This window comes from Pezoporus wallicus, unplaced genomic scaffold (assembly GCF_028554395.1).
Source record: "Pezoporus wallicus isolate ANWC-B61680 ecotype Strahan unplaced genomic scaffold, APGP_CSIRO_Pwel_v1 contig_8188, whole genome shotgun sequence".
Lineage (NCBI taxonomy): Eukaryota > Metazoa > Chordata > Aves > Psittaciformes > Psittacidae > Pezoporus > Pezoporus wallicus.
This window is the reverse complement of record NW_026640104.1, coordinates 4,016,784-4,160,962: the sequence shown is the minus strand read 5'-3', so window position 1 is coordinate 4,160,962 and position 144,179 is coordinate 4,016,784. Positions and strand designations below refer to the sequence as shown.

The window sequence follows — 144,179 nt, the reverse complement described above, 5'->3', positions numbered from 1 at the left end:
AACAAAGAGTGAAATAGGAAATGCTCCTATTCAGGGTGAGAGGCTTGGACATCTTTGAATTCACTCTGCATTATATGCAGTGTCAGGATGCTAGTCCTGAGTGCTCTCAAATATTCCCAGAGGTTACAAGCTCAAGCACTTGACTCAAGCGAAAGCTGAGACTTTTAAAGATGGATACAAAGGAAGCTAAACCTTCTCCTGGGGTATGCAATGGGCCCTACACAGCCAATTAGTGCATTTCTCTCTCCATCCAAGCAGTGTGAGGTGTAAGTGGACGGTGGGAAGGACAGGAGGTATCAGGGGAACTCATAATCCAGAGGAATATGGCTGGGGTAAGGAGGAGAAAAATAATTGCAAGGTGCCTTAAAAGCACATTTAAGTGCTTTGAAGTGACTTAAAAGTCGCTTATATAGTGAGACAGATATACTCTGCACAAATGTCATATGTCTGTGTTAGGGCTGGGCTTGGGCCAGAACCGCTCCTGGGCCCCACTGTGGGCTGAAATCCCACAGGGAGAGGTTTCAAGAGCCTGAGGGATGGGAGGGATGGGGTGAGCACGGTGGGTGGGAGGTGCAAAGAGCCCTCTGAAAGTGTTCACAGACACTACTACTGAAACCTCACTGACAACCACCATGCCTTCGTCACCATGTGGGGTGTCTTTATGTCTGGGGATCAAATTTGATGTTTACACAGCCTTGAAACTGCTTTCTTAGTACAACTCCTGCTGCTAGGTGTTTCCTGTTGATTTGGGGTGTTTTTTTCTTCTTGGGGTTGATATCTCATTCATACAGAAACACTCATTTTCTTGGGGAGCTCAGGTATATTAGTGCATTCTAGAAATACTTTCTGCAGTCATATGCTAGAGCAATAGATTAAATCCTTCATGATCCTTGTTAACATTAAATCTTGAACGGAACATTTTTCATTCTCATTGTCATGAAGACCTACCAGGCCGAGGTCTTAGACCTTTATCAAACAATATTCCCATCACAATCAATGACAGATGCAACAAAAGCAAACTATTTAGTCTGTTGCCATTTTTTTAATAAGGCACTTGTCATCCTTCAACTCACTTTGGTTGAAGCAGGTATTTGTCAGTGCAGTATGTTGAATCCAATGAGTTTCATAGATGAGAGGCAAACACAGCAGGTCTTTAACATGGTAGATGACTTGATGCAGGAAGAGTTTTACTGGTTATTGGAAAATCATCTCACTGCCCAAACAGTGAACTTCTTGGTTTAACCTTTGTAAGCCAGGAACATCAGATACTATAAGAATTCTAACATAGAATCTCAGACCTGTTTGGGTTGGAAAGGACCTTAAGGTCATCTGGTTCCAACCCCCCTCCCACGGGTGGCAATGCCTTACATTAGAACGTGTCAGTCAAGGCTCTGTCCAACCCTTGTAGCTATGGCCACAAACCTTCCTTTCAAGCAGCACCTCCAGAGCACTCACATTTGCCCCTGTCAAAGAGATGGAAGTTAGGAAAAGTGCAGGCTTGCTGTCCATTAACACGAATAGAAAATGCATATTGCAAAAATCTTGCTCAGTACAAGTACCAGTAACTCAATTTGGAATAACTTGTGGTTAGTGGGATTTGCTTTTAAGCAACTGAATTCAAATATGTGATACAGCAATAGTGGGAAATGGTTGAGATTGAGCAAATAATGTAAAAATCATTTCTGGATATAGGGTTATCAATTTTTCTCATTGTCACAAGCTCAGAGCCTGATGTTGCAAATGGCTGAGAAGCTCCTGGGAACTGCTAAATATTTTGCAGTCCAAACATGTATAGGAGGAGGCTGAGAAGATTTTAAAGCACTTTGGAGGAAAGAGGTTTGTACCTGAGATGTAGACGAAAAAAATCCACATGACAAATTGTGTCAGTATTACCCTAGTGGGCAATGAGAGCCTTTTCCAGAAGAACATAAATGTGAGTATTACGCCTCAGACCTAGGGTCCATTTGGCCCAGTACCCTATTTCCCTTTTCCAGCTGCAAACTATCTTCAGTTCAGGGAGTTATTGAACCCCTTGTGGTTGGTAGTCACTATTAACAATTGTTCTTCTAAACGTCTCTGCATCCTCTTCTTTAATGTACGTAAACCCAACATCCTTTGGCAAAGAATTGTCCAGCTATGTGAGAAAACATCCCATTTTATTCTTTTTAAAGCAGGTTTCTACTTGCTTCATTTGATGGTCCCCAATTCTGGTCCCAGAAGAGTCTACAAACCTGCTCTCTCCAGGCCACCCATGTGTTAAAAGGCTGCTGTTATATATTCCATCACTTATTGCTTTATTTCCCCTGGCCAAAGGCACTACTCAGTCATTCCTTGTCTGAAAGCTGTCCATACTTTCAGTCATCCTTGTTGCTGTTTGAAACTTCCCCAGTTTTAATATGTGCTGAGAACAGGGTACCAGAACCACATTGGAGTATCTACAACCTCCAGGTATGTGAACACTTTGAAGATTCAGCAGGATAGAGAGCTGGGACACCTAGTCTAGGTTGTGCTTTGCTTAGAAAGGCTGGACCAGATGATCCTTGAGGTCCCTTCCACCCTGGGATTCCATGATTCTATGAAAACTCCCCAAGAGAAGCCAGTGTCTGTGTTTGTAGCATGGAACACTCCATGGCCTACAGCCACTTTGCTTTTCCAGCTGCCCCTTTGACTTCTCTGTGTCCCCTGATCCTCTGTTAAGGACACCAAACCTAAGTACAACCTTTTAGGAAGTTCTATTGCTTTTGATTACTTATGAGCATTGGCAATTTTTCAGGTCAATAGGAAAAAATAAAACAGAGCTTGGCTGCAATAAGAGGATTTATAAATCTGTTGTCAAAAGCAAGACTGAGTCAATGAGGCAGATAACCAGAACAGTACAAGCACACAGGCTTATTTTTGTCTTAGCCCTGATGAAAGCCTCTTTTCTCTAGTGGAAGTTTCCATACTGATGAGCATATTATATCTTGTGATCCAATTTGCTGAGAGTTTGACCTAGAAGAAATCACTGTAAGCGTGTAGGATTTCTTTGCAGTATGGACATGTTGCTTGTATACAGCTCAGTAGGTCTTGGCTGCACAAGGCTGCTTCAATTTTTAATGAAAGACTCCTAGAGATGAAATATTTAACACCTCTTTCTGTAAAGTCCAACTCCCCTTACTAGTACTACTATCATTGTAAAGGGCAGTGATACTGCTTATTGCTCTAAGTGTTTTAGAGTGATGGATGAAAAGAACTGAACTGAATCCTGCAGTTCTTTCTTACTAAGGTCAGTGAGAGTTTCAATTAATAGGAAGATTTTAATCAAGTGAGAACTGGGAAAGACCTTATTGATCTTTTTTTTCTGGAGGAAAATCCTTCAAAAATCAAGAAAACCCTCCTACAAAGATGATGTGGTAGAGAGAGAGATTCTTTAAGCCATCTGGAAGAGAAATGAATTATTCTACAGTTTGTCCAGATGATGACAGCTGAATTTAAGCAATAAGCACTAGTGCCAACCCCTTCTTTTGATTAATTTTAAGCTTCTCTGTTTATTTCTGGGAGAAATCTTTAAAGAAATCCATCCCTTACAGTGCACATTTCCCCTCCTGGCAGTTGGGAATGTTTCTACTGTATCAATGGGAAACTGTAGTTCAGAACAAGAAGCTTTAACCATGAGTTGGCTCCAATGGAAACCCACAGAAGCTGGTAATCTGTGTGCATTATAACACTGGCTGATCAATAGTAATTCAGGGATAGAGTGGAGTGAGAAATATTTCAAGGCTTGATTAGTTGTGCTCCTTTTCCACTGGGACTGTAGTGTAATCTTCACTTATAAAGACATGTGATCTGAAAGCCCGAGGCAGAGCAATCCTTGTTTCCACAGGAGGAGCTTTTCAAGGATGCAAAAGCTTTCACATCCTTATCTTTGCTTCTAAAAGCTGTGACTTCACAGAATTAAAAGAAAGGAAAAAGCAAAAGCGATGGCATCAACATCTCAGCCTCTACGAGGTAAAAGGGCATGTAAAAAAATCTTCTGGGCAGTGTTTCCTCATGCCTGCTTCATTCTGTCTCTTGTGATCTATGCTTTCCTTGGGGCTGTCATGTTTTCCCACATTGAAGGTAACCGGAAGGTCAATTTAAGTGAAGAATATAGAGAATTCATGCAGAATTTGTGGTACATCTCCAGAAATTTATCAGGTATGTACTGGGATTTCAAAATGACTTGGCTGTACAGGGAGATACTCAATCTCTTGCCTTTTCAATGGGATTTTTGGCTTTTGAAGACATTCTTCAAAATACTATCAGCTGACTCTGACAACAGGATTTTCCCTCTGCCTACCTAATGACTGCTGCTGTTTGCTTGTGTTCTTTAGCTGTGATTTTTGTCTGCAAACTTCCCTGGTCCCTGCATTCCTACCTGAAAGCACTTTGCCTGGGGTGCCTGTGTTCTCCCTTTTGCTCAAGTTCCTGAAAGAGCAGCCGAGATTCCCAAAGTATTTCCCTCTGATTGCTGGGACTGAATCCTCTGTCTCAGAAAGTCTCTTCCAGCTCCCTCTTCACAGCTCTGGGCTTCCCTACCAGCCCTATGGTGATGGGATGGAGGGGGTAGATGAGATGAGAAGGGGTAGAAATCCTCCTGTACCTGTGTTGGGACTCATACACAAGCTCGGACTTTCACTCAGGTAGCTGTGTCTTTAAGTCAAAAGAATACAAATCCTTTGGGGAGACCAAAATGAAACAGGACATTCAGAGTTGAATATTCAATCTTCCTGCCCTGCTTCTTTATGCTTATTTTTGTGTTGTATTTTGACTTTGTTGGAGCATAGTTTATTTTATTTGCTTATTTTTTCTTGTTGCTTTATTCACTGAAGCCACCTGATTTTTTCTGGAGGTAAAGGGGAGGGTGAGGTGAATATCTTTATCTCCTAAAAGAGTACAAGCAAGTCTCAGATGGAGAAAACACTACTGGAATAACAGGCTGGCTACTTACTCAGTGGTGGCATGCAAACACTCATCATCCCTCCTGTTGTTACTGTAACAGATAATATGACAGAAAATGAGGAGATATTTAAGGAAGAAATCCATACACTGCTCAACACGGCTGAACGAGACTGGTTTGTCAACCCAAAAGACAAATGGACTTTCTTTGGGTCTCTCTTTTTCTGCTGCACAGTATTCACAACTGTGGGTAAGTTCAGAGTTAAAGCAACCCCCAGCAGAATCAGTTGATATTGCTGCTTTGTCTAATGTATTTCTTCCATGGAATTAGAACAAACAACCAAACCTAAAACCCAAATCCCCTTCAATGTTCTTCCTGAGTAGTGATGATGAGTCTGCAAGGGGCTCTGCAAACGCCGACTGCAGAGATGTAGCTGAGTCAGAGAAGCAAGTTGGAATTTAGTAAGTAGTGATGATACACACTAATTAGCTGCATCACTACATGCATACTATAACATGTACTTATATATGACAGGTACCCAAAACTAGTATATTAAAGTAAAAAGAAAGCTCCATTTTTCTGTCAAACCTTATCCTTCCCATTATTGTGCCTTATGGTGGGTAATGTTCTCCTCACTGGAAGAGGTAATTCGTTATGCATATATTGTCTTTCAATTGCTTCCCTATTATTTATGTCTAACCCAGCTTTGTAAATCTATGGCTCTATAATTAACCATGCTATAGTTGTTCACACTTCTCTGTGTTAACAGCACGTGGCGATATTTAGGTCACACCTCTGAAATCTTTCATTCTGACTTCATACTTCAAAGGAGGACCTAGATCAAGTATTTGTTGCTAACAGGTGGCTATTTCCATTGCAGTGGGTTTGTTATATGCAGTATTAGGAACTGATAAATCACTTCAGGTTGAAGTCAATTTAGCTACCTTTAATTATCTAGGAGGACCGAGGCATCTCGTCTGAAGATAAGTGGTTTGAGCTGCCTCTCCCCACTACCCTAGGAGCTTGCTTACTGGCTCGCTTAGGTGAGATTTCTGGATAGCTGAATTTAAGCTCAAGATAAGTTTTAACCCTTGTAATTGCACTTCACTTTTTTAATGCATAGAAATTGAGAAAAGGCAAAAAGAAAATCACTCTGTGCAGTAACTACAATAATTAATCTTCCACAACTGCTTCAGCAGTAAGGATTAGCAGTCCCGGTTAGCCAATGGAGAAGAGAATGATAGAGATTAAACAGGTTTTCAGTGTCTTACAGCAAAGGAGGGACCAAGTTTGGATTCAGACCAAAGGCTATGGCAGCCTTTAGTGAAAACAAACATGAATGGATGAAGAAAATGAAGGAAAACATGCCTCAGCATATGAGCTAATAAACTTAGAGGCTAAGCAACTGACCTGGAAAATCATCTAGAAAAGAACAATGTTTTTGAAGGGAGAGAAGAAATTATTTATGTCATTTTGGAGGATGAGAAGAAAAATGGTTTTTAAAATTAAATATAATTGATATTATGCTGATGTTTTATCCCACTGTAATGGAAAAACACTAACTTACAATTGAAGTTTCATAACCAATATGTTAGCGGAAGGAAATACAAATACCCAAATTGAATTTAGGGAAAGGGCATATCTTCGGCTACCATTTTAAGTATCATAAAGGCCATGCGTCTGGTAGTACTTCCCTATTTGTTGTAAGTGATATTTGTAAGCTTTAGTGCTTGAGAATAAACATGCATTTCCTCATGTGAGAAACACGTGCTTCCTCACTTGGTGTTTTGTTTTTCTTAGTGTTTAAGAGACTCTGAAAACATGAAGTGCATACAAACACAGTGTTAATACTACATATGCCATTAGAGCTAGGTCTGATGAATAAGGGACAATTTCAAATGCTGTTATCAGCTTACCGTTGATCACAAGTAGTTTTGGTGGAGAAATGAAGTGTGAAGTACACGTCTCATTGTCCCAATCTGATCTATACTGCTGTCCGAGTTTCAGAATTCAATCATCTAGATCTGAATCTCCTCAAAGCTCAGGGAGTTTCATCCCTAGAGATCATTCAGTCATACTGTGAGGCCCTGGAGGCTGGCCAGGAAATGATCCCCCAGCTCCTCATGCACAGTCCATTAGCTTTCCCAAACATCAGCTCGACTTCTGTCGTGGTTTAAACCCAAGTCCCTGCAGAAGGACCCATGGGCTCAAGACCTCTCTTGATGTCTTGCCTTTTGGATCCTTCTTGACCCAGCTTCCCAGGTCAGGAAATCTACCCAATAACAGCCTCCAGCAGGACAGAGGCTGCACGCCAGCTTTGGGCTGGACCAAACCTTTTGTTTCCCCTCCCTAAATGGCCTCTTGTTGTTAGCAGGTTAAGTCCAAGAGCTGATGAGGTGCACATGACATAGGAAGAGTTAATTCAGCAAAACTGACAAACTCCAAACCTCCAAGTGTTTGAAGAAGAAGGATGCCCAGATTAGTGGTTTCTGAGACTCAGATATTTTAATAGCTTCAAAGCAAAGCAAAAGAACAGTATTCTCCGTGCTAAAAGTTGATTTTTAAAATGAACAGCAATAAAAAGCTCAGAGGATGTGAATACCTAATAAATCACAATGTTATTTCTCCCTTCTCTTCCTCTTTTTGTTCAAGGTTATGGCAATACCTATCCTGTGACACGGACTGGAAAGTATCTCTGTATGTTGTATGCTTTATTTGGCATCCCTCTGATGTTCTTGGTCCTGACAGACATGGGAGACATCCTTGCGACTGTCTTATCCAAGTGTTACAATGAATTCAGAAAACTCCAGTCAAAACTTCTAGCCTCTAAACTCTGTTCTGGATGCACATGCAACAAAGGGGACAAACTGAAATCCAGAGCGCAGTCCAAAATAGTCATCAACGAGCCCTTGAGTATCATGGAAGTGCTGAAAAGTCAACGGGGTGTGAAGAGGAAGCCAGTCAAATGCCGCAATGCTGAGATTTTTGAAATGTTAATTGCCAGAGAGAATGAACACACAGGCCCAGCGAGAAATAAGAGCATTGAGAGGTGGAGCTCATGTCCTGAGCTAGCCAGGGGAAAGACAATGTCCAGAGTCATGGAGAATTTTGACAAAATTGGGAAGCAGTTAGAAAAGTTAGATGTGCCCATCGTATTAATGGTGTTAGTTATCTTTGTGTACATCTCTTGTGCGGCTGCTATTCTTCCAAACTGGGAAACAAGGTTGGATTTTCAGGAGGCCTTTTATTTCTGCTTTATCACCTTGACAACTATTGGATTCGGAGATACGCAACTGGAACATCCCAAGTTTTTCTTGTTTTTCTCCCTCTATATTATTATTGGCATGGAAATAGTCTTCATTGCTTTTAAGCTGGGCCAAGACCGCTTAATTGGTTTGTATAAAAAGGTGATCTCATTTTGTGGGGAGAAGAAGATGCCGTCAATGAAGATATATCCAAAATAAGTCATTTCTCCTTCACTTGTAAGCATTGGCCACTGCAATGAGATGAAACTTCCTTTGCATTTCTGCCTAGGGGTGGCAGGAGGTATATCTTATTCTGATTTCTTCTGAGAATCTAATGTAAAATGGATGAATACCTCAGGACACACTTGGAGAAGGCATCTCCAGGAAGTACTTTCCAGCAGGGTCCCATCTACTGAATAACGATGATGCATGATGAAAAAGCAGAAGGCTCTCCCTGCCAGTGCTCCCTAGCACCTTTAGCAAAGCCTTCCTGTCCTCTCTCCCACCACAAGCCAGTATAGGATTTCTTTTTCAGCACTTGTCCAAGCAAGTCCCAGGTCACAATCTCATCCTGCCACCTTGTCTGCAGCTAGGGACAGCTTGGTTATGGCTGTCGGTACTGAACTGTGTCAGGATGCCACTGCAATATGATTTATCATCAGAGAGAGCTGGGGAGAAGGACTGTGAACCCAGCTGCTCTTCTGTCATGACTGCATGTATTGCAAACATTGCACCTTTATGTAGGCCAGAGGAATTTTAAAATTAAGAGAAGGACACCAAATTTCCACCTCTTTCTCTGTCCCCTGTCCAGAAATCGGTCAGAAAACCGTTCATCTCTTCATGGCTGAAACCACTTCTTTTCCATCATGGTTTATCATATCTGTGCTCATCCCAGAGTCAATATGTTTTGTGGTATCCAGCTATAGAAGTGCTTGTGACAAGTTCTGCCCTTGTGATGGTCAGGGGAAAGCATGGAACAAACTTCAAGGTGACTACAAGGTGGAATGAACCTCCAGCTCTTTGCTGACGGTCTGGGAACACCGACCCCAGGCGTCCTCACTCCTCATCCAGGTTTTACTCTGCACAGACTGCTTGACTTCTGGGAGTTCCTTGACCCATAGACAGAAAAGTCTACCTATTTAAATGCGATGTGGTGAGGATCCTGTAGTTACATATCTGTGAAGTGCATTAATACATGAATAATGCTGTATCTTCAAGATTTTGCTTATGTTATTCATAATCTGGATCAAGCTGTCAATGATAGATTTTTTTCTCCCTGGCAAAACAAAAACCACCAAAACACTCTATGAAAGAAATCACTGATTTTAATTAACCTATTAACCTGTAATTTGTATACATGATCGCTGATTGTGAATGACATCTCTAGTTATTAAAGCATGGTTGATTATGATGGAATGTACATTATTCTCCGTAGCAAATATGCCATTTGAAGCTGAGATCTTCTTTAGCATATTTACATGGCATCTTACCTCTGTTATACTCCATCTACATGGTAATGTGTATTCAGTCTTTATCAATAATTAGTTATGATTAACCACTGATGATATGCAAAATATATAATGAATGATATTATACAGAGAAGTTCTTTATAAGAATACCAATAAAGAACACAGCAGCTGGAAAGAACTCCTGTTAACTTTTTCATGTTTGCCATGACTTTGGCTTCACATACAAAGTCCCTCTGTTCAGCCTGCTCTCATATTACTTTATGTCTTTGGATTAAAATCAGTGTAGGACTTTGGACCCATGCCAGTGTTTTCAGAAATCAATGAAGAGACTGCTATGATTTAATGGGCTTTGAATCAGAGAACTGTACTTCCTGCTCCTCAGGGTTTTTTCTTGTGATGCACCTAACATAGCCAGCATTAGTTGGAATTAGCCTTTATAACATGACTAGTTTCTCTCATATCAATGAGATCTCATTTATGGAGAGGGATTACCTCTGAATTCATCCCCTATAGATTTTTCACTGACGTGATATCTTGATACCTTCACATTTACTTTACAGATTTAGGGAATTTTGGCTGGACTTGCAATAAGGATTGTACACCAAATTGTTCTAGTTATGGCCAAGGGATGGCAGTAAACAGTTTACCTTCCTATAGAGCCCATCAGTTATGGGGGATTAAAATGTATTCTACAGAAGAAGAGAGAACAAATCATATCACCATGACCCTCTATAAAATGACAGTGAACTTGCCTCTTGAATATAATGCACAGCTCTGATCCTTTACTTCCCAAAGGATACACAAAATTGGAATGAAGTTATAGGACAGGTAAAGGATGACCAAAGACAGGGAATGGCTTCCATATGAGAGACATGTAGTAGCTCTCCAGTCTGGAAAGAGGTGAGAGACTGAAGGAGAGATGTGTAACATCACGAGGGCACAGAGGATGGAATGACGGAATGATTGCTAAACATCCTTCATTATGAGAGCTAAGGCTTTCATGTGGCAGGTTAGAGAAAAGAAACAGAAAGAAGAGAAAATGGTACTTCACACAGCATGTAATTAAGCTGTAGATACTCCTTGGTAGGGGAGGATGTGGCAATTTAAAGTTCACATTAGATCAATGGGAGATGGAGCAAAATCATGAAAGAAAAACTTGAAAAACAATTAAACGCAACCATAACACTTCTGGCTCAATAATCACTGAGCCCCAAACTGGCAGATGAGGAGGAAGCAACTCTACAGACTTCTCTGTCCTTGTGTTCTTTCTTTGCAACCTGTTGTCTCTCAGAGACAGAATACTGGTCTTCATAGTATCCTTCTGACCTGATTTCAGGGCTTGTAATGCATTGAAACAGATTACTATACAGCTAACAAAATATTCAGTGAACCTAATTTCTGCAGAGATATTCAGTTTCACATTGCATGCAAGGCAGACAAACCAGCACATTCTGATTCTGCAAAACAGATCACAAAAGAATGCGATTTGGGCAACACAACACAACCAGCCTGCAGCAAATAGAACAAGGTCATTTGTCTTGTGTTGTGAACCTGAAGCAAGGTGGAGAGCTGGACACACACCAATGTCAGGGATAAAAAGGTATTTATGTCCTCTGCTCAGGTGCACTGAAACATTGATCGCACATAGACAGGAATATCCAACCCTGATTTTCTTACTATCAAAATTGGAAGCCAGTTTGCCAGATGACAGCACAATATGCAGCAGCTTTGCACTGACAGCGACAGCAGTGTGGTCAGCACAATAGGATCTGAATGCAGCTCAGTAGATACAGCAACAGACTTAATGAACGTGAAACAAAGTAGTGAGTAGTGACTCATTTAGTGAGGCTCAGGCATAAATATTTATGAGTTCATTGCTCTTAATCATGATCTAAATCCTAGAAGAATTCGCAGTGTCTGCCCTCAGAAGTTTTTATTCAACAAAACTGACATGGAAATCAGCTTTGTTTGCATCAAAGCCATATAAAATACTGCTTTTCATAACTTTTTTTCCATCATGTGCTGCACGAGATGGTGGCTTAGCCATGAAGGGTGTCATGGAAGAGCTTTTCTATCAGGAAAGACGTGACTGATGGGGAAAGAGTTGCTTGATGTGTAACCCACAAAGGATATGAGTTATTACAGACCCAGCTGGAGAGCTTTACAGATCAAATGCACTTGGCGCTGAAGGATGCTGGATCAATCACTCCTGATTGGGCCAAGATGGCAGCTGTCACGAGCACTTAGGAGCAGAGAGGAGGGCATTCCTGGTGTGGGAATTACAGAGGGAGGGATGGAGGAATGAGCAGAAGGGTGGAAAATAATCTTTGGGCAGAAAGGTTAGAGGGGGAAAATGACAGCAACAGTGGAGGAAGGAGCCACTTTCTGTATAGACAAAAGTATGGTGGAGAGATGCTTGAGAGACTGAAAATATGGTGAGGGCTGGTGCCTGTGGCCTGGGGAAGGCTTGTGCAACCAGCCCATGGTAGGACAGCCCTTCTTAGATCAGCATAGTGGTCATGGTTGTTGGGCTCAGGCACAGGTCTCACCATCAGCAGCCACAGGGAGAGCAGAAGAATCTGCAAGGAAGCCTCCTGAGGGATAAAACAGTGGCAGAGAGAACATACGGATACTGGACTGAAAAGCCATTAATGAAACCACCAGAAATATCCTTCTTACTCTCTGCTTTGTCATTCAATGAGCAACAACCCGTTCAGCAGCATCTTTTACATGAGCAGGACGTCTGAGGACTCAGGAAATTCCTAATGGGATGTAGGACTTGTCATCTGTATGCCAGTAGTTCAGATGCAGTCCAGATTTTAGTAGGCTCAACGTTAATAACTTCTGATAGCACTTTGATGGCCTTTATGCTTTTTCAACTTGTTCCAGGTGCAGATGCACCCACATCACAAAAAGGCTCTCACATAATGAATGCTAATAGCACGCATGGTGGCAGGCTCAGCAGAGGCAAAGGGTAAGACTCCAGCTGAGAGGAGTCCCTGCAGTCCCTTTTGCTTCCAGGTTCCCAGTATACCTTGTGATCCTCATTTCCAGACCACAGGATGCATCAAATGTAGCATGTGTGGCTGTTGCATGCAATATGAGTGGTTTGTGATCCCAGAATGATGGCTCTTATTATTTTCCTTGGATTTCACAAATGAAATATTTTTTAATGTATTAGTCTTATTTATAATTATAAATTTATTATTATTATTATTATCTAAAAGCTGTTCTGACAGGACATGTTCTATTCTAATAACAGTTTGAAGCATTTAGTTAGGCTACCTTTCCCTTTCTCCCTTAGCTTATGCACCACATCCACTGTAGAAAACACATTTCTCAAGCCATTCAAAATGCTAGCCTGCCTTACACAGAGCAAGGGAGATCAAGTTGCTCAGGATAAATTTCAGCTATCTTTGTTAAAGTACGTAGGTACAGACGGTGACAGAAACGCTAGGAATTTGCTCCATCACTCACAGCAAGTAATAGCTGCATGAAGACAACACACACATATATAAGATCTCATATACGAGGCCAATATTTTTAGGATGGCGGCCCGAGGTCTAAGTGCAAACTGTCATGGACAAGGAAGTCCATAAATGCATTACTTGTGCGTGCCAATAGCTAGTTGTCTGCACGTGGTACTCATTAGAGAGTTATAGGAAGTGCTTGAACAAATGTTGGTTTGTGTGCTCATGGGTTTGCATGTGAATGTGAGCTTTTTCTCCTTCCTTCTTCTTTGAATTAAAAATTTGGTCTCTTGGTAGATAAAATCTAGTTCATTTTGAGGTTATTTCAGACTTTTTCAAGCTTATGAAGTTCTCAGTGTTTGGGCACAGCCAAAATCCTTCTGACACTGAACTTGTACATAAAACTGTATTTCTGTGCATTTTCAGGATTTACTGAAGTCTAAAGGAAATGGGAAGAAATAGGCAAGAAGGGAAAGGAAAGCAAAGCAGGAAAAGAGTGACAGTGGAAAATGAATTGCTGTGTTAAGCATCTCCTGATGAGAGATCAGGGTAATGATGCTGTCTAACAGCATTGACGCATTACATTATCTGCTTCCACAAAGTCCTGTGTGAACAGGAAGTCTGAGAGAGAAGACACCACAAAATCAGCATATAAAATTGCCAATGTCCTTGATGCGCTGCTGGAAGACAGTTATTGGATCTGCCATGCGATGCCGACTGTCATCATGCTCTCTGATCAGTGCCCCATAGGGGAAAGCCACCCGCTTGCTGTCTTTTGTCACATATGACAGAAAGATTTGAGAAGCAGTCACAAGAGGTGAAGGCTGGGGCTTTGTGGGTATAACACATTCTACAGTTTCCCCACTTTATACTTCTCTTGTGACAAGTAATAGAAGTTGTTGTTATAAAGGAATTTGGGAGTTCAGCTGGGAATTTGAGAATTTGAAGAATTCAGTGTATGTATGCAGCCTTCTGCCAGCCAGATTGGTATTGCAGTTGGTTTTAGGCTGTTTTTTGCTCACGCAGCCATCCAAAGTCTCAGGAGAGCATTGACTGCCTAGATTTCACTGATGCGTAATGGATAGTTTTCCAAATACACTTGCAAGCTGGAAGCACAGGGTTGCTGTGCTTCCTGGACAATAGAACTGGCTGATGCCTGGAAGGAAACAGAAGTTTTGAATATAGCCTAGCAGCATTTTCATTCAATGTTTTCAAAGCAAATCTGAATTTGTAGGAGGCTCTTGGCTGAACTGCAGAATGTTGATGGTCAAAAGAGGGCTTTTGAAAAGGTTTTAGCAATTTCATGTTTGAATGACTTCCTGACATGAGCCATTCGCGTAAGAAGGAAGCGACCTGAAAGATAAAGCTCTTTGTGATCCCCCCATGTTGGTCATTGTATCTCCGGCTTCGCACACAGAGACAACAATGTGTCACATCACTCTGCTGATGAAAGAAGACTGGCTTTCTCCAGGGGTGATTCCAAGTCTTTCCATATTTCCCATGGAGAAGACCAAACTCTGCTATGATTTACTTCAGGCAAAGCAATATGTGGCATTCTTGCTAAAAGATGTTTCCTAAACAGTATTAATAGTCTCATCTTAAGACAGCTTCATAGTTACTGTGAAGAGAGTAAGAGCAAATGAAGGATCATGAACTTTCCTTGGGATTTAAGAGCAGGACGTGATTTGCAGTACTAGGAAGTTTGATGTACTGTCTGGGTCTATAAAAAGTGCATGCTTTGGCTGACATTTGACAGCCAGCAGTGCTTCTTTTCTATCTGCTCTTCAAGAAAAGTGACACTGCCAAATGGTTTTAGAGCAATTTGCTATGCTGATGAAACAAATATGTTTTATACTCAGAGAGATTAAGGACTGACATGTGTACGTCTTTTTACTTCATATAAAATCCACTTCCAAATGCTAGCTAAGAAGCAGAGGGCTGAGTTCTGATCTTGATATCCATGGCAAAGCTCATCGTGCCTTTAGCAAAATCAGGTTTGGAAACAAGTGACAGATAGAATATGTTTTGCCACCAATTCTTTTGATCCTGGTTTTAGAAGAGCTGCTTCATGCCTAAACTGCCATCTCATGGAAAGGTCTTTTCTATATACAAACTGGCTAAATTCCTGATGGTTGTTGCTTGTCTTTTTCTCCTGAAAGGGCTGGCTCTTTTCCTTCGCTGTCAGCAGTGACCTGCAATCAGGACATGATCACAGACTGGAGATGGAAAATTCTCCATAAAAAAAACCAAGTTCTTTTTGGTCAAAAATAGGCAAACATTAAGATGTGTTTTATACCTACATTAAGCACTCTTGTGGTTATTAATTCTTTTTTCTGTGGCGATGTTTATTCATTGGTTTTGGGCACAGCTTCTCATATCAGTTCCTGTCTCTGTCCCACTGATGCGTTCCTTGAGACATCAAGGCTCCCCCCATGATGAGCCAGAGGTTCATTTCTTCCTTGGCGAAGCGTGGAGATTCCTTCTGTTGGCTTTGTTTTCCATTAAAAGAGAATAGGGAAACAGAAGCATTGGTATTAACAATGCCATAAACACAGCAACTAAGGAAGTAATTTGACTCAGTCTCTAGGAGATTTTAAAATAGGTTTTAGAGGTGCTGCTCAAATAAGCACTTTGACCAACTTTTGAGCTTAATTGAAGTCCAGTGATTCTAAAATGAGGCATTTTAATTTTTTTTCATTTATAAGCTTTTACTGATTGGAACAGGAAACCATGTTAAAAACTGTTCTCAGTACTTCTACTGTTTGGGAGAAGACGTTATAAAAAACAGTAGGAAGTCTGTTCCTGTAAAATTCTCCAGCCTTCCGCTTCAGACAGGATTTGAAGTGGTTGACTTTGGCAATGCTTTTTAGATCTAAACCCCTCACCTGCTTTTGAATCTGAATAGCATCACCAAGCAGCTTCAGAGCCTTTCAGAGTAGCCCAATTATAAATAAGGAGGGCAAAAGGTTTGGGCCCTGATTTCACTTTCAGCAGTTCCGGAGGCAAGCAGCTCTGTCAAAGTCAGCAAAATCACTAAATTATAAACCCAGCATGGGATTAGGCTCAGACTCCTTGAATTCTGTTAATAATTATTATTGCTGGTGTTTCTTATTTTCATTATGGCAGTCCCTTGAAGCATCTTAGATAAGGACCTTAAGCAACCATCCTTTATCTAAGCGTTTCTAGCTACATGCCTGCCGCAGCATGCATCTCTGTAACTAAAGCAGACCTTATCACTTCCTGCCTGCGCTGGCTAAGCAAGAAAGCAAAAATCTTTATGGCAAGTGTACAAATATGTGTCACTGGGTGATTGAGTAGGTCTGTGAAGCAGCTGCGGTGTATTTCAAAAAGGAAGAAACCTAAGTGAAATAAGAGCTGCGAACGCAGAAGCCTCATGCAACACAATGGCATTTCATAGCAAGGGAAGCTTGTGCATTGCCTGGTTGTCCTGTTCCAGCTGTGTCACTACCAGCTGTGGTCCAGCTCATGGGCACTTGATGTGACCCATCAGTCAGTCAATGCCTCACTGGTGCGTTTGGGTGTTTGCATTTATACATGATTTCTACATATACCTCCTGGATCGTTCCTCTGAATACTGGGAAAAGCATGAGTTTGTCAGTCTCTAGTTCTTAATTTATCATTCAGTGTGGTCTGGATGCTCTCATCCAAGGTGCTTGCAGCTACCTGGGAAGCTGGAAGAGGAAGGTAATTCAACCAGCAAGAATTTGACAAGCACAGAGCATATAAAACACTTTTCTGCCTTCTGGAATGGAGAAACAGAAATGTGATAAAGTTGCAAAACTGCAAATCACTGAACACATTTAATGAAACTGACTAGGAGGCATGTATGTATTATATAGATATGTTTATGGTCATATTATTATGGTCATAGATATTATTTATGATCATATTATTGTTATGGTCGAGTATATTATTTACAGTAAGAGACCTGTTATTCTGAGTCCATGACCATCATTGGTTCACATATGAGAGTTGCCTTTGAACCAAGCTGGAACAGGCGCAGAAAAAAGATCAGGCTGGAGAGCAACCACACTTGAATTCCTATTTGGTGAGAAGAGACTGAGGGAGACTGATAGATCCTCAAAGGAGAAGCAATGTTTCAATTCAGAGCCTGCCTGGCTCACTCTCTGGAACTTTAGTTGAAATTGAGCAGAAGTATGCTAAGCTGGGAAACGTCTTTATAGCAAGAAGGGCTTGAAGCATCAGGATTTCAAGAAAAGAAGAGGAAAGCAAAGCAGATTATGGTGTCTGAAAGAATCTGGCAACACACAAATGGTCTGATAAGTTATAACTGTCAAATCTGGTAGGGAGTCAAACTCTGGACCTAGGATGGCCCTTCCTTCAATGCTGGAGTCCTATATGGATACCTGTAATTAGCAAAGCAAGAAGTATCCTTGGAGTCTGTTAGCACTACAGAGGCCTCTAGGTCCTTGCAGTCAGGAGAATATATCCCTTACTCCTTCCTGCAAGGTGAACATAGAGATAACCTCTCTGGACTATTTTAATTTACTTTTCAGCCCCAAATAACAGTGAGTGAAAGGAAGTTAAATTTGTATTGCAACTGGAAAGTGATATACACAAAATATTGTCCATGCAAGCTGAAGTTCTCTTAAAGCCCCAGAGCCTTTTAGACTAAACAGGCTCCTTGCTACCTCCTACTTATATAAGGTAAAAGAAGCCAAAATGCCAACAGAAAAGCAAAGCAGAGAAAGCACGCTACCGAGGACCAGCCCATGGCCATCAGTCCCTGCCCCAGTGATGGTATAGAGTGATGATCTCCAGCTCCCCATAGCCCTGCTCTGTCCAACCATGGATCACTGGAGCCTGGCTGACCCACAGCTTGGCCTCTAGTGCTCACGATCTCAGCAACTTCTGTACCTTCATATTAAACGTAAGTTCTACACTCTTGTGGAGTTGTGGTCACTATTATATTGGGGGTGTCTTCTAATTATTTATCAGCATGCTGTCCTCAGGTGCAGGAGCTCCTGTCTCTGTTCCACAGAGAGGAAACTGGGGAGTGGAGAGATGAAATTATCTTGTCTAGGGTTTGAACCTAAGTGGTGAGTGTTCATGCAGGCTTTTTCATTGTGATGTCCTCCTCCTGAGAGGAGGAGCCTACATATATGAGTCCTCCATAAAAGTATCTGCTTCTGGAGCTGGGGTCTTTGATGCTCATCTTTATATACTCTGCAATTCCACTTGCTTCTGGACATGCAGAGTTTAACTGCTATTCCCATGGCAATAAAAGCTGAGGTGTCATAATGTACTATTGAGCTATCAAAACATTTTAGCACTCTTAGATTCATTATTCTTCCAGCTGAGAGTTCATTAGAGTGCATATAGTCTGTTGTCTCTGCTAGGTGTAGGGCACTCTTCAGGGCAGTCAAAGTAAATACGTTATTGCAACTAGTAAGCACTTAAATTCCTAGAAAGGCTTTCCAAGTCATTGTGTACTTGATGCTCTGACGTGACTCAAAGGCAATTCTGAGTGAAGGATACAATAAACAACTGTTGGAACAAGTCCAGAGGAGGGCCACGAGGATGATCAGGGGACTGGAGAACCTTCTGTATGAAGACAGGCTGAGGAAGTCGGGGCTGTTCAGCCCGGAGAAGAGAAGGTTGCGTGGAGACCTCATAGCAGCCTTCCAGTATCTGAAGGGGGCCTATAGGGATGCTGGAGAGGGACTCTTCATTAGGGACTGTAGTGATAGGACAAGGGGTAATGGGTTAAAACTTAAACAGGGGAAGTTTAGATTGGATATAAGGAAGAAGTTCTTTTCTGTTAGGGTGGTGAGGCACTGGAATGGGTTGCCCAGAGAGGCTGTGAATGCTTCATCCCTGGCGGTGTTCAAGGCCAGGCTGGACAGAGCCTTGGGTGCCATGGTTTAGTGTGAGGTGTCCCTGCCCATGGCAGGGGGGTTGGAACTGGATGATCTTAAGGTCCTTTCCAACCCTAACTGTTCTATGATTCTATGATTCTATGATTCTATGGTATAAGGAATTCAGTCCAGATGGTTTAGCAGGTCATGTGCTTAGCTTGTAAAATAAATGGAGTCATAAATATGAATAAGTATCCTGAGGCCTTACCTAAAAACACTGTGCTAGGTATGATTTTTCTGACTTCAGCTTTCCTTTTTGTTCTGGAGCCAGAAGCCTTTGGTGGAGGCAATCAGCTAGGTAAGGCAGGTAGGCTTGTTGGGTTACCAGGGACCCCAACACACTGACAGTATGCTTGTGTTTGCTGGCAGCGCTTCCGGTTTGATGGCTGGTTCTTTGAAACTCATCTACTTGTAGTCTAGTCATCACCAAGATGCTAATCTCAGCTAATATATTTCCTCCTCTCCCCACCCCCCAAGTTTTACATTTCTAATTGTCCTGAGGGACATATGCTGTTTCCTAGCATGTGAAGCTCTACTTTCTGTATATAACATACTATATTGACAAATGAGTTACTTGTATTTGAGAAAGTCTATAGGCATCCATTAAATATAACCTAGAACTTCACAGCCAAGTGCCTCTCTCAATGATTTCTTGATGCTTTCCACCCTTTGCCATGATTCAGATGGATCTCCGTGGTGAGAGGACACATGCTACTTGCACAGCTGAGGTAAACTCCCAAACTTGGAGTGACTGACACCAATTGGAAAACTCTTGTTTTCTTCAAAGGAAAAACAAAGACCTTAAATGTGACCCTATCCTTGAATGATGCATCTCCTGCCATTTTAGTTGTATGCTAAAATCCTGGGAGATGCCTCAGTGCACTTCAAAGACAATACAGTCATTCAAGCCAAGGGAACTATTGACTCAGTAGGGTCTGTGGAGCCAAGGTCTTTAATCGCTCTCTTCTCTGTAATTGTGTGTGCAGAAGATTCCTAGTGATTCCCAGCTGTGGGCACTCCCCTTCTCTGCCACATTAATAAGGAAAGTAATTCACTGGAAAATACACTATCTTTCATACAGAGTATAGAAATAATGCTGGATATTTCATATTTCCAAACCTTCCTCAAAGATAAGTGGTTATAACTATTTTATAAAGTGGGGTGACAAGGGATGTAGAAAAGTGAAGATATATGCCTGAGGTCACCCACTGTAGTGTCCCATAAGCTGCCAGCTCTGGCCTTCCAGTCCTTGACCAGAGATACTTAATCTTTGGAAATGTATGGTTTAGTCCTGCTTAGTGCTGGAATCAAGGGCTCTTAGTTAACATTTCCATTCCCTACCTTCAGCAAGGCTGGAGGAAAGAAAGGAAGGGAAAGAGAAGTCACCTTTCATTGAGTTGATTTAAGAGAAATGCAGAGGATGCTGCGAATTAAGCTGCCCTCCTGAGACCACTTGTGCATGAGTCTGGGTGTCATGGAGCTACCCACCATGAGTAGCACAGCTCTGCTCCTGGGCAGGCATCTTGCTCTCTGCCTTGTCTTTCCTGGGAAACAGGGATGAATCCAAGTGAAGGTGAGAAGAGAAACAGGGCATAATTTTTCCCACTAAAGCTTGCTCTATCACTTTGGTTCAGAGATCAAGTTGTTTCCTGATGCTGAAGACTGTCTTCAGCTTTTTTGTTTTGGCCATCTGCACCTCTCAGGGCTTGTGCCACTATCAAACCTATATCTTTGCTGCTTCTTTTTGGTGCACTGGCATGAGCAAGGTGTGAAACAAGCACGGATGTCAGTAAATACAGAAATTTTCACACTAACAGCACACTTAAAATAGGCAAATGCCCCAGATTTGTGCCAGACACTTGACTTTTACGTGGCCTTACAAGGCAAGCTGTGCTTGTGTGATGGTATCTCCCATCACAGCAGCAGACTTTGAAGGAGCAGAGGTGGGAGTTTCTAAAATGGCTTGAGGAGTCCAATGGAACAAGCTCAGCCAGCCAGAACACCTCTCCTAATGCTCAGATTTTCAGACAACTTCATGGTGGGGGTTAACCACTAAAGTGATGCACGGGTTGCTGCTTCCTACCACTCAAAACCCCATCTCCTTGGCATAGGGCTGGTCCATACAGCTCCAGTGGTCATACTGATGCTAGGACCTGCTGAATATTGCTGTACTGCTATGCTTTGCCAGGTCATACTCTCCCTGTCTGAATACAGCTGAAGATTTAGACCTCAGCCTATGAAGATGCAGAAATAAGAGTGAAAGGCTCAGAGGTATTTACTTCGGGGAATACTTAGGGGAAAAAAAAAAACACGAGTTATTTGATCTAAACATAAGGCATCCTGGGGTTGGGTTACATTTTTCAGTATTAAGGTTGCCACTAAAAAACCAGTAAAAATATCTTTATAGAGAATTATCTTTTATGTAATATTTCTTCCTAGAAAGGTCCCTTTCTTCCCATTTTTTACTCAGAGAGAGCGATGAGATACGCTCTGTGTAGCATCACTTTCACAGCTCTACTTCTCTCTGGGGGAGAGTAAAGCTGTTCTTAAGCAACTGCAAAATGAAGGATGTGTGATAACAGTTGTGGACTGACCTCCTTAATCTCAGCCCTTGGAAGTGAGGTTGGACTGATGCCTTTTTTGGTTTTACTGTGGAAGAACCTTCCTTCTAATTTTCCTTCTTATGAGTTCTGGTGTTAGTGTTTTTAACGGTGATGATATGAAATAAAAAAGAATATATGATCATATTCTGGGCTGTGAGCAGAAAATCCCTTTAGCTCTGTTATTTTAAGCCACTAGATGGTGCAACTAGACCTCGTTCCTTCGAGAAGCCAACTACCACCAGATGGCACAGGGGGCTCAGGAGATGCGGGGAGATGGCTTGAGTCAATCTTTCCATTTCATCTAACACTGACAGCCATTTGACCCCGCCTCGGGGTCTGGTCCTGCACTGCTAGCTGTCGCCTGCTTTGGTGACCAGAGAAATTTTATGCAACGTTAAGGGCAAGTTTCTTTGACTAGGAATAGTGGTATTTGTAAGGGGGGACTTCAGGACATGCAGATGAATAGAGTTTAGGAAGGAAAGAATAACAAAATACTTAAACTTTACATAGAAAAATCCATCTGTTATTACTTTTGAAGCGAGAAAGGACCACAGAGATTTAGTGTGATGCCTTACATTTATCGACACAGAGCGTAGATTTTGGAATTCTTTTACCCTTTCTCTTAGACAAAATTATATAGGATGTATTGAAACATCTCAGATTCCCTAATTATGGCAATAAAGAGTTTTCTCTAGTGAAACGTGAAGATTACTGCCCAAAGCAGGGACAGAGGAGGTGGCAAACTGCCAGTTCCTAATCCAGACCCACACAAACCCATATGGGAGACAGCCGTTGAAAACGGAGGCCTTTGCAAGCATTGCTCATGCAGGAGGAAGGCCAAGAGGGGTACAATCACTGCCCACATAGCATTGCACTTCACTACTGAGAAGCTAATGGCAAGTGAAGATAATGTCAAATTGGTCATGTTCTGCTCTGGTTTTGGCTTCAGCTGAATGACCTAGAGCAATTACAGTCTTCCCTGGCTTCATTTCCCCTCATCCATTGAAGTCTGGTAATAGTACCTTTGAGGACTGTGGCAAAGCCTAATATGCTCTCTGCTCAGTATAGGATAAAAGATTTAATTAATACCAGAGTAAGGACTAGATTCTAATTCTTTGTTTTCAGAGTTGATCTCTTCAGGCCTTTCTAACATTAGAAACTCAGCATATATGCCCGCATGCTCTCCAGGAACGTTCCTGAATCACTTCCATTGCTGATGGCTGCTGGGTTGACAGCAGCAAACCAGACCTAATCCACAGTAAACCCCCTGAAACGCAGATAGTGTGGGCAAGAGTCCCTGCAGGTCTGCTCCTACTATGCTGCTTTAGTTGCTAGCATAGACATACAGTAACCAATGCTGAATCCTGTTGGAGGTGAGGTCCAGGAAACTATCCCCGAAGGCGATCACTGCCTGACTGGAGTGACAGGAGACAGACAGAGGATACAGTCTGAGTGGTGTCACATCCTGCTCTGTGCTCAGAGGAGAGAAACTGGCATTTCCAACGCACCTCTCAGCACTGATGAGGGTGAGAATCCAGACACCTTCCTTCTTAATGATGAAACCACATGAGACACTTCTGTGCACACATTTTAGCAACCAGCTATTCTAAGACTGTGATTTGATGATGTGAAGTGGTGAGCATTGGTACCATGGCATGCATGGTCTTGCCCTCATCTTCCGTGTTTTTTCCCTTCTTCCTTCTATCCCAGGGCCCTCCCAGCCCAGCCATCTATGCTACCCCACACTGCTTGTGTCACTTCTGCTTGTGTGGCCAGGCCAGAACAGGATGAGAGAATGGATCCATTTGAGCAATATCCTGAATGCACAAGTCTTCTTTTCAGGCAGATCTGTGCCCCCATCCATTTCACACCAAGCCCATGAAAACAGATTGGGGGGATGATGTTCTCACAGCCACCCTTTAAAGCTGGTGTCACTACCGAGCTCTTCCAAATGTCACATAGCAGCCTGGGGTGAAATCTACATCTCCGCTCAGATTTCGCACTGAAATAAGACCCTTGAGACAGCCCCTCCATGCACACAGTACCTTTCTCCTGCTTTGGAGTCCTGGCCTTTGTTAGAAGCCTCCAAACACCATTTTTCCTTCATGGGCTATCTCTGAAGCAAACTCAGCCATTTCCATCCCCCTGCAAGCAGTGATTTTCCTGTTCTGTAACCAGTCAATATTTGAATTGGCAAGAAGGTGGGTGTCTGAAAGGACAGATAATCTTTTGCTTGTTCTCTTCCAACCTTGCTCATACTTACCACAGACTTCTGCTTAAATGTCGCCAGTTTCTCTTCTTATTGCTATTTTTAGAGGAATTTAAGTTGCAATGGTAGAGGCCATGGGGCTTGAATATTTCTAGCCTATAGACTTGGCAGCATGGCTGATTATAACTGCATGAGGCAGATCTGATGTAAATACACAAAATGTCAGCTCCTGCACCACAGCCGCATCCTGGAATAACACTGACCTCATCACCCCTTCAAATGCTGCTCCAGCCACTGAACTCTCCCTGCCCTGAATGCGGGAGGAAATAAGATTAATGAGGAAATATAATGGCTGCCAGCAATGGCAATAAATACGTTGTGGATGATTCTGTTGAAATTGGGAATGAAAAGGAGATGTTAACTAGAGGCGACATGCTCCTAAGCATCACTCCCGGGCCATGGAGTACAGCGTGCAACCTTGGGGTACCTTTCTGTGTGGACGGGGAGAAAGGGGCACAGATCTCTGATGATGGCCTCGTGCTGCTGCTTTCATCTTCCCCACAGCCTGCCAGTGCTGCATGGAACAGGGGTTTCTCAGTGTTTGCTTTAGAAGGAGGGGACAGGGCAGATGCTGAGCGTGCAGAGCAAACACCATGGTCACCATCCATCTATCTTCTTCCCTCTCCCCCCACCTCCCCCAGAGCAAGTCTCACATCGGTTCAGACAGAAACCTGGGCAGGAATGAATGTTGCTTAGAGCAGCATGAACTTGCCGATGAAGGCTTCAGAGAGAGGAAAAGGGCAGCAGAGACCAGGGCAGTGTGAGCACTCTGCTGATTGGGCTGCTGTGCAGATCCAGGGCTGCACAGAAGGGCAAAAACTGACCCAAATTCACCTCCCTGACACATATTTATCGCTCTGGGCTTTGTCAGTGTCCTCACTGACGCTTGCGCATCTGTGACTCCGTGACTTGGAGCAGCAACAGGCTATATTTTCCCAGGCGGTGGTTATTGTCAGATAAGAGTAAGAGAAAACAGAAGTGCAGCTCATCCACTGGGGGAGATGGTGGCTGTACGTGTACAGAAAATGAGTATTAATTTTACCATCTGCCCCATGACTGTTGCTTCTTTTATTAGAAAGGAATGACTGGAAATCAAGAACAAAATGCTCAAGAGTTTTACTGGAGCAAGGAAATGATTTTGGGTGAGTATTTGTCAACTTTCGTTAATGAATTTCTTCTGGACAAACACAGATTTTAACAAGAACAGGATCTCTTCCCCAAAGGTACCATTTGAACACCTATCATCAAAGCATCGTGCTTTAAATAGCATCTTATATCCATAGACAATTCCTGGCAGGGCTTATGTGACCCAGAAAGGAAATGCTTAATATTGAAAAGATTTCTTTGTTTCCATTTATTAATCTCCTCTCTATCTTTCAGTCCCCGTCCTACAAGTTCTGTACATAGAACTGACAAATAGAAACAGAAGCACGTTATCTGTGTAATCAAATAGAACTAAATCACATAGGAAAGCGTTTCTAATATTATCAGCCATTTGCGCTGAATGGCTTGTTGTCTCATAAAGGAATTCAAATTAATTGCAATATTTAATAAATGCCAAGGTGTGCTCTGCTTGGGCAAAACCCACATGGAGAAGTTCCAGATACAGAATTACTGCTTCTGCTTTGCAACCATTTTAAATACAGCCCTGCTAAATGGTTAACAGAAATGCTATTTGATAGTTGTGTTCCGTCTGCAGTGGAACAAGCTGCTCAGCTCAGGGCTGTCTAATAGAGGGTGTTAATAAATCCGTATTGATGTATTAGTATCTGTATGGAGGTAGCTTGTAGTTCCAGTCCAGCATGACAAGCCCTTTATTCTATGCCTGCATAATTAAATAATATAAAGGTAATGCCTGCAAGTAGCATACAATCTACATCAAACAGAAGAGGGGCAGGGAGAGCTGCTTTAAGCAGCACAAGCAGGAAAATGGTATCATTTGATGATCAAGCAGGCAGCAATTTCTACCTGCCAGCTGTCCATCTGCTTGCCAAGATTTTGGTTCTCATCATGGGCTAAAGAAGGACAACAAAGTTTATTTAAATCCCCTTTGGGGAATGCTTTTGGTGTCAAGAGTAACAGCAGGAAAGAGCAAGGTATTTCTTACAAACATAACAAAGTAAGCAACATCAGCAGAGTGGAAGCACCCTGGTAGCACAGAAGCACCCAAAGACCCACCTTCAGGCAGACTCTGTGTTTGTCTGTAGCAGTGTTTGGTATTCATGGCCACCACACTTTCCAGCAGGTGCAGTAAATGCAATTAGTTGCTATGGACATTGATCCTGCCTTTAGAGGCGAACTTTGAAGTTGGTTTGGGTCATCTGAAAAACAAAGCTGTAGTATGATGCTTTGCCTTAACTAGGATTGCAAATTATTTCTTTTATCCTTGATTTCCCCCTTTATTACTCGGCTTGCTTTCTTTTATTTATTCTTGTGAAGAGAGAGCCCATGCAAATACTGTGATTTGAAGATACAGGAGATGGAAGCAGCCCGTTGAAAGTGCCTTTCATGTAGATGCAGGCTTCAGCAGAACTAAATTAGAGGTCGTCTTTTGCAGAAAGTGAACATTGGAGTACCTGATTATTTTGGCAAAGAGAAAGAACAAGGGAAGCAGAACATAGAGTCTTTAACTACAAGTGATATTAGAGAGATGTTCGAGCTAGTCTGGATTCAGAGTGAGACTGGGAACAGTCCAGAATTCAGATGATGTCCAGCTCATAACAAAACCAAAGGCTATTTACAAATAACCAGATACGAGTTTTGAATTTCCAGAACTCCTGAAGTTTGTAGGAGCTTGATTCTCAGAATCTTGGCTAGGGTCTCCTCTCTCTGGAAGTATTTGGGATCTACCACAACACACTTACATGACAATCGAAGAAGTTACCAACAGAACATAAAGTTTTTAGAGTAACAGAGGTGTATGCATGAGGTTAATGAAAGAGAAGATGCACTGCTCCAAGAGATAATTTTGCATCCGAAAGACTGCATTGAACTACCAGGCTTGCAACTGAATAAGGGCAATCCAAACAAATATTATCTCACTGTAGCCAGATGGTTGACAGTGTGTTGTTTAATATTTAACACAAAATATAGCAGAGGGATGTGAGGCCTCTTGCAGCTACAAGGAGGGAAGGAAATTCCGGTGTTCACCCAGGCCTGATTTATGGTCCTCTAGAAAAAGAGGAAAGCCTCTTCAGAAATCAGGCTACTTCAGGTTTCGTCTGCTCTAGATCTGTACTAGACAATCAGAGGTGTCCAGCAGATAAAAAAGTGGATAAGGGAATTTATATATATAGAGAGAGAGATAAATAGATAGAAATAGATGATATAGATAGATAGGTAGATAGATATAGATATAGGTATAGATATAGATATAGCTACAGATACAGATACAGATACAGATACAGATATAGATATAGATATAGATATAGATATAGATATAGATATCGACATAAACACAGATGTGGGCAAAATGCAAGCTCCATTTTACAAATCAATATTTAACTTTAGAAATCTACCAGTTACAAACTCACGATGTTGAACAACTATGTTCCATTTGCGTTTTTTTATCAGAAGCTTTTTCTGACAGCGTTTATTCACAATGTACTATTTTGAGCATCCTTCATTTCCCCAAAAAGGATTTTTAATGAGACTAGCAGGAAAAGTTATTGGCAAACTCATCATTACACAGAAGTCAATTAACACCTTCATCAGTTCTTCACCTTCTTTACTGTGAGCAATCTGGATAGTTCATTATAATTATAATTACAATTGCAGATACAGTTTGCAGCTTTCAGTGGATGTTTTTAACCTGGATTCTTCATGAAAAAGGAACAGAAAAAAAAGGAAAAACACAGCTGAAGATATGGCACTCTGTTAAAATCCAGAACCTTTCTTCCCCTCGTGTCAGGGACTTATATAATGAACAAGACCAGTCTGGCAAAGTTAAATACTCATCTTTAGTACAAAGCAGTGTGCTGCTCTGTGCACTTCTATTTAAATCCAGAATATACCTTCAAAATGGACAAAAATCATAGAATCATAGAATAGTTAGGGTTGGAAAGGACCTTAAGATCATCCAGTTCCAGTGCCTCATGAGATTTATGTTTTAAATCTGCATATAAATTCTTGTGTGAAGCACCTGAAGTACCTGGATTTCATCCCACTAACTGTAGTCATGTCTGAAAATAATAGCCTGCTTTCTTTATGTTACAATTTCCTTTGATAAAAACCAAGCAAACGTAGCCTGTAAACCTGAAAGTGCTCATCCATAAAGCTATTCTTGTCCATAACTTTGCATGTATGGTGGGACCCCCTAGAAGGTAAAAATCAAGTAAGTGGGTGCAAATATTGACCAGCATAGAGCCATAGAACTCAGCAAAGGAGCTGAAAGTTGAAGGGGAGAGGTTATGAAAATGCCTCTCCCTTAATTTAACTGAATGAAACAAACAAACCTTTGGAAAACAAAACCTGGGAAATCAGATAATGAATAACTATAAAGGCTCATTAGAACTTAGACGTGCTCCCCTCAAATGTAATTATGCTTAATATGATTTCATCAAATGTCACTGAAGAGCTGGAAACTCGCAATGACGAAACACTTCGTTCCTTCTGCCCTTCAGTGAGAAGGTCTCATCAGGCCTTATAAATATTGACAATGACTGACTCTTCCTGCAGGGGAAATCTGGTGACTGGAAGATGTGGATGCTTAATCTAATACACAACCTGGCCAGCGTCACATGCTGCGTGTGAGATCAAGCCTCTTGACCCCATGCCACACCGCTTCGATGTGATACCCACGTCCCACACATCTGCAGAAAGCTGCTGCTGCTGCCTGGCTCTTGCTCCAGCATCATGTCAGCTACAGATGGCTTGCAGGTTGACCCTGGCACATCAGATCCTAGAGTAGAAGAGGCACAGGGATGCTGCCCCATGCCTCTAGTAAAGTGCTGCTGGCAGGCTTTTAAGCAGGTGGGACATCCAGTGATGCTGGTGTGAAAGGTATGTGATATCCATTCACATGTCATGTATCAGGATGCTAAACTTCCGTTAGATATGAATACCTAACTCTGGAACTTCCCTCCTCTAAAACATTTAAACCTTTCAGTGATTAACCTTCATTGGATCTAAAGTTCAATCGCAGTGAACTGCCATGGAAAGTAGAGGAATTATTGATTTATGACCATGGAAGAGCTGGCCCCAGATATCCATATGCGATTGGCTTTGTTCACACAGAGCTGTAAGATAGTGCAGTGCAATCCAGCACAGCCTAAGTTTGCCGGTGATGGTTCTCATAGAGCATGAGGCTAATTAGCCCCTTTGAAATTCCAGCTCTATCCCTTGTGGATTTCTTTCTTTAAAAACTAGGAAAATCAATATGCAAATTCCAATTAATGCTTCACCTCTCCAGTTCACTCTTTATTTTTTGGTGTGGGCCAGTCTTGTAGATTATTGGCAGCTCATTACACTTGTATACATATATGGTATTCTGATCTTTAGTATTGCTTCCATTAATAAGAAAAGGGTTTGTCCTGCTTTGTTATTCGGTTGCTAAAGTCAATGCTGAAGAAAAGAGGATGTGCAAGAACCCCAGTATTTGTACCTTAGGTCCTGGCTGTAAGCACCACCAAGAACATTGACCTGGTCATGAAAACACCCTGGATTTCAGTGGATCTTCAAGGAGCCCAACAGCTCTACTTACAAAAGAGCTAATGGTTGTAAACCAGAGTCCTGCTTTCTGCTATTTCCTTCTCTTACCACTTCTTCCTTTCTCCCTATTCACCTCCTATCCCACACAGCTTGCAGTGCCTATTCTTTACTTCTGCTACCATAAAGGCTTTCTATGAACAGCCATGACAAAGGTGCCCTCTGCGAATTGCAGCCCAGACTTAGGATCACATTTTATACCCGTGTTATAAACTCAGGCTGATTTCCCTCGCAGACTCACATGTTTTCTCTTGGGCTGAGCAGTACCACCAAGCAGCTGCTACAAATTACAGGCTGTGAAAACTCTGTATTGTTCCCTCTAAGGGTACGGATCTGTTGGAGCTGAGCTCCCTTCCAAATGTGTAAACTGTGCTCCCCAGGAATACGCCAGCTAACTCTGCTCTAACCAGCCACCGCTGGATTATTTCTAGGCATTAAAAAGATTTTCTCCAAACAAACACATTTAGGATTTTCTAATAGCAATTCAAACCTAATCTGAGAACGTCTGGAAGTGGAAAATGACTTCTACATGCTGAGAACAGTGTTCCATTACCAGTAATTTATTGTCTTTAAGAGCATCACTGGAACATTTATTGACACAACAAAACACAGACATTTCTGGTTTATTGTAAAATCTCATTGCACTCAGCCATTTGTGACTAAGCACAGCGGTGCAATTTATATTCCCAGGCAGTGCTTCCTATTTTTCCAAGTACATTTAGACTCATGTGAAGATTGTATGATCCAAGGGACAAAAAATATCCTGTTGAAAACAAATGCAAACACAGAAACACTCTTGGTGGAACAAAATCAAATAAGATTCTCAATAAGATATTTGGCTGAAGTAATTTTGCCAGCATTTCCGGTAGTATATGCAGGTATCTAAGAGAGTATGACAGATTTAATGAAGCAAAGGATTTCAGTCATTCTAGATCATAAATCAAGTTTCTTTGTGTTAAGAAATATAATTCAAAAAGCTCATACGAGATATGAACTTACTTTGTTCCTATTTACTTGATTATAGAACAGATGTTCCAGAGAAATATAATTTCTCTTAAAAGGTTACAAAAAAATCCACTGCTTAAAATTCAGGGATTATACATGTGAGTAACTGCTAGGGATGTCGAAGTATTAGAGTAGAAATCTTCTTTGAATTTCATCCATTAGCAATGGGTGAAGGAGTAAGCCCATGGATGTGCTTAAGATACTTTAGATGCCCTACAACTGCCAAATTTTTGTTCCAGGTGTCTAAGGAGATACTGAGTTACACATGTAGCTGAAAGGTAATGCTTATGGACCCCACATTTCACTGGTGTTTTACTGCATTATCTAGAACAAACTCAAAACCAAACCTTGCATGAACTTGGAGCTGTTAAATGCCGATTTTTAACCTTCAGAGCTTTTAGAGACAGCTGTGTGTATTTAATTTGAATGTTTTATTTCTTGGTACCTTTGCTCAAGGTATCCTTCAGCCTGACCTCTATGAGCTTTCAAAAGGGAAACCCATCAACTTTGTAGGTTTGTCTGGGAGACCCATGTTGCTCCTACCTGCAAAGTTGCATCTCCCTTGGGTTTTAGTTATTTATTAGAAATCTTTTGTTGTGTTTGTGGCCAGATAGTTTCAAATAAAAGGAAATTTGCTTTTTTATTCAGTGATATAGAATCCCAGACTGGTTTGGGTTGGAAGGGACCTCAAAGCTCACCCAGTTCCAACCCCTGCCACAGGCAGGGACACCTTCCACTAGAGCAGCTTGCTCCAAGCCCCTGTGTCCAACCTGGCCTTGAACACTGCCAGGGATGGGGCAGCCACAGCTTCTCTGGGCACCCTGTGCCAGCGCCTCAGCACCCTCACAGGGAAGAGCTTGTTCCTTCATGGAAGATTTTCAGACATATGCACCCTGTGCCAGCGCCTCAGCACCCTCACAGGGAAGAACTTGTTCCTTCATGGAAGATTTTCAGACATATATGTTAATTAAAAATGCTGTGTGAGCTACTGGAGGATAGGTAAAGAGCATTTACTCACATTATACTGAGGCAGTAAGTGTTTTTGTTGTGGTTTTATGACTTGTTCCAAGTTACATGAGTTAGTGTAGAGAGAGGCAGTCACAGGGGGCAGTTCAGACTGCAACAAGGGCATAGCCCCTATGAAAGTGCCCTTTGCACTTCCCTGCGCTCTCAGAGAGCCCAGAAGGGAAGGTGCCACAAACCTCTCTGCCTTCTTGCCTTTATCATATGACCAGGATATTTTATTTAAGCCCTTCTCCTTCTACAAAGCTGTAACAACTCCCTCCAGATGAGGCACTTCACGTTTCTCATTGACTGCATTTATATGTCACAGATTACACACAGGTCTGAAGAGATTTTGTTTATGCCAGCAATACAAATAAGGCCACACAAAAGCTTTTCATCTCCCAGCTAATCTGGTATCTTTGTTCCTCCATTACAGTTGTTTCTTTTCTTGCAAACTCTGCATGTTTCTTTGTGTTCTTATCCTGTAATTATTTCATCAGGATCCATAAGGCTGTTGCATCAGCACAGCACATTCAGCCCAGGTGTTGCTAAAATTGTAATCTATGGGAAGCAATCACAGTATTCAGCAGCCTGCATGTCACACCTGCTCTCTGTGGCTGGCTTGTTTTCCATTATGAATTTTCCATGGGTTTTAATTTGGGGTAATATATTTAGACGTAGGTCTGGCAGGCAATGCAAGGGTTTTAGAGTGGATTCACTTTCCACAATGGACGGGATTTGCTCTTAAACATTAATGAATAAGGCCAACTTTTTGGAGTCATTTCCACTAATGATGACTGTGTTTCTGCAGGATTCTACTATAATATTGTAATTCTTAAACATGGCAAGGGAAAACTTGTTTTATTCTATTGCTATTCAACTCGTCTTTCAGAAAGACAAGATTATAGCTTGGTTTAACCTTTTTACACAAGCAGAAGCCAGCTGCACTGAAGTGTGTTAAAGAAGGAGGAATGACTCCACAAGAAGTCCCAAGCATCCCACCATTAGGTGTGGCAGCCCTGACCTGGCTGCTGTGTCCTTGTGATGTGATGTGCCAGCAGATGCCAACAACACCCACTCAACCCATGGGAACTGGAGGTCCCTTTACAGTGGTGCACATATATGGGTGAGCCAGCCAGTAGGTCCTGAAACAGTTCATCTTGGTTATAATGCGAGTGAGCTGAAATGCAATCAAGAGGTAGAAGTGCTTCTTCATATGTTTTACCCATCTTTCTCTCCTTGTTTGCACATCTTTGTGCTAAATGAAGTACTACAGATCTATGGGAGGTACGGAGCCATCTCTTTACTCCTGGCATTTTCTAAGGTATGCAGAAAGAGGAGAACCTGCCCTGGCCATCAGCTATTTCCTCCTGCTGGAGGCAAACATTTCACATGACCCCTTCACTACCTCTTGAGTTATGTCTTGAATGTACAGAGATATCTGGTTTGAATTCAAACAGGATATTCCCTACACCTGATTCAAGACCTGGCAAAACTATTTCCCTGCTCAACAGTCCTGAGTTCTATGTTTTCATCTCTGCAGTTCTGCTCAGTGAACTTTTTTGGCTTTGTGACTTTTGCTCCCTGTGAGTATTTCCCTTCTTCTACCAACACCACAGCTGATGGTGAATGCATGTCATACTTCAAGCCTGACTTACCTCACTTCTGGGATGTCTTTTGCTCAGGAGACCCGTGCACTCATGCACTCAGCCTTGGCCAGTTCTGCAAAGCTGATCAGTGCTAATGCAAGCAATGTGTTATATACCAGCCCAAAGAAGAGGTTGAAACCACTTTCTGATGTAGAGCTATGTTGTGGCAAAGGGCTTAAGAAGTGCGTGAAAGCTGGCTAATCTTTCAACAAGTTGACAAATGTTAAAGGTGAGCAACTACTTAAACCAAATTGACCTTAAATCTTCCTGAACGCTCAGAGTTACTGCACAAGCTGATGCCTGGGCTAAAAAAAAGAAGGAAGGTATTTGCCTCTGAAGCCCAGCCACTGGAGGAAAAGCTATTGCTTCCCTTCCCCACAACCTTCTCACCCCCTGCTTTGCATTCAGACTTCCCAGGGCCTGTGTCTTGTGCACCATTACCTGAATAACTGATGCAGAGTGGTACTTGGCAGACATGCACATATGGAAGGAGGCACACATAAACACATGAACCATTTATATGCATATGTCTGTGTGTATAAATACAAAGAAAAGCTATATTCTTATTACTAACCGTATTTCTTAACATGTGGAGCTCACAGTTTGTGCCTGGAGGGGACTGTGTTTTCCTGCAAAGCCACCTAAAAGGTACCAGTTTCAAAAGACATGTAAGTGGTCAATATAAACACAATTTACATGCAATGACTGAATTCCTCTAAGCTTCAGGGGTAGGAAAGATTTCTTGTCAGATGCCTTTTAGCTGCAGACAGATTTCTGAAGAAAATAATTAGGTTTGTAAAACCGAGGCCAGCATGTCTTCCCATTGATCATGGAGCTAACAGTGGGTTGCCCTCAGGGCTGTGTTCACTGCAAACAGAATACCAGCTTGGAAAGAACATATAAAGCAAGGTGTTATTTAGCCTCATTATTTTCCAGCTTTTAATGTTCTTGGCAGACCCTCTTTTCTTGTCAGAGCAATGAAACGTGTATGAGCTAGACCTCACCATCACTAACCTGTGGTCAGTAATACCAGAGTAGTTAGACAAAGCCTGCCACAGACAACACTAAAAATAGCTTCCCTGGCCATCTTGGAGCACAATGGCTCTCCTGATGGATGGCAGATCCAAGGACAGTCACATTAAATCCTCAGCATCATGCAGCTCTTGCTAATGTTCACTCTGAAGGAAACATATTCTGGGTGCAAAAAGGCAGCAGAGGAACGATAATGTGTGTGTGGAACTGAAGGAGACTGCCCTTCTGTCGCAGACAGGCAATAGTAGCATAGCACTGGAAGATAAGAGGAGACATCAGGACCAGCGCTGATATCTGACTGCTCCTTCATCAGTTCAAGGTTTCTTTAGGCCAAATTTCAAGCAAGTCTAACAGGCGAGGATATGCACCTGCAGGCATACCAGGAAACCATTGAGAGGATCAAGCATTACTGGCATTTATTCTGCCATTACTTTAACCACCGTACCCATATGTAGGTGAATATTTTCCCATATATAGCTAAATATTGTTTTAATGTTATAATGTTAGATTAGATATAAGGAGGAAACTCTTTCCTGTTAGGGTGGTGAGGCACTGGAATGGGTTGCCCAGGGAGGTTGTGAATGCTCCATCCCTGGCAGTGTTCAAGACCAGGTTGGACAAGGCCTTGGGTGATATGGTTTAGTGTGAGGTGTCCCTGCCCATGGCAGGGGGTTGGAACTGGATGATCTTAAGGTCCTTTCCAACTCTAACTATTCTATGATTCTATGTTCTAGCTTAAGCATTACAGGCTATGTGTTTTCTTCAGGGGCTTGCACAGGGAGCAGGGTAAGCCGTGATTTTCTACTTGACCACTTCCCCAACTCCAGAATAGCTGAATGTTTTTTTCTGATGTGAGTAGCAGAATAGTTTTAAAAGTGACTTTTAGAGGAGGAATGTTGTGCTGTAGGATGAAATTTCCTAGTTCTGAAACACTTGGAAAGTTTCAAACCCTCATTGAACCTTTTATAATACTGTTTCCCAGCCGTATCAGCTTTTGATTGGTTTTGTTTTGCCATGTGAATGGTGCAGAGAAAACCTGAAGGGACTGCACCTCAGGCTGCTGCTGCTCCTTGTGTCAAGACTATGTGTGAACATCCGTTTATAAGTGCCCTAACTTGAAACACTTTACTTTTTAACAGGTTAAGTTATTTACTGCATGGAGATAGTCTATGCTGTCATGTACTGTAGTGCAGGATTTTCTCTATGACACATCTATATGTCTCGAGACGTCTATCACTTCCCATGAACATTCACAACAAAGCATCACCTATTTCTCTTCATCTCTCCTACTCCCCTTCCACTACAGCCTTTGTACACATTAAGATTGTTGTTTCTGTGTAAACAGGAGCCAGTGATGTTTTACTTCTTTTTATTACCTTGTAATATCTCTTCTTCTCCCCCACATCCTTTCTCAACGCTGAGCCTGCCTAACTTTAAAAATGAACCCCTTGTAGTCTCAGACCTGGTCATCACACACACAGACATTTCAGCTGATGAATGTTTAGCATTAGAGATTGATAACTGACCATCTTAAAAGCAAAGTTTCTGCTTTTTTCTCTCTCTCCTCTGACCATTGCAGGCCAAAATGACCAATCAGACATAGACACAGACACAGACACAGACATAGACATAGACATAGAGACACAGACATAGACATAGATACAGACATAGACATAGACACAGACACAGACATAGACATAGTCACAGACACAGACATAGACACAGACACAGACATAGACACAGACATAGACATAGACATAGACACAGACATAGACATAGACACAGACACAGACATAGACACAGACACAGACATAGACACAGACACAGACATAGACAGACATAGACATAGACATAGACATAGACACAGACATAGACATAGACATAGATACAGACAGACATAGACATAGACATAGACATAGACATAGACATAGACATAGACACAGACATAGACATAGACATAGATACAGACAGACATAGACATAGACATAGATACAGACAGACATAGACATAGACATAGACATAGACATAGACATAGACACAGACATAGACACAGACAGACATAGACACAGACACAGACACAGACACAGACAGAAACACAGGCACAGACATATAGACACAGACACAGACATAGACATAGATACAGACATAGACATAGACATAGACAGACATAGACATAGATACAGACAGACATAGACATAGACACAGACAGAGACACAGACACAGACACAGACATGGACATAGATACAGACATAGACATAGATACAGACACAGACATAGATACAGACACAGACACAGGCACACAGACACAGACGCATAGACATAGACAGATACAGACATAGACATAAATACAGACACAGACATATAGACACAGACACACAGACACAGACACAGACACACACACACAGACACAGACACAGACATAGACATATAGACACAGACACACATAGACATGGGCACACACACGTTCACATCCACATTTACTCTAGGTTATACGGCAGAAGATTCAAATGCAATGCATATCCTCAATGCCTGGAGAAGAGGAGATGTATTATTCAGTGGAACTAACTACCGCACAGTCTTACTACAGAGTAATTAGTAGCATAACTGTGGGGCACGAAGGAAAAAAGGTCTTGAAAGAGCTACAAAGGTTCAAAAAGCTGACTAAGTATATTCCTTGTTATGAGTAAAACATAAGCTGCCAGGTGTGGCTTCTAACTTAAATCATAAGAATTATTTATAGCTGGAATTTTCCCCAACAGCAATGACTGCAAGTGATTAATTCATACAGAAAGCTAAGGTAATTATGAATTACTGCAAATTAAACTCCAAGCACTAAAAATGAATGTAAATCTTAAAGAGAGACAGCTTTAAAAGGGATTATTTTCCCCAAAGAAGCCAGCAAGGTAGTGCATTTTTCAGCCTGGATGGTGAGAACCAGAAGTGATTTTTTTCTGAATATCATCATTTAAGGAACCTGTAGGCAAACCACCAAATGTCACTTCTCCCTGGTGCTTGTAATGACATTGTGCCACTTCCCAGGACAGCATTCAGGACATCCTGCCACAGAGGAATTTCAGCTGAGGTCAGAATTTGGACTGCTGTTAAGTACTATTCTCCAACATCTGTTCCAGACCGGCCATCATCTGCAGTATCACTGCCTGTGGCTTTATGGCTATTTTATTTATCTGCATAACTCACTTGGCTACACAGGCTCTGTGGCACCACAGAGGTGATTCAGGGGATGCTTCCATTCAGTCTGCCAAAGCCTAAGAGTCAGATACCACATTAAAACATCTTTATTCATCACTAACTTTACGATAATCTGTGCCTTTAGGCTCATGCCCTAATGGTGTTAGGGGTGCTTCACTCGGGAGGATTTATAAGTCCTCAGAATTTTGATTCCTAAATTACTATATGTTTCTGGAACTCATTTCAGAGTTTATAATTACTTCTTATTAAGAATTTATAAAATGATAATATTATTAACTCTGGGTATTGTAAGCACTTTGAAGGATACTTTAAGGGCCTACTTTAAAGTGCATACTTTAAAGGATAGTTAAAGCAAAAGGCAGAGACTTAACAAAAGAGGTGGAGCTGACCAGCATTTTCCAAAGCATGAAATTTTGCTCTACTGTTCTGTTGAAAGCTCAAATAACACCTGGAAAAAAACCTCCCGTGGCTTTTCTTCCCTCCTTTTTGACCAATCTTATTTAAAAAATCATATCAGAGTAAGAAGTTCCATAGGAAAACCAAATCCTTGACAGTTTCCCTGCAGTAATTGCTGATTTGATGGGGTCCTATTACTTTTCTGCTTGTTCTGCAGTGACATAAGCATTACTAATTAAATAAATATAAGTGAAGGAATCAGTATCTGCCTGAACAGTTTACATCCACAGAGCAGCAAACCTCACAGGTTCCTAACCTGCTCACTTCCTAGAGGTAGCCACAATTTCATCAGCTGGATTAGTAAAGCAATGGCATCTGTGCACAAGTAAGCATCTTTACATGTAAATAAAGGTATTCAAATACTTTCATGCTTATCTGTCCTAAGAGTGCAGGCATGGTTTGCATATATATTTCAGGATTATCTATCAAACAATCAATAGGCTGAAGGCAAGAGAAACCAGGACAGCAGAAAAGAGTGATGTGAAGTCCAGCAAAGTGGCCTGATGCTGCCAGTGAACATCAGTTCTGCAGTGATAGATGGATGAAGAGAAACATTCTGTAAGAAAATAATGGAAGGGGAGGTAAGGAGAAGGGGAAGGTTCCCTTGTCGCATACATAATAGAGAGAGAAGAAAGTTGCTACTACAATCACGTCCCTCATCAGAAATGTCTGGGAAAGACAAGCCATTTATAAGTCTTCATTGAAGAATCAAGGGGCTTGGAGCAACCTGCTCTAGTGGAAGGTATCCCTGCCCATGGCAGGGGGTTGGAACTGGATGAGCTTTAAAGCCCCTTCCAACCCAAACCACTCCACGATTCTGTGATGCTGTGATTATAAACTGGTTAACATACACAGCAGGGAATGTAGTTAAAGAAACATATGATGTGCTTCAGCTTCACTCTGATGTTTGGTTCTGGGACGATTAAAGTCATTAAGAGACTTCCCTCCCATCTAGCGGGCTATACCAAAAGTGAAGCCCAGTGGAGACAGTGAAGTAAAGAACAGTTCACAAAGTTCAGTCCCAGGTGACTAAAAGCAAGTGGTATTTTATGTGATATGAAAGAAAACATTTTAATAAAACGCAAATCTCAGTTAAAAGGTGCTTTTTGAGCAGTTCAACACAGTTAATCTCTTTTCTAACCTGGATTGAGAAGAAAAGAAACTCATGATGATGAGGACAGAGTGTCAGAGGCTGGGTACAACACTAGGACTTCGGCGCAGGCAAGAAAGATGAGCGATTTAAGTGCCAAACGGTGCAAATGCCTTCTTCTCGGAAAAGCATCACTCAGTGGCACTATTTCACTTCGGCTCGCCAGCAGGGCACACTGCTCGCGTGTTTAAGCGTCTGAAGAAGGACTTTCCCCCTCTGTCAGTGGCCCCCAGCCACAGCCCGCTGCTTGCCCCGCAGCATCGCTGCCGAGGAGGGGAGGGAGCAGGAGAGACCCCCCCTGCACCTCTTCCAGCGCTCCCCGGGCTCACACAGGGATCAGAGGTGCCGCCTCCTCCCCTTCCTCCTCCTCCTCCTCTTCCTCCCCGCTCCTGCCCTGCTCGCAGCGTTCGGCTGGACGGGGACCTGCGCCGGGCGCGGTGCGGAGCGGGGCTCCTGCTCCCCCGAGCCACCCGCACCGCGGAGCTGCCGGCGGGGTCCCCCTTCCACGGTCCCCCCGGACCCTGAAGGCCTTTGTCTGCAGGCAGCCGGAGCTGCTGCACCATGGCTTGGGGCGAGCTCAGCCTCCTCCGGTGGCTCCGGGAGAGCCGGCAGTCCAGGAAACTCATCCTGCTCATCGTGTTCATCGCCCTGCTGCTGGACAACATGCTGCTTACGGTAGTCGGTAGGTAGGAAGGGTTTGGGTTGTTTGCTTTTATTTTTCTCCCCTTCGGATTATGCCAGAAATAATCTCCAGTGACAGATGTATACCCCGCATGCATGATTAATGCTCCCAAACCAAACATTTCCAAGCACTGATTGGTTTTTTTTTAAAGCACGAATTACATTCTGTGTATTGCAAACACTGTCACACACCAAAGTCTGGCTTTATTTCCCTATTAATTGCAGAATAATGAATGCTGTACAAAAGGTCTTCGTAATTCTTTTTCTTCCTACTAAATGCCACTAATACTTCAGGGAACAACAGATAACAGTATTTTTAGCCCATCATCGTTTTTTCTCCTGTGGTCATGCAACTGAAACAACAGGCTAGATAACACTGGAGATGCCTGCTTCCTTGAGATAGTTTCTCTTCCCCCCCCCCAACTTTGGTCTTTAAATGAGAGGTTAATAAGAAAACTATCGAGCTGGGGTTTAAGCAAAGCACTTCTGTGAGTTGGTTTAATAGAATACTCCCAGTTTTGGTCAAAGTTGAAAATGCAACTTTTACTGGTTTCGGTGTCATGGCATCAATAATCTAGCCAAATTAAGTGCTTGAATATTCTTCACTGTTGTTATTTTAGATGTCCTCATATTCCAGTGTTTATGTGAATTTAAGGAAAAGGGCTCAGAGAAACTAGTAGTTCATGGATGCACACATGCACACATGGATGCACATGTGTCTCTCAGAAGTGGATGGGGCTGTGCAGAGCCAGCTCTCAGGCTATGCTGCACTGTCAGCTTCTGAACCAGACTCCTGGATTTCTTGAGGGACTTCAGCTGAAAAGCTGATGCCATAAACAGACCTTGGCTAAAAACATACATATTTGTAGCAAGTCGATCTTTGATTTTTTCCTATATGAATATACTTTCTCCTAAGTTATTAACATTGGTGCGAGGTCTCCCTGGCTATGGCAGGGGGGTTGGAACTGGATGATCTTAAGGTCCTTTCCAACCCTAACTATTCTATGATGCTATGGTTCTGTGGTTTACTCACTCAGTAATATGCATGCTACAAGCCCTAGAAATTACTAGGGTAATTATTACTAGAAATTACAGTTTGCAGACCTACTGAAAGAGACTTTTCCAGGAAGTTATAAGACAAGGAGGGTAGATTCTGTCATTAACCTTAAACCGAATGAACCTGACATCTGTTTTTACAAATTCTAAAATGCTAATTCCTGAGTGCAGGAATGCAATTAAATTGCAGCTAAGTTCCTAAAGCGTATAGAGAAGGTCCCTTCTGGATGATCTTTTCAATGCAGACTTTTATATATAATGAGATATGCAAATATCAGCACACTAAATGTGATTAATTAATATAAGAGTGTTACATTTTTTCCTTCTTATGGCTGTTACTTATCAATATGTTTGTGATATATTTTAGAAATGTGGCTTCTTACACTTTTTTCTATTTTGGTTTATAACAGTTTCAATGCTTTTCTCATCTTTCCTGCTTTTGCAAGCTATTAAATGGATTTGTGCAGTCATGTGCAACAAAGAGACTCTTCAAGCAGGTTTTGATACTTGTTACACTTTGCTTCTTGAATGATGCCTGTACAGAAAATCTTATGTTTATGAAAACTGACAAAAAATAAAGATTCATATCAAAGAACTTATTTTAAACTGCACTTCAGAGTTACAGATGTGTTTTTTCCCATGAGCAAACTTCTGTTTCAGTTCTGTGTTTCCACCATTCATAATCCTTACTAATGTGCTCTGTAGGAAAGCCTTGTGTTTCCTAATAAATGGCAAAGCAAACAAGAAAAGCTGGTGATTCCCTTTACAAATAACCTGATAATAAGATGCCAATGTATTCTATTTGTTTTTCCAGTGCCAATAATTCCCAGTTACCTTTACAGCATCAAACATGAGAAAAATGCCTCAGAAATCCAGACTACTAAACCTAGTGTAGTCTCAACAACGACGGACAATTTTCAGAGCATCTTCTCCTACTATGACAACTCAACGATGGTCATTGGAAATGAATCTGATAAGACACAACCCAGAGAGCTGCATCCTAGTCAGACAGAACAAATGATAGTAAATGTGACTCCTTCCCCATCTGATTGCCCGAAGGAAGATAAGGACCTGCTGAATGAAAATGTGCAAGTTGGTCTCTTGTTTGCTTCAAAAGCAACAGTGCAGCTAATCACTAATCCCTTTATAGGGCCGCTGACGAACAGGTATGTCATTTCTGCTGTGTTACTCAGTTAGGACTTTATATTGATGTTTTAGTCTGGGTTACTACTTCAAACAAAGTGTTTTTAATTCTATTGTGGCCTTGGCTTAGCGGCCTTCACACTTACCTGGAGGAATATTTTAGTGAAATAAGTTTGATGAACACTCCCTAACACCTACGTCCTTTCCCAAATCAATTGGTAAACCACACATGAGCCATCTGATACATTCAGTATCAAACATTTTTCCTCCAGCTCCTGAGACCTCAGGTTTTTACAGAAACCTTTGCTGAAGTAGTGTAGAAACGTCTTTAATGCAGTTACAAGGGGTCAAAAGGCACTACAACATAGTTATGAAGCACTGTGAATTGATGATATATCTGTTACACCTACATTAGTCAAACATGATATGGAAACTATAGGCAGGATTCACATCCCACATTCCAGTTAGAACTGGACGAGCTTTAAGGTCCCTTCCAACCCAGACCATTCTGTGATTCTATGAGACAGAGAGTCTCATTTCTCTCTCATTTCACCTTATCTTCTACTGCATACTACCTACATAGATACAAGTACACCACCGCAAAACTGCCTTTTCACAAACATTGCTGCAAGTTGAGGAGGAAAACAGATTTTTGTTACCTGGAATTTCTGTATTGTTTTGTGAAGATATGATGGCTCGTCTATAGGCAAAGTAACATGAGTTATCGAGGAGTATTTTCATAATAGTTCTTTAGGTATTCTTCTAGATTTTTCTCAGTGTCTAAATTACTGCCCTGTCGATACTTACTTTTCAATATCATCATTTCCACAACCTGCCAAACCGGGAGAAAGGCAATAATATTCTCCATGTTGTTGATGACTTTCAACAGTGCAGTTACATCATACTGTAGATATGATCACTCTTTCTTTGGTAGACATCTGCCTAAGTAAGACGGTGCATGTCCCTGCCGATGCCTCTCTGTGCACCTGAGCATCTTAGGACTGGAGCTTGGTGTGGCCTGTGCCAAGGCTACCAGGACGCATGTGATACGTCCTTAGGGATGCCCTAAATGTTCTTGTAGCATCTCCCTTTGCTGTTTAGGAACAGGGTTGGCAAAACACAAGTGTGAACATCAGTGCTGCGAGCTGAGATTTCCTCTTGGAAACGCCCTACAGGTTGCTGTATGGGGCTGAGTGTGTGACTGCAATCACAGGGGCAGGTTGGCAAGCTAAGACGCCCAACGAATGCGAGAAGAAAGATCAAGGAGTGCATCTTCCCAGTGTCCTCTGTGATAAACTCTTCTTTCATACAGTGGAAATGAGTGCCTTAGCGGCAAAGTGGCCCTAAATTAGATTTAAGGTTTACTGCTTTTCTTTCATGCATTATTTGTATCTTGGTTCCACTATCTGCTCTTCTTCTGAGAAATGCTCAGTGGGAAATATCAGTTAGCACATTTATCAACCACCTATAAAAGTCATTGGCAAAAAAATACCCTGAAGTTGACATTTCCTAATAACGATGGATATAATCAGTTAAAAAGCAGCGTGAAAACTGTGATTATGATAAATGAAACAGAAAATACGTGAGTTATCATTATAAAACTCTTCCTTACCACTGATAAGCTGTTTAGTGAGAATCGTCATTGCCATTATCACTTTAGCTAAATTTCAGCAAAATAGCACAGCTGAAGGAGAATCTGTTGCTTAGTTCAAGATTAGTGTAGACAGTTTGTTAAGGTGCCCAGTAAGTTTCTTCTTCAAACAGGTAGCACACTGTGCTCATGGTCTTCTTTGCAATCAAAATATTTATTTTTTTCAATCAAAATATCTAATTTTCAATCAAAATTTGGTTTTTTGAATCAAAAAGTCAAAGGTGGTTTAGATTTTTGATCAAGTATGGTGTTATCAGCTTTCAGTAGGCGCTGGCTTTGAGGGCTTGAGTTTGCACAGGATGCAACAGGATGTTCTATTCATATGAGTCTCTGCCAATAATTGCTTTATTTTAGGTTTTCTGGAAGGTTTGTAGGTTGTTTTTTTCCCCTTTTCTGCAAGTACTGGAGGCGTAGGTTTTTAAAAGGAAATTTTCAAATTGATTTCAGTCAAGAAGTATGTTCTACTAAAACTATTTCTTATTTAAAGCCCAGCTCTTTCCATGGAGCATCAGACAAAACACACACCTGGCGTAGGGAGCTGGATTACAAGTCATAAAACAGTTTACCCTTGCTCTAACAAAATCCTAGGAAAGGAAATTCTAGGGGATGGTTTAGGATGTCAGTAACACACTTCCCACCGTGGCATGGCTTCAGGGCAGAGCTGATATGATTTTGTGGCTCAGATGCACTTCTATGTTTTCCCTTGTAGTGAAATTGGTAAGAAACTACACAAACAGTACAGCACTCGATACAGAGCACTTCATGAGGAGGATGGAATGGCGAGGGGAGATTGAAGGCTCTGCTTATTCCTTTCCAGTGAAAAGAATAGGGAAAAGGCTGCTGTGCCCTTTATAAATAACTGATTTGTTCCATTATTTTTTCCTGCTCTTCCTGAGCTCTATGAATGAGGCTGTGAGCCCAGCTGTGTGAGCCCCACAACGCACTGGAGCCAATGTCTCTCTCCCTTTTTTTGTCAGCCTGGAAAAAATGCATTATTTTAACCTTGTGCTTCTCTGTAATGGCCTCAATAATCATTAAAAAATGAGCAGATACTTTCATTATCATTTTTGCACCAGCCTGACTGCAGCTTTGATCTTCTTTGCATGAGTGGCTGGGACCATGGTTCATGACCAAGACGCAGCACTGTAATGAGTGGCTAATTAGGCTCTAATCTTTCACAGCCACTAAGGCAGTGTAACCTTTATTTTACTGCTGCACAGCACCCGTTGATCAGTTGCCTTACTGTAGGGTAACCTTGTTATTAGGTATAATCCACTTCCCAACAGTCCTGCAATGTGGGGCCAACATGGGACTGAAACAGAGGAATTCAGGTGTTCTCCATCAGTGGTAGCCTTTCCTCTCCCTCCTTCAACTGACTCCATCTGCTTCAGGGTCTAAAATACTTGTAGGAAGCACTTTTAGCTGCAGGTAACCTTGGTGAAACATGCTGGACTCTGCTTCTGGGAGCGTTTTGAGAAGATTACCCAAGAAAGTTACATGCTCATGGTAACAAGAAATAAGAAGAGAGAAGACAGGCTGTAATATTCTTTTGTACATCATACATGCAGAGAAACAAAATGTAGAGATAACTGTGATGAAATATGCCATGCCGTGGCTGAGAAGTAAGAACTGCATATTCACAGGTTTCAATGGCCCAGGACCAAGGGACAGAGGCAATGAATAAGTTGGCTGTTACGGGCAGCGCTTCTCCTTTTTGTGATGATTTCTGTTATATAGTGTAATAGTTCAGCAAAACCTCCCAGTCTGTGCTCGCTAGTATCTGTTGGACAGACTGGAGAATGCAGCTGCAGCTTAGACATTTGTGGTAGCCCAACTGCCAGCTAATTAGTGCTGCTATTTCAGGAGGAGGCAGGCTTTGCTAAGAGGCAGGGTTTGCTAAGGAAAGAACAACCTGCATATCTAACTAAATGTTAACTGAATGCGGGTAAGGCTATCTCCTGAGCACGAGCGACCACAGCTTCTAGAGGTTCAGAAGCCTCAGGCAGGAGCAGCACATGAGAATCACACATCTCCAAATTGTGGGTGAAGCTCCAGGTAGCTTTTAGGAACGTTGTAATGACCTGTTTAGAACAACTGTATGCCGTCTGCTGATCTGTGTGCCTTTGCATCATCTTGTATGATGGATCACTGGCAATGCAGGCTTTGGCTGAAACGACAGAATCTAGTTCTGAAACGGTTAATTTCTGCATGGAGGAAAAGGTATATGTGAAAGAGCATCATGGTTTGCTGGGTAGTAAGAGAAGGACTGAGTTCTGCTCCAGTTCTGTCCTCATCACCCTCTGCTATATATTGCTTCACACCTTGCTGTGGGCCTGTTTGTCCAAGATAATGGAGGAATAGTGTCTGTGACTGCAAAACTTGTGCTTGAACACTATTTCATTGAGCATTAGAAGTGACTTACCAAAATACTTGTTTTCCTACAGCCTTCAACCACCAGAAACTTTCCAAGTGTAGGAAGAGTTGAAATCTGCTTTAGCTTGATATAGCATCATTTAGAACTAGTGTGATAGGCCTTCACCTTAACTCCTTAATGTTTGTAGAAGATCTCACAGCTCATGTCTCTGTTCTAGTGGTGGAAATGTGAATGTGGGAGCCAATTTGGATGACGTTTGTCTTCAAGTACATAACTGAATTTTAATTCAGTGTACTTGCAGCAGAAGGAAATTGTTGTCTTATGGCCCCTGTGTCAAGCCAAAGAATTGCTTGTTTTCTGTACTGAAATCAGACTTCCTCCCCCAGTGCCCATCCCAAATATCTCTGAGATGTTTTGGACAGGTACAACCCTACTTTGCAAAGGAAGAAAGCATAAGGACATTCAACTTCTGCTTTCATAGCCATACCTGCAGGATTTTTAGATTATTCTATTTAATCTGACCTTCTGACAGTGCTTTCTTTAATTGAAGAACTCAAATTCAAAGCTGTTATGGTCAAACTCTCTGTGGCCTGCTCCACCTTGATCCCACTGGGAAGAGAAGTGCCCACTTCAGCTCTGGGGCAGGCAAGACATTGATAATGGGTAATTTTTTATTTCCCCATGTACATAGAAACATAGAATCATAGAATCATAGAAACGTTAGGGCTGGAAAGGACCTTAAGATCATCCAGTTCCAATCCCCCTGCCATGGGCAGGGATGCCTCACCCTGGACCATGTCACCCAAGGCTCTGTCCAACCTGGCCTTGAACACTGCCAGGGATGGAGCTTTTACCATGTCTTTGGGCAACCCATTCCAGTGCCTCACAGTAAAGAACTTCTTCCTTATATCTAACCTGAACTTCCCCTGTTCTAATTTTAACCCGTTACCCTTTGTCCTAACGCTACAGACCCTGATGAAGAGGAGATTGGCATCCCATTGTACAACACCTATTATACACACAGCAAGAGAAGAGGCAGGCTTAGAAAAATCATCCACTTTAAACAAAGCAGACAAGAAAAGGTAGCATTATTCTCTCACAGGCCAGGTATCAAGGTGCTGAGAGATTAAAATGATTATCATAAGGCCACAGAGAAAGTGGCCAGGGATTTAATTTGCAGTCCAGTTAAGTAGCACATGAGCAACCAGTGTCTGCTGGTGTAACACCCACTTAAAAAGTTCAACTAAAAGAATCTGCAGACTGTGTTTTTGACATGTTTTAATGTAGTAATGATACTTCAGGTAAAATTGTTCTTTGTTAGAGATTTCTATGGCATATAGAAATGTGTTCATTCACAAAACTCAAACAAACGTTGCAGGGAGACATGTAATGAACGTCAAGCCCTGGACTTCAGAGAAATTTGCATTATTGATGGTCCTTAATTGTATAAAAGCTATATTAACAAGAAAAAAAAGCTCAGAATAATTGTTTTGGTTTGCCTATGTCGTGACTGCTGTTATTAAAAATTAAAAGGACCATTATTTGACTGACCTACTTTAGCCAATAATGCCAATATAAATGCCCAATACTGTCACACCATTGGAAGCTGAAGTCAGTCAGAACTCCTTTGAAAAGCCTCATCCATTGCTGAGGAACTTGGCCACTAAATAATGTCTTTGAAAATACATTTGAGATGCACAGTCCTACAAAAAAGAAGCCATGAATAAAGTGTGCTTAACAGAACACAACAGAATGCGCAGTATTCAGAGTTACCCAGGTAGTGGTTTTGATTCTAAGATAGATTTTTAATGGCATGGAAAACAGTATATTGTAATTGTTCTTGTTGAAATTTCAGTTTTAGGTGCTTAAAATTGCATTTGCTTTCCAGACAGAAAATTCTTTATTTCCTGGAAACTTGAAAATGCTGATAGCAACCAGGCATTTCCACAGGCTCTTTAGAGCCCTAAAAAAGAAGCGAGCTGATGAGGAAAGCTTTTATAAACTCCATTTTTGCTCCTAAGTCCATGGAAAGCAAAAATGTTATTCTTAAGATCTCTGGGACGTTTCCAGCACTCCTGGCTGCTGAAGGCAGAGCTCCCACCAAAGCTGATGAAAAACGTTTCCAGTAAAAAAGCCATTGGAACCACTGTATCTCATTATAGTCATTGTCTCATGAGGATGGAAACAGATGAGCATTGAAACACAACTGGGTTATTTCTAAGTCCAGCATGCTCAGACAGATCTGCCCTACTCATATCCTTGGCAACTCCCATGGAGGCCCAGAGGGGCTTTATTGGGAATAATGATGGTAGAGTGAGAATAGGGCATTCAGATTCTAATGAGAGAAGGATTTCTTCCAAGGATTTCAGATATAAAATCTGCTGTGCCACATGAAAAGGCATTTCTAACATGGACAAATTTGATCCTGTGGTCCGCAGAAAATAGTTCAAAGCCTACCAAGGAACTATAGGTTGGGGTTTTGTGGTGTGCGCGCTCATGTGAGTAAGTCTAACCCAAAATGTCAGTGAGACAACCCCAGAAATGTGAGTGTTCATTTTGTTTTCCAGAATAGGCTACCAGATCCCCCTGTTTGCTGGCTTCTGCATCATGTTTGTGTCAACAATCAGTAAGTGTCCACAACTTATTTGGTCTGGTCCAGATGCAGCTTTTAAATGTATGATACATATGATTATCACTTCTTGTTGATGTAGAGAGACTGACTTCCATGTGGATGGTGGTGGTGATGAGATTTGACAAGTGTGCTGTCATGAATGTGCTCTAAGGAATTCACAACCTTCCGTCCCACCTTGACATGTCTTTCCTTAGCTGACTTTTCAGGTTCTTAGAATCTGAAGTAGCGCTCAGGCAGCTTTAAACAGAGAGCCATGGGAGGGCTATCAGCCATGAGAGGGCTATTTTGAAGGGTCCTTAACAACTAGCTATAGTAGGGGCTTATCAGAAAGATCATGAGGCTGCAGTGGCTCATGAGTACAGTATGAGTCAACAGTATCATAGCACTGCTGAACATCACTGTGGGATGTGCAAACAGGAGCACAGCCTGCAAGCCAGCTGAGATAATTCGTCTGCTCTAATGGCATTGATAAGGCTTCAGCTGCTGTTTTATGTTTGGTTTTGGCATGGCACTTAAAGCTGTGGCCCAGATAGAAAGAGTACAGAGGAGAACAAGGATCCTTAGAAGCCTGTGAGAGTGGTGAAAGAACCAGGTTTGTTTCCAAACATAGATAAGAGACCTATCAGAGTCCATGACAAAAAGGAAGGGAACAAAGAGTTTTCTATATCCACTGTATATAAGAGAAACTGTATTATCAGGGACTGAAGTGCTGGTCTTAGAGTCACTGACAACTCTGCATTTTAGAAGCACGTTAGACAAATTCTGGTTGGGATGGAGATAAGAGCAGTGAGCCTGGCTCATGGCAAAGGGGAGTACTGTTGATCTGCTTACATCCTTCCTTCTTTCCTTTGTTTTTCTGTGTCCACATGGGTAGAGATTTTGGTAAGACCTGCTGGAAAGCCCTAGGGGCACAGCGCTGCAGGGCGAAGTGCATGTGGATCTGCTGTTTAGTTGGTGCGTAACAGCTTCCCACAGCTCCAACCTATCCAGCAAAATTCCTTAGGTGGCCAACAGATAAGAGCTGCAAAACCTTTAAGACCTCACCGTAGGCTGAATGACACTGAGCATCACACAAGCTCTAACAGGCAGAGTTGTGCTTGGGTTTCTGGAACGCCCCTAATTTCCAGAGTTGTGGATGGGGAATTTAGTGAGACTGATGAGAGCAGCATCCAGGTGATGTGTCCCAGAAGACAGATATTGGCTGAGAGTGGAACCGGGGGTTAAATCAAAGAGAGACAGACAGGCCCTTCCTCTGGTGCAGTTACTCTGATGCTGTGCTGTTGGCAGAATCAGGACCTTGCTGCAGCCCTTGAATGGGTGGAACTGACTTCCTTGCCCCTGCAGCCAGCTGTGCTGCACGACATCTAATGTGGAGCTGGCAACAGCAGGATAAAACCTCTCTCCACCTATTTACCTACAAAAGGAAATGTTGGTGCATGGATGCAGGTGTGTTAAATCTTGCTTTCCCTAAATGCCTGGAGCTTCAGCCTTAAATGTAGCAGCATGGGGAGGCAAGGCTGGAAAGAAAGGTCTTATTACTCCTCTTGTGTATAGCTGAATCAGAGCTGGATGTAATCCAATCCCAAGTAATTAGTTAAAACTGCTTGGGTGCTTGCATTCTGTGTTACCAGGAGGCTTAAACACCTGAGAGCCATTCAACACTGACACTTCTAAATGCAATAAGGGAAAATAATGCAGTTAGCATTGAAAGCAGCACTGTAAACACTTGACTAAATTGTATGAAGTTTTTTGTGGTTGTTTCAAGAAATCTAACTTTTTAACCTAGTTACAGTAAACCTAATTTGAAGAATTTGCCCCTGTTTTTTCCTGTAGTGTTTGCCTTCTCTGGAAGCTACACATTACTGTTTATTGCCAGGTCCCTTCAAGGAGTGGGTTCCTCTTGTTCTTCAGTAGCAGGTAAGAGAAGAGATGATAGAATTAAATGCAAATCACTGATTCTGTCATTTTTTCGGTCACTTTGTGAATTGTATTTTGTCTGCACTTTCAATAATTAATACCAAAATGTTCAATTAAATCAATTCCATGGTTTTTCTGTCCCTTTCATATAAAGTAGCTCTAAAGTAAATGTCTTTTCAGCCTACTTTGGTATTTGGGTTGCAGTAAGGTAGAACACTAAATGAACTGCACTCTCCCTGGGATTTCTGCATCTGTGTCTTCCACATTTTAAATTCATTTTTGGCCATTTTAAAGGTCATTGGGAACTTATGTTGGTATTTGTTATAGGAGGGATAGCAGCTCTGTCTGTTACTGAGATTTCTCTTATGAAAACATTGTTTACAAGGGCTTACCATGCTGTCTGCTGGTTTGGACTCAGTTTACCTGGGCTGGATTTCCAATACAATATACGTTTTAACTGAGCAGGTGAAATGGAGTGTGGGTTCTCAGCCCAAATTATTTAACCCTTCCTGGGATTGAGACTGCAGAAAACACATTTGGGTCATGTTAGAATATTTTGCACTTTTTTTTTCTGGAAAAAATCTCCTATAATGTCAGGAGAAATATGAATTTGGTTTGGGAAGGGAGGTGAATGCAGTGTTCTGTCAGGAACGTGTCTTGGTTTCCTCAGGAAAATCCCCCTTTCCAGGTTGGATTAACCTATAAGCAGGGTTCGCATACACTCCATGGAAACTCAGCAGGAGCTTGACAGCTGGATTCCTGCTAGGTTCTTTTAGAAGGGACTTTGCTCCAGCCCACATTTGGGCAGTGCTGCAGGGGGGATGCAAGACCCCAGGCTGAGCATTCAAACTGGGAGCAAGAAGCACCTGATGTTTAATATGGTCTTGAAGCCACGCAGCAAGCACTAGTTAAGCAAAGAGATTTAAGCCTGGATAAGTAGTGGCAAGAGTAGGGATGTGGCTAAGGGAGCAGGCAGGCGCTGGTATAAGGAGCCAGGGATGGAGAAGGCAGAGCAGCATGAGAGGTAGAGACAAGAAAATCCATCTTTTCTCCTGTACCAGTTAAGGTTACAAGGCAAACTTTCCAAAGGGAAGACATACCAGAATTAAACATTGTTCAGCTTTAACCCAGTCCCTGTGCAAGTGCACATCTTGAGATACAGCTCATAGACGAGTACGTGACATTTTTTCACAGACAATGTAGAAAATAGAGCAGAAAAGGCCAAGAGATCTTCTGGTCCCCCCCCTTCCTGAAGGCAGGATCAGCTCTGTATCTGTGGTTCCTCATGCATACTTGACAGACATGTTCTCAGAAGCCTCCAGAAATGCCCTCAGCATCTAGCTTTGTGCTGGAGTACCTTTACTGTCAGGAAGTTTTTTTGTCTGATGTCTCATCTAAAACCTCCTTACTGTCATGTAAATCTATTTCTGCTTCCTGTACTTGAGAGAACATGAAGAACCCTTTCTTTATCTTTATGGCTCTTTCTCATATTGCAAGATTATTATCACATCAGTTTTCCTCCTCTCCCATTTTCAATTGAAAGTCCTGCAGTTCCCCTCACAGATCTTTCCCTACGCCTTTGCTCACCCTTCCCTTTCTTCCTATGCTGCACCAGACCCAGCACTCGGAAGAAGCTCTGACTCCTTGCAAAGACCAACAGCAGTGATTGTTGCTTCATGTATTTCACAGGCAACGGAGGCTTTCTGTGGTATTGCTGCCAATCAGTTGTTTAGCACCTGAATTTGTGCAGGCAATCATTCCTACCTACATGTAAAGCGTTGCATTATCTTCTTTGTATTGCCTACTGCTTTCGTTCAGAGTATGTCCCAAAAAGCCACAAATTCATTGTGAATTCTGAGACCGTTCCCTAGCTTGCTCTTCAACTGCTCATGCAAACAGTTTGATGCCATCCACAACTTTGAATAAGGGTGTTAATTCACACAGGACCTCTGCTCTTTTGATGTGCTTCATTTAATGATCAATCGTGCAATAGTTTGTTATCATTTTCTCTAGTCATGGACCTTATTTACTGAGTCTACTTAAACCTTGATTTGAAAACAGAATTGTTAATTTCTATGAGGACCCTTCTGCAGCGTTTATGCTTACAGAGTCTGAGTGTTTTACAAAGCCACAAATGAAATAAGCTTCATGTTTCCTTTGTGAAATGAAGGCTCATCATGAAACGCAGAAGTGAGGCACTTGAAAATAAAGGTCAAAAGAATCCTTTAACTTTGGATGTTGAACTTGAAATACTCATTTTCAGAGCAGTCAGCTCTGCATAATACCCCAGCCCCAGAGCACAGCTACCACTGACCACGGTTACAGCTGTGAGTGATCACCAGACCTTTGTGTGAAGCACCCAGGGAATGAAGAACAGGGAATACTCGTCACAAGCTTTGTTTCTGCTAGCTGAAAAGCCTCATCTGAAAGCTCTGCAACAAAGGCAAGGACAAAGAATCTAGAAAATCAGAGCATCATTGAATTACCTAATACTGTACAGCAGAACAAGTTCTTGGAGACCGTAAACATTGCCAAATCCCCTTTTACTTCAACGTGATTTCTATGGGGAGGGAATATTTATGTTTTTTATTTGTATATATATATATATATATATATACAAATACCTGCTGTTGCCTCTGTACAATATTTAGTAGGGCTGGCAAATGATAACCATAAATTGTAGTATGCAGATGCCTAATTTTCTGTTGTTATTTTTCCTTTTTAGGGATGGGAATGCTTGCCAGTGTATATACAGATGATGAAGAGAGAGGCAATGCGATGGGAATTGCACTAGGAGGCCTTGCTATGGGAGTCTTAGGTCAGTGAGTCGAAGGCTTTGCTGGCAAGAGAAACCACCCCCCAGCCTTCCCAAAGCATGTGCTTGTGACCTATGAAAGCAGCAGAGGGATCTCACTGAGTGTAATGTTATGGTGCTGTCTCCACATTACATCCATGGTGCACGTTACGAAGAGTTTTTCGCACAGCAGCATATTTCTTACGTAGATGCATACAACAGGCAATAATGTCTGAGATGTATGGGGTCTGTTTACATGGAAGAGTGCTTTGGGAGTGAAGAATATGGTTATTGTCATGATCAGTGAGCTTTGTGGGCATTTTTACACTGAGCGCTTTGGTCACTGAACCCCAATAGTAGGATGCCCAACTGCTTGTAGGGGATGTTTGTTCAGAGTTGTGGCTTCACAGCTGTGTCCTTTCTTTCTCCCTGGCAGTGGGTCCACCTTTTGGGAGTGTCATGTACGAATTTGTGGGGAAGAGTTCTCCTTTCCTGGTGCTGGCAGCACTAGCTCTGTTAGATGGAGGTCAGTAAATACGGAGAGTCAATATCACCATGCAGCACATCCCTTTCATATTACTGTCTAAACCCCTACTGTCTAAACCCCAAGAAATGTTACAGTATTGATTTCTTTTCACAGCTGTTCAATTATTTGTTCTGCAGCCATCCAGAGCACAAGCAGAAGTAAGTATTAAGGTAAAACACTCTAGGCAATGGATGACACTTTGCCTTTCCTAATCCCGAGCTTTTGTTTCATAGAGTCAGAAAGGGACGCCGTTACTGACACTTTTGAAGGACCCGTATATCATTATTGCAGCAGGTACCAGATCCTTTTTGTTTAAACCATTGGTGTTATACCTGGAATGCCTCAGGTTAAGCTGGTTTAACAATACTGTCATTGCTGGCCTCATTTACATCAAGCTCAAAGAACCTGTTGGTAATATAGGATGAATATACTAGTATATGTATACATGTAATAGGCAGAAACCTTAAAATGTAAGTTTATTTCCAGCTGAGAGGACACTAATGACTTGAAGCTGCTTGCCAAGCAATGAGATGTGGCCATGAAACTTCCTATGAGGCAAGTCAATAGGATGAAGGCTTTAGAGGGAGGGTTTTCCAGCATGTCACAGGCAGGCATAGGGAATAACACTGAACTTTTGTTTCCATTTGAAGAGAGGGAGTGGGTTTGGTCTCTAGAGCATGGATTCTATTTCAGAAAAGGTCTGGATTGAATGGGGAATGGCGTTTGGTATTACGTGCATTGTTTGTCTAATAAGTTGTTCTGTCTCAAGGGAAGTTTGCCTTTTTGTGTTGCATTTTGTTGCATGTTTATTCTGAAGTCTGTAATGAAATCTGGCCCTTCTTAATGTTGATAAAACACCTGGAAACAGCTAATTATTTTCACTGTTACGTTTCTTAGGCCTAACCTGCTATCCAACAGCTCTTCCAAGCATTTCTTGGGTTCTCTCTTTCTTGGTGATCTTAGGGAACTGATCTTAATCTTAGGGATATAACCCTAACCCTGTGACTAGACACTTGGCCAAGCTGTGACTGAAGTTATACAAACACTTTTATTTGAGGACTTCTTGGAGCATGAGAAGACCTTTCCATAGAATAGAAGTATTTGAGGGAAAAGAGTAGCAAAGAACAGTACCTGTTGTGAGAGACTGGATCTATCACTCACCTAATCCGGTACCTTGGCTCTTGCAGTGGTTAAAGCAGATGCTGCAAGGTGAGGTTCATCTGACATTATTTTCTAGATACCTAATCCCTGCCAATGTCTAATCTGTGATGGAATTTGGTTTACACCATGAAATATGACAAGGGGACTGATTTTAAAGGATACTTTGCTTGACTAAGACTTAGCTACTCCTGTCAAGCTTAGCCTTGGCCACGGAAGAGAAAAGGTACCAAGGAACATGAATCCCACTATTTTAACCATGTCCTGTGTATGCTAAGAGCAGGGACAGACTTTGTTCCAATTTTCTAACACATTTACATGGCACTTTATTTCTGCTTCTCTTCTCTTCTCTTCTCTTCTCTTCTCTTCTCTTCTCTTCTCTTCTCTTCTCTTCTCTTCTGTTGTTTCAGCTGTGACTTCGGGGCTCTCTTAAGCAGGGCTGAGCAGTCTCAGAGCCCCAAAGTGATAAAGAAGACCCAGGGATGGGTAGCCTGGAATCAGGGCAGTGTGTGTCAGAGATTTTACCTTTACTTCCCTGGCTCTTTTTGCCTCTTGCTTCCCTACCCATTCTTGCAGGCATTCCCAGTGCTTCCTGTCTTCCTTTCCCATCTTTGATCCAGTGCAGCTGGACTCAACAGGAGGCAGGGAAAGGATGTACAGAGTATAGAAACATAAAGACTTGCTTTGATCCCTCCTGCTCTGGGTGACCTGTCCTGCTCCTACCAGGCATCAGCTCCTATGACAGGGGAAGGTCCCTCCCATGGGCTATCAGTGGGGTTAGGTGCAGCATCCAGGGCTTCTGCCTTGCAGGATGGAAACTGCCCAGTGCTTTCGCAGTATGGATGATGCTGATGTTCTCTAACCTCAGCCTCTTCTCCTCCTGTTTTATTTCCCTTACAAACCAAATATGATGAACACCAAACACCAACTATAAATTCAGCCTTTTATCTGGCTTATGAGAGGGCATTAATCCAGATGCAGCTTTCTTGATGCTCCAGGAATATACTGCTTAAATGTTAATTGCTTTAGTTCTGAAGCTGCTGCTTTTTAACAGTGAAAAGAGTATGAAAGTTTCATTTGTTCTCTCTTACCCTGAGGAGTTTGGTATTTTCCTTGCTTTATATTCTAAGATGGAAACTCAATCCTGATCCTAACAGGGAAGGATGGGTAAGCAGTTGTTTGGGATGGCAGAGTTAGCTCCGTGCTCTGACACCTTGGGGCAATCAGTTGAGGCACCATGCCACATTTCTTCATATCTAAGCCAGGATAATATGTCTTGTGCTTCACAAGGATGCTGTGAATGTGGATGTCCCACACTGTGTATGATGTTCAGACACAGTGATTAGAGAGAAGAAGGCTGTAAGTCCCACTGGGTTTGTACTGCTCCGGAAGATTAGAGGTTTTGAATGGCTTTTAAGGCAGTTAACTTCCTCATTAAAAATTGACTGCATCTCTAGTGAGCTGACTTGTTAATCGCTGTTAAATACAGGGACACTTTAGGCACACTGCAAACGGACATGGCAGTACCAGTGTTTCTTGCACTCTCGATTTAGGTGCACTAATTTCATGGTACAAATTCAGATTCAATCTCCTGAGCGTGCGTCATGCACTTGAGTCATAATTGTTTGTATTCTCAAAGCACTTTCTGACCAATTTGGCTTATCTGTAGCATGATATTACTCTTGAACACAAGGTGTCTTGAACTGAAGCATGGAGTTCCTCTCTCTTCTTTCTGAAAGTGGAACTTTTTCCCTCTATAAAACCCTTTTTTCTATGAGTTAATACTGTTGACTGTCACAACAGACAGGAGGCCAGTGCTCTCATTCACTCCCTGTATATTGCAGTCCCTATGGCTAGTCCTAATGGCTGGGTACCTTTTATATATAGCTATCGCAAGGCAAAAAACACGTTAGTTGAAACTATGAGATCCAAACCCTAAAGTTGAGACAGATGTCATAGTGAGCACGTGGGATCTTGAGAAGGTGTGTGACAGCTTTGCACTGAGTAATGCTTTCTCACAGGGAAATACCAGTGATGCCTATGTCACTCTGCCAAAAGCTAAGTGGGTTCTCGGCTACAGAGATAGGATCCAGCTGGAAGGTTGCAACTTTGCACCTTCTGGCCCACACAGGACATTTATTCTCATTTAAAGAAGACACGAGGTAGGGTTTATGTCCTTGAGAGATCACCCTTTAAAAAGAGGTCAGCTCCATGCAAGGCAGAGGGAAAGAAAACCCAATATAATCTTCTTTTGGGGAGGCTTTGCTAAGGTAACTTGGCCTTCACTGGACTTTGCTCTGAATTTTCAGGGTACCAGTTCAGGCTCTCACTTTTCTCTTGGGGTACATCCTATAAAGATCTGAAGGACCTTTGCCACCGTATACCTGAGTACTTTGCTAAGCTCAGGCGATGATCCCTGAACTAATGAGATGTTGATGCCGCCCTTGTGTGCACGCACACCTGTATCTCATTTCTCTGTTAAGTTTGTTAAGAGTAGAGCAAGACCTTTGCTATTTAATCCATCTCTGTTGGAATGGCCTTGCTTCTTCTGGCTGTGCTTTGTGTGGCCTGAAATGTGGTTTTCCAGCATCAAGGAAGCTGCTTGAGCATGGCTGATACTGGCTTGGAAGAGGGCAACCCTGAGGTGTTTGACCGCGGCTCCTCACAGGCACTGCATTAGTGGGAGCTTGTACTGGAGTGGAAAGGTTAGCTTTCCTCTTTAGGGTAAAGCAGTGCTGAACTGTTGCTCTTTGCCCTAGGAAGGGAGTGAGCCAAGTTCATTTTGGGAGTTGTGAATACACAGTCTAATGTATTCTGACAGGTTTGAGCAAAGAATGACATCGGTGCTCATTTTGGTTTGAGCTGCATGATGAGAAACTTGTTCCAGGAGAAATAATGTTTCTCTGCCCTCGGAAGAATTTCTCTAAGAAAAGTAAAATCTGGATGGTAAATGACTGTAGGAGTTCAGAAAGTTTTCCTGCATTTCAGAGGTTGTATATATTCAGAGGAAAAGTGAGAACACCAGTTTGATGTCACTTGTAGCAGTGACTTCCAAAGCCGTTTTGTAAGGGATTAGCAAAAGGGACATGTCCTGTTGCCCTCCATTAGCCTTTGACTGCCTTGGGTTATTTTGAGTAAGTGGGAAAGACATCTTGAATCCAAAGAAATACCATGGGATTTAATAATCCCTGCGCTAAAGCTGAAGTGCACAACTGAGGATAGATGAACTTGACACAAACCCACTGGAGTCTGGATCTGCAGGCGGTGATGAAGGGCAGAGCTGAGCTGGGGGCAAGACTGAATCAGCACTTCCACCTCTTGTTATCCTTTGCATCTGGGGACTAAAGGTCCAGCGGTTCAAAAGAGATTTGGAAGCATTTGAAATTCATAGGGTTGGGCAAGCTCAGCCAAACCCATGTTTTGCTGCATGGATTTACTGGCTGCAGGCAAAAAGGATCTCACCACAGAATTCCTTTTTGTAGGGGATAGACATCTCTGTGGTTGTCTCTTGGTATTTTTAGGATCAAGACCTCCACATCTCGTGATGGTTGTTTTCAGATGAGGGAGGCACGGGGTCAGAGCCGGTGCCTTTTACACAACAGGGCTCTGGTTTTGCCCTAGGAGACTAGATAAAGACCAGAAGACTGTAGTTTTAGCTAATCATTTGTACAACAGCCAGACCTCATGAACTTTCTAAATATCATCAAGCTCACTGCAAACTTTCACATTATGAAAGTAGCTTAACCTTCATTGTATAATTTCTAGGAGAATAGAAATATATGTAAAAGTCTTCAGCGATGTTACCTTCTGTTCTATTTAACACTAACCAATGCACAACAAATAGAACTGTAAAAAGTGCAACGTTTTATGTAAAAGCATCCATTCTTTGCATGGCTTTTTGTTCATAGTCAAATGAAATAATTACTACTATTTTATTTCCCTCTCCTCCTTTCCCTAAGGATCAATCTGCTTTGCAAACATGGCTATTGCTATGCTGGAACCAGCTTTACCCATCTGGATGATGGAGACCATGTGTTCAAAGAAATGGCAGCTTGGTAAAGTAGAGTATATTATTTGCATCTCTATTTTATCTAATGACTGTCTCAGTTCTGGTCCTGTTAATGATGGTTATAAGCTTATATATTATTATATAAGCTTGTATATATTAGCTGTAATTATAAGCTGCAGAGTAGTAATTTTGCTTTTACCAGCTTTTATTTTTCAGTATTATCAGTGTTACAACTGCAAACAGTGGTCTGTAAGAAAAATAGGTAGTGGATCTATGTTATTGCAATAGAGGCTTCTTTGGGAGCCCTAGCAGCACATTTGGCAGTGAACGTTGGCTGGGGTAGCTGCAAGATAGATACCTGTTGAGCCACAGAGGCAGCCCAACAGGGCAAAACTGTGTTTGGGTTGTTTTGGTGGGGGTTTTCCCAGAAGGAATCCATCCTCAGCTCCTATTTTGAATTGCCAGGAGCAGGCAGTCACAGGAATCTGCAGCCGATGCACTCTGTTTGGTGCAGAGCACGCTCATGCCAGCACATACCCCTTCCACGGATGGTTCTGGTAACGTGGTAGAAGGATAGCCTTTACTTGAAAGGTGGCCACCAAGGACATGAGAAGCACTTTCCCTCTAATTTGATGGATTTGATACCCTTTCAGTTGTTACTGAGTCACCCCATTCAACAAAGAGCAATGGGAGTGACCCCACTTGGACCTTATAACCTGTAATGGGGACACAGTCTCGGGAAACCAGGTTGATGTGAACTGGCTTGTTTGGGGGGTGCTTGGCATAGTGTTGGTCCTCTGCATAGATCTGAAGGGTGTTTACCTTTTTAATAGTTTGAAGGAAGAGTTCCTATTACAAACACAACATATATCTATGTGATAAAGTTAATGAAATGTTCTGTGCTGTGGCATTTCAGGAGGGTATTTTTTACTATCAATATATGGCATTTGCAAGGAGAATAAGAATCCTTCTTGAAAATGATGTTCTGCAAGCCTTTGACTAATATCCCTACTCTGTGTGCATGTGGGTGTCCTACACCATATAGAAAGCACAAACCTTAGTTCTAATTAATGCAACTCAGATGTAGGGTGGCTACGGGTAGCACTCGATGTGCTGCTGTGCTATTGAGCATGGTAATGGCTCCACGGTAATACAGCAAAATTAACACACATACTTAGGTATTTTAAACCTCACAAAGAGAAAGATTCTTATCTACCTCCCTCACAAGAGTTTCTTATTACTGGTGCAACGGAAATGAGATTTACAAATCTCTTGGTAGAATAGAGGTTCTTAGAAGGAAAAGATCCATTTTAAATAAAGACTAATTTTACCTCTCGATGATATAAGTAAATTGACTCCATCACACTTTGTCTGATTTGACAGCATTAATTAAAGCTCTTAAACCTTTTAAACTATATCTCTAACTGCAGGGTTCTAAGCAAATTGTTGTCTTATGCAATTTGGAGACCCAGCTGCTTAAGCACGATGTGAAGAAGGTGTAAAGAACCTTGATTTGGTCAATTAAAGTTGCTGTGCATAAAGCTCACTTAGAAAATGGCGGGTCTGCTTCAGCATCACACAGCTTACCCACCAACCTGCAAGTCGTTGTAGTGTATTTATTTTCTGCCAGCTGTAAAGGTCTACTCCATGTGCCCGTTTGCCACAAACAGATAGCCCCAGGCAGGACTGAAGTAGCTGCGGTTACGCAGGTGAAAATGCTTCCCCAGCGTCGCTTTTGTAACCCATAAGGATTTCAGTCACAGGATATTGCTCTGCTAAAAATGACCTCTTGATTTTTTTTACTTATGAATATCAGAGAGATAAGAAGGAAGATGGATAGGCAGGAAATGAGAAAATCTACGTTGTCTTGGTGAAAGATGAGGAGCATATACACTTTAAGGAAAAGGCTGGATTGTGTACTGTAATATAACGGCTGCTTTCTAAATCTAAATTATCTGAGTGAATGGTGACCAAATAGAAGTTCTTGTGGCATGCACTAATTTGACAGACTGTCCCAGTTCTATTTTTCTTAGGATGATGTGGAATTTAACAGGAAAACCAGAAAAAAAATGCAACACTATGTTATTTCTTCTAAGACTCATGAACCATCCAGCACTGTTGCATAAGGATCCAGCATTAGGCACAAGCACCCTGTTGCTCTGCCCCTTTGAATAGTTGTCATACAATATCTTTTCCTCAAGGGCATCCCCTGCTCTCACACACACACCTCCATCATCCTCCCTAGTGCTCTCCATGCAGCCAGGGCAATGCCACACCGTGCTCTCCGCTAGCACATCTTCCTTTGACACCTCCCCTGTGGCTGGGGTCCTGGCCTGTGACTTAGGTGTCGGGAGAGGATGAATCCTCAGGTACAGACTGTAACTGGCTTTTAAAGCAGAGTTATTTCTGTCCACCACGCCGCCAGCATCTAATCCAGGTACAGTCGCTGCTGTGGAAACCTGAAGGCTAGGAAAAATGCCTGGCTCCAACAGTATTTTCCAAGTGGATGTGGGGAGATGGGAGGGCATCCTCCCATCGGGGTGGATTTATATGGGTGCCATTATCTGTAAGTCATTGCAGATAACTGGATTATTTAATTTACGCCAATAACTATTTTAAATTAACTTTCACTGTAGATGCATTGGCTAAATAATGTTAAAACCATGGTTTTGTGGTTTTTTTCACCTTTACATTATTGACATACATTTGACTTCAATCACTACTCACACCATGGCATTACAAACTCACTTGTAATACAAGGCCTCGTGGCATTCGCAGCCATAGAGGGGGACATTACTTGCCAGGCCATAGCAGCAGCTCTGCTGCCCCCCACTCCAGGGAGGGATTCACCCACCCCTGACACTTGTGGGCTTGCTGCATGTGCTGAGCATATGCTCCATAAGCCACACAGCCATGAAAGAGTGGCTTTCCTTGACCTATCCCAAAGCTTATTGCAGTTAGATATAAACTTTCTGCTCTCTGTTATTCCATCCCCTCTCCTATACCAGTTCTTGCAGCTGAGGCTGAAGAACTCTTTTCAAAGGTGTCACGTCGCTCCCACATATCATAGATGATGCCTTTAGATTTCATGAGAGGGCTGCAACAAACCGGATATTTGATTCTTCGTGCTCTGCACAAAGGCTCTATTGGATGCGATCGGATCAAAATTGCAGTGTCTGGAATTTATTAGTTTCTTCTAACACTTCACTAAAATCCTTGCTGATAAAACATCTCATTCGTATTTTTCAGGTGTTGCTTTTCTTCCAGCTAGTATCTCTTATCTTATTGGGACTAATCTTTTTGGGATACTCGCACACAAAATGGGAAGGTAGGCTTAATTTAAAAACATTAATAATCTTCCAGTCTGTTCCATTTCCAGGGTTTTCCAGGGCAGTTTAGTGATAGGAAATTACTATGCTTTGTTCTGTAGTAACAAAATTGATTTTTGGAACATTTTGTTGCTTTGCTTGTGTAACTTGGCGCTTCAAACATGGCTTTGAAGCATTCAAGATCAGCTCTAACATCTCGGTATCACCGATCTCTAAGTGATGTTTCTTCTTTGATAGGTGGCTTTGTGCTTTACTTGGGATGCTAATCGTGGGAATCAGTATTTTATGTGTAAGTAGACGATCATGTATCTTTCAAACCATCTAAGTAATTGTGTGCTCATCTTCAAATGTGTGCCTTCCCCATGAGATTTTGCTTTATGATATGTTATTAAACAATGTGTAGTTAATAGGTTCCAGATCAGAGTTTCGAGTGCTTTCAAATTTCAATGCTTCAATTCTTTTAAGGAAGAATGGCTCTGAAAGAAGGTGATCTTTTTTCTTTTGAGCTATCACTTAACAGTGTGTGAGTAGTGAGCAGTATTAGTGTTGCTCCTAATAGTGTGTCAGTGATTTAATGGCACAGTTGTCTGAAATGGTACCCCAGAGCAAGGACCAATCTGACTCTCACATCCACCCTAAGTGTGCCATAACTACTTGGAGAACATACCTTAGAAGAAGAAAACCATCCCATTAGCATGTGCAGTGTGACATAATGAACCGCCTACTTTTCCTTTATAGGTACCATTTGCTAAAAACATTTATGGGCTCATAGCACCAAACTTTGGAGTTGGATTTGCCATTGGTAAGAAAAATTACAATGACTTCTTACAGTCTGGTTTTTGCATAAACTTGATTTTATATGATACTACATGGGAAATTGGTTTTGTTGCTATTGTGATCAGAGATAGTGATGCCTGAGCCGCAGCCCAAACTGGTAGGTAGAGCAAGAAGGATTAAAGGGCAGCTTAAACCAGGCTGCTGTTAAGCTGGATTCTGAAGTGCGCCCAGAATTCCTCCATCAACCTACATAGACCTTTCAAATGAATGTCCATGAATGTATATATGGTTTTCAGTAATGGGGCCATCCACTGCCCGAAACCCACAGACTTCCCTGGTGTGGAAGAGAATTTATAGAGATATTTTCATATTTAAAAAAAAAGGAAAAAAACAGGCTTAAATTTGTGTTCATCAAATAAGAATTCCCAAACCTTCAAGTGTTATGTGTGAGCTCTGCTTATGCTGGAGCACACAGGCTGGAGGAGACCTGGCTTGGGTTTTAGCGCTTGGCTGGTCAGCAGATTTGCACGTGTGCCATATGCACATGTCTATGCGTGTCCATACATGTCTATGCATGTACATACATGACCTCAGACACAGTAAAGACCATAAAAACCGTAGATAATACAGTCTACTTTTACACACATCTTTCTGCTTATTTAAGAATAAGCATCTTTTAGTTGCTTTTGCATCCCTTTGTAGCACATAGCTGTCCAAAACATTTAAAAGGGGAAAAAAAAAAAAAAGGCTGTATTTTCCTGAAGTGTTTTTCCTTCCCTCCTGACCAGGAATGGTGGATTCTTCCATGATGCCAATTATGGGTTACCTTGTAGATCTGCGTCACGTATCAGTCTATGGCAGCGTGTATGCAATAGCTGATGTTGCCTTCTGCATGGGCTTTGCCATAGGTAAGTCCAACCTTTTCCTGCCTATAATGCACAGCTAAGAAGAGGGAATATGCTGTGATGCCAGGTGTGAATCCCAGTGGCATTCACAGGCTTTATGAGCAGGGGTTTTTATATTCTATAAGAAATGAAAGCAGAGGGAATCGTGTTTGGCATCTGTTTTCCTCTGCTGCGATGTCGTGCTCAGCTTCATTAGCTGTAAGAGGCTTGAAGGTCTCAGGCACTAAATACAAATAGGATATCCTTTGGAACAGTTAAAACTAACACCACAGCTGTGCTCTCAATAGTCTGAGAGGGGAATAACTCCCCACTGCCTCCTTGAGCACATGGTACAAATACCACAAGAGCATCTCTTCCTCAATGAAGCATGAAGCCAGGAAAGGTTTATGTTATAATTACAAGCATGTCTCTACATTCCTCAAACCAATTTGTAAAGCGGGAGTTTTGTGTATAAAATCACTGTTGCTTAAAGTGACTGCTGCAAATGCTGTGTCTGAGGGATCCTCAGAAAAGGGGTTTTATTTATACAAGGTCCCTCTGCTGGCGGTGCCATTGCAAAGGCCATCGGGTTTCCATGGCTCATGACGATTATAGGGATTGTGGATATCCTCTTCGCTCCCCTGTGTTTTTTCCTTCGAAGCCCACCTGCCAAAGAGGAGAAAATGGTAAGTGGAACATGGTTGGGTTTGGTTTTGTTTTACTTTAATGAAAGAAAATAACTTGTATCTTCTTCTTTGCCTCTAACTTCCCCAAAATGGGACCAGCACACTTTATTGTACCCTCATGCATTGTCCTTAGAATGAACTCCCCCTTCTTTTTATGTCCAACATGCATAAAGAAAAGCATTTTATTAGTTACATGTTACAAAGTCCCAAATGAGATTATCACAAACCAGGATCCAGCAGACACTGATCTGCAGCAGCACACACCGTGATGGAGTCAGTATAAAACACACTTTTGTTTTCCTTGAAGTACCAGAATTGTATTGACTGATTTTCTTTTATTCCTTTGTGTACCTTAACCTCTTTCTTTCCATGGTCCTCTACAGTATATTTTGCATCATGTGCTTTCCTCCTCCTTCTTCCTCCATACAGATCACCTGCCCTTACAAACGAATGGCTACTTTTATGTAGGAACCTTTCACTCCTTCCCCAGCCTGTCACTCCCCAGAAAAGATTCCTGCTTTGGTTTTGGCAGCCCTTTTCCTTCATTTCTTTTCCTAATCTCTCCCTTCCTTTCCCATTTCTATAGCTCAATTTGCCCTTTCTTATAATGCCCTTTTGTCTGCTCTCCTACTCACTGGTGCATGACTTGCTGTTCTATAGATTTATACCAGATGAGGTTCAAAAGCCCTTTTACTGCAGGAGGGGATCCATTGCTTTGCTCACTATGTTTCCTATGCTCAGCAAGAAGATGAGAAGCTCCCAAAGGAATTACAAGGCAGTGCAGTCAGGAGGCGGAACAATCCCAGTTCTGATTCCAAGGCTAGAAAAATCCTGGAAAACAAGTGCCAATCTTTCCTGCAACATCTGTCTCCATCTGTAGGTCTAGCCCACCCAGTGCCTCCATCCTTGCACTTGCTGAAGAAGGTTGTTTCGGGCCCAAAATGTAGTTGCTGGTTGTACCTGTATAAAAAATGTGATGTTGTATGGCTGCAGCTTTACTATGCAGCACCACATCTTTGCAAGGCGAGAACAGAACCTGCTGTGGATGCTGCTTTTGCTTTGTACCAGCATGAGCAGAACAGAAGGTGGGAAAATGAATTTTCCTGAAGTACTGGTGTACGTGAGGCCAGAGACCTTTTGTTTTGCACATATTTGGACTGCAGAATCCCAGAGATTCCAGTTAATTCCTTGTCATGACCTTTGCAGACTGCACTGATTTTTTCCTTTATTATTTTTACATTGACTCAGGCTGAGGAACAGGAATAAAACAGCTGCTGTCGTCTGCTAGAGATAGGAAGTTTATCGTGCGCTTCCCTTGTCACAGACAGAGCTTCTCTTGTAACATGGTAATCACAGAAGGGACAGGATTTCTCTCCCCCTTGGCTCAAACACCTTCCAGGGTCTGCCCCCACACCATAGCTTTAAGTGCAAAGTGGCACCTGATGTGCCATTTCTTCAGGGTTTGAAGAGTCAAAAGGAAGGACAGTAGGACTCCTCTTGCTCATTCATCCAGCCTTTAATAAATGGAGATTAAGCATATTTAGATTAGTTCTTCCCTGTGAGGGTGCTGAGGCGCTGGCACAGGGTGCCCAGAGAAGCTGTGGCTGCCCCATCCCTGGCAGTGTTCAAGGCCAGGCTGGACAGAGGGGCTTGGAGCAGCCTGGTCTAGTGGAAGGTGTCCCTGCCCGTGGCAGGAGGCTGGAACTGGATGAGCTTACGGTCCCTTCCAACCTGAACTGTGATTCTATGATAGAAGAGGTAAATTACTGTAAGTGGAGAGCAGGTAGATGTATTTCTATTTAATACATGGGCAGAAACAGAAATTTGCTCATAATGTCTTTAGGACCAAGATCCCACCTCACACCAACCTAAGGACTTGATTTATTCAAACCGAAATCAGTTTGGGCTCTACTTTCAGTGAATCCCAGTGGGGTCAACTGCAGCCCTCAGCTGGGTGCTACACAGAAATGCTAATATTCCCACTCTTGTTTTCTTTTAGGCCATACTAATGGATCACAACTGTCCTGTGAAAACAAAAATGTACACACAGAACAACATCCAGTCCTACCCCATAGGTGATGAAGAAGAAGAATATGAAAGTGATGAATAACATGAAAAGCCATATAACATATTTTGGTGTACAAAATGCAGTGTTTCATGTGAAACATCTCATCCAGAAATAGGTTTTAGTTGTACTGTCCATTTAATAATGAAATGGTCAAAAAAACCAAAGGTGTATTATTCATCGCCCATGGTTGTAAAGCAGACTGCTAACTGCCTTATGGGGGGGGAACATGCTTTTTATAGAGGATTTGTATAGTGTTAATCTTTATTTTATTTAATTTTATTGAATAGTATATTATATTTTTATTAATTGTGTAGTATAGATCTGTATAAATGTGAATTTTAGCTGGTTTTTAAAGTCAACTCATGTCAACATTTCATATTTTATTTGGAGTCATAAGCTACTGTTGGGAGCTCCGGTCTTTCTTATTGACTGGAAAGGCAGGAAAAAAAAAGCAAAGCTCAAAGAAAACCCATCCTTTGTACCCTTTTAAATCATACCCTTGTAATTACAGTGAGGGGTGAAGGCTGGAATCCAGAGTGTGGACATCGTGATTGCTTTTTTCATCAATTTTAGGTCATAACCTATATATATATATATAACCAAACAGGTCATAACCTATATATATATAACCAAACAGACACTTCTTTGCCAATTTAAATGAGCTTTCCCCTAACCATTCATGGAATGTTAAGGAAACCAGTATTTTAAACAGGTGAGTGTACTGCTATCAGTCAGTACTATTGAATGAAGAATTAGTTAACCAGTCATGCAATACAAAGCCCTCAAACCGCACACCACCGGGTGAACAAGGAGGTATGAATGTGCACTGTTCCTTTCCCTTAAAGGGAATAAGAACAGCATGAAGACACTTTTTGTATTTCTATCTTTTGAAAGCTTTACTTTGAACATATCGCAACTTTAGTTTAGGCACATCTTAAGTGACTGGTCAAGAAAAGCTGCAGCATCACACTGTTTAGTTTTAGTATGTACCAAGCGTAGGCTTGTAACTTAAGAATTTCAAAAAAAGACCTATTTTACATGCATTTGCATATACATCTGGAAATTCAATATATATTTATGTTCTAAAATGAATTTAAATATCAACTTTGCTAAAAAGAAATGACCAGTTTGTTGCCAGTATCTCTTACCATTTGGGGACAGCCTAATACAGGCGAAGAACTGTGTCAGGCAGTTCTGAGAAGAACCAGACTTCGAAAGAAAGCATCTTAAACCAGTCCAATGTCCTTATCAACTGTGGTGTATCTTTTCATTTGCAAAACTAAAATCTTTATGTGCCTTCTTTCACGTAATTGCAGATGGTTTATGTACTACAGCATAGATACTATGTTTACATATAGTTTTGTAAAGCACATATACTATCCATGGTCAGAAAATACAGAACACATAGTGGATCAAACTTCAAGTATTGCTTTGTCAATAATTACACATTCAGACTGCATTAAAATAAAGTTATCTGAAAGAAGCTCCTGATCTACTGTAATAAAGTAGAAACAATTAAACAAAGGAAGAATTCCCCTCATGATTTGCCTTATGCATTGTGTTTGACTGTATACTGGGATGGGGGAAAAGCTGACAAATATTTCAGATCTAGTCCATTTGTAACTCAGGACAAGTATTTTCCATCCAGGTCATAAATAGATGCAACTTGTTTAAGTAACCACAACAGCTTCCAAAAATCAATCTGTCATGTGGCTGCTGGGCTGAGATGTGACTTTGGGAAACAGGTAAGCCCAAAACCTGTAGTGGAGGGAATACCCGGCTGTGTTCTTTAAATAAGGGTGAAGATTCTGAGAAAATAACATTAACAGGCTTAAACAGCATGAAAGGCCAAGCATTACGTTCTATATTGATTTGATAAACCCACTTAGAGCTTGTTGTAGTGGTATATTTTCAACTGCATTCCTTTGAATATATAACAGATGGAAATCCTTCCTTCAAGGCTGAGAGGTGCTTGGAGACAGACATTAATACAGCGCAAACTAAGACTGTCCTATACTGAATACTTCACCTCCACTGAGTAAGTAACAATTGTGCAGATAGAGGAGTATTTAGGTTCAGATTTTAACGTAGATCATTTTGATACAGGATGATCTTCAAGGTCCCTTCTAGCCCAAACTATTCTATGATTCTGTGATACTTTGGCCCAAGAGAAGTTATTTTACTAAACTCTTTTGGTCAACATAAAGTTGTTAATCCATTAAATCTGAAACTAATATAGCAAGTTAGAATTCTAAATTATCATATAACATCTTAATTTCTTTCCCAGCTGATTAACCAATTTACTGCTAAAACTCACAAGTTATTACCTATCTATTAACATTTCTGAAGGACAGGGCAAGGCAGAAGAAATTTTCTTGGACAGTTTCCCCCCATGCAATGTAACTCTAGTTGTAGTCACTACCACCAGTACTGCGTTATCTGTGCAGTGCTTGGAGGTCTTAGAAATCCCCCAATAACCCTAGCATTTTATAAGATCCTCTAGCTCCACAATGAATCAACTGGAATCACTATTTTGAAAGAAACCTAGTATTAAACTCTGTAAAACAAAAATAAACGTGTATTCATATAGAAAGAATGCATAAAAGCCCAATTAATCCACATATCAGCAGTTCTATTTACTGCAAAATGTGAGCTTTCCTTTAAGTAGCGGCTTTAGGTGATAAACTACTGCGATACCAGTATTTAACCAAAAATATTAACACAATGCAAAGTAGTTGATAATTTAGCAAAACTATTTTATTAAAGCTTATTCTCATGATAAAATAATAGCCAACAAAATCGTATTAGGCAGATCTTCTGCAAATGTGTGTAGCTGCCACCTATTCAGATATCATTAAGTCAAGATATTCTTGTTTTCCGTGGTATTCTTTATTTTCAGCTATTTACAGTCAAGCATGAAGCAAGGATTACATCAGGAATGTAGTATTACAATTTTCCCCTTGAGATTCACCACATATTGTAATTAATGCCAGATAGGAATTGTATGTTTTCCTTCTTATCACTAAAATACAACTATTTTGCCCTTTTCCCATTCGGCATATTTAAAAATATTGCACTACGTTTAATTTCTCTCTTACAATCATCATTAGCAGTACTATAAGAGGAAAACTACATCCAGCTTTTCTTACCCACTGCATTACACAAGTCAATCTAAACCCACAGATGTGTTTTTGAAATCGGCATTTGCATTGTTTTCACAGCTCCTTCGTGTGTACCAGGGTTTAAATGAAGTACTTGGATATATATTTGAAAAGCTCTATAGTAGTCCATAAGAGCAAACACTGATGGAGATTAAATGCACATCAGCACCAATCGTAAGCCGCCGAGAAAACTGAGTGGGGAAGTCTTAATATGCATCTCAAGCAAGTATAGGTTAAATAACTTTTAGTCAATAAGGGAAGCTAATTTTGTGAGATTATTTGCTGAAGCTTAATTTCAGAAGTGTGTCACATGCCTGTTTTAGCATGGGTAGTGTTTTCCATACATCAATTAAGTAAGTATCAACTGCCCAGAACTCACAAAGAAGTGCAAGTAGTTGCATGAGTGGAAGTAACGATTTTGTTTAGAAGTCCAAGTATGCTTTGCCATCAGTAAAAACCATTGCTTCTTAGTTTTGCCCATCAGAAAATAAACTGAGAAGCAAATTTAATGGAGAGAAACATTACAGACTGCCTGAAAATTTAAATGAGTTATTTTACCATCGTAGATTTAACACCATTTCCACACAGGCATTTTTTCTTTCTTACCACCATGGTACCAGTGATAACGATACCAGTTCCTAACACGGTACCTAAAATAAAGATGATATTTCACACTGCATTTCTATACACAGAAGATGAAACAAAGACAGGAAATAAATAAGAACAATGGCCTTAGCTAAGATGCTAAGATCCACAGTTTACACATAGCACAAGACCAGATAGATCTTTTCAAAAGCAGCTGACTGACATTTGTTGTCATCTCTACTGGACGCACGTATTTGGACTCAAATAAAACATTATATACACTATAAGACATTTTTCTGACAAAGGTCATCCTTCTGCTCAGACTGTCTCTTCTGTCTGAGAAGCTGAATGCCAATGACCACTATGACGATACTCAAAAGTGTTGAGAGAACATCTTTAGCTATTTTGTGAAGTATTTTGTACCTTAAGCTTCCCAAAAATGATAGTCTGCAGCAAAATATTTTGGTTTTAAATCACTTAAACTGTCATCACATTCTTTTTCATAGAATGCTATGAAACCTCCAACTCTTGTCAAGAACAGTTTTCCTTTAGCAGCTTATCTGACAGTACAACACTACTTAAACACGTAATTTTGTTCTGCAAGGCAACCAAACCAGCCTCTTATCTCAAAGATATTCCCAATTAAATTATTCCGAGATACTGGTATGTACTTTGATATCTAGCAGTACAATCAGGATACAATAGCCCAAAGTTCTAAGGAGGATTAGCATTACTATATTTCATATTAATTAAAAACTATGAAAAGTTCTTGTGTTTAACAAAAATATGGAAAACAAACGATATGCAACAGTAACATCAGTAAATACTAATAACAGATAAAATGAAAGACCCTTTGTTTGCTTTCATGACATGTTTGGCAAAAAAAATACACAACTCTTTAGTAGACAGACATACAATAAAACTGTGATCAACATTTTAAAGCCTGGTCCCTCAGTGACTTCTGTGCTAGTCATCAGCTTAGGCATGCAACAAGCTTGTATTTTTGAATCATACAAGGGAAACTCAACGTATTGAAAATCCTGCCAGTTTCCTGCTGAAAACACTGGCTCAAAACAAAAAGGGGGGAGGGTGGGAGGGTAGACAGGGCAAGTAATCCATTAAGGACACCATACACCTTCATGTGAAATGGTAAGGTTCGTAATTAGAAAAAATAAAAATAAGTTATTAAAAATAAATTTCCAATAGAAACCCCACAATGTAATTGTACCCAGCCAGTGTAATAAAAATGATGGTGCTGTAGCTGGAGAAGACCCATTATTAGCTGTACTCTTACACAGGCAAGTAACTGTGGAGAAGCAGGACACGTACATCATATCAGTGTTTTCATTTCCTTTGTGTGTGTTTGTAAATGAAGTGCAAAGTATTCTTTTAGTCCATTCCTTCTCAGGATAAATATGCAAATATCAGTCTACTGATTCAGGCGGATCAACTGATTCTTCTGATATAATGTTGATTGTTGGGGCCTCCATCAGACTGACATCTTCATTATCCATTTCTTCTGCTACACTGGGCTCCTCTGAATCTTTAGTCACGGCTTTGGACTGCCGGTCTAAGGACATGCTCTCCAAAAACTCTATATCCTCAATGCCTGCTCTGTAGTGGATCATCAGCAGTGTCAGGGCCTGCAGTCTTTCACCTGACTTAGCCAGTGCAGCAGAAATCAGGGCTTTTTTCCTTGCATCCGTTGTCTCTTTTTCTTCTTTAACAAGGGAGTTGTTATTTTCCAGCTCCTGGTCTATTTCATTCTGCAGCTTATCCAACATGAATTCTAGTTTCTGGGAACGCTCCTCTGTGGGTAAACTTCTATACAGATCACGTCCAATTTCTTTAACAGCAATGAAGACGCTGTCATCTAGACCACCCTCCTTTCGGACCAACTTTATCCCAGTACTTGATGCACGTTTTGAAGGACTGCTTGGTCCACTGATTTCAGTATCACTACTTTCATTATCAGAAGTGGTTGGTGTGTGCTTTGGCGAAGGTTCTACCACCTCTGCTCCTTGCTCAGAAAGGCGAGCCTTGGGGACTTGCCGAAGGTTTAAGAAGCGGGTGCTTGTATTGATGATATGCCTGGTCAAACCTGTAGTTCTGTTAACAGATTTAGATTCTGCATCAACACGAGAAGATGCAGCCTGGGAAGTTTCCTGTCCTTCTGCTCTACAAACTCCCGCAGTTTGATCAAGTCGCTTGTCAGCTGCTACACAGAAGGGTGTCTCAGTTAGACATTTTTCTAGACATTTTTTATGGCAAACGTAAGCACAGAGCATGCACTGCGAAGCTGCTTTAGTCCACACTTTCTTTTTGCAGTAATCACACCAAGTTGGATTCTGAAACTGAGTATCCTGAAAGTTATGTTTGCTCTCCGTAAAAACAATTTGTCCCAAGTAAGGATCCTCCTTCTGACACGCACGAGCTTCTTCTTCCATTTGACATTCATTTTCTTTCTCCAGGAGAATGTTTGAATCATCTATTTCACCTTCTATTAAATATTTGAATTGTAAAGTTATATCGCCATAACAAAATTTTTCATTGAATCCCTTATGGTTTGTTAAATTCCGCAACGCTGTTCTAGTGACTGTAGCTTTAGGCGCAGGAGCATTCAGTTTAAATGTTCTAATATACTCCATTGAGGATGTAGCTAGACAATCTAAAGCAATTTCTTCAAGTCTTATGCTTGCATATCCCAAGCAGATAAAACCACCTGCTTTGAAAGGGTCTCTGCACCACAGTGCAATATTAAGGTACCTATGGTATCCTTCTACTTCAAACAGACAGGTGGATGCTCTCGTCTTTGGCCATCGGCCTTGTCGGATTTTATAAGGAATTTCTGGTGATTCCCATGTTTGACGATCATCTCCACTATCTTTGCAGCTACGCGAATTTTCTGAAAGTCCATCTTTTAATGCATCTTGTTTTGGTGTCGTTATTACTTTTGATATTGCTGGGTCTTCTATTTGATCATTATTCTTTACTACCTTCTCTGCACATTTATCTCCGTTATTTGTAGGTGGAGGTGGCTTCTCTGGTTTTTCAGAAGATACGCCTCCAGGTTCTAACAAATTTGGACTTTCACTAGTAGATACAACAGACTTACTTTGTGGCCTTGGTGGCACAGGAGGCTTGGTACCAGATCCTTGCGATTGTTTTCCTGATTGCTGTGATGTATCTGAACCCTCAATAATTTTGGGTACTGCCAATTTATTTCCATCTTTTTGTTGTGTTTTTGATGTTGTCTGACTTCCTAAATACAGCTTTCGATTCAGAATCGGAGATATAGTTCCATGGGTTTTCGTAGCAAGTACTACTACTGAACGTTTGGGACTCAGAGTTGTTGGCAGATCTTCTTTTTGCTCAGGTGATTCACAAGCTAAGTCCTCAAATTCTGAATCAAAATCTCTGTTATCAACATCAACTGATATACTAGCTTGGTCATCTTCCGTCTGTGTCAAGAAAGCAGTGTCTTCCAGTTGACCAAATCCATCCTGCAGTGCTGAACCGTGCTGATTACACCCAACAGGCCTTTCATAAAAAATTAAAACTCTATCCCCGGCCTGTCTAATGAGCTTCAACACTTGGACAGTTGATGTGATTTTAACACCTATTAAAAAAAAAAGACAAAAATTGTTAAATTTTAATTATGATAACAGTCTAAATGGCCAAAAATAACTGATAAACGTTTCGATCTTTAACAGTGGTGATAAATCTGTTGCTCAACAACAGAAGTCAATTACAACAGAAGAGCTCAACTGAAATGTAATAGGTTGATCCTTTCCATGTTATTCATAGAAATATATTACTTCAGGAACTGGAAAAGATATAAATACTCCAGTTTGCTGTTTGTCATTAATGTTGTGATCTTAGAGTAATTTTGCTTTTATGTGCTAATATTTTTCACCTTGATCTTACTGTAAGTTTGCACTTCTCAGCAGCAGGCTGAAATCCATGAAGGATTCAAAAGAGATGAGTATCTTTAAATACAGTTTTAATCATAACAGAAGCAGGCTAACAAAGAAAATCATTCCGATATGTTAACACAATATAGGCATGATGTTACATTTGCAGTAATGCAGAACAGTGAACTGAATCATCTACCTCATGAGAGCTCCCAGAGCCATTTGACAGTATCTCCAGCCTATGGTAAGATTCAGGAAAGTACATGCAAACTGAGATTTCTTACTGAGCAGACAATGCAAATAAAGTCATGCTGGGGCTCATGTAAAAATTACTTTTCCCTTGTTCTAGAACAATTATCAACTGCCTGTTTGAAGCAACTCAAAGCCATTTTAAATCACTGGAGCAATGCAATGGGGATTTAGGCAGTATCTAATCAGAATAACTCATCGTAGTGCTTAATCTCTGGTCTATAACACCTCTCACATAAAAAATAATATGAAAAAAATAATGCAACTGTGCTAGCAGGGAGTTTAAAGTAGTTCATATCATAAGTGTATGAAGTCCTGTCTTCATCTATCTTCACACTAACTCTTCTATAGCATCTTAATGACTTTGCAGAACCAAATATAAAATTACTTCACCTCTGATTTATACAGTTGATGTCTGGAGAATAAATTTGTCTGCTGTCACATGCAGAGATTTCTGGGATCATAGACCGGTTAAGGTTGGAAAGGACCTTAAGGTCATTTAGTTCCAACCCCCCTTGCCATGGACAGGGACACCACACACAAGACCATGCTGCCCAAGGCTCTGCCCAACCTGGCCTTGAAATATCTGGGATACTATATATAACTCACCATTACAGTTTGTTTTGCATTTCTTTCTCTGCCAATGACCATAACCTTTTATTTAGTCCCACAACATCCAGTAGAAAACACCGCATTATTCTTAATGATCATAAACAGGGTTTCTATCTGCTCCTTCCGCTAAGTGGATTAGCCATTGTTCTTGTTAATGGTTTATTTGTCCTGCAGCCCACTGCCATTTTCTGCAGGGCCCCTCTAATTCTCAAGTTTAAAGCAGTAACACTGCCAGTATCTAGTTTTGATTATGATTTACGACTATGATCTAGTTCTCTGTTGGTGACAGGGTCCGTATTCAAGCAATATCTGGAGATGGTCTAACTTGAAATTGTAAAATATAAAATAGTATCAATCTACTTCATAATGCCCAGGGATATCAACAGAATCTTTCTTTAAAAAATAATAAAACCCCCCAAACCCAACAAAACCCCAACCACCCACAGTGCACTCCCCTGCTAAAGTAACTTTTTGCCTCAATGCAGCACTTATCTGCAATTTACAATTTGGCCAAAGTCTTCAGAGTAGATTTCTAAATACTGCTTAGGCTCCTGCATGTCCAAAAATTGATACTAAAAGTATACTAGAAGTATAAAAATACTATCAAAACCTCAGCAGATCTGCTTGGGTAATTTTGATAATTTCAGAAATTACTCTGCTAGTCAAAAATGTGTTTGTACTATCTGTTCCATACTCTACTACCTTTAGGTTCACGCAGCTTTAGGTTCAAGCTGAGCATGCAGGCCTAGGCTGTAAAACGTCATGGTTTTGTTTTTAGCTAAGCACATTTTATAACATCACCAGAAGAAAGTAAGTAGAGAACCCTAAAGCATCTCTATTAGAACAGTTAAGGTATGTTTATTCAGCTTTATTCTGACTTTCATGTAGTAAAGAGTAAATATGGAAGAAAATAAATCAAATGAACAACAACCTTAAGTGGCCATAACTGTTATGAGTGCCAGGCATAACTGTAACTGTTCAGAAAGGCAGTCTCACTGAACTGTATGCAGACACGTCCTCCCAGTTTACAAGACAACCCTTATTTTGAAAGCTGACATTACTCACTGCCAATGGCTAGAAGTCTGTCTCCCCTCTGTAGATCAGCAGCTGCAGCAGGTGAGTTTGGAGTCACAGTTTCGATGACGACGTGCCCTGTATCATCATCCTTGGACTGCACAAAGCGGAGCGTAAGTCCAATACTTTGCAGAGTCCCTTTCACTAGTTCTGCCTAGAGAGAAAGAAGTTGTTATGTTGACTAAGTTGTTAGTAACCATGAATCCCTGCAGACAATTGTTTAAATAAAATTACACAACTGACACTATTAAAAAAATTACATTAGGACATGCACTGACTTCATTAAACAGATTCTCATATAATGGATTAACCATTATCCAATCCAATTTACATTTTTTGAGAAATAGTTTACATACAATTAGAAACGCTACAGAACTAACCCACGCAAATACAAATCAGCAGGAAAGGCAATACATAGAATCACAGAATGATCTGGGTCAGAAAGGACCTTAAAGCTCTCCCAGTTCCAACTCCCTGCCATGGGGAGGGACACCTTCCACTAGAGCAGGTTGCTCCAAGCCCCTGTGTCCAACCTGGCCTTGAACACCGCCAGGGATTGAGGAGCCACAGCTTCTCTGGGCACCCTGTGACAGTGCCTCACCATCCTCTCAGGGAAGGATTTCCTCTTAATATCTCATCTAAATCTCCTCTCTGTCAGTTTAAAGCCATTCCCCCCTGCCCCATCCCTATATGCCCTTGTAAAAACAGCCCTGTAAACATCTCTCATCTTCACAAAAAGCTACAGTCGTAACAAAGCTACACAACCTAATCATCCATCTTACTGGGAATTAGTTTTAATAAAAGGAGCACTGTACGATCCATCTCTTTGAACATATCACATTGGTGTTATAAAGCCAATTACTATGAGTAGCTCTTTAGTAGTCAATCCAAAAAGGTGCTTGGAATGAGAAAATTATTATGTACTTACACATTGTTAAAGCATATTTAGAACAAATTTAAATTAACAATAACCTTGAAGTTTTTTTAAAAGCTCAGAACCCTTTCCTCATTTATCTTGCACGATAAATACAAGATACATTTTAACTCTATAATCTCAAATATCTCATTCTTTTAAAAAGAAAAATTAACCCATACAAATGACTGAGGTGCAATCTCCGTAGCAGAGTTTCGTCACACACTCATGCACCGATCCCTTAAATTTGGAAGTCCCTACTGAAGAATATATATCTAGGTAGTGGTCAATTGTTTACACACCTCAATGTGTGACTCTTTAGCAACTTTTTTTCTTACTAAAAACTGTCGTTAATGAGTCTTAAAATATATTTTACCCCTACTCCCCAAAGCACCTTCTTTCTGGACTCTTCAAATGACCCTCTGCTACCATTCCACCAACGTATATTCTGTCTATTTGAAAAGGGAACTCATAGTCCGTTTCAGCTCCAAGGAAGCAAGTTTAATTTGCTTTTCTGATCCCCAAGAACAGAGACACAGATACTGTTTGTAGAAAACCTCCACAGGAAATGTTCTATTTGGTTTCAATTTACTGAGTTTAGGTAGACAGTCTTCCCCTCCATCCTTCTGCATTTACTTTGTTGCTATTTAACTGTCGATGTTTGACTTGTCTGGAGTTGGTCCTCCTTTTTTGAGGATGTGTTCGTTTGCTTAGCTTTGTACAATGGCTTTCCACAGATGAAGTGGATTACTTCAGGACATGACTCTCTCCTTGGCTGTATGGCAGTTCCCATAATAAAATAAATTAAATAAATAAAAAACTCTTAAGTATTAAGAAACACACACAAAAAAAGAGAAATACCTCTGCAAGAAAAGCAAAACTTCAATAAAAACTATAAACTTCTTCTGCTGTAGACCTTTATATGTAATACAGCTTTAAGTCAGCAATTCACAACTGCTGCATGTGCTGTACAGAAACAATATGAACAATTACTGCAATTTCAAAACAACACTAGTTTAATATTTTAACTGTCAAAACCACAGATGACATGGATTTGCTGTGGTGGCACACAAACATGCAACAAAAAAGCCTCCTAAAAATCATTCCCCTGTGCCATAAAGTGCTGTGTATTGTTATCAAACAAGGAGGAGACCATTATTTCTCAGAGTTGTCTCAGAGTCCAAGTACTCAAATCTCAATTGTCCTACGATGGTTCCTTTGAAAATCTTGCTCTAAATGATTAAGGGTAGAAAACTATTTCCAAACCCTTGTGTTTGAATAGGTGACAAAACTATCACAATGAAGATCAGACAGTAAACTCCCACTTAAGAAACGCTGATAAACATGAATATTACAAAGGACTGAAAATCAAACTATAACAACTTTTTTTCCCTTAATTTTTGTTATTTCACTAACAAAAGTCTGAAGCTCTTTGCTGAGACAATTTAGATAGAACGAGGGAGGAAAAACAAACACCTAAACAGGGTGGTTTTCCTCTTAACACTAAGCTATTCTGGCCATTTAATTACACTCCTTTAGTAACACATCTATTTTGATCATAGTTCCTTCTGAAATCTCGCATTCTTTCTGGATCTTAATGCCCAGACCTGGAGTTAGTTAATAAGACAAGATGTTTTAAAGTCCTGGCCCATCCAAGATGGATAGTCTGCTAGCTCTGCATCACTGCACAAGAAACATTGCTGTAAGACTGTCTCTAAAATGAGGTAACTCTTGTGCAATCAATCACTGAGTAGATCACAAAAACGTACAAGTCCTGAAGGAAGCTGGCCATTATAACGCTTTTACAGGAGTTACCTTGTGCAAATCTACTTTCTTTTACAGTCTATTTTCTCAGCCATTCAAAGAGTGGTACAAAGAAGTGATAGAATTCTAAAGACCCTTCCTTCAGCAAGCAGCAAGCTTTATTTGCAAGCACATGTCATCAGGAAAACAAGAGCTGGTACTGGGGTACCTTGCATTTTGAAGAAAGGCAGCAATGACCTTTAGCCACCATTATTACTTGCAGTCATGGCAAACTGTGTGATGAGTAGACACAGGGAAAGGGCATAATTAGAAGCAAAAAGGACAAAAAGGAATGTTAGTAAAAGCTCTTTCTTACAGAGTTTGTCAGTAGGGACTCTCATCCTCTTGAGCTTCCTTTGAAGCCAAGGACTTCTTTGAGCAGATCTCAATAAAGCATGACTTACCAGTGAAAATATTCTCTATTGTGAAAGACTAGAAACCTCTGAGGTGATTCCCAGTATTTCACCCTTCCCTCCTCCCGCAGGGCGAGACCACATAAAAGCACGAAGGGACAGCTGGGACCAAAGACCCTAAGGTACCTCTGAACATTTGGCTCCCATGCAGGGACACCGACCGCAGATTATAACGCGTATGACTCACTGATGGCAAGGAGACTTCCAATATTCCAGCAGTATCTGATGGAAAGCTGTTTTTGGAAGGAGAGCGCCTTTGAACATAGCCAGCAAAGTTCATCTCAACTTTTTATTAACTCTGGCACAGCCACAAACTTTCTCACGAAGTAAACAGGTTTTATTTATCAACCCAAACCAGATGATTTTATTTGCTGGCAACTCAAAGATTCATCAAGTAATACCACAATATCCCACATACTAGCTGCAGTGCAGGTAAACACAGTTTCAAGCTCTCCAACACCACCCACCCCCAAACAAGCATCTCTGCATACCCAGCACAGCTCCTTTTTGTATGCCTTTTTGCCTCTACCTCAAATCAAAGCTTGATAATACATGTGGAGAACCAAAGATCTACTGATGTTTCTGGATGGAAACAACAGAAGGGCAAAAATCACATAAAAGACAGAGGTTAGAAGAAAATCACTGATAATGAAAGGACATTTATTATTAGAGAAGCTTGCTGCAAGGCCAAAAAATTAAAAGCCGTGCCTAGGAGAAAGGGAAATTTTAACCATATTAAAGCAAGACTGTTTTACTTTGATCTAATTAATAGCTCTGTTCCTGCAGATCTTAGTAGTTAAATAAGGAGCAAGACATAGCAGATAATACTACTTGCTTGTCAATGAGAGGCACACATTCAGAGTAATTTATATTGAAAGAGTTAAACTGTGTCACAGAACTTAGAAAATGTAGCATTGTTATAAAGGTAACCAACCCCAGACAATATATGAAATCCCTGCACAACAGAACAGGAATGACTGTCTTAGGGAAAAATGAAAAGAAGTAATTTCCTTAGTGTTTTATTATGGAAGAAAAAGCCCAAGGAGAGGACACAAGATGTCCATTCTCTTTAAAATTAATAAAACCTTTTGATGTGGGGCAACGAATGCCTGACTCTACAGGACAAAGTCTATAAGCATCGATTTCACAGTACAGGCTTTAGTTCATTTATATGCATCAGTGCATGAGCCACCGCAGAACATAACCCCACGACTGCTTTCAGTTCAATACTGGAAGTATGCTCTGGAAACACAATGCAGCAGAAATTTACGTTGTGGCTCACAGCCCTTCCTTACCTCGGCCTTGTTGTTTTGAAAGCTTAGCAGATGTCAGTGAAAAATATCAGGTTTCCCAACCTTTTTTAACATACTGATCCTGAATTCCACAGCTACAGCGATCATTCAGAAGTTTACAACTTGCTAATACCATTTAAATGGCCAAAGAGTTTTGTGACCATCAACAGAGGAGGCAGCTTTAATCTTTAAATGCTTCATTAAATTGTTGGTCTGAAAGAATTTGTAAAACCAAAGGGATGACAAACACCGTTGTTACAGGCAACAGACAAATGTAATGCCATTTACTACTTGCTTAACAGCTACCTACGAAGTTAGGTTATTTTTGAATACAGCTGTATGAATGTCACCAGTAATACAGTAGTCTCATAACTACAATGTAAGTTAATATGATATATAGCACTTTCTAAGACAAGATGTAATAAATAATGTCCATTAATAAATATGGGGATTATAGCATATGGATAAGTATGTACAACCTCTTAACAGCAGGGCAACATCATCCAGCTAAACTTTAAAAACTACTAGGTGCATACAAAAATAAAAAGTCACAAAATTAAGCCAGAGCATAATAATCAGAACATAAGATTTCTGCTTTTAAACCAAATTGCTTATTTTCAGGAACTAAAAAGGAAATTGTTTTTTTGAAAGCTCAATTTCACTCTAACTAATATTCCATGTTTGCTATTTGTAAGTATTAACATAATAAAGCTTTATTAGAATTCATAAGCATGTTGCATTCTTTTGAACAAAAGTTAAGAAAAGCTTACTTATTTCATTGATTTTGCAGCAACTAAAGAATAACATTTTTACAAATACTTATTCCCCATCAGTGGTATGCAACACGCTCTATGTATCACAAATTGACACCATGTCAGTGCTGTCCTGTAGATAAAAGCTTTATTTTTTCCAACGGGTCAGAGTTATTCCAGTGGATCTTGGGAATTCTTTAAGGTATGGTCTAGTGTGCTTTTGGCAAAAAGAAGAGATAATGCCTATGAATATGCCTGCAAAGTATTACATTCTCCTAGAGAACCCTGCCTGCTGAGAGGAAAGGAAGGAATATTTCATGTACAAAAGAAAGAAAACCAAAACATTGAAGTACAAAAAGTAGGAAGCAGTTCCTCTAGTCTGAAGACTCAGATACTTGTATGCTAAAAAAGGGGTTTTGGCACGTATCTTTAAAATATGGACTTCAACATTATTGCTTTTTTCAACCCTATTACTGGATGCAGTCATTATGTATGACCTGCACAGTGAAGCAACTGTGAGATTACTTATACGGGTTAGAGACAGTGAAAGGAACCAGATACCAGCAACCTCATGACAAACTCCTTAGTAATACTAGACTTACAGGAAAAAAAGAATTTATAATGTTCCGAGAGGATTTCCATCTATGTTTTAAGGAAGAAGTAGATGTTTTTATTCTTTTGTGACACAGGCTCAAAGCCCAAAACTAAGAGGCCAGAGTAACGCAAACCTTTCCCAACCTTTGCTCCAGCTCTCCCATTCCTGCAGCAGGACAACCCCTGAAGTGTTCTGGGGAAACCATCAGGAAAACAATCTCAAATAGTGAGTGTCTTATGTGGGCCTTGACCAAAAACTCCATGATGACAGAAACACTTCAATTTCCCAGGCTGAAAACTCCCAACAACAGAAAGAGCAGAAAGTTTTCTGAGCATCTGAAAGCAGCCTTCTTCTGGGGATACTTAAATAGTTCAGTACTCAACAAAATATGTACTGATTACCAATTATAAACTGTGCTCACTATTAAGTCTTACACATATGTATGTGTACTGATACACACGTACACTCACACAGCTGCACAGAAATCCATTAAAGATTTGCTTCATAAACTTGTTATATAGGCTTGGCTTCCCAAGCAACTCTGCGGTAAGGATGCATTCAAATACGCAGCAAAACCAGATACAGACTCAAGAAGAACAAACCCAGGAACTGGGTACCTAAAACTGAACAGAGGCGTATGTCTTTTCTATATTTACTTTCTATTTCCTTTAACAGGTTCAGACATGCTGACACAAGATTATAAAAAATATAGTAAAATAAAACCTGTGTTAGTAGAATAACTAGCTTATACAACATGACAAAATGAAAAGAAATAATTTCTGTATAAACTCTTCATAGAAAATTGACTTTTTAATATTTATTTTCCTCCCCAATAGGAACACACATTAATTACAATTAATTAATCAATTACATATGATTCTATTCTACAAACCTCCATTAAGAAAATGCTAAAGGTAATTAATGCAAAAGATGATACACCGGCTACTTGAAACACCCATGCACATTGCAGCTAAAGGCAGTGCTGTATTCTAACAAACCAATACATACAAGGAAACACATTTACAAACTTGGAAATTAGTTTACTCATTTGTGGATTATTTTTTCAAACCATTCATACAATGTTTCCTAAGACTGCCTGAATAAACACCTGACTTTTATTGTTTCTGTAATTGAAGATAAAGTTCCAAAATCTAGTTGTTACTGTTCCTTCTGTATCAAGACTTCTGTGACAATAATTGACACACTCTTTCTTGCTGTGCAATGCCTCCTCCATACCAAAGAACAACAGACCTTTAATATTATGCTTCGTAGAAAATTTTCATGTGTTTTTCCCCTCATTCCCAGGTTTACATTGACTGAAATGCTTGCAAACAAGTTGATTTGTGTCCTTTCCCACCCCCCTCTATTTCTTAATATTTTGCCAAAAGGTATTAAAAACATATATTGAATGAACATGTATTTGTTCTAGATATACTAGAATGAGGAGGGGGGGTGTTTGTTATTTCAAAGTAATTTATAAATATAATTAACAATTTTGAAATATGTATTAAAAACATTTCAGTAAGAAATGAAAAGGAAAATTTCTGCTGCTTAAGAAAAAAAAAGGTAATTTGTCAAACAGGAATCCTGAAGATCCAAATGACCAAATTATTGTTCTTGCAGGATTATTTTTACTGTACACAACTGAGCAATGGCCAAAAAGAGATTCTTTTGCACATTTGGCTTAGAAAAAGAAGAATAAATTTGATAAAACTATTAAAAACTTAACATGCAAAACCAGAATAAATTTGGAAAAAGCCAATAGCTGCAGAATGAGTTTTTATTGTAAGTAGATACCACAAAACTTCATGGCAAACATGAGAGAACTACAGTGAATAGGAAAATATGAATGTTTTGTCACAAATCTGTTTCCAGAAGGATATTACAGATTTTATTTAGGTGCATAACTGTATTCTCTTAATCCATCCTACACCACTTATTTGGAGAGTTAAAATATCCATGTCTCTAGCCAATGTTCACTGCAGTGTTTGCAGTGTGCTTCTGGACCAGGTTGATCCTTCTAATTTTAGACAGTTTTAATTACTCGCTTTTTGCTTTACCTGCTTTTCAGCTTTCCTCCACTGCTGCTCTTACCCTGCTCTGAAACCCTGTGACTCCAGTAAGGCTTTTCCATAGGTGTCCTCAGCAGCCATCCACTTGCCCTATTACCCACTTGAAGTCACTCTTTGTACAGTGATCTTTAACACCAGAAACCTCTGAACAACACATTCTGTCTGGAAACATCTCCATCAGTAAAGCAATCAGCCAACACTGAGGATCATCTTGGGAATTAATATTCACATCATTTTTCTAGTACAAATATTCACAATATCAGCAGTTATGTACTTCAGCTTGTGTAGTTTTATTCAGTACTGTCTGGTTTGCAATTACTGCATTTATTTATATATATATATATATATATTTGTGTTCTATATCTTATCAGCTGAAAATGTTTGCAGATTGTACTATACATATCCAAAACAGTGATTATTAACTGGAAAATGAGGTGTCAATGGCACTACTGATCTTTGTACTGTACATTGCTTTGTGGGACTAGTTACACCTTTGTGCCTTTCTGGGTGCCACTGAACAGATACTAAAATCATTTGCTTGTGGACTCTTCATGTTTCCTTGAAAGGAACTTCAGAAAGTTACCCATTTCTAATACAATGGATTGACTCAGGCATTCACCCACCACCACGAGTGTCTCCGCAAGTTTAGCGTGACTGCCACAACTTCCCAAAGGGAGCTCTGACCCCCAATTAAAGCAGATGGATGACACAACCATTCCAAAAGGTACAGTTTAAATTCAAACACTAGAAAATAAAGCATTCAGAGAGAAGCTAAGAAACGGTGGAGGCCTAAAGCTCTTTAAAAGGTCCAGTGCTATTAAGTTGTGAAAAAACTCTGCTCCAGAAAAATACTGTGGTTACTGTCCTGCTACTCAGCACATGACTCACATACCACTTTCCTACTTCTCACCTTCACTAAGAACAGTAAAAACCAAAACCAAACAACCCCATACCCCCCCCAAAGGCACACATGAAACACTTTTGCCTTCAAAAGACTTGTTACATTTACTGCCATCTGGAAGTGGCCAGTAAGTAATCGGCTCTTACCCTCTCCTGTGACTAAAACATCGGTACGCATGTGATGACTTTAAAGCTGGTAGTTTGTATTCCGAGGTCACAAAGTAGCCATCACAAGATGGATTAGCCCTTTCCGAGTTCAATGTTAAGACAGCGCTAAATCTTAGTACAGGTAAGCTGTTACTGCCCAGTTATTTCAAGTATACCAAATGCTGTACTGCAGTATGCACCTACCTTCAGTTGCTTTGAGCATCGAAGATTTTTTAACTATTTGCCACTGTTTTTAATTACTTCTTATGCATTCCAAGTATCTTTAAGCAGAACAATTTTCTCCAAGCTACACTGGATGCAGTTTTTAAGGGACAGGATTTCCCATTAATGGGTAGGTCACATTTAAGCCACTCAAATTAAGAATCAGAATAAAAAATAATTAAAAATAATTTAAGTGTGACACACTTTTTCCATTTAAGCAATCAAATAGAATTATAAAAGCAAAAGTCTGTACAGCAAATGTGCCACAGAGAGGAACAGGGCTCAGAAGCAGTGGACTCACTGCCTCTTCTTTCTTAGCAATGTCTGGAAAAGTCCAGCTTTGCCTTTTGTGAAATACTAGGAACAACAGCTTTTTAATGACAATAAAACAGTGAAAAAAATAGAAATAGGATGCTAAGACTTTTTGATGTTAATTTTTCCAGCTGTGTGAACTGTGGTCAGTGCACGAGGAGACACAACTATCTCCGATGAAGGTTGCAGTTTTCTTTACTTTTATGAGGAAGCATATTTATTTTTTGTCATCTCATATAGCGAGATTTATTCTCTGTTCTATATATATTATAAAACAAAAAAAAGTTACAAAATATAACGGTAATTTGGACCAAGATCATACTTAAGTAGTCATTCATTACGGCCATAATACTGCAAATGTTACACACATGTCTAACTTCACCATCATGAGTTATTTGCCTGAAATAAATGTGACAATTCATGGTGAAGTTAAACATCTGCATGTCTGCCTGATGAGCGCCAAAAACATTTGACAGCAGCAAAATCCAGAACAGGCTAGTCAGTGAACAAAACACTGGGCTTACATCTTATTTTCCGCTGTACTTCTGACATGCTGCCGGTACTCTTGGACTAAGCTACTAGTGAAACAAGTGTACCTTCCAACTGTATGGTGAAACAGGGTATGTGACATAGAAAAAGTAAACTGTTCAGCAATTATCCTGAATTGCTGCGGCACTCTTACTAAACAGCAATTACAGGAGTTGAATGGAGGAGTTAAAGACAAAGCAGCAGAAAACCTGCACTTGCCAAGTGTCAGAAGCAGGTAAAATGCCTTATGTGGAGCTCTTCTACAGGGAGCAATTTAGTACAAACAGCAATGTAGGTCTTCTTTAAGTGTTCTTAGTCACTGACATCCTTTTACTCTTTATTAAACCCAACTGTGATGATTTCCTTTGTCCCTGAAAAAAATTGAAAAAATTGATTTTTTTTCCCTTCTCAAAAAAAAAAAAATCTTACATCACTATTTATGTCTTTGAAAAAAAGACTTCCTTTAATATTGCTTAAGCATGACTCTGTCATCTTATAAATATTTCCTAAACCACTCAGGTAGTTTAACAGCAAATACTGAACTAAGGTTACTGAAACTGGAGATTAAATAAAAGCAGATTAAGTTCATTAATAATACCATGTGTGACACCAATAAGAAGTTTACCTATTTAACGGTTTTCTTTGTATAAATCTGTTATGAATAGCTGCAATGCAAATTACACACAAAAGATTAATGACAACACAGGAACTCATGCACGCAAGAAAGAGGTCAACCCAGGGGTTTGTTCATCTCTGAGGTGGAAGCCAATAAATTGGAAGACATTCAAGCGCACACATTAAAAGGTAATACAGTGTATACTCTAAAACAGTTAGTAATGGATCATATTTCTCTTGGAAGTACTAATTAACAGTGATAAACCTGTTGCTATTAGTCTTCATGTAATAAATTAAAAATAATAGACTATCAGGTAAAAGTTCTTTATAACAGAAATAATATTCATGGTGAAGAGTTTTCTTCTCCCCACAAAGAAATTGCTTGGCCGTTTTGACTATCACACCCAGCAGCATTAGCCACCTGATTACTGACATGGATATTGCCAAGAAAAGTTATTATCCACTGTAGTTACAGTAACGTGCACCACAGATGCTAGTTTCTATGGAAATAAAATACATAATACTACTTTCTAATGCATATAAATCATAACTCTCAGACCTCACTAATGGACTTAGAAGTCATATTTGAAAGGGCTTAAAAGTTTCATTTCTGATGGAAAAATGTTGATGGAAGGAGTAAGTCCATCAGTTAGGGGTTGATTTTATTTTGGAGCAGAAGTGTTTCCTTTAGAGCAACAGCAACACTAATGGCAGAGTTACATCTGGAGTACAGTGCATCTTCTGAAATGAGCAGCAGCTTCATAAATACTCCTTGCCTGGGAAACTTCAGACAAAGCCCTGGATCTGGGATAGAAGCCCTGCTGCAGCTCTCCTCTAAGAGCTTGGTGCTCACAGGGGCAGTGGGAGTCCCAAGGGAGACCAAAGCCACAGGCACAGCACTGGCCTTCTCATCTCCCTCCAGCCCTGCAGCTTGGCTGAACCTTTACACTAGCCCCAGCTCTAACAGGATCATCAGTTTAAGCTTTGTACCGAAGTTGAGGAAATCAAGCAATGTCATCTGACTTATTAAAGATGCAGCATATTTAAGCAGTTATTTATACAAGCATCTGCTAAAAATACGTAAAACGCCCATACTCTTATAACCAAACCATTACAATTCTGGTAATTGTATACATTGTATACATTCAAACAATTCTACATTCTTATTGATAAGACAGCAAAAAGGGATCTCGCATGTACCTAGAACCAATGTAATCATACAATTTGAAATATCATGAGTTATGTGAATGCAATTTGTTATTTCTGCACTGCACAAACTTCTTGACAACAGTTACATTTCTCATTAATATTAATGGCTAGATGGCTATTCAAGTAAAGCACAAGTCTGAATAATACTCTGCGTGACCCAATCAGTTCTCAGACTCCTGCATTCCCACAGAAGTAGCTAAACCCAAACGAACAAGAGCAGACGGATTAAAAAGATTCATCATCATAACAGCTCTTCAGAGATGAAACAGAAGATCCAACTGTATCAAAACAAAGTTCCTGTTGCATACAACCCCCCAACCCCACCCTTTGCCTGGTAAATCCAGAAGATCCCTTTTCTTCTGAAATTCTACATTACCAAGGCCAGAAGAGATGAGGATTTATATCTCGATTATTCCGAACGATTGCTGTAAGGCGGCCAAGGTTTTGTGTACAATAATCCTCCTCTACATAGAGAGGCAGCCAAACCACACTGAACTGCTTTCAATTAACTTCTGGACAAAACGCTGCAGTATACACACACAGCTATATAACCAGCGAAGATTTCCACAACCATACATCTATTTCTGGTTATTTTGATGAACGCATCACATCACATCAATTTGTTTATGGTTATAGGGCACAAGTTGCTGCCAGGCAGTGAAACAGCAGCACAATGTCACATCTAGTTAGTAACACCAAGACAACAGCACACCTAGGAGCCAGATTTTCATACTGGTACTGTTCGTTGCTTACAAAAATTGCCACAACTATTAAACTGGAAAAGATCTTTATACCAACTAAGTCAACACTGACAGTTCACTTTGCAAAAGAAATCAATGCCCAGCTCTATTTGACCTGCACTTGAAAAATAATTTAGATTATATCCCCCCACACCCTCAGCACACATAAAGATCACTTCCCAATGTATGTGAAGAATGATTTAGACACTGAGCTTTAGCTGTAAATTGGAATCACCATGCTATCCAGCTTTACAACATAGCCTCTATAAATACTTCATGAAAAGCCAAAGGTCTTAAGTTTCCATAGAATTATAGAAAGGTTCGGCTTGAAAAGGATTTCATGTTACAGCTTTCTGTCCATGTAATTGATGTGATCATAACAGGCTAACAAAAAGTAGGATTTCCCCCTCTCCATAAAGCAAGATACCTGAATGACAAGAATTGCTGTAACTATTTAGAGAAAGAGCTGGATATCCTCCATTCCTAGACTATGAAAAAACTTTATTGTAATAGATGTCCAAAACCGCAACAGAACAAAACCCACTTAGCCATGCCACAAAGATTCCTGTTAAACGCTCTGAGACTGGGATTCTGCATTACTACGAGGCTTAGTCACAACTCTGGCACAAATCTCTCCCAGAATTTGCCTCCCCCCATCAGCTGTGGAGGTAGCAGAACATACGAGTTCTCCAGAAACCAACCCCATCCAGAAACCAACCCCGAAACACTAACATTAAAGCGTGCAGAAGTGCCAAAAGAAAAATACTCTTCTAGAAACCTCTCAGGAGGAGTCAAAAATATAAATAAAAGTAAAATTTACAAGAGGAATAGGACACTGCCCGTAATGGCCGTTAAAGTTCTATCATTTTGATTGTTTTGGGTTTTTTTTTTCCAAGTATTTTCTGGCTCAGGGAAGTAATATATACCAATTCCTCATCTCCCTATCATAAGTTAAATGGAAGAATGAACAGGAAATTATGTCAAGCTTGAAAACTTCTTCTTTAACTTCAGCGCTCCCTATAAAATTTCCTATACCCTGGGTTTATGCTCTATTATTTTTAAATTAGCAACAGATCTTATTGATAGGTGGTGAAATATAAGAAAAACACCCCACAGATTTCATAACATAACATCGATTTCCCTTTCCCAGCAGAAACAGGGCTTGCTTGGGCCTGCGACCAATTTCCTTGCCCAAAGAACTTGGAACTCCTTTAATTTAAAAATGAACCAAGAATTCATTAATACCATAGAACGCCTAAGAAATAAATATATTTTAAGATAAGTCATACTGAACAAGGTGTGTGATGTAGAACACTCTCAAAGCACACGTATGTCCTTAAGTAGATCTTGTTTATTTAAAAGTGGGAAATATTAGTAAGGTGAAATACCTTCCTACGTATTACAGGGATGGAATCCACATCAGTTCTGAAACCAGGAGATGTTTGTTTCTTTGATTTGTTCCCAAATGGCACATTCAGTATTAAGTATTGTAAGTCTGAGGTTTCTCTTTTAAATTGCTATATTTTTACATATTTTATTTGAAATCTGCAGTGTGACAAATGCCAAAATACCTTACAGTAAAACAAAATGTACAAAATATGAAATCTCTTAAATCTCTTATAGCAAAGCTTAAGGTTATAACATCACAAATTTAATGGTTAACTCGCTCCCAGTTTGTTATACAGTCGCTTAACTCCCACCATAGTTCATGAGAACAAAAGATGTGTTAACTCAAAGAAAACATAGTTTGCTTTTATAACCTCTGGAACTGAGTAAAACTAAGAAAAATGTAAATTATAATATTATTACAGACACTATATTATGTCAGAATTGGGCAGAGGGGAGAGGGAGAGAGAGGTAAAAACACAGCGTATGTAGAGATGAGGATGGAAAGAAGGATGGAGATCGAAAACATTAGATGTGTATTGGAGAGCGGCAATCTGCAAGTCCACAGGTGCAGAACCATGCCAAAACACTGCTAATTTTCCCATTCTTCTGATTATTAAAACATTATTAATTTACATCAACTACCAAGAAACCCATAGCTTAAGCTACCTATTTGAGTACAATGTTACAGTGAAGTAGAGACCGACATGTGCATATTATAATATATCCAGAGAAATGGTATGAAGAATTGTCTCTTTTAGCAAGAGAAAAGAAAAGCCAATTTGGGGAGCTAAAAAAGCAAAACTCTGTGGGCAGTCTGCTAGCCTGCAATGCCAGAATAAAATCGTAATGAATAAACATGTGCTCATCATGCAGATTGCCCTTCTCGACAAACTCTTTAAAGTTCATAAAAGATACCCTTCGACTTAAATTGTTTAATACCATTTGAACACGAGCATTGCAAACTAATTAAACGTGAGGCAGTTCTACACTGCTAAATCATACAAATACCAAAATCAACTGCAATTTAGGTATCTTCAGCAGAAGCATCGCTGATTTTTTGCCACTTTCATACAAAGACACATTTCATATTTGAAGTGGAAACAGTATTTGCATACAAAGCAGTTCCAGGTTAAAAACAGCATGCAAAGGTGGTAACATATGAGGATGAAATCAAGTAATATTTTGCTTATAATTATTGAAAGAACTATGGTTTTATTACATGGAGAGTGAACATGCTTGCTTCCATGTAAAATAGATGGGGTTTGAAACAGATATTAAACTTATGTCAATGAGCATCACTTAAATTTGGAGGCATAACAAACTCAGTATATCAGGCTAAATATGATTTTCTGAACTGTTAAATAAGAAATTGCAATACTAACAGTAACTGATCAAAAAATAATCTTTACACTAGATATGATCCCTAGCCAACAGTCACATTATACCAAGTATTTAAGATACATGGCAATAATACTCAGAGAATGGAACTAAAGATCTTTTGGGGGAAGGGGTAAAGTGATAGACTCTCAAAAAAGCCTATCTGCGTGTACAGTGCATTCAGTCACACTCTGCATATCAGCAATACTTGCTCTCACTGAAAGCATTGTTTTAAAGTGTTTCTGGCCAACTGATAGCTACTAGCTGACTGCTCATTCAGCATTCTCAACTGCCATTCTGTCCTTAATAAATGATATGTAGACGATACCTATAGATAGATAAAAGGATGACTATACACTCCAAGTTCCTAATCTAAGTGCAAAATCTCTCTTCAGCAATGGTGAGTTAACCATTGCTCTTCTATTCTGGGTTTATGCTGTTGCCTCAACAGAAATCCCACCTTAAAAAAACTAAAGCAATCTATTCTATTGACAACAGAATTTATACTCCTGTGCTTTGCATTTAACAATATATAACACTTGATGCTTACCTAGTCATCTGTAGGACTGCTAGATGCCAGCCTCGAGGAAGTATATAGCAAGAAAAGGAAAATGAAATCTAGCTTTCAAAAGGATGAAGAGGAAGAACTCCTTTCAGAAGCTGGTCAAATTGCTCCCCAGTAAAACATGAAAGTACAAAATAACAAAGAGTTCCAAGTTTCAACAGCAAAGATTTATTTTCTGATCTAGACAGAAGAGCAGTAAGAGGAAGGAATTTGCCTGCACCTCTCCTGTTCTACTACTGCTTTGCTGAGGAGGCGGCCCAGGATGCAATCAGTCAAGACCCATATAGCATCCTTCCCTGAATGTTCTTCCCGCAGCCACAGCAACATTCCCTGCTTCCCTTTTACCGTAACCTGAAAATATTTATTTCAGCATTTGAAGAGTTTTACAGTGGGCTGGGGGGGTTCGCAATATCCAAAAAGATCTCTTTGCTCCACTAAATTATTTTTTTGAACGTGCAGAAAAGAATTTATTCTGTCCAGGACATATTTCTAGTGCCTTTATAGGTTACTACTTCCAGCTGTCAAAACAAATCCAGAAATAAAACTCATCTCTGTAAAAGTAAACTGTGAGTTCTTAGCTAGAATCAGACTGTTTTCTGGTAAAATCTCATTTACTTTTGTTCCAATTATTAGATATTAGAGGATACTGCTTTAATGACCTTTCATAAAATTACTTCCTCCTAGTAGCTATTTTTAAAGCTCAGGAATTTATTACAATTCTCGGTTACCTCAATCATATGTAACCAAGACTGTGGTTCCTAACACACTTCTACACATCAGCTGGCAAGAATCTGAATGCCTTTGCTCCTAAGGGCAGCCAAAAGTTTGTTCCTAGTTATTACAACCATATTTTTAGAATATATATTATTTCAGATTGTCTTCCAATAGCTGAAGCATCAAGAAATGTAGAGGAAATAGAAACATTAATCAAACCTGGCAAAAAACTTTGAACAAAACCATAATTCTTTGCTCAAATACTTCTTGCAAGGAATAAAAATCCATGACAGATCTTCCCATGCTTTGGCTAAATACCCATCGTTGCCAGACTGCAGGAGTTTAATAAATGAAACAAAAATATTACATATATAACACTTTCTCTCTCCAGCAGGTCTGTAAGCTCAGGCACAGCCTCAGTGCAATTCCATTACCGAGTTTTTAGGTTAAAACTGCCTACAACACAAAGAAATTTTACTCCCTCTGAAGCCATCCCTATAGCAATAGCCCTAGACTGGTCTCATGGCTTAATCACTCTTTTTATGAATTATTTTTATTGAACTAGACAAGAATAGTCAAGACAGGTCTGCTGCCCTCCCTCCTTGGGACCCAATTACCCCACAGAGGTCCTTTCTGTTCTGAATTACTCTGACTCTAGTCTAATAACCAAACAGATACCTTGTGCAGATATCATTTAAGTCTTATTTGGAATTACATACATATCCATATAAAATATATCTTTCTTCATATATATACATTTTATATATTATTTTACATATTTATATTTTACGTATATATGAAGAAATGCTTGAAATCTAGCCAGATTTCCTCCTGAAGCCAGCTGTTTAACATTTCTGATAGTACCACCACACATTTCCTGGCAGTTTCTATAACCTATTGATAACACACATTAATCAGACACTTTAAAGATCCCACACCAGCCAAATATTTACAGCTGCTCTACTCCCATGACCTTACTACTCCTATGACTTTGTTGGTAGTATTACTCTTGTCATACATCCTCTGCTCTCTGTTTATGCAGCTGAACTGATGCAGTTATTCATCACCACACCTGGTCTCCTGCACCAAGCTAAGTCATTATTTATTCTCCCTCACCACTGTGCCTGCTCTCTCCTTTAATAATTAACACATATTACATCTCTAAGAGCTTCTTAGAGAACTGGTTTGGTTAAATAAACCAATTCTTAGCACCTAGGGTATTTTCTTTACTGGAAGCTTTCAAAGAAATTCCAGCTAACTGAACCCTTTTTCCTTAACTCCTTATTTATCCTTGCTGACATGGATACTTAATCACCAGGGCTCTTGCTCTGGCCTTCCTAAGCTCCCATGGTGAACAGAGAGTGCAGTACTCCATTCCCAATACATCTTACCCCACCCTAAGTGGAAAGACTTCAGGTCCAAACTGCGTGCCTGCAGTTCAGGCACATTCCTATCAGCCTTGAAACAACAAAACCAGCCCTGCCAACAAACACATTCACTCCAACCTATTCCTTAACTTTGCTGTACTTTAACAGACATGACAGCTAAGAAAACTCAGGAGCAGCCTCAAAATTCTCACTGCATCAATACTCGGCACTAGACTTCACTCCTCCAAAGTAAAGCTACAGTTCAAAGATGTAACAAACAATTACCAAAGCAAGTTTAAGTGCTTCATTTTAGGTGTCACAAGAAATCAAGTTAGCTAGACAGAAGAATATATTTACCTGTACAACATCGCTATTGTTTCTTTTCCATTTTGAGCTATTTTATGGAATTTGAGTCGTATGTATCAGATCTCTCCTATCTTGGCCACAGTTCCCCCTCCCAAATACTTAATATACAGGCAGCTGGAGTCCTCCAAGCTTTTTTTCTCCTATGCTGACATGTGAAATGCTTTCTTTGCCCTTTACACAAAACTTCTGCATTAGACTCACTGCATAACCTAAACAACTGCCCCCTAAACCCAAACTCAAGCAACCCACCTCCCTGCCACTCCACAGGAGGGGAAGTTTAAAATCAAGCTTCAACAACCCCTCAGTTACTTCTTCACCATGCACCCCATGAACAGAAAAAGAGAAATGCCTGATGACCTTTTGCAGACAGACCTATGTGCCACATGCAAGACAGGGACAAAGTTAATTTTATAGGGGTATTTTTTAGCTCACTTAGCAGACAGAAGAGAAGCAGCAAGCCAGCCAACACTGAAGAAGGAACTGACAATTTAACGGTTGCTCAAAACATACATTGCTTTTTAGCTCATACCAGGTATGTGCTTTTCAGGTAGAACCTCAAATAGTCTCCAGCTACTGTGCTTTGATTTGCATTCCAAAGTGCTCCTGGAGCACACAAAGGGACGACAGACCAGAAGCAGACCCCAGTAAAACCTCCATGACATGCACAGTGGGGAGGTCATGGTCTCAGCCATGTAGCTGTACCACTCAATGTAGTGGCAGCCTAAGCATCCTATTGTCAACACACTTCGTGCTATGCGCATCCATTTACCATTTATTCACATATACACATCTATAGAGAGGACAACTTTATCCACAGTCTATACACAGGCCTCAGATGCAGAAATTATCACTAAATGCATGTCATACATGAGTATGTACAACATCTATCAACACCTTTATCACATGGTGTTTATCATATTCCCCAAGAACAGCTGTATAACTCAGACTTCAACTCCACAGAAATACCATGTGACTTACCAGCAATATATGAATTTCAGCTAGTTATACACACTTAAGTTTAATGCAACCATATACCTTCGGTATTTTTGCCTCTGCTCATCACAAATGTATATTTGATTTGAGACCAGTGAAAATCACTGGTCTGAAAGGGGAAGGGATTATAGTGGAGATGGACCGCATTTGTTTGCGTTACGAAGTTACGAACACTCTAAACCTATGCTCACTTCACATGCAGTTCACATTGTTATGTAAAGTGATTGCATTTTCAGTTTACAAGTTGCCTATTCTTAATATACTCCCACAGATGTGTTATTTAACTACCAAGGAACCTAGGAACAGATTCTGTGATTGTTCTCATAAACATTACCTCTGTATTTCTTGACTCTTTTGTCTGTCCTCAGAACTCACACACTTCAGATGAGACCAGCCCAATTTCTCGGGGTTATTCACTGTATTTACAAGTATCTACACTTTTTAATGCATGGTCAACTTGTTATCCACGAGACTTCCATTTAAATTTAACTGAAAAAGATCAACTGGTATTTTTTATATATATATATATATACATACACACAGAGAGATCTATATATAAAGTGCATGTACTTAGAAATATATATAAATTGTGCATATAAAATGAAAATGTTTCTATATTTGTTTGGATATGAAAAGCTATGTTTCTATAATTAAAAAAACTTTCTGCAAATCTGACTTCGGATTTCTAAGGGCTTTTTTTGGTTTTGTTTTCTTCCTTCAGAGAGGGAAAAATCTATAGCTTCAATTAATATCAAATGGATCTGAGGCTGCACAGACATGATACTTGTTCCAAACTACACAGCTTAAAAATGGAAACAGATGACATAAGCAGAGATCTGAAGATGCAGACTTTTGGTTAAAAGATTTGTCAAGACATTCGTAGTTCAAAGATTCTATTTATCTTACCAAGACTTGAATGGAGGGAGCTTTTTAAAAGACTGCATTAAGGGAAATGCTCCATTTTCTAATGCTGATTCACTACCGATTACTTCCGATACAGAGGTGTCCTTTGCAGGCATCACTGTGCTACATCTAACCTTAATATACCAGAATGACCTTTTAGTCATTTCATTTGTATGACAGGAATCGGCAATTCCAGTTTTGATCCCCAAGGCTTTGCCAGGGCAATTGCTATGCTGCCCACTCATATTACTTTCTCTTTTCTATCTGCTGTCATTATAGTGCATTTGCAGAACACGCACTGCACTTGCATTACAAAAATGCTTGCTTATACCTTTTTCTGTTTTAAATTATGGAAAGTAATTTTTAACTGCTTGGTCACCCTTCAGAAAAAGCAAGAAGAATCACATGTGCTTTTGCCCACAAAGCAAGATTTCACTCCTGCTGTTCTACAGACATAGAATAGCCACAGTATAGCAGGTAGTGAAAACTGTAACGGCAATATATAAATACTCCAAGCACCATTCTCATTCACTCTGTGTTGCCTCCAGGTGTTGAGCTCCACCTCACTAAGCCTAGAAGAGACTTGTAACACCGAGGCAAACATTTAATTTCTGCTTTGACTTATGACTGAAGAGGGAGGAAGCTAAAAAGAAATAGTCAACTGGAAATAACATTCAGCTAAATAATTACATTATTAGGAAGATAACACATGACAATGCAACAGTACTGCATTACCTTAATTCCAAGAATCTGAACTACTTAGCTCATTTGACTTCATAAAAATAACTACATTAGAATGTACGCAGATTAAGGAATTCCTCCTCCAAAATTAAAGGCTTTCTTTGCAGTCACTCAGTATTTTTTATGCCGAATTTTGAGACTTGAACCACAACATTTAAGACCACTAGATAGCAACTACTGATAGTGTAGGAAAATTCATTTCTGTCCCCTTAGAAGGGCAAAGATCTACATTAAAGAACAGTGGTTTATTAGTTAAATCACTAACGCTAATAATTTATTATCATGCTATATATATATATATTCAGGATACTTAAAGACCAGATATTTAACCTCATTATGCTTTTGTTTAAGCTAATGTAATGTAGCTAGTGTAAATGAGAATCAGAACCAAGTAGTTGAGTTTTCTACTAATGATAATGTTTCTATACAAAGGAATTTCATGAGAAGTTAAACCAAGGCTTCCAAGGCAACTTGGCCTATAAGCTTTCCTCTTCCCTTCACACACCATGACAGAAGACATTCTATAGCTCACACCAAGCTACATTTGTGATGCCTGGAGTTACCATCTTCCCACATACCTTAGCATTAGGCATTCTGCTACTGTTTGCCTTGGAGATGCCATTTTCATATCTTTCCACCTCTAGTTCTTTATTTTCAGGAAAATCTTTTTTCTGAGACTTAAACCAAGTTCAGCCACACTAAAAAGAGGGGTAAGCTATCTAAAATATTACCAGGTGCACAGTCACTTTGAAACAGAGCAACTGCATAAATCACATGGAACCAAGAGAATATTTATTACTTTCATCAACTTCTCACTGAACAGGTAAATAAACTATACGAAGAACCAAAGGCAATACCAGATTGCTGAAGGCATCAGTGGTCAGAAGTATTAGTGGTTCTGCAATAAATACATGCATTTGCCTATCCTTTAGCAACCTGCAGAAACTACAATGTCATTTTCTCTTCCCTAATTGCAAGATGAACTTCCAGATGATGAACTACTTGTGGAAGCAGACAAGTTACCACTGAGCAACTTTCAGTCAGAAGTCAATACCCCTAAAACTCTGTCATATATCAAACCCTATATGCTTAGGAGAGCATATCAGCACCAAGTGCCAGTACCTCACTATTTCTTAACAAGTATTTTACTCACAGGCATGGGCCCCTTTTCGAAGGCTTTCTACACAACCCTTCTTTGTGTTGTCACAACCTGGAAAACATGCTTCTGTTCTGTAATTAAACATTCAAACACAAGCTCCCTTCTTTATTATTTTGGGAGACTTTTAACTGTTTATTGGTGGAAGGAAACAGTTTCCAACATGCCCAAGAGTTTGCTTGGCAAGGTCCTGATTTGGTAGGGAAACGTTATAGCATCACTAAAATCCATACAAATGGCTAAATTACTTTCAATCCAATTACTACATCTTTAATAGGAACAGATCCCAGTCTCTCAAGCTGAAAAGAAAAAAAATCTAGTATGTTAAGAAGAGGTTACCTTTCATAAAAGAGCTCGGAGAAAACAGATTTTAAAAGTAAATAGGAAGATTGCAAACAAAACCAAAAGACAAACCAGTATGAAAATAGCTTATTTTTCCCCAAAGGTGATTGTGTGTTTAAGTAAGTCCCTCTCATCCACTCCAGCCATATGCAGCAGCCTTCAAACTGAGCTCCTGGTTCATCTGGCCACGTAACTTTGCAATAGGATGTAACAAAATGGTTTAGGAAAGTCATTCCAGGAATATACTGAATTACCCAGAAACCACTTTGTTTACTCTGGTCAATAGAACACTGTTATCTCTCTTACAATAGGCCATACTGTTTATGCAAACAAAGTTAGCTCTCATGCATCAGCCATCTATTTATTTAGCAAGATCAGCTATCACTGTAAATCAATTTCTTTGCAAATGAGAAATACAGATGCTGTGCTGTAAGAACTACTTAAACTCTTGCCTGCATCCAATATTTGGACATGCAGCAGAAGAGATGACAAGAATACAAAAAACAAGTCCTCAGCACCACATCTAGTGACATAAAGACAGGGTTTCTTACCTTTTACAAGCATTTTTAAGGAAAAACCGTAATTTAGTGTTTACTTCATAGTTTTATATTTTAAATAGGAAGTGGTAAGTTTAAAAGGATGACAAGAAAAGCTTACAATTGCTACTCAAACTGGATACTATTAGGAGGATATGGAATATAGGCAACTAAAATATAACTCAAAGATTCTGTATTACAGGCAGGTTATTACACCAGTAACCTTCAAAAAAAAAAAAAACAACAAACAACACAACAAAACACAACAAGAAACCAAAACACATTGAAAATGAATGTTATCAGCTTTGCAAAAATCAAAATTAAAGAACAGAACTAATCCCTGATGAAGCTTGAAGTTCCATGTAATTTTTGTCCTAGAACAGTAATACAGAGAGGTCTTACAAAGGTGAATTCATCCAACTCAGCCATCTAAAAGGCTTGTGCCTCTTTTGTGGCAGTAGGCCATTACCACACTGCAACAGAACAACTTGGAAGACTCCAAATGATCAGACAGTACCACCAAAGGCACCTACCCTACAACTCACTTACAAAATCTTATGGGGATTTAGACTGCAGCCAAGTGGTTTCAAAACAGACATTTCACTATAGGAAACAAGTATCTGGCTGCAGAAGAACTTCTTAAGTCTGAACACCATGAATGAGTTCTGATGTGAGCTCTCAGAGGAACAGCTGGGGATGGGGAAGCACATGCACACACAAAGCATTAAGACCCTGCTCATTACAGATTCTGCTCACTCAAGTTTTTTACCCATTATCCTTTAATCTGGTATTCTAAATTTGAAACTCAGCAAGTCAGATTCATTGCAAGCAGGCAACCTCTGCAGCACTCCGGGGAGGCTGGGAAGGAGCACAACTTCAAGCCTGAACATAAGGAGAAAGAATGTGCATGTAAGAAAGCTACAGTCTTGGTTATACATGATGTACAAACACAAAGCTGTAGTAAGCTCTGCTTTCTACCTGTCCCACGCAAGGGTATGCAAGCCCGAGATACAGTACATTATAGCTTCTGAATGATTTATAATCAGGCAAGAAGTATCAGGCCAGGCTGTGACTCGAGTGATGACATCTGGTTCTAAACAATTATCTGAATATACACACACTAAAAAATAAAAGCAGTCAGTTAGTTTTAATGTTCATATTCAATAGTCCCTGAGCACTGAAGAACTACAGTGCATTTGCACAGAAGGCCTCTCATTAAATCACAGACAAGCTTTCTGAAGCCCCAAGTCAAAAAGTTTAAACATTCAGGAGGAGACCAAAAAAAATCCTCGTGGCCTTCAAGTTTATTTGAAAGACGGATTACAGAATATTATGTAAGGCACAAATCTCAGAACTATTCCCCACTGTATTTACAAATATTATCAAATTTTACAAGATCATGAATTTTCATAAAAAGTGACATTTTCAAAAAGCTTCTCGTGCTTTAATCCTCCTCCTTTCTTTTGACAGGATTAGATGCTGAAATGGCAGCCTGCTCAAAAAGCACACTGAAATGCCAACTGTAAGGCAGTTAACTCCATGTATTTACAAATTAACACTTCACAATTGCTTTAAATTTTGACATTATAGTTCAGTAGCTTCAGGCAACTCATTTCGGAAGGTGCTTTATTTGATTTACATTATTTCTCATTTTACATTCATATGTTACAGTGCTGGAATACCTTTATGTTTCCCATAATGCATGATAAAGGAAATTTAGTTTTATGAAAGGCTGAGAAATATTGCTTTGCTTTTTATAAGGAGGTTTTAACCAACCTGCCTACAGCCTTTTCAAAGTTAGCATTACATTTACCTGGAGAAGGCAGTATCTACCAAGATATCCACTTCTTTCAGTGGGGTTATCATGGCCTATGTATGTGAATATATGCACAAATTTAGAGTGCAATACTGTCCTCCCCTTTAGTTACCCCAGTGCTGACCACTATGCTCAGAATGAACTGTAGAAAATACCATGTAGAATTCCTAAAAACCTGGTGGAATACTTACCTTAATTCTTTAACTCTTTCTATTAGTAGGTTACTTCAGAGGATATTGGTGTGCTCCTGAGACAACTCCTGAAAAAATACATCCTATAGGCTAAGAGATGAGATGCTCTAGATGACAATTTTTACTTGCAGAATATGAAATGCAGTTTCTGTATTGCTAAAGTTAGTATTTACAGAAGGGGTTTCCAAAAAAAAAAATAGGTAAAAACACCAACAAAAGAAAAGCCTTAACACTTCCTGCCTTTATGAACGTGAAACTGCAGCTATTCCTACCTCAGACAATGTATTAGTTGAACACTAGAATTTAAAGGTGTTTCCTCATGTTTTCCTTAGATTAACTTGATTATTTCAAAATTGATAATGATTTTCTTGAGCTCCTGGATTTATATAAAAAGAAAGACCTAAGAGAAAACTTGGAATTTTGTTCTGCAGTTCAGCATCTCTCACCCATTACTTTACATCCATACAACCAATGAAAAGCACAAACTGTTTAGAGTCTGTATGTGATAAATATCAGTCTATTATTGCAATAGTTTCTACAATTTGTAGAAAATTACTTCATCTGTCACAAAAATTAGTACCTAAAAGCAACAGGACTACCTAGATATGCAGAGAAATTCCTAAGAAACACTTCTGTACAGCTATACTCTTGATTCAGCCTTTTCTAGAGTGCTGGAACCAGAGGAAAGCACCAGCACCTGCCATGCCTGGGACAGCTGAGCACCCATAGGTCACTCAAAGCATTGCATAGTCAATGTAAGGGGTACTTAGAGCTGCTAAGCTACCTCAGGTCTCTGTTACTCACATTTCAAGATCGTTTTGATGTCCATGCTTCTGACACTTTTAAGACAGACAGAGTCTATTACCCTTTAATTCATAGAGCAACTCCTGTTTCTGCTAAAAAACTATGTTTTTCTTTCACAACATCATACATGAAGTGCTGGCACAGGTAAAGTCAGCAGTCACCAAGTGTAACAAGGCCATGGGTCCACACTGAACAGATGTGCCCAAAGGAAAAACAGAACAGGTCTTTTTTTGTAGAAATCAATCTGATATTGAGAACCATTCACATTAATGACACAGCCTCCATTTAATATCTACGAAGGTATACGTAATTATTAAGACATATCTAATTATTTAGCCATAGAACACATCTAGTAATCCAATACTGCTAATGCTCATTAACACATCCTATCCATACACAGTTAAGTTTTACATAGCAATGCAGTGATTAATGTGAACTCCAGTAGCATGTACTACTAATTGAGATATTTAAGAATGTTCACGTGTCACACAGGAATGTGCCAAATCTGAAGTTTTATCAGTGTTTCAATTTAATTTGATAAACAGAAGCCTGAGATGCCTTTATCATAACAGACATTTCAATAATACTCTAGATATGTTCAATAACATGGCATCTTTATTCAAAACCCATTCTGACACCTCCTAATATTGCATAAATGATGGGATCAGATTAAAGTCTCGCCAAAATTCATTATGAAGTATTAAACCTGTCTAATCTGTTATCACTACTACTAACATAACAAAAGGAATGAAAATGCCAGGAAGTATAGGAAGTTACGAGAATTTTCCTCAGGAGCATTGTAGAACACAGCCTGAATCAGAAGCTGCATTGTCATGCCCATGCGAGACTCTTATTAGTTGCCTTTAGACCAGAACACAATTTTCTACTTTTCACTTCAATTTAGTCCATGATTTCTCTTCTGTAGTTTTGGAAGTTGTTATTCATTCTATCAACTTCACCTCAAATGATTATTGCACATGAGCATTAAAAGGGGGACTTTATATTAGGAAAGATATCAGCCATCAGCTGCCTTGCAGTTAAATTGCATTAGAGCTAAAAATCACAATTAAAGATAGAATTAAACTTTTTGTTTGGAAAAATATCACAATGTTTTTTCTTCCTAACTTCCTATTTAACTATTTTACACAGTTAACCAAAGCCCTGTGTTTAGTGTGTTAGCAAAACTCATTTTGTTGAGGATCTTTGTCAATCCTCTTACCACTCAGTGAGATGTTCTAACACTTTTGTAACTTAACCTGCATATTTAATCTGACTTCCTAGGAAAAAGAGACTGCCATGATTTCACTACATGTGTTGAGTATGCAAAAAAACAGTTCTGCAAGTTGTTAATTTTCAGTTTCCATTTTCTACCATATTAAGATTGTCAAAAGCAGGATCTTAATATTAGTTCACCTATTTAGTGGTCTAAAGTTCAAGGTGATTCAGCATAGAGAATTCTTCATACCAACAGCAGAGCAAGAAACGCAGCAACTCAGATCAAGTTGTGTCTGCTTGCTGACAGGCAGTGTTTGAACAATGCTTAATGAAGGGCTGCAACAGATGCACAGAAAACCCTTCTGTACGTTGCAGGACAGTTTTAAAAGATATTTTTAAGCACTAAGATATCTTTAAAACCATCATTTTAGATGCTGAAATACAAGATGAAGCTCTTGAGAGCCTCACCCCGAGTAATTTTCTGTAGTTTTAAAAAGGAGCCATTCACCTTCCATCGGTTTAGTCCTACTGCCATCTGCTGCCACAAATACATCAGTGCCATGCTGTCTGCAGAGTGATTTTTCTTCCCTTTTATTCCAATATTGCTATTCAAAATCATCTAAAGACAAGCACAAACTCATTTGTCCACAGAAGCTTAATGGTAACTCAGCGTACTGACACTTTTATACCTTCATTGCTAGAGCATCAAGCCTGCAGACCCTGGCTTCATACACAGCTTATCCCAAATAAAGGGCCATTCCCATGAGTAAGTCTTAGCAGGCTCAGGTCCAAACCCCAAAGTTCCTTGGTTTTTTTGTTGTTGCTGGGTTTGGGGGCTTTGTGTTGTTTGGGGAGATGTTGGGGGGGGAGTTTGATTGTTGGTTTTGGTTTTAACACTGGCAGTATTGCTTGTTTCCTATAGATAATTAGGAAAGGGTGAAGATTAAGAACAGGCCAGACTACTAAACCTGAATTACTCCCACCTCATTCTTATGTGATCACACAAAGAGGCTGAAACCTTTAAACAAAATAGAAAAGATTAAACAAAATTTAAAACTGCTGCATAAACCAGTTTAAACAAAAAGGTATGAAAATCAATTACTCAAATCTAGCTCCCGCCTACTGTTTCAATGAAGTCTAGCACCTCTTGAGCTAAGCTAACTCAGGAGTTCCTCTTGGGACCACTGGAATGCTTTCTGCCATCACCTCTGGTGGTGCCATACTTCAGAAAGCTAACTGCCATCCAGTGTTACAGGTTCCTATCAGAGCACAGGCAAACCACTAACCCCTCTTCAAGTATTTCAACTGACTAAGAATACAGCAGCTGTAACAACAAAAAGGCTTTCTGCCTGTTGCTCAGCCATACACTCTTTTTGGCAAAACATAAGAAGCAGTGAGCTGAAAACAATATAATTTGTCACAAGGAGTTTTAAAAACAATGCAAAGCAGAATGTAATTGCAGAAACTGAACAAGATGGTAAAATTCTGAATTCTTGCTGCTCCAGTGGAAAGACAGTGCTGGTGTCGAAACAACTCCAGCCAGATATAACAAAGGCACAGGGCTTAAGCCAGCTGCACTAAGAGAGCAGAGAGTAAAATGCAGGACATTGATTTTGTTACAGTGATTTCTTTGCATGAAACTAACTGTTAAAGTCTTTTTATAGCTTCTTGGATATTTTTCAATAGGCACATTACTTACTGCTCAGCATAAGCCCAATTCAATTTGATGACTACCACAATATCATACTAATGTGAAACTGATAGGCTCTTTCATACATTCCACCTCTTGTTTGAAGATAAACAAAGCAAAAAAAAAAAAAAACCCTGAGGTATCTCTCGTTCTCAAACACACACATAGGGCAATTTATAGGCTGTATGTTGCTAACCTCATGTTATCAAGTATGATAATCAGTAAAAGATTAACAGGCTCAGAGAGCTGGGCTTGTTCAGCCTGAAGAAGGTTTAAGGGAGACCTTAGAGCAGCTCTGGCGCCTAAAGGGGCTATAAGAAACCTGTAGAGGGGCTTTGGACAAAGGCCTGTAGGGACAGGCCAAGGGGAATGGCTTTAACCTGCCAGAGGGGAGACCGAGATGAGCTCTTAGGCAGAAGCTCTTCCCTGTGAGGGTGCTGAGGCACTGGCACAAAGTGCCCAGAGAAGCTGTGGCTGCTCTATCCCTGGCAGTGTTCAAGGCCAGGTTGGATGGGGCTTGGAGCCACCTGCTCTAGCAGAAGGTGTCTCTGCCCATGGCAGGGAGCTGGAACTGAATGACCTTTACAGTCCTAAACCATTTTAGGATTTCATGAGCTTACAGTAACACCACCACTTTCTGTATTTGCAGACACTTGTAAAAGCATTTTTCTTTAGCAGACAAGGAAGGATTCATACACTCTACAAGAAGTTAGACATTTATGTCAATTGCCTGTATTTTCACAAAACGCAGGGGAAAAGAGGAAGTTGCATCACATTAGCTACCCTCTGATCATGCTTGCCTTCAACACTCGCATCAGAAGGGATGAAACTGGTTAGTTTCACTACTGGCCAGTGAAAGACAAGTGTGTCTTACTCACTGTTTGCTAAACATTGACCCACCCAAATATAACAGGACTATAAAAATGCTTATTTTACACTATTTGTTTTAATGCAGATGGACAGCTGACAACATACACAAATGAGGTACATTTTCAAGCACAGCTGCCATAACTGAAATGATGTTATCCATGTCAACTGGACAGTGAAATACTTTGAACTAAATAGTAAATAATTGGTCTGTTATGCTTTCAGGGTGCTCTGCTATAACCACCCACTTGATTGTCCAAAGAGACACACTTCCTATACAATGTATTAAGAGCATAATACTGCAATATGCAAAGATTATACCATTTTTTACCGTTTTAATAGAACTTCTTGATCTTTCTTCCCAAACATTAGTGCTCAGCTCCATTGTGCAATGAACGTTTGCTTCTCTTTCATAGGATCCAAACATAAATAACCTGAAATAGAAAAGCCTATAGTAAGAACTGTAATACTGTTAATGCTCTAGATATATTAACTCACCATTCTTCATTTATACACTCTATTATTATCAAGATGTACACATACAGCAGTCCACACTGAAAAGATGCAGCAGGCACAGTCTTGTGCCAAAGGAAAGACTCTGCCACCCTCTAGTGGAAGAACTCTATAAACAGCAAAGATAATTAACATATTTTAGCTATTTTTTTGTTTGTTGGGTTTGGGTTTTTTTTGGTTCTCTTTTTTTGCTATTGTGTTTTTATTTAAGAAAAAAAAAAAAAAGAAAAAGGAGTGTCCAACTGGCAGGCTGGTATTTTTCCACAAAAGTGTAGATTCTGAGGGTTTGGGGAGGTTAAGCAAAAATAGCCACAAGTTTTCCATCCTAATTCTAAAATTCACAATATATTGCAGATCTTCTTTGTTCAAAAGAGTGTTACTGTAAAGTCACCATTTACCACCGCTTATGTTCCTGTTTCACTAAACTGGGATCCTCTCACACCTGTAATATTCTGTGACATAAATGAGTGGTTGGTCTTTCATTCACAATACCCTATTCCAGAAGGCTATAAAGGCTTTCAGGTTGACACCAGTACTATAAAAGAAAACAAGCAATAACCTTTAGCCTACAGAGCAGCAATAAATTTGTACATAGTAGCTGGAAGCAGATAAATATTTTGGAATAGAAACTTCAATCTTACTACTTCAAAAGACCTGCAAGATTTTAATTCCCCCCCAAACTTTCTATACGCTTATGATAAGAGCGGTTTCTAAGCTTTCATCCAAAGTAACTTACCTGCAATTGTGATGTGTTACACAACTCTTCAGATAATAGACAAAAGCTGTCAGAAAAACAAGTCAATTTTCTGTTTATTCTGATGCTGTTAAACAGTGTTTCTAGGTTAAATATTCATGATTAAAAAGTGCATCATCTTCCACATGTGGAGATACACAGTAAATATGCTACAAAAATGTAGTAAAACTATTAAAACCAACTTTCACCAACAATGAGAATTGGTAAAACTAAGCCGGTCCTAAAGGCAAACACCTCTCTGGCTATGACAGCTCACCAGCCTGCACTGCAGCAAGGGCAGCTGAATAAATATTTCTTTTCTATGTTTCTCTATGAAGAATGTGTTTAACTCATTTTCAGCTGATTACACAAATTCATGTGGGAGATGATGGTACCCAGCATACCTGCTTTACCAAGTGTCAACTGGTTTCGGCTCAGAGGTAGTGGCAGTACCCTATAACCCCATTCTAAGAGGGACAGATGCCATGATCTTGGAAAACACCATAAAAATCCGATTTCCAGCTTGACTTTCAGCATTCATTTCTCTGTTTCTCTACTGACATGGATATGATTACTGTAAGCAGAAATTCAGCCCCAGAACCAACTGATCAGGTACTTTGTCTGAACAAGACTAAGTTTGTTGAAGGTTACTGGAACGGATGAACTCAAACTTCCTTTACTTATTTTTAAGCCACCAGGAACCCTCTGTGGCATTTCTGTTCTGCTTTCAGTAGCTTCTTTTGGGTATCACAAGTTTTCCTCAGTGTCTCATTGGGTCAGTTCATTAAAGCTTTTCCACAGCTCATCACTGCTTGCATATGTTCCTTCTTCACCTAGACACAAGCTCATGGAATTTTCCAGGGGTGCTTATTGCCCCTCTAAAATACCAGCACAGTAGCTATTTAGCTGTACTGTACTGGTGGCAACTAAGAAAACAAGGCCAGGAGGTAGCTCAGAACAGGCATCACAGAACAGTTAGGGTTGGAAAGGACCTTAAGATCATCTAGATCCAACCCTCCTGCCCATAAGTTTCAGCTAGAACTGTAAGATAGTAGTCACAAGGAAAAAAAAAGAACTGAGATTTCACCTCATTTTAGGTTACCGATACCCAAGTTGAAGAAACATCATTAAGACAGCAAAATTACATACTTAAAGAGCTCTGCATGCTGGAGTTTGGAATTCAGTTTCCAGTTCCAGAAAGACAAAGGGGAAATTTTAACTGCTCCTACGCTAAAGGAAATTTTTGTCTTAATCATACCTGTTCTGTATTCTGTAACACAGCTGCAGATAAAGACTGACACTGTATCACAACACACCCAAAACACCCATCTGTTAAGATATATATATCCTACAGATAGAAAGTTTGCAAATCAGTACGAAATGGCATATGAAAGACATCCTGAAACAAAGTTTATAACCCCAGCTATAATTAAATTGCTAAAGAAATGTGATTAAATTACTACCCAAGTAGTTGAAATATGCATACAGAAAGTGAATTTCTATTCCTTCCCCAATTGTAAATCAGATGGCTCCCTGCAGCAAGCAAGCAAGCAAGCATGAGGCAAAGTGATTCAATAGAGTAGCTATGGACATGAACACAGTTAACACAGTTGTTCATAGCTGTCCTGGTTTTCAATGTGAAAGCTACAAGAACTCCAAGCCATGAAGAGTTTGTCCTCTGATACAGAACACAAGTGAATGGAGGCTGTGGTCACCTCAGCTCAAGAGCTGAGGCAAGCCAAGAACTTCAAGTCCTTATAGCCATGTCATGCATTTTTCTTTCTGGAAAGCTATCAACTTTCCCATTTTTTCTAAGATGATGCTAAAGTACAGAACTGCAAATCTAAAAAGAATCTGGTATGGGCAAAGTACACACAAACCTTTAGAAGCATGTTATTACCAGGTATGTAGAAGAAAGCCTTTCCTGATTTTTTAATTTCAACTGTGGCCTTTCAATTTGTAAGTATTTTAACATAATATTTCCCAAATTTTAAAACTCAAAACCAAATTCAATATTCACATACTTAAAGGTGCCACTGCTGCACACTGAAGTCCAATGAAAACAAAAGGAAACAAACCCATAAAACTCCAAACTTGACAATTCGGCCCCAGGTATGCTCTGTGGTATTTTAGTAAACTATCTAGGGAAAATCTCCTTGTCTGCAACCACTATCTATTAAAACAAACACCGACTTACAAAGCCTACTTGATGGCACAGTTTTGGAAGTGTTCTTGAATAATATAATTGGAACTTATAGGCTTTAAGACTTTCTTCACAGTGTACCTTTAAAATTTAACAGCATGTCACTTTGTTTTTCCCTTTGCCTTAAAACCTTAAGGTAACAACAGATAACTGTTTTAGCAAGGACTCAGTTCTGTGAGGGCACTGCATTCGTACAAGAAAACTTACATTTTCAGTAAGTTGGACAAAAATTTTCAAAACATTCCTTATTATTTACACCAAAGTTCCCATCCTTTGAGTCATTTAATTTTAAAGATGTGCAAGACTCAGTTTTTCTGTCAATAGCATGACAGCAAGGAAATTAATATGGTCAAGCCTGCAACTGAAAAACAAACAAACGCAAGAAGTGCATATATTTGGTCATGTGAATATAGGGAAATTAAAACTAGACATTTATAACATACAAGTAGTTTACTAAATGTTTTATCGCTATAGATTTACCACTGTATTTCAGACCTAAGCAAGAGAAGTAGCAGAACTCTTACCAGAGTAGATGGAATACAAACACTGTTATCCAGAAATTAAGATTTTGTGAAGGACTGTTGTGTGAAAGCCTGAAAATCTTGAGTTTAGAATTGCATGTAGCAAGGAAAAACAGTGTTTCCTTAGAAGCTCACTGACCTCAGGAGAGGCAGAAGATGAATAAAAGAGACCATCCAGATCAGAAGAGTAATACTCAACTTCAGAAAGATTAAAAATTACTTATGTCTTCCTAAAAACTCAACAAAATGCAAGATTACCGTGTTCCTAAAGGAACTTCGTTCATCGTAATACTAAGAATCACATCCCCCTGATAAGAGACCCTTGCCTACATAGACCCTTACTCACAGAACATGTGTATATATATTATATACTGTGCCATTAAACAGAGACAAGAGAATGTAAAAGAACACGCTGAATTTTCACTGCGTGAAACATATAGAAGTGGGTAGCTGACAGAGGGTGTGCTAGCTTTGTGGAAATATCCTCTTGCGCTCATCTTTGTGCAAATATGAATTTAACATTATCTCAAAACTCTGTTTGTGAGGCTGGCTTATCGCACACCAGGTGAATGAGCCCAAATTTGGGACAACATCAATGGTCAAGAATCCTGCTCCAAATTCTGTACAGAAGCCAGGGAACAGCTACTGTGCTGACAGGATGCAAACCTTCTGGGGCACTGAGCAAAACTGAAACACACAGAAATTAAAGTGATCTTTCATTCTGGAATGAAAATGATCGCCAAGAAAAATTTTCGGGTCTCGGTGGCAGACATGAGTGAAAAAGCTTTGTGTTTCAGCATGCATTGCTGTACTGTAAAAGAGCCATTGAGAACAACCTTCACACCCGCTCACACACGGTAGTGATAAAAAGGGGAAATTTTGTCACTGTTACTATCCTACATATTATACATTCTCATTGCTACTTTCATATATATTGTTACATTTCTTCTTCTACTAAGAAAATTCTATGTGTTTTTCAGCTTCTGTCTCATCAGTATCTTCAGGTGCAAAGTAAGCAAGAGTACTTATTCACAGGGGGACTCTTTGGACATTTGTACTTGTTTAGTTCAAAAAAGGATGGGACACCTGCAAGGTCTGGGGAATTACTATGGTGTCAAGAGTCAGACATCAAGAGTAAGACGTGTCTGTTAAGACATCATTTTCAAGTGTCCGTCAAGAAATTCCAAGGCACATAAACCAGTCAGATTAAGTCAGACCTGAAGCTGAAAAGACCTGACAAGCCAGCAACTGCCTCCTCTCTCCAGCCATCTGATAAGCATCTGTGACAGCTGAAAATAGTGAGATGATGATGTCAAACTCAGCAATCTGGCTTCTAAACACAATGGAAAGAAACACAACACTAGTGATATGTCTGTGATGTTACACAGTGTTTCCGATTCAGGAAAGACATACTATTTAAAAGATTACTTTCCAAACTAGTAACAACTGCACACAACTTGAGAGTTATTTTGGGCCCTCTTGTAATAAAAATTAATGCAATACTGGACTCAAATTGGAGGCTGCCTGTAAAGAGACATCATGAGTTCCCTGACTGAGTATGGTAAAGAGAAAGTGCTCCTAGCAGCCAAGGAGTGCACAGAGTCATTTAGTATTCCTCTATCACCGACAGAAAACACCACAAAGCTAGGAAGACAGGTAAGCAGCAATTTTAATGCCAAAAATAATCACTGCTGTGGCCCATACCATCCCTAGAAGCAGAAGAATATCTTCTGGTAATCCACAGCACTGATAAACCACATTAATACAGCAAATACAGTTCAAAGAGCTGTACAAGGCTACAGGGGAAAAAGAGTGCAAAGAGGAGCTCACATGGTAATACAGGCAATAAAAAGAACAGGTTAAAAGTCTTGCTGCAAACCAGAGCTTAGTTCATAAAGAGCAGGACAGCATATGACTAGATCAAAGCCTAAGCACTACTTGGATAAGATCTAACATAAACCAAGAACTAAGAGGTTTGACAAAAAAAAAACACCAAACAAACCAAGAGCCCAAACACCTTTTCTCCAGCTTTAAAGAGAATTAATTTTCTCTTCAGCAAATGAAGTAGATTTCTTCCCATTATTTTGTTCAAGACAAGGACAAACAATGCCTTATAAAAGTTACTTGGATTAATCTAAGTAAGACCGACTGAAACAATTATTCCCCTTTGCTTACAACACAATACAATAGGATAATTATGATATTTATACTGTCCTGGAAAGAGATTCATAATTTGGTGCGCCAAAGTAACACACAAAAACAAATGTCAGGAGGCAAGATTAGTTTGTAAGCAGACAAAAGTCAGAAGAAAGGCAAGTTCATGCTCCCACACAGAACACAGAAATGCCTCAGAAACTTACTGCAACTTCCGTTTGTTCATTTTTACTTAAAAAATACATTTCTGGGTTAGAGTACAAACATGACACCAAAGCTGCTACTCTATGAATCAAAACAGGCCTAAGCTACAATTACTACAACCTTAAGAAACATGGGTAGTTGCTGAGACAAGAATGAGCAAGAGACCGCAAAACATACCTTGTACATTCAATTAAGGTGACTCTTAGACGACCTTCTGTCAACAGAAGCTCCTGTATACAGAGGTCGCGATCTTCACATTCATCAGGTGGCAATACATGAACTGGAAAAAATGGCTTGAACCTGAAAAATAAAGAAGATTCTTAACACAAATGCTATAAGTGACACTAACACACAGGAATCAGGTTAACAGGTTTCCTTTTAATCTCTAACACCCCTGAAGAGAAATGCTACCATTCCTACATATTCATTGGTCCAAAAGAACAAGTAGAAGCTACTAAATAAAGCTTTCTGAATGCAGATGACTGCAGTATACAAAAACAAAGGTTGCCTCACAGGAATAGATTATCCGAGTTACGTTTACTGGTACAGATACTTTTACGAAAGCGGGAAGCTGATCAAATCAGAATGCGTTCATGATTACAAACGTGATTTAACACAAGAGCCTTTTTGCAGTAAATATCTTACCAGATCTTACAGTTTTATCTGCATAAAACATAACAGTATCAAAAGGCAGAAATACACTGTGACCCTGAAGCATGAATTTTTATGCTAGTGCTGTACTTAGAGGGCTGGTGCGTCCTAATAAACACCACACTTCAGCTATAGAGAATGAAACTGCTCTCATTTTGTGAGAAACATTTGGTTGCTCTTTTCAGCCAATCTTCTTGAATTCAAATAAAGATGCAGGTATTCTAACTATTTGTCCTCTAGCTTTCTTTCCCCCCATCACAACACATGATTCACACAAAAAGCAGTTCAAGATACCAAATGTTTTACACACTTTTCACTTGCCACATAATTCTCTTTGGTTAAAATATACCAAGTTATAAATACCGGTTTCATTTTTAAGTGATAGTGTCGGACACAGCCAAGATCTGAGGGAAGGAAGAAGGGGGAGATGCTGCATGGCTGCTGGCCCATCACACGGCTGACACACATATGCAATCCTAACAGCAAGGGCCACAACCCTGCAAACAGCAAGATACCACAGAAGTTGCACTAGCATTATATAAACTATTTGAATTTGGTATCGTTCTTTCTATTCTTATTTATTGCTGTCATGTCCTAACACTGCCCCATGCCTCGGTTTCCCTCCTGTCACTGGCGCTGCCTCCCAGTGATGATTTCTGTTGAGAAGACAGAAATAGCAGGACAGGAGCACCACTGCCTGCAGGATGTATCTGCCATTTCATGAGAAAGAAGCCTTTCATAAGTACTCTTTGCTCAACCATCAGAGGCATCTGCTTGTCACATTCGGAGATCACAATATGTTCAGGAAACAGTCACATGGATCTGAACTGAGGAGTTTCAGAAATTCAAACAAATAATTAAGCACCCTTTAACTGTCGGCACACTCTTTGGGAGGGAGCTTGACGCTGATTCGGGACACTTCATTTCTGTATGAGCATCAGCCTCATACAGAGCCATGAGAAAGACATTTCTTTTGTTCTTCTTGTGAATAAATACAACTCAACACTCCAGCTATTTCCCTGAAATCCAATTCAACTTCTAACTTTAATTTGGTTCCAAGTTTCTCCCTCATTAACTCTTTCAGGAAGGAAACCATTTTGAAATCAGTCAAGTAAAAATAATTCCATTTTAAATAGTTTATTCTATTATTTTTAAGTCTGCATATGAAAAATAGGAAGCTATTGGTTTAGGCTTATGAGTATACTATAAGAACCGACTCAAAATATGCCTTGAGCATGTACTATCATCTGCTCTGGTATTTTACTCAATCTTCCTTACTATTAAATAAATAGTAAGCATCACAAGCGTAGGGAAAATACCACCAAGGTAAGCATGCTATCTTCACTCTGCAAGACTTGCTGCCACTTCAGGGCCTGACCACCTCCTTGGTCACATCACAGCATACACCGCCTCACACTTTTCATTTTAAGCATAGGCAAGGAGAGCCTGTTCTTTTAGGAATGCTTTTTGTCTCCCCAAAATACACATTTAGCTCAGATTCTGTAAGGCAAAAAAAAAAAGGGAAGATTTAGGCAAGCACACTGGAAAATAATGCCAAGTCTTGAGTAAATAAATTACTTGTAGGTTTGGGTTTTTTTTCCAGCACAAATAAACTGCTTTTCAATTAGTAGCAGCAACTGCCTGTATACCTTCTCCCAAAATAGTAACAAATGGGGACCTCACACTTAGGAGCACCATCAGAAGCCTCAGTGAGCTACTGAGGCAAGAGGATCCAACAGGTTTCCAGCACCTTGCTGAATTTCTGCAAATGCCTAGCTTAAAGTGTCAGCACTGATAAAGTCTTTCCCTTATATATACACCACAGGAAAGCCTGCAGGCCACTTAACACCCACAAACACAGCCAAATCTATTTTCAGTATTAAAAATAAGGACAAAAGAAAAAGAGCAAAATAACAGACTAAAATATATTGCATTCCAGTAAGGACACAGGCATTTCTACCTATATATTCAAACAAAAAACATCACCTAAGTAACCTTAGAGCAAAGTGCTCAGTGCAGCACACGCTGCAATCTTTTGCTGCAGCATGGAAAGATGAAATAATCTCCCAAGAAAAATGACTTGTTCTGAGGATTAAGATATAAAGTTTACTGTAATTTTGATTTCTTTTCAAAATGAGGCGAATTACAGAGGAAAAAATTCCGGCACACTAGTGCAGTTATATGCAAAATACTTAATAGTGTCTGCTTAATAGTTAATAGTGTCTGCTGGACTTGGTGCACCACTAGTTAGTTGCTTTTTCTACAAATACGGGATTAAAAAGCAGTCACATCATTTTTCATTTACAAGTGCTTATTTTCACATTCTTTTACCACTGCAACTAATTTGCAAACTCCTTCGCAAAAAACCCTGCAAGTTACCTATTTGCATTGGCATTAGCAATGTACAAAGTGTTAATACCCCACATTAAATGCTTTTTACTATTTAAATGCTGTGTTGTAAAGTTCGAAGGCTTCAGAGCAGCACTTATCTATTTAAGGCAATTTACTGAGAGCTTCTACACTTCTAAAATTAACTATCAGACAAATTACTATTTCAAGTAGATTTCAATTACATGGTAGGTAAGTGAACTGCTGACAGAAGATATGCAAGTACAAGATATCTTAAGTTTATTTGGAAAGAGTTTCCTGCTGGGAACTGGTGAATTAACACAGACCCAGCTGGTAAGAGGCCAGATTCCATTCCTTTGAGTTCTAAAACCACAACGTGCAATTCACGCACACACTTGTGTCAGGTTCTCCCATTGGGGAGGTCTCCCCACGTAGGGAAAGCATCTGACATCCCCTACCTTTTGAAAACACATCCCCAATAACAAAAGGCACTCCGGCGAGTGTGCTCTTACAGGGCCATCCGTGCTGCAGTTTTGTTCAGTGTAGCAGGAACACAGCAGAACAGCAGTGGGTGTTTTCTCTGTGGAGAAACCAGACTCTCCACCTCTGCAATGTCTAATTTTCCTGCTTGAAAACAATCATGTTGCCAGACAAGTGCAATTATGAATTTATTTCAGAAAGCATTTGCTGTAGGGACAACAAAACACACTTTTATATGAAAGCTAAGCTGTATTTCATCTAATTAAAGTAGACTTTTAGCTGATAGTGCCAATAACACAATTCAGTGAATGAGACACGAGATACAAACTCCATTCCCAAACCCTGCAGATTAAAGTACCTTTGGTGATTCAGTATCTTTTTATTTCAGACTTTCCTAAGTAAGGAGAAATAAGTTTCCTATCATCCTGGGATCCTTATTATAATGTAGGACTTGCTGTATTAAATACCTTGTGTAAATAACCTTGTTGTAACTTTCATAATAGCTTTAACAGTGCAGTCTGCTACCCTCTAATGCTTAATCTATCTCTGAAGAGCAAAAAATCCACCAGTAAATGCTTTAGAGAAATTCATCACATTGACAAAGACTCTGTATCCTACTAGCAAGTCTCTACATAAAAGTCTATACAGAAACTTTGACAGCAAACTAAACTCCTCAGTTAATCTGAGCTGCTCCCTGCCCTCCCCACAGCAGTCATCCAAGGATCTGGTTAGGTCTGGTATGTTGCTCCCGTAAATTCAAGGCTTTCACTTTGCAAACTCTGAACAAGAAAAAAAAAAGTTTTCTATTTGGCTGTCTAGATCTTTAAGCACTCAGCCAGTATTCCCAGCTCCTTTTCCTGACTTCAACCGTTAACCAAAAAAGTTAGCGGACCTCCATCAGAGGGGAATAAACCCTTAACAAATGGTTTGCAATTGGTCCACTTGCTGCTGCAGCCAGAGAAAAAAGTTTTAAGCCATGACAATGGAGGGGGGAAATCTTGGAGTTGCTCCCGACAGTAAAACAGACAATAAAATGTTACTAAAGGTACTCCTAAGAAATACAGTACCTTTCTATACGCTGCTGAGCTACTACAAGTTTCTTCAAGGCAGATTTTCATTGCACCTATATTTGACCCCTTTCAAGTGGGGTCTAATGCTGCCATCTCCTTATTCAGCAAGGTCAAAAGGCAAAATTCACGCTCATGTCACAAATCCTTGACCTACAAACAGGATTACACCAACTCAATCTGTATATCCAAAAGCCTCTTTTTCAATTCCAAACCTGTGATACTGAACTACCAGAAATAAGGTAGATTTTATGGGGGAAGAGATTTTACTGCCTTTAAACCATATTTGTTACGCCTTTGTAAGCTTTTCATCATCTCCAGAGGAACAGAATAGGCACATCATTGCTATTCGAGCAAACAGACCCCTTATAACCCTGCCCCAAAACTGTGCTTGGATAGGACATACTATTAAAATAAAAAAAGTCCTTAAAAGTGCCTTCTCTGAGATGCTTATAGTGTGGTTTCAATTTGCTTTCAAATTATCAGTCTCCCTCCACAAATTTATCATATTATTTGTCCAGAAGTCTGAAATTCAAACAGCACACTATTAAGAAAATGTTATTTAAAAGCCACCATTTTAACTTAGAGGAATATCCATCAATCAAACCTCAAGTGAAGTTTCAGTGAGTGCAAAAAAAAAAACACTCCTATAGAAATAGTATCTAAAAGAAGCTGTCGGGTAGCCAGTATGTTTCTCAAAGAAAACCACAAGACACAAACAGCGAAAAGTAATTCCACATAAGGAATTAGGTTAGATGACTATACTGAAAGATAATTAAGATAAAGTTACTCAATTAATGTACAGGATTAAAAAGTTATACTCTAAAATAGCATAATACTGAGCTCTTCCCACATACCAAGCACAGCAAAAAGTGTTTCCAGACACACAGCACACAGTCAGAATGTCTCCTTCACACGAAAGACTTCTACGCTCCGTTTGTTCCATATTTCACAGAGTCACTTTAGTGGCTCATTTGCTCCCATCTCATCACCACCTCACTTTGGATGTCTACATCAAAACTGCATCTGAAAAAACAACCCCCAAACAAATCCAGTTTGTTCCTTTCATTTGGGGTGCTTTCAGCCCCTGAATAACGCTATTGTTCCTTCCAGTTGCCAGGTCTGTGGGAGAAGAGCTCACCTACTTGGAACAAGACTGTAATTCAATGGTTTAGTTTTAGAAACGTCTGACCTCTAATACCATTAATTTGTAGTCACTATTCTGTGATAATTCTGTTGTGGTCCTTTAGCCAACTCCTAACAGAGAAGAGGACAGAAGTCTTTTATACCTTAGTCTAATTACCCTACAACCTAAATTAACTGCTCCCACTAGTACCTACTAAACTACAGTATTTTTAGTTGCATGAGGAAATCTATTAAGAACTGAGACAAAAATGTCAATGTATCTGGCCAAAGATAACCATGCACTTACGTGTTTCTGTTCATTGTGTCAGTTAAGAATATCCAGAAGCACAAATTGTTAAGGACAGAATCAAACTTCAAAAGCTCTCCCTACTCTACCTCCTGCTTGCAGAAGCAGAAGGTTACAGCTTGATCTGTAAATGCAGTAGGAGGCTCGGATTTTGCAGAGCTTTTGCTAAGAAGCAAGAACATTTTCCAATAACAAATTATAGGAAAAGTTTTAAATTATTCCCTGGATTTATCAGGGAAGTTTGATATCTAAACCAGTGGTTTAAAATTACTGGATATCTGTTTAAGGCCACCAGTCACTTGTATGAATTCCAGCACTACTCTGCTGTCATAAAGATTAAACATCGTCAGGTTTATGAATGTTTTAATTGATTCACATTAACTAAACGTTTAAATCCTAATAAAAAAAGGCAGAGAGAGACCTTAAATCTCAGCAGAGCCCACCAGCTAAAAATGCAAGTATATTTAGCATAAAGTTACTTTGAATACATTGCAAGTCTTACACTTTTGTTTACCACTCTAAGTTAAAATTAAAACAAAATCTAAAGTCAGACCGTGTTTAGTAAAGCATCAATTTACTTTTGTCAATACTACTGTATTTGAAGATTCTAATATCTAAAATCCTTTTGAAAGAGCAACTGCTGAATTTGCTTTCAGTTCAAGGAGTTCTCAAAAGCTTCAATTAATTACAGAACAGAACTCAATAATTTTTACATTGCCTTTATTATCTGATTTACAGAAAAATAAGTCATATGCTTGTAAAGTGTATAAACTTCATAAAGTGTGACTGACACCAGGTATTTTAAGTCATTTAAAAAATCCTCCATTTCTACTGTGTGTAATTTAAGATGAAGTTTACTCCTACAAAAATGGTAAAATATTACAACCCACTCCTAAAATGGCATGATCACATTAGTAAGATTTTAAAAGGACTTATCAGCCAACGTTTAAACTTGTTCGTGTTGGGTATTATAATGCAAATAGCTTATATTGTTCTTCACACTGAAGATATAAAAAATGGAGCTCATCCTTACTTTGGAAAGAATTAGTAAGTTGCTCTGGATTTTGTTTTAAAGTAGCTTAAAAAATACCACTACTGTAGATTTTGTAAAAGCAATTCTCCAGCTTCTACCAATTTCACAAGGAACAGAGCTGCAGAATTGTGTCAGTATTCATATTCAGGGGACGTTAGTAGTTCAAATTATACTCTTCCTCAGTACAGAAATCTACTAATTTCAGTTTTACCCACAGTCACGAAAATCTGCCTTACAAACACCCTCAAAAACTTTAAGAGGGCAGGGTTATTTTCTAGGAAAACTTTATGGAAAACTGCAAATCAGTTTTAGTACTCCACCCACTGTCGTACAGGATATTCTGCCACAGGCATGTGGGAGGCTCATACACACATAAGTTCTCAACATACGAGCAGCCACTTTTTAAATCAAGACCTCCACAAAAATAAAGGGTTTTATTATTCAGGGTTGGGGTTATTCTTCCCCCCTTTAAATATGTTTCACACACTTTCAGACTCTTAAAAGTACAGTCTTACTGATACCAGTACCTGTGACATGTATCTTGAATCAGACACTCAAGATACTTTTAAAACCTTAAGACCTCTTTACAAAAACAAATAAAAGAACAGATTTAAAGAGTCAAGTAGCTCCTTCAAAACAAACCTTTATTTTTCCTGCTTATATGACACAAGTCATTGTAAATACAGCTCTTACAGATTTCCCACTGCTGTCTGTATTGAAATAGCCACAGGTAAAAAAAGAGATCTTGAATCAGGCTTATCAAAACTACTTACTTATCAGCACAAACAACATCAACTCAACCGTACACAGACTTTTTTTTGGCATTTAAAGAATACTAGTTTCCCAAATTTTAAATTCCATAAATACTGGAAAAGCTTATTTAATGCAGTCAATGCCTGTTTGATCTCCAAGTTTTCCTGTGCATTTTTTTAAATCGAGTATGACTTAGCTGAAGCCAACCGTTGGTTCAAATTAAGAGAAAGAGATAAAAATCCTGCTATAGTTCAGTCTCAGGATGAAGACAAAATTTCCTTGTCTAACCAGGAAGCCTGAATCGCTGTGGCACTGCTCCAAATAGGACAGAAGATGCAGAATATGCTCTTGTTCACACAGAGCTGGAAAAGAGGCAGGTGTGGTTCTGCAACCATCTTCTACGCATTGAAGGAGAACAGCAACAGGGGAAAAAAACACCACCACAAATCCTCAAACAAATAAACCCAAGCCACCTCAAAAATCTACCTTTAGCCAGTTGGATTAGAAACTGGTTCCAGGAACTGATGCAAAGGGCTAGCTTTTCCTCAGTTCAGCAACATATTCTCCCATAAGGGGGTCTCAAATCTCTCTACAAACATCTCCTCTCTTCAATCCTGGTCAATGTAAAATGATGTTCCAATGGAAGTCTAAATTCTGAACACAACTCATTCATTGGGCTCAGGAGTTTGAATCCTCTGCTCTGAACACCAGCCTATGTCTATATGAAAACTAACATCCTCTTAGACAGAAAACGACTGTCTCACTGCTGAAAACAGCCTTGACAGCTGTAAACCAATTCTAGACATGACAGCTTTCCAAGGTTTATCCTCACTCCTCCAGTTAGTTTCAAAAATGCTCAAACAGAAGCTTCTCCTCAATCTACTTTTATCTAGTCACTTCTGACAAGACAGAAGATGGTCCAGTTCATGCCCTTACAGTCTTACAAAGTGGTGAAGACAGTCTAGCTCAGGATTAGCACCATTTTCAAAGCTGAGATGACTGACAGTTCACTTTAAAGCTGTAAACAGCAATAATAATGGATCTGTTTCTTAGCTCAGCAATTCAGACTGCAGTGGTGGGGAGGGTACTGATGGGGACCAAGGGACACACCACATACTTGCCCCTCAAGCAACAGTGTCACCATTTGTGAGTCACAGCATCACTAATTGAGCTCATACTGTACAGGAACAGGATCAAGCAACATAGAAGCTGAGTCTGGATGTGACCTGTGGCACCACTGTTGACAATCAAATACAGGAGGGGCTTCTGCGATGAATTCTTGCACTTTGCAAATCCTGCACTACTGATGGCAAGTTACAGTTAGGACTTGTGATTACACTGGAAATCAGCAGCTGCTCAAAATTACCATAATCTTCTCTCACCATCCCAACAAGGAATTTGAATATTTTCTCTTATTTACCCTTCTTTAAGTGGAACAGGAAGAGAACAAAAATCTGGGTTTTTGTGGTATTGTTTTAAAACAATACCAATGACTAACATTGCTGTTGCCACCCCACCTCCCCCTGTAACACACTGGGCTCTTTGCTTGGCAACAATTAAATTTGTTTTGTTTACCATATTGCATTAAGTTTTGTTAGCAAATATGAAGAGTTATTCATATATATATATATATATATATATATATATATCAACTGCTGAAGTTACACTGCATCATTTCCACTGTTTAATTACTTAGGAATTATTTACCAAGCCAGATCAGCAGTGGTTCGAACACCACCATGAAATCTTCTGTCATGCCACTGCAACACTATGATCTTCCAATTTCTACTCTTCCTCTTCCAGCTCAGGCAAACAGGTGCCATTAAAACTGATACAGTAAGATATATTGAAAACTTAGCATTAAGACTAAGTTAAGATAAGTCAGGAACAAAGTATGTGAATGTTCTGATTCCCATTAGATATCCACAGATCATTTTAAAACACTGGACAGAAATAATTTTGTAAATTTACATGTCAAATTGTCTCTAAGTTTTACAGTTAAAGCAACACAAAATTGCTAGAAGTATTCCCAAATGATGATCCTAATTTAATTTTAGGCTAGTCATATCTGGTAGTTAATCACTGCCTTTGAGTATGTGGAACAGTCTGATTAACTCTATCATCAGCTCATTTCTGTAATACAGTCTTCACTGCAGACATCTGGTAAGACTTCAGAAACGTGAAACTATTCTGCTTTAATAGAATCCCTGCATTTTCCATTACATGAAAGAGCTTTAATGCAGAGGACTCACAGACTGCTCTGCTGAACTACAGCGTAGCTACAAGCTGAACAGGGGAATTAAGAAATTAGAGAGTTGTTCCCATGTGGTTTTAAAGCTAAAAAACGAAAAATAAATTACAAAATAAATTACAATCCTAAACAAAATAAATTCTAAACTAAAATAAATTACAATAGCTAGAGGGAGGTAATCAAACCAGTTCTTCAGAGTTTAAAACATTTTCTGCCTTTCTCTTCTCTCACAAAAAAAGGGCTTTCCCCCTTTTCCTTTCTGCTGCACCCAACATCTCCCTGGCAGTTTTCATACCTATATATGGCCACAGAAAAGTCTAAAATGCTGCTGGGCTGCAGCTAGTTGTGCAGTAAACAGAGATGCACTCCCAAGAGGACTTACAAATCCAAGCAGGGCTCCATGAAGCAAGAGTCCTTCCAGAAAGGAAGGGTGCTTAGGAAAGCAGATACACCCAAATGACTTTGTGCAGGTGTGAAAAGGAAGTCCAAGCTACCAAACCCAACACAGCACATACTCAGTTTGCTGGGTATAGCAATTTAGGAGCACATATGACACCTCGTACACAAACATTCCCCTGTTGTTGGGCACTTTAACTGTACTGTAGAACCTTTCTTTGCAACACAAACGTATCTGTCAACTGAAGATTTCATTGCAGATTTTTTCCACTAATTTACTAGATACATTGTGTGGGATCATCGACCACTTTGGAGGTCTGAATTCTGGCGTAGATTTGACTGGCTTGTGAAACAACTGCCATTTATTAAGCAGTGAAGGTAAATAACAACAGGAAAAGCATCCAAAAGTTGTGTGGATATGACACGCATCTCTCAACCGAGATGAACCGCCAGAGCAGTAATAAATTCTTCAGTTTAATCAGAAACTCAGTGACTGAAACAGGAACTACTCACATCATTTAGAAATTCTGTGTTCCGCTCAGTATGTCACAATTAAGCTGACAAATGTTTAAAAAATGATGACTCCCAAACCCCCTTCACACAAACTGGCATTCACATTCATTTCCAAAATGAGAATTTATTCACTGTTATAAATAAGCTCTCTTCAACCCCTGAACATCAAAACAAACACTTTCAGCAGAGTATTTTTTCTTCATTATAAAAAGATACTGATATTCATGGAAGCTACAGAACGGAACCTGCTCAAAGCAAATTGTTCCCAGCTAACACTGGTAATATTGGATATTGCTTTCTTTTGGACAAAAGCACAGTTTTGCGATCCATCCTGCAAAGATTTTTTTAGTTTCACAATTAATGGATTTTAGCAGATTGCAGTGGCATTACCTAGTAAATTAGCAAACTGCATAGGCAAGTCTAAAATAATTATGGAGAGAAGGGTACAATACAGCTTATTAAACCTAGAAGGTTTAAAGTCTTCTAGTGTTCTCTAAATAACAATAATCTCAAGAATAACCAAATGCTGAAGTAGTTTTAAATCAAAATAAGTGTGAACATGAACTGTAAACACAGAAGCGTATCGGGTGACTTCAGGAAATCTCTGCAGGAATGCAGAATAAGCAGTTTCCCATAGAAACCCAGCAACGTGAAAGCACTTTCTCCAATACTGAAATCGGCAGCCTGAGACTAAGCCTCACAATCACTGGAGCACCACTTCAATCTACTACACTGATTACTGAAAACTACTGTCCTTACCCAGTCTGCTTATTCAAGGGCTTTCTTATCAGCTATCATTTGCTAATAAAAAGATTAACTATTTCACATGATTAATATATAGAAAATAAGTTCTACAAGAGACTCATGTTTTAACATCATATGAGCTACTACTGAGATCTGTATTAGCTACCCATTTTTAGACATACATTCTGCACCCCCGTTCCTCGAAGTAATCTCCTTCAAGGAGAGTTCAGTGTTCAGCTTTGTGTGACAGGCAGGGAATATTAACAGACACCAAAAATTATAATACAGCCTGTAGAAGGAGATTCAGAATATCCCAGCTCTAGTGTCTGAATACAGCTACCTGCTCCAACAGACAGGCTTAGAGCCAAGCTCAAACATTTGTTAGATGCCAACAGTCTGGCAATGCGATTAACTCCTATATGTCCTATACTGATTTGGAAATAAGCTGCCTTTCAAAAGATAGAAAGTGCTACTGCTTAATTTGTACTTTAAGAAGTTATACTTTTTATTCAGCTGGCGTAATTTGTATTTGTTCTCACTGAGCAGCAAGATCAGCTTAGATGTTTAAAACCAGAGTTCAGACGAACAGCAGTTTGAAGTCTCAATGGTAGTATATACAAAACATCATGAAGTACTAAATAAATCTTGATTTTTCAGAGCCTTCGTTCACTCTCCAAATGAAAGACATTCACTGACGGATTAAGGCCAAGGAACTATTAAATACAAAATAGCAAAGGTGTTAAATGAGGTAATTTTCATTATTATTGGACAAAGAATCTTTTATACATTGTTTCAAGCGAGTTGAAGGTTTTATTTTCCTGTCAGGCCAATTAACCTTAAACCTTACTGGATTGCTATCTGCAGCAAATGCAAACAGTAAGCACCAAAACTTACTCGACTTCATCCATTTCTCTCTCCAACTGAGTTTATTTTTTTGTTCCCAGCTATGCTTTCCAGTTTCTTCATTAGTCCAGCTCAAGCGAGTGCTCTATTAGTTCCTCACTCTTGCAGGTACAAAAAAGTAACATTTTCTGACTAATCATAGGAAAAGGCTCACTCTTGACCTGAGAAGAGTGCCGTCTCTATACTGGGAAACGTCCAACATGTCATTCATGAAATCTGACTTTATTATGAACAAGTTTCAAACTGCCATTCTTTCAGAATTAGAGCTTTCCAATGTGAAAGCCTGTGAAGTGCTGGAGCTGGGGAAGATGACTAAAAGGTTTCAACACCCCTACAAACAATAGATTTTAAACTTGATATCTACATAAGGAGATTTAGATACATACTTTGTACCACAGACTTTAATTTAATCTGAAGAAACATGTATTTAGTGACCATCCAGACACATGTCTGAAATAGACTATTCCCAAAATAAAGACAATAAAAAAACCTCTGCACTACAAAAAGCTTCCTTCTACCCATGTAGGACTCAAAGAAATGAGAATATTTAATGTTCCAGATTTTGAATTTGTTTACTGTGCATCAGAGGTTCCCTACAGATCCATTTGTCGAAGTCCTGTACAAATAACTACTTGTCCCTGCACTATAATCTTCCAAGCATGAAGCTACTGGCTGCAGACAGATCTACTGATTCCAATTACTGCTGCCTTGCCATTAGCAGAACAAGTATCTATGCTGGCATCATTCAGAGCTTTACCTCTCTGCAGACAAAAGGACTCAGACGCTGGGTTTTTTTTTAATGCTTCTGTATCCTGGAAGATTTTTGCACCTAGAATAGGCATGGCATAAAAAGAAAACAAAAACAAAACATGCTATGGCATAAAAAGAAAACAAAAACAAAACACGCCTTAGAGATTTAACTAGTAAGAGAAACTCGTATCAACTACAGTAGAAATCCACTCAGGAAAAGAATATCCATATCCTCTCCCTTTGCAAAAGCTCTAGACAAAGTAGGTATCTCTACTGGCTGCTGCTTTCTGAAGTTAAGACATGCTCAAAATCCCAATCTCTACAATTATTTCTGGTATTTCTGAGTATAACCTCATCATATGAATAATACATACTTTTTTTTATTTTATACTTTTCCCAATACCTCTATTGCCATACTATGAAGTCATTTCTATTATAAAGCACACTTCAAATCAATAGCTACTTACATCTCAGCTTCAGTTTTGCCAAAAATAAGAAACTGCTGTGTAACTCTCAAATTGCATTTTATAATGGTAAATTAAAATAGGCTTGTTTAATGGTTCTTCCCAGTGAAATTCAATATAGCCCCGACTTCCAAATGCAGCATAAAACTATTTAACATGACTAACTATACTGCAAATGATCAGTTCCAAGGATAATTCACGTTAGAAGGGACCTAAGGAGGTCATCTAAATACCCGATACAGAAATACCGAAAGTAACGCTTTGTGAGAGCACTTCTAAAGAAAATAAAGTTATTCCACTCTGTGGTAGCATGCACTAAAATAAAGCCCAGTGTAGTTTCTCAAACAGGCCAGGATCAAAAAATATTAGTTCTTTTTAATGTAACAAACTGAGAACTAAGTGTTCTTAAAATATACAGAACTGAGTCACTGCTTAGGCAATACTTAATCCGCTTAGAACCTAAAGGGATGAACTTGCAAGACCTTGAATTTAGAAAAAAACAGTAGCTGTCAGATTTTTGACATCATTATTAAATAGCAGGAAGTTAAATTCTTTATGGATACTAGACTGCAAGTACTTCCTCCTCACCCTTTACATACAAAGGCAAAAGATTAATAAGCAAGGTACAGCTTATTACAGAACTAAGAGATGAATCTGTGACCACTGCAATGGCACAAGCAAGGAGACAGACACCTGAAATAGTCCTTACTACATGTCTTTAAATACTAAGCACACTGGCAACACTAATAACTACAGCTTAATGTTAACCACTTTATCCTACTATTAAAAGGACATGATATAGAAAGTTAAAACAAACATGAACAATGCCTACGGTAGTACTATTAAAGAACTGTTTGAGTGTACACAATGAAAAACCAAAGGTCAGATTCAGGCAACTAAATAAATTCCACTTTGTGCTGATACTTAATGTCTACCACTTGCTCTAGTAAAAGAGACCTATGTAACAGCGTCAAGTCAAGCTATGGCACGGAGAAAGACTGACTGCATGTGGTCCTGAGAGTGCCAGCATTAGGATTTTGGGACACAGCTGGTGCATCAGCAGCTGCCCTGCAGAACATCAACAGCTGACATCTCAACCAAACAATGGGAAAGCCAAAGATTTCCATGCTCCTTCTCAAGCTCCAGTCACCAGCCAGCTTGACTTAAAACTAAAAAAAGTGCAATTTAAGCAGTCAATTCAAGTCAAAATAGACTTACGGAGTATGCAGATACCTAAATGATACCAACAGTTCTTTATTACCTTAGTGAGAATAGGGCTACTTATTAAAAACAAATCTTGTCTTGCAGTTACCTGGTTTCTCAAAAGTGCACCAGAACTCCTGTACACTGGAGCGGGGCGGGGGGGGGAAAACGGGGATTATTTTAGATCTTCCCCACATCTAAACAAGAAACTGACAGACATTTTCAGAAAAGCTGTTTGCATTTCTATCACAAAGCACTAACACGTTAAGATTCAAGTCAACTATAAACCAGTAGTAACTCTCGCTACTATCAACCAAATTGCACAGATCCTTTACCAATGATGACTAAAAGAAAAACCAACCTGCCATTCACTGAATTTTACCAGCCTTGGTAAAAGATGTAAGCAAATTCTACTGTATGAGATAGTAATTACCATTCAATGGCAGAGCAGCTTCAAAATAGGGTGTTTTACCAGGCGCAAACACATTTCTTAAAGAGCCAAAAGTGATTACACGCTATTAGGATAACACACAAACTACTACTTACTCGTTTAGACATAAAGTGCAACCCTCCTTTTTCAATTAGTAGACAATTGCTTTTATGGAGAAAACTGTACATAACACACAAGGCAAACTTTAAAATGCATTTACTAGTCTACATGGCCTCTCCACAAAAACAGTTAAGAGTGGATCAGGCATGCAAGATGACTTCTTCCACTTTGAAGCTATAGTTACACACATAGCACAGCCACTCCTAGCAATGGATGATACAAGAGATGATGTTACTAATCACTGCATAAAGCTTTATACATAACTGGAAAGCATGTGTGTAGTAATTTGGCTATAGCAACAGGCAGTGCATGAATGAAGACGCAAGACTTTTTTAATGCAGTATTTAGTTAAATTAGAGAGGAAAGGGGGACCTGCTTTACACAACTTACTTGTAGGTCATTCAAAAGCAACTATTCGCAAAAGTTCTCTTCTCATGTCATTTACTACCAAGTAATAACCTCTAGAAGTTGCCTAATACAAGAAGACAAAGAAAACAGTGTATTTTTTTTTTTAATGCTACTTAACATCCTGTTTCAATATAAAACTCCTTTGTGGACTTAAGTCTGGAAACCACCAGGGTAACAAAGTGCACCTCTTAGCCAACCAAAAGGAGAACTCCTCACACTCCAAGTGCTTTTGTGTACAAGACTGTAAATAAATCTTTGAATAGCAGTAATTACAAAGTTACTTGAGCAAGAGTAAAGAGACATCAAAAAGGTTTTGAACTACACACAGAAGCAAATACTATGTATTTAAACAAAAGGTACATAGGCCACAGGGAAAAAATGGGAGTGGATAAGCACATTCCCTGTAGATGAGGAACTGTTCAGCTTTAAGTAAGGTGTTATTATGCAATTGTGACAACTCTCCTGACTTCTTCCTACACATTCATTGCTAAGGAATATATTAAACATACCATAACCCCAAGCCAATGTATTCTTACAAATTCAATTAAAAATATTGTTTTGCATCTTATCAGCAGGGGGCTTGATTTGTGAAGTCAGTTCTCCATACCATCTAAACCATAATGTCTCAATTTTCAACTAAGCCACCACATAAAAGTGTATTGTTACTACTCAGGTCTTACCAAGTTTTGCTGTCTAGGCATCTACCTGCCTAAATTCATCTGAGACACTGGTAGAGAATAAAAGTTTTCAGTCTGTGTTCCACAAAATCTTGGGCAACTGTGGACAGCTAAAAGTTCAAAGACAGCTAAAGGTTCCCAAGCATAGGCTCTGTGTTCCCACCTAAAGCTTTAAAGGCAAAGTTCTAGACGGTTAGGACACCAGTGACCCAATCTTCCTTCCTTAAGATAATTTCACTGCTGAGCATCAAGCTTAACATCCTGCCACCCCCTTCACAACCCAGTGCCTCAGAATGACATATTCGGAGCACAGCATGAAATTTAAAGGTCAAAAGCACCATATGCAGGGTTGGACACTGTTTCACATCTGCAGGGTTGGACACCGTTTCACATCTGCCACCCTGTGCTACCAACCTATTATCTAGTGTGAAAATCAACCATGATATCCTACTTGCCTCTCAAGCAATTCACAAATTCTTAACTCCTTAGAACTTAAAGAGAACATTTTAAAATAAGTCCATTCTTGTTTCTATAATAATTTATGCTTCCTATATTGTGCTCAGTGTCAATTACCTTCTATCCTCACACTTCTACTCATTTTTGTCCCAAACGCTGCACTCTGCTTCTTTTCTTATTCTCCCTTCCAGTCCCTTTAACATAACAGTGACTCACGTTTCATCCATTCCTTCTGGCAGAGAAGGTTTGAGAAATACGTGGAAAATTCATTACCTCTAACTAAATGATGAGAGCACCAAGGTGCATCTCTCAGGGGAAGAACAATGAAGGGGAGGAGCGCATCACCACTGGTTCAACAGGCACCTTAAAAACTTGTCTGTAGAGTGTAAAGATCATACACCTTACTTGCTCTTTCTAGGCATGCTGAGAGTGCTCACTTTACACCATGGTGGTGCCTCTCCTTTGGACTCTTCTCCACTGTTAACAGTTTCAGACTCTGTCCAACACAGTAAGAGAATGGAAGCAAATTTGCCCTTGACAGCTTTCCTGCTGCCCAGGGACTGCTCTCTTCTGGACAGCAATTCAGTACCTCAAAATTTAAAAGGACTACCACATTACTTAAAGAATCTACTTATTGCCCTGTCAGGGCTTTCCAAATCTCAGGTATTTTACACATCCACTTTCATGAAAACTCAAATTCAACTGCAGAAGAAAAGGCTTTAAAAATTACATCACTGCAAAGCTAATTACACTTCAAAGTTCAAAAGGCCATTTTCAGTTACTCATCTCTGATGAATTTCAGGGAAAAGGCTTATTGCAGAAGAATGTGGTAAACAAAACACAAATCCTTATTTGACACACAATACAACCTACGGAGAACAAACAAAAGAGAATGGAAACATGTTAGCCTAAGAGTGGTAAGCCACATGACAGAAAGGGAATATGGTACCTGAACAGTGCTAAGAGACAGTAGCTTTTAATCAAAAATGAGGATGGAATCAAAGTAAAGATGCCACCTACCACTTCCATTACAGAAGTATCATTGAACATTTCATCATATTAACTATAAAATGCAATCTGCATTTATAAAAGAAAACATGCTATATTACAAAAAATAAAAAGCACAGAAGTTTCCCTACAGTTTTACTTACCACAATAGTGGCAATACTTTGATCAACTTTTAGATTTCCCTGAAGTTACTGAAGGGATTCAGGAAGCCAAAAAAAGGAAAAGGACAGCACCTGTCTTGGCACCTCAAACATACCCAGAGAGTGAACTTTATCCTATCATTAAGTAACAACCACTTTGCCTCTATAGATAAGCAAAGCCACAGGGCTTGCCCAGGTGGCCCACCAGTGACAGATGCCTGGGAGAACACTCCAAACCCACATGCTATCCACAGATCCATCCTTCTACCTTTTCCAAAGAGAGGTACCATGATCCCATGATTGGACACCTGCCAGGATTCCAAAATTTCTGATACCTACTAATTCTGCCATTTACTTAAACACAGTTTGGGGCACATCAGTCTCACTGCGCAATGGCTTCTTCACCTATCATAAATGGAAAACTATGCTTACCTTCATTGAAAGATTTTCGTATCAGACAAGCAATATACAAATATCCCTGCTGTGGAAGGGCCAACAGAAATCTATTTTACCTATTATGAGCAAAGCAGCAATTCTAATGCTCATCACCCAACATAACACTGAAGACTCAGGATGTCTTACCTGATTTTATAATTGGGCAGGGTGTGCTTGCGCTTAATAACCTTCTTGAACTGGTTCACTATGATGGAAGTGAGCTGTGGCATGGGCCTCCCTTCAAACTGAGACTTCACTTCAAAGAGTATCACAGGGTCATCCATGAAAGAGAAAGACCAGTGAGTGAAGGGCAGGCGTGTGAAGACCAGCTTCAGCTTCCCTAGCACCCGGGAGATCTTGACAAAGAGGTAGGCCGACTTGCCAAAGACCAGGTCGGCATCGATGGCCAAGTGGAAGCCACCATTGTACTCCAGGTCTACCTCAAAGCCCAGCTCCTCGGGGCAGCCCTCCTCGTTGCAGACCACTGGCCGAATGAGCTTGACAGCTTTGAACACAGGCAGGACGTTGCCGAGATAGACGTCTCTGAGGCTGAGCCCCTCCAGCACCTTCCCCGTCATCTTGGCCTGGAGCAGCTCTTCAAACTCCACCTTGATCTTCTTGGTGACCCAGTTCCTGACCAGGGCTGTGTCCCTGAGCTCCCTGAAGAGGAAGAGGAAGATAGCATTGAGGAATTGGCACGTCTCCTCGCGGCAGGGGTCCGGAGAAGGCTCTGGCTGCTGCTGCTTGGCGCTGGGCTCCGAGCCCGGGGCGGCGGCAGGAGCCGCAGCGGTGGCCGGCGCTGAGGCCGGAGCAGGGGTAGGGGCCGAATCTGAAGGCGCCTGGCTGCCGGCCGGCTCCGAGCCCTGGAGATAGTCCCTGAGGCTGTGGTCAGCCGCCACACGAGCGTAGACGACCCCGTCGGTGTCTCCAGCCGTCCCGACAGGCTCCGGCTTCCCCCAGTAGAAGAGCAGCAGCTGGAAAAGGAGCGTGAGGACGCAGCCGGCCAGCGCCGAGAGCAGGATCACGTAGATCAGCTGCATCCTCTCCGCACCCCGGGCGCGCTGCCCTCACCGAGCCGCCGCCATGCCGGGGGTCGCTCCCGCAGGACGCTGTTTAACGGCCGCGGCCACCGGAGGCCGCCTCATCCGGGTCCCCACACCGCCCTCTCCGTGAGGGCGGGGCGGCTGCGGGGCCAGCCAATGGCGACTTGGCCCTCCCCTCCGCGAGTCTCCATTGGCGGAGCAGCGAAGGTTTCGCCGGAGACGTCATTACGCTGAGCGGCGTAATGTCACAGCGCGGCCGGCGCATGCGTGGGGTGGATGGAGGTGTGAGGGGAGCGGGAGCCTTCGGGCCGTGTCCGCGGAGCGTGTGGGTCTCGGGAGCGGGGATGTGGGGAGGCAGGCACTCCCGAAGGAGCAGCTTCCGTTCGGTTAGGGTCTATTCGTTATCCCGGCAGCAGAAGGCCGGGGTGAAGGTTTACCTGAGGGTAAGCGATGCCTGAGCCGCCGTTGCCTGCTGTGGTGGTTCAGGCATCCCCCTTCGAAAACACACTGTTAAATAATTAAAACTGTTGTAAAATTGCTCTGGAGAGCGGCGGAGAAATTTGTGGGAGTCCTGTGATATTTAGAACCTCTTCTCTATTTGTTGGTGAGAGATACTTTTAGGAACTTACATGTATACCGCATAGATAACATTTTATCAGGCTCTGCCATTGTTGATAAGACAGAAGTCAGTTTCCACTCTCTTCCAACTCTATGATAACACTTAAAAGCTGTCAGTGAATAAATGAAGTAAAAAAACCCAACCAAGTGTCCGGAGGAAAGAAAGATGAAAGCTGAGAGCTATGCACATCATTGTATTTCAGCCTGTGCTGTGCTCAAGGTCACTGTTGTCTTGCATGTAGGACTGCGCTACTTGACAATCACGGTCGGCAGTTTTGTAGGACAGACTGTGGCTTCTTTGAAGTCAGAAAGGTGAGGGGAGGAGGGCATCAGGCTACCCAGAACCCGTGCAGGAGAAGGAACATAATGCATGCAGGAAGCGGGGAGCAGCAGCCGATCAAACTGAACACAGGAAGAATGGATGTAATAAACAAGCTTAGAAAGAAGAAACATGACATGAGGCAGAGCCACACTGGAGGTGCTTCAGAAGTCATTTCCCTGCCCATGGTAGGGGGGTTGGAACTAGGTGATCTTAAGGTCCTTTCCAACCCTAACTATTCTATGATTCTATGCTCAACATTTTGAGATTCTAACCCGGAAGATCTAATATATTAAAATCTGATTTACAGAAGTATAAAAACCCCGTATTTTTACTGCAAAATCTGAACGTATTTCAAAAAAGCCATGTTATTCTAATCCAGCAAGCTCCTTTAAAGGCCAGATCAAAGCTGTATGTCCTGTGGAGAATCTACTATGGCAGCTGCACAGTGTTTTTCCAGGTGCTTCCCTGTGTCAGGGTAGTCTTGTCTTTCAGTTTGGAAGTTTTATAATTTCTGAAAGGCAACCACAATTAAGACAAAAGTTACTGAAATGGTGGAGCTTGGGGTTTACATCTCTTTTAAGTTAAATATCAAGCTAAAAGGCACATAGATAATGTTATGTTTTAATAAAATAAAACCTCAGGCGCACACTTGGTTGTTTGGGGTTTTGTTTTGGCAACCTCCAGAACTAAGAAATGCAAACAAGAAGAAGAAAATGTGAAATCTAAATAGTAGGAAGATAAAGGCTCTCTTCTCCCTTCTCCTTCACAAAGCGTGTGGGGTGGGAGGATTGAAAAGCTCTTAATGATGCAGTGCTGTGGTTTGAAACTAGAGATGCAGAGTATGAATTTTTTATAGGTCTTGTGACTGAAAGTTGAAATGCCTGAGTGTTTAACAGAGCATTTCTGTAGAAATACCGGAGAGGTCATTAACCCAACATTTGAACTGCTCTGAACTAATACAAGCATATGCAGCAAGAACGGAAAGGGTTTGGATTTGCAGCTAAATGGCTCTTCAGATAAGGAGTAATGTATTCAGAAAGGCAATAGCAGCCTTGGGTTTGGGTCAGGAAGAACAGCAGGAGAGAAAAAGGTTGGGGGGAAGTCATGGTCTGGATATCTTGAGTGTTTTCTTCTGTTAAACAAGCAGAAGAGGAAAGTTGGCACATTTTTTTCACCTCATGGCAGCTTAAGGGCCTCTGAAATGTTCAGCTCTGTAATCGCTTTTTCTTCTTTCCCAGGAAGGTTGTCAGCAGGAGCTGTGTTATCTTAATGACATGTTATGAAGCAAGGGTCGGGCGTGTTTCAGCATTTTCAAGAGAATGAAAGAATAAAAGGAATAAGCAAAGGCATTAATGTGAATACACAAAGGATGTGGAGAAAATGTTATATAATAAAATAGGATTGAAATAAGAGAGAAAAGAAAATTACTTGCATTTTCCAGGTAGAGGAGAAAAAAAGATTCCTCTTAATACCATCTAGAAAAGGCCTTTAAGAGTATATTTTACTTTGGCTTCAATTTAGAAGTTGCTATTTTCATTTTCTGGAAGTTTGGATAAGTAGAAAGGTGTATGCACTTACAGGTACCTATATTTGATTTTTTTTTAAAGTACTAGGGGAGAGTTTATTAAAAATGACATTTCACCTATATTTAAACAAGGAAAACACTCCTTATTTTGGCAAATCAATTTAGGACATGATGGCAACAAACCTGTAAGTGTTGAGCTTCAGTTCTCAGTGTTTTGCAGGAGATTGCAACAGGGATAATGTACAAAGATTGCAAAACACACAGAGCCTGGTAGTTCAACAGAGCACGTAGCAAAAATTCATAGAAGGAACATGTTTGAGCCTATTTTCCTGTTCTAAAGAGTAGTGGAACCCTGGAAACATTTGTCTGGATTCATCTCGTTCACAGAATCACAGAACAATTTGGGTTGGAAAGGAATTAAAGTTCATCTGATTCCAACCCCGTGACATGGGCAGGACTGCCTCACCCTAGACCATATCACCCAAGGCTCTGTCCAACCTGGCCTTGAACACTGCCAGGGATGGAGCATTTACCACTTCTTTGGGCAACCCATTCCAGTGCCTCACCACCCTCACAGTAAAGAACTTCTTCCTTATATCTAACCTGAACTTCCCCTGTTTTAGTTTAAACCTATCACCCCTTGTGTTATCACCACAGTCCCTGATAAGGAGTCTTCCTTGTAGGCACCCTTCAGGTATTGGAAGGCTGCTGTAAGGTTTCCAAAATGACTGTTCATGACTGGTCCAAGGTTCTTTTGGGTTTAGGGGCATTTTTAGTTAACCCCAGCCAGTAGGACCAGTTGAAGAGGCACAGTTTAAAGCAACAAGGAAAGAAACATCAATATCACAAGCTTAGAATGGCAGTTGCAGGTGGTTTTTTCCAAACTGCAAAGTAGTCTAAATAGATCATTTCTCAAGGCAGGAAGTGCTTTGTAACGAGTGGCTGTAGTAATTTTCTTTGTCACTGGACTGGAGTTGTTTTCTTCTTTTGTAGTATCTGTTGTCAAAATTATTTTGTTCTTTCCTGGGCCTCCTGTTGTTTTTGCATTACATCTCTTGGAGACCAAAATTAGATTATCATTCCTATGGTGCTGCATGAAATGGAATTCAGAAGGTGATTAGGTAAATTCATGAGAAAGAAAAAAAAGCCCATTGAAGGCTATTAAATACAAAGATTAGTGGAGCTTATGCTGGTGACGGTCTGCTGGGGGTGGCCTTTTGACTGTCCTCAGGCATCCACAATTTCAGACAGGATACACTGCATGGAGAGCAGCTTGGCTGGTCCAGTTCTGCAGATACGTTAGGAAATAAAGGAATGCAGCAACCTGGACTGCATCCAGTTCTAGTTCTGAACTCTGTCAAGCAGCACGTCTTTATAAAGTGATCCTGCATTTTACTGGAGTGAAGCTCTTTAAAAACACTGAGGTTTTAGATCATGTGAGATTTCCCTTGATGCTATCTAAACTGTTTTTTGTTTAATTCTGCCTTTGGAGGGACAGGTTGCACCATGAGTCTGCTCCCAGTGCTGGCAAAGGGCTCACCCCATCTCCAGTTGGTCCTTGGGAAGATTTCAGTTCATCTGGAGGAGCTCATCTGTCATGACTCCTCTGAGCCTATTTCTCACACAAAGGCCCATCTCTTGTGGCTCAGTATTGCCAAATCCCTGCAGTAAATTTTACTGTTGCAAGCTAAGCTCCTTCACTCAGAACTGGGGGGGGGGAAACTATACAGTTTGGGTGGCTCAGTCTTACTCTAGGCTGTATTAGCGCCATAGTGAACCACCAGCAGATTGTCAGCTGGAATAAATTGTTGGATCCATTGAGCTGAATGCATCCATTCATCCTACTGAAGAATCTGACACACACACCCCCACCCCAAATATTAGTTGTTTTTAAGGATGGTGACTGAGAATTTTAGGAAGTTTTATTCCTACCCTAGGAATTAATCACTGCATGAATTAAGTGAAGGAATCTAGACCCATGTTTTCAAGACTGGAATGCATATGAAATACTGCTCTTGAGGCACCTAAGCCTCAATATTCAGGGCTAGTGAGAAACTAGAGTTTATTTTGTAATTGTGAATACTGTGTGCAGCAGGGTTAAAACACCCCCACTCCACTGGCTGCCCAAAGATGTAGATGCTCCAAATTGACATTCACTTCTGAAAAAGAAGAGGTTTTTAACTTCAACCCTCAATTAGGTGATCTAACATGTCTCACAACAGGAATACTCTCATTATTTATGAACAGCTTTGAAATCTTACATGTAACAAGTAAAGCACTTGAGTTGATTGGTGTTTATGGCTTAGGGCCTGAATAGTTTGGATCAGAACATGTTAAAAAGAGAGTGAGAGTTTGCATCCAAGGTTTAGTTTGGCCCAAATACAAATCCCTTATTTTGACTGAAGCTCATCTTTAATTAGCATCAAAAGTGTGTTCTGCTTGTTTAATCAAGAGCTTAACATTCTGGGTGTAAAGGTGCTTTGGGTGCTTACTTCAAGAGGCTCATATTCAAGCTTAAAGTATCCTGCCTCGAAATTAGGGATTCTGTTACTATCTCTCCCAGACCCTGGCTTTTGTTATGTCATGAAATAAGATCCTCCACTAAGGAACTGTAGCTCTCAGAGAGCTTTTCCAAGATTTAAATTAAAATTTAAAAGGACATTTTAACTGTAAATATAACAAATTCAGGGTTTTTATATCACCAATATCCAAGGCAAACTGAAGATTTCCTTTATTCCCTGCCGCTGTTACATCTTAAATGCAGAAACTGTTCTTTAATTCACAGACGCAAGTGAGGCTTGTCACACGTATTTTGCTTCTTCCCACATTTGCTTCGCTGATTTCTGGTATTAATGTAAATGTGGGCCTGCTGAAGCTTAGAAGGGGATATGTTTAGGATAGTTATCATCACAGCTGTCATTTAGTGTTCACTCAAGTACCTTTCCTTACATACTCAGAAGCAGATTCACCATCCCTCATAAGAATTGCAGGTGGCCTGCCTGAGGCCCTTTTGCACACTCCCCAGTCATCTTTTTCAGAGTGGAGTTTGTTTTGGCTACTTTCCCTAATACATTTCAGTTATAATTACACTATGATCAATATGTTTTAGATGTTTCACAACCCCATAGTATTTTTTTTAATACTTGACTCATTTCCTGTATTAGTCTGAAGCAGCCTTTGGCTGCTGGAGAGGCTTGGCTGCAAGAGCCTGCATTGAAAAGTGATTTTGAGTTTGTAGAAGGATTCAATGGCTAAAGAGTTAACACACACTTCAGCTTTGAATGTAATTTTTCAGATGAGGGTCCCTGTGAGGCTTTGTGCTTCACTTGCCCTTCATTAAAAGTGTAACTCCTTGCACCACTCCACAGGTAGCTGGTTACTGGGCTGGGGTTTCTGTCTCAGGTTCTGGCAGCCGTTGGCTGAGGATTGTCTGCTCTGTCTCTTTAGCCTCCTGATAAGCTCAGGCAAATCAGGCCATGGAGAGAGGCTTCTTTCCTTCTGCTGGAGGTTAGCACCCCTGCAGTAAGGTCAGGGCTGAACACATGTCCGTGCTGCAGCCATTTCAGTGCAGAGCTCTCTATTAGTTTCTATGGCCGTGAAGGGGAGGCCAAAAGGGCTGCAACGGGGGGGCCTGGGGAAAAAAATGCCTAGCACTTCAACAGTCCGAGCCTAAGATCCATGTCATGGTCTCAGGAGAGTGCTTACTTGTGCAAATACTCAGTAATCCTATTTCACCAGCTACAGTCCTGGGATCAGTGACATGCTGTGGCAGTCTTGAGTTTCTATAGCTGCTCGCAGGTCCTGTGTATTCTGATGCTCCGCTGGAAAGAATAAATAAGGGGGCAGTAGGGGATTTGAGGGAACCTGCCCCGATTCTCCAAGCCAAAGTGAGTATCTCAGGAAGTGTATCCCAGATCCATGAGAGTTTTCTGGAAAATGAGGATTCTGGGGTTTCATTATTCACCTTTGCCTCTCTGATTGCCTCAGAGTTTCATACGCAGTATAAAGCCACTGAAAGGAGAGAAAGGGAATTACTGGTTAGCTCATCTACTTGCTTTAAGGAGAAGGTGTGGTATGCCTGTGTACTGGGATTCCTTGGGCTTCTCAGTGCTTATGGGCATCTGTGTGGGGCTGTACATAAAAGCTGTCCTTCAACACATATGTAAACGTGTTTGCAGAGCAGAACACAAATGCCTGAAGAGACCTTTTCATTTTCCCTCCTCTTTATTCATCCATTCTTCCTTCCAGCCTAACAGTTTGAACTAAAGGAAAATAACATGCTCCAGGCAGCCAAAGCTAGACCAGGCATCTTGATGTAAATAAACTTTAGGGGAGTGAAATATCTATTCTAGAGATGAGTCTGACAAGCACTAAGTAAAGAAACAGTTTCCTCAGTTCCCACTGCAAAGCTGGAAGCTGGCCATTTCAGCTCCATTGCTTGTACGAAGTCAAGTCCGTTTGAGCATGGAAAAGTAGATTGGCTTTTCATTGTGTGATCTTTTGTAATGGCAGGAAGCTCAATAAAGGTAGATGGAAACACTGGCATATTCTCATTTCTGTACTTTCCTACTAGCAGGTTTTCACAACAGTTTTCCTGTGCTTGATGCTTCTATATTCAGAGAATAAAAAATGCATGCAGACTCCCATGGCTAATCTTTACACATCTAGTTTTAGTCCCTTCACAACATATTTTTGCACAGTCAAGCAGCTTTTCTTTAGGATATGGCCCAAAGACCATGTTCAGTGACTAATAATAATCATTTGTGCACATATCTAGACTATATTTTGTAGTACATATACATGTGTATGTAATACATATCAATCTGGGCCACATATTTATAATAACATAAGTTACTCTGTTCAGCTGTGTAAGACAAATAGCTATGTTACTGAAATCTCTGTAAATACCATTAGTAACACGTTTCAGCTGAGAAAGCATAACATTACAATTCCTGTCTTTCTCCTGTTAGAGTTTATTTAATGGTCTGGTTTCATGTTATGCTGTCTGTGCTGCTTCTGTGCTGCTTCTGTTCCAGCCAGCCAGATTTAAATTCACCCAGAAACACGACCTCATGTTTCACACTCAAAAAGTGACATTTGAAAGGACAGAAGCAGCTTACAGTTTCACAAACGTTTTGCAAGTTGCAAAACTGTTACTATCTCTGTAGTAACAGAAAGGTGTGGCCTTATCCTTTGACAGTGGGTCTGGGCCATAAGTTTTTCACACTTTCTGCCTTGTTTGTGCATAAAACACTGCAGGGAAATGGGCGAAGTGAACTTCCTGTATAAGGAAAGTATAAAAAATAATTAAAGAAAAATAATTAGGAAAAATATTGTAGTTTAAAAAGATAAAAATGTTAGTTCTAATATTTGGATTATCAGCAAAAATCAATACAAACCTCTGGCAGAAAGCAGTGAATTAAAGCAGTGTTCTCCATGTCTGCTTCCAAACTACTGAGAGGGAGGAAAATTGAAATCCCCCTTAACTGGACAATTAATTTCCCAGTTTTTGAACAAACTACTCTTGTAGCTTCATTAAGCCTGAAGCAAGACTCATGGATGTCCATACAGATTTGGTTCTGTTCAATTTCCATTCTTTTTTTCCCAGGTGCTCATTGATGCTGAGGATACGGGACTGACCGAGAAGTGAAATTCTAGTCTGCAGGCTAGAAGGAAGCAAGGAATTTGTTGTCCTCAGTATCACAGCAGATCAGGAATTCCTCCCACTACCAGCCTACAACTCTTCAGTTATTCCAATCATTTTCAGAGTGTGTCTCTAAAACCACAGCCTCCTGAACTGCAGCCCGTACACTTCTGTTTGAATTTACTTATTGAGCTCTCCATCTAACAAATGGAAAAACTGAAGTAAATATTTTCAATATGAAATGTAACACTGCTCTGCAATAAGCCCTAAAGAAGCTTGGCTTCCTGAATAATTTCTGCTAAAATTTGTCATCCATGCAAGGTTATTTAATCCAAATCAATATTAAATCAAATAAAGCCAGGAAGATGAAAACTGTCATATAAAAAGCGAAACTGAAGTTCTATGAGGGCTGTGTTTCCCAATATTGTTATTTTCATTGGAATGGGTAAAGTTTGGAATATGGTAATGAAAGCTTGGAGGGTTTTTTTGGCAAGATTTTGACTTGACCACTTTTGATCAGAGTTTTCTCAAAAGCATTTTAAGAAAGCAGCCCATGTAACTACATGAGCACCAGAAATACATGTTCTGCCCTCAGTACTGTGACCTAATCAGCTAGGCTTAAAGACAAATCGAATCTTTAATGCAGTCAATACAGGTTTTGTTTGAATGCCATGTGTTGAAACCACTTGGATTTAACTGAAGGAGCTCCAGATGCATGCACTGCCAGCCACAGGAAAGATAGCCCTTACTTTTCTAATAGTATTGCTGAGTTTATGACCCCGATTATAATGATCCTAAGCACTTCTGCTTTAGGAAAGGCAGAATGTCCTCAGCAAGGAGTACCCACAAGGGTGAAAACTCTTCATGGAGTACTAAAACTGCACATCTACAAATTTTTAAGTGTTGAAAAATGAAGTAAGCCTCCTCTGAGCTGTTGTTTAGTTCCACAACCTGTATGCTCCTACCTACCATCTCCTGCAAGTGGGAGTATTGTCAGCATCTACTAGTCTGAGAGAGAAATGTTACCTACGTGGAATATAACCAATGCACATCACGTACAATGGCTATAATAAAGGTCTCCGTAGCAACATTAAGAACAGTTATTTTTAAATGTTCTACCTTAGTCTCACGTTCATGTTTTTTTAAGTGCAACTATTAACTGTTTCCACTGCAGATGCTGCTGTGAGCTAGTCGTCCAACAAAACTCCTTTGTCAAGGCTTGAAACAGTGATCCCTGCCTTGTCTTCCTGCAGATCACTGCAGGCTTGCTTTCCTTTGCAGTCACTAAATACCCACTAAATATTGCATAATTCTTTATCAACAGGCAGCTGGTCTGGAAAATAAACCTGCAGGAGCTCCCTCTCCTCTTGCAAGCAGGAGGAAGGGATATGGGAGTAAAAAGGATCTAATGAGAAGGTTGTGCCTGAAGATCCCGCAGACTGGTAGCACCAAAGCAATGGGAAGAGGATGGAAAATAAGAGGCTGGGGAGGATGCACATCATGCATGAGTGGGGCTGCAGGAGGCAGAGTTCGCAGGTAAGGTGGTGAGGAGGAAGAGGAAGCTGGAAGGCATCTCCCTGAGCCCCCATGAACACTGCCACAGGCACTGCAGCGGAGGAGCCGCTGCAGGAGCAGAGCTTGGTTAAAAGAGGAAGAACAGAAAACGGTTGTGTTTATCTCGTGGATCAGAAACGGTGCTTCTGGAGGAGGAGCAGGAAGGACAATAATATTTTTCTGAGAAATGAAGGAGCACATGTTTCTTTCTTCCATACCCTTCCTTCAGACCTGTTTCTGCTGAGCTTCATCCCCTGCTGATGCCAGCATAAAGACTGAGTTAAGGCTGGTGTGGCTTCACAAGCCTCTTTGTACCCAGCATTTTCCTTCATTATCTCAGGGTAGTCCTGTTGCTTGTCCCTGAGTTCTCACCCCTAAAGCAGTTTTCAGGGAGGGAATGCAGATCTCGGGCAGATGAAACAGGTAGAAAGCAGGCTAAGCTCAGCCTAGTGCTCAGTGCGGTAGTGGGGTTTCATTCCTGGAAGGAACAGAAAGCTCGCTATTTTCACTGTTAACTTCTTAAGACACAACCAGCAAGGGCCAATAATAGGAATAATTTATACACTGCCATACACAGGAGTGGTACAGGAGGAATAGAGGTATATACTGCCAGTCTTGGATTTCATGAATAATATATAAATGCACATACTGAGTAATAAATCAACCCTCATAGGTTTGTTAATAGACTTCTGAGGTGCTAATCTTTGTTTCATTACCTTAAACTCTTAAAGCATAGTCTGGCAATGCTGTTTGTACCATGCAGAAATGGTCTGTTTTCAGACCATGAGCCACAGAGCATGAGAGTATACTCACGTGTTATCCACTCTATTAATATACACACGCCTCTGCTCCATCTCTGGAGCAGTTTAGGCAGAAAGGATGTCAAAGGCAGGGGAAAGGAATCACAGGTAAATGTATACATTACATGGTAAGAAGGATATGAGGACAAAAATGAGTGGGGTTTTGACAACAGGCCTTGTCAAGAACAGGCAAGGATAAGGTGAAAGTAGTGAGCTCTGTCCCATGTTAAATCTCTTCAAGGGCGGGCAAAGGTCTTTGACAGAGATACACAAAGAGATGCATTTGAACAACAGAATTGCATGGGGTGCGTAGTATATTTGGGGGTTCTTCTCTCTTCTGTTAGGAAGGGAGCACAGATTTCTTCAGCTAATCACAGCTCTGTAATTGCTTTAATTAAGAATGTAAGGAGGGTGATTGTGAAGTTCTTCCTCAAGACTATATCCCCCTTTCACTTATATTCTGTGGTGTTTTACTGGGAAAGCCTGGGAGAGAGACTGCCTATGGCAATTTGGCCAAGTTGCCCCTATCTCTAGGAATAGGACAACCATAAGTGTCTATGTGAATGCTTAATGTAATCAGTACAGCTTCTAGCCAAGCAGCAGGGGAAAGAGGAAAGGATCTGGAGATTAAGGACTAACGGCAAGGTCTGTTCAGGATCCGTGCCAAAGAGCAGCTGGACAGGCTGCTAGCTGAAGCCTGTTACACCAGTGTGGTTCATAACCAAGGTAATTGTCTGCGCTTGATTTTACACAGGAGATCTGTGGGCATTAATACTTCCTCCGCACCAGTTGCTCAGCATATCTGATGCTGTAACGTGAGCCTGCCTGCTTTCTCGTTGGTTAAAAGGGCACCGCCAAGGACGTTTTCAAAGTATATGCCAAGTTATTTGTGAAACCCTCACAGAACAGTGAAAATACTGCTTTTCTACAAGGCCACGTTCTTTTCTTCACACAGTTAATCTCATCAGTATGGCTTTTCCCACAGTAGCTTTCTCTCTAGCATCATTTATTGGAATGATGCATTTGCCAGGGGAGACTGCTCACTTGACACAAGACAGGTGCCATTAAGAGCAAGCACGAGGTTCAAATTTAGGTGAAGGAGGAGGTTGCAGATGCAATGAAGATTTAAAAACAAGATATTGCTGCTCTACCACACACCATTGACTTTTCCTTTCTACTTCTTCCACTTCCAGCTTTTAGTGGTGTTAGCAATAGTATCCTGCTCTGTGGTTGGCTTGCATTTTGCATTCATTTTGTTGTTGGTTTGCTTTTTTGGCACCAGTGTTCTGTACAGAAACAGGTTTCAGGCGGAATTCAGCAGCACAGCCCTGTTTTCCTTCCCTACTTGTCATTCTGGCCCAGCATTTTGCTTCTGTGTTATTCTGTGTCTGGCCTCAGCTTTGCCCAGCTTCCAGGGTGGTTTTGCTTTGAATCTGCCCCATCTTGCTGTTCAAGAAGGATATTGTAATGATTTGGATACCAAACATGGAGAGGACAGCCTCGCAAGCAGCAATGCCAGGATTCCTGACCTAACTCTCAACACAGACAATAACTGAGTAGCTCCATATCTTCAGAAGGTATGCTGTCACCCAAACCTATGAGAAGATGCGACTTAGCTCTTTTAGCCTTAAAGTCACACCTATGAGATTAGGATAATGTACTTACTAAAACTGCAAGCTGTTTAGATAACTTGGACATGTAGGCACATCTTGGGCAGCTGGAATTAGTATCCTTAATGTTCATCCACACCAGTGAGCTGAATATAACTCT

General features: G+C 40.2%; 3 protein-coding genes across 4 annotated transcripts; 2 read left to right on the top strand and 1 right to left on the bottom strand.

Annotated features, from left to right (window-relative positions):
- Nucleotides 1–3,874: 3,874 nt before the first annotated feature.
- Nucleotides 3,875–8,586, top strand: KCNK18 (potassium two pore domain channel subfamily K member 18). Its single transcript, XM_057417342.1, has 3 exons — nt 3,875–4,176; nt 5,021–5,167; nt 7,571–8,586. The coding sequence occupies exons 1-3, from the start codon at nt 3,960–3,962 to the stop codon at nt 8,380–8,382; spliced, it is 1,176 nt and encodes a 391-aa protein (XP_057273325.1). The 5' UTR covers nt 3,875–3,959; the 3' UTR covers nt 8,383–8,586.
- A 30,740-nt stretch (nt 8,587–39,326) lies between these two features.
- On the top strand, nt 39,327–67,241 carry SLC18A2 (solute carrier family 18 member A2). 2 transcript variants are annotated; one of them, XM_057417392.1, is made up of 16 exons: nt 39,327–39,429; nt 39,629–39,769; nt 41,639–41,990; nt 48,560–48,618; nt 50,458–50,541; nt 53,267–53,359; nt 53,772–53,861; nt 53,976–54,019; nt 54,095–54,155; nt 58,979–59,074; nt 62,278–62,356; nt 62,595–62,646; nt 63,096–63,159; nt 63,923–64,042; nt 64,571–64,704; nt 66,704–67,241. In XM_057417392.1, the coding sequence occupies exons 2-16, from the start codon at nt 39,649–39,651 to the stop codon at nt 66,812–66,814; spliced, it is 1,560 nt and encodes a 519-aa protein (XP_057273375.1). In that variant the 5' UTR covers nt 39,327–39,429; nt 39,629–39,648; the 3' UTR covers nt 66,815–67,241. The 2 variants fall into 2 exon arrangements, with proteins under 2 accessions (XP_057273375.1, XP_057273374.1); XM_057417391.1 differs by lacking the exon at nt 39,327–39,429 and having other exon boundaries at nt 39,513–39,769.
- Nucleotides 67,242–69,507: 2,266 nt separating this feature from the next.
- Nucleotides 69,508–132,086, bottom strand: PDZD8 (PDZ domain containing 8). Its single transcript, XM_057417390.1, has 5 exons — nt 131,051–132,086; nt 112,418–112,540; nt 106,244–106,346; nt 76,359–76,521; nt 69,508–74,137 (listed from the first exon to the last, which is right to left on the bottom strand). The coding sequence occupies exons 1-5, from the start codon at nt 131,941–131,943 to the stop codon at nt 71,943–71,945; spliced, it is 3,477 nt and encodes a 1,158-aa protein (XP_057273373.1). The 5' UTR covers nt 131,944–132,086; the 3' UTR covers nt 69,508–71,942.
- Nucleotides 132,087–144,179: the final 12,093 nt, after the last annotated feature.

Coding starts and splice junctions, on each gene's coding strand:
- KCNK18 (XM_057417342.1), top strand. CDS start 3,960: ATGGCATCAACATCTCAGCCTCTACGAGGTAAAAGGGCATGTAAAAAA. Junction 4,177..5,020: donor CATCTCCAGAAATTTATCAG/GTATGTACTGGG, acceptor TTACTGTAACAG/ATAATATGACAGAAAATGAG. Junction 5,168..7,570: donor CACAGTATTCACAACTGTGG/GTAAGTTCAGAG, acceptor TTTTTGTTCAAG/GTTATGGCAATACCTATCCT.
- SLC18A2 (XM_057417392.1), top strand. CDS start 39,649: ATGGCTTGGGGCGAGCTCAGCCTCCTCCGGTGGCTCCGGGAGAGCCGG. Junction 39,770..41,638: donor CATGCTGCTTACGGTAGTCG/GTAGGTAGGAAG, acceptor TTGTTTTTCCAG/TGCCAATAATTCCCAGTTAC. Junction 50,542..53,266: donor CTCTTGTTCTTCAGTAGCAG/GTAAGAGAAGAG, acceptor TTTCCTTTTTAG/GGATGGGAATGCTTGCCAGT.
- PDZD8 (XM_057417390.1), bottom strand. CDS start 131,943: ATGCAGCTGATCTACGTGATCCTGCTCTCGGCGCTGGCCGGCTGCGTC. Junction 112,541..131,050: donor CTGCCCAATTATAAAATCAG/GTAAGACATCCT, acceptor TTTATTTTTCAG/GTTCAAGCCATTTTTTCCAG. Junction 76,522..106,243: donor CAAGAAGTTCTATTAAAACG/GTAAAAAATGGT, acceptor CTTTCTCTCTAG/GCAGAACTAGTGAAAGGGAC.